This window comes from Phyllopteryx taeniolatus, chromosome 2 (genome assembly GCF_024500385.1).
Source record: "Phyllopteryx taeniolatus isolate TA_2022b chromosome 2, UOR_Ptae_1.2, whole genome shotgun sequence".
Taxonomy (NCBI): Eukaryota; Metazoa; Chordata; class Actinopteri; order Syngnathiformes; family Syngnathidae; genus Phyllopteryx; species Phyllopteryx taeniolatus.
The window spans coordinates 38,745,345-38,886,368 of NC_084503.1; the positions used below are offsets into that span (position 1 = coordinate 38,745,345).

The following is a 141,024-nucleotide window of genomic DNA, read 5'->3' on the forward strand; positions in this document are numbered from 1 at the left end:
TAAAATAATTAGTCACAGTGTCAGAAGAGACTAATTAATAACAGAGATAGGGAAGAACTTAAGACACCGAACCTATCAGTCTCAATTTTGCACGTGTATGTGTTTGTGAAGTGCTTTGTAACTTCCTGTTTTAAAAGTGCTATAAAATAAAACCTTAGTTACTTACAATAGTATATTCAGAGTGATATGACATAGTTCAGTAATTCTCAAAGTGTGGTACGCATGCTCACTTTCGTGCAGTGATTCCCCAACCTTTAGTGAGCCAAGGCACATATTTTATGTTTGAAAAATCTCACGGCACACCACTGCACAAAATTGTCACAAAACGTTGCTACACCAGTCAATTATGCACTTTCTCACATCTCATGGAAGCATATATTTGTTCTGTCTGTCACAGTACTGTCATAGATGGATGAACAAAAAAGAATTCTGACCAATCAAGTGAAATTTGATAATTTCACACAGCACACTGGTTTGGAATCACTGCTCTAATGGTATGCAGAAATCACTGAATTAGATGTTTAAACTGTGCATAGTATTATAATGTCTTCCAAAAAAAATTATCCAGAACTGGTATTGAACTTTTAAGCATGATACATTTGCTTTTAGAATTGTCTGTTTACAAACATTTATTTACTACAGGTACCATTTTTTATTTAACAGTTATGACAATACATTTTATTTGAATCATTATTTGTCATTTTTTATTTTCCTATATTCAAGCAGTGTTAATGTTCACACTGTGCACTCTTTTTAGGAATAAAATCTCTGTCTCATTTTTGACCACTTGGGCCTACTACGTTACTGTATTTTGAAGTTGGTCATGATGATGGTACAGGGAGAACTAAGTATTTTTGGAAGTGTCGTACTTGGTGTAAAAACTTTGAGAACGACTGAAATAGTAAATTTGTCTCTATACTGAAGTTGTGTTTAAAAGCTCGTGTGCTTTATTTTGATCTTGATCCTCAGTGGTTCAAGGATCTGCGGTATCAGTGTTCTTATTGAAACTATGCAGAAATTATTACCTGTTACAAGAGGGGCTCAAGTAGACGAACTCGTTTGCGCATCAGACGCCCCCATGTGGATGATTCTAAGAATAACGTCCTAATTCACCAAATGTTTTTTTTTTTTAGAACCTTAACCGACAGCACACACAATGCGTGGTTCCATGAAAGTCGACATTTCGCCTCAATATTTCCAAATAATGTGTTGCATGTCGTCACGTGGACAAAACAACTCCGTCTACGTCGCCACGCCCACGCATGAATTCAAATCTGGCGCCTCAGTCCTATCCAGGCCACGCCCCTTCACCGCCGGCCTTCCGTGTGCGCATGCGCCTTCGCTCTTATCGGCCGCCATTTTGTGTGAGGCCCTCTACTCCAAAGCGGGAGAAAACTATCAGGCCTGCGCACGGCTTATTCGCACGTCCACGGTGGATTGAAGCGAGCGACCGCACTCGACAGGCACTCTGCTTAATATAAGCATAAAACAAGCACTCTGCGGTAAGTCGAAGCCATACTTTGCCAGCAAACAGGGAAACGTTTTTGTAGGAGCTGGCGTCGGCCTCTAGGTGTCACGGTGGGGCTTAACGTTACCGACTGGCGGGGGGTGTTTGTCTCCCTCTATCGTTATCCAATATTCACTAAATCTGTCTCTAAACTCCAACTCCCTGTGTCGGGCGACTGTTTTCGTGCTTTTCGCGTGCTATTTCGTGTTAACCACATAGCGATGGTCGTCTGTATGTGTGCTTCTGTTTTAACTTACTTTAGGCCTGACGTCCATCTTATCGTGCCCTTTGTTTCCTGTTTTCAATCGTCCCCGCGCCTCCCAGTCAACAAACAAATAGAAGTTCTCGCTTTAGTTCACGCCGCTGGAGCAGTGATAATGAAATCGGTCGCGTCTACAACAAATGTCGATTCGAAAGCCGACGTTTTTTTTTTTTTTTTTTAAATCAAAACAGCCACTTTGGAATTGTCCGATCGTGGTAGCTCCAGTTGACAAAACTGTAGCACGCTACCATAGCAAATGTCTTATCCGCGCTGGTTGGACTCACGAGGATGCTAAGTGTCACATCTCTCTCTCTCCTTTTTTTTCTCCTTTTTGTGCGCAAAGGTTCAACCCGCGGCTTTGGTGCTAAGTGAGTTGTGCACGTTTGGTTGCTTCTCTACAAACGGGTCCCATATGTCACTAAACTAAGTTGCTCTTACAACACCCTCGTGCAACTAACTTATGGCTTGCACCAGGTGTGTCCGGAAAGAGAGGTCTTTATTTTTATGAACTCTCAAAACTTATAATACAATATAATCCTGTACCTCGCTAAAACGTTACCTTCCCTCGACAACTCAGAAGTCTTAACATGGTAAAAGAAATGCGCACTGACATTTCAGTGAAATGTGATGCATTTTTATACTTACAACTCACTTCATTGAAATATATACACCAAGTGAAACTTAGGTGGTATGATGAAGGAGTAGGTAGCACACCCGCCTCTCTGTTCTGAGGTTGAGGGTTAGACTCTGGGTTTTGTGGCGTTTGCATGTTCTTTCGGTGCTTGTTACGTCGACTTCCTCTCATATTCCGAAGACATGCATGTTAGGTTGAAGACTTGTCCTTAGGGGTGAGTGGTTGTTTGGCTGACGAACAGTACAGGGAGTACCCCGCCTCTCGACCAAAGTCAGCTGGGATCGGCTCCCCTGCGACCCAAATATGTATGAGAGCTACAGAAAAGGAATGGACTGTCAACCTGACGGTTTTCCAACCGGGAAAATGTAATCTTTACACATAGGATAATCTTTCAAACATCTAATAATTAATTGGGCACTTTGATCAGGAAAGTTGTGATCAGGCTCAAATTCGTCCAAGTTATCAAAAAGGCCGCTTTACATATTTCCCTCTTTATAAATGGATGTGTTAAGGTGTAATTGTTACATTTATTCCTATCAATATATTTCTTACATTTTTAGCTGAATGTAAAAATGACAAAGTTGGCATCTCAGTGCCTCACACACATGACATAACAATACCAACATACTCAGTTTCCAGTAACAATTCTACTGTTGTCCATCCACACTCAGAGTGTTGACTGGCCCGTTACCATGGAGGGCGACGTCGTTTCCATGGAGACTGCCCTGGTTCCTGAAGGTGGGGTTCTGCCAGAAGCAGGAGATGCTGTCATCCAAGGGTCAGCGGGAGCCCCACAAGCGGTGGAGGTTCCTGGCAACATGGAGATGATGGTGATGGACGCCCTAGATCCGGCCCTGCTGCAAATGAAGACTGAGGTGTTGGAGGGAGGAGGCACGGTGACTGTAACTGGTGGAGACGAGGGTCAGATCATCACCCTTCAGGTCAGTACAATGATGAGCCATTGGTAACTTATCTGCCAAATGTTTTTTGCTGTTGGGTTATAATTGCTCAATATTGTGTGTAGGTTGTAAATATGGAGGAACAGGCCGGTGCTGCTTTAGGACTTGGACAGCTTCAACTTGTGCAGGTTCCAGTTACTTCGGCTACAGTGGATGGCCTCCAGGCAACCTATGTGGATGGTTCAGCTAATAAGGATGCAGAGCCAGTTATCTGTCACACCCTGCCCTTGCCTGAAGGCTTCCAGGTAAGCAATAACTGTTGAGTAATGGAAGAAAATGCAATTTTGAATACGGCTTTCTCTGTCTGATAAAAAGCCTTGTTTTAAAAGACTACAGAGGTGACTTAAATAGAAGTACATATATTAAAAGTAAAAAGTACAGACTGAAATGTACTTAAATGTAAATTCATTTTTACTGAATGAATAAAGGTTCTTTTAAAACAAGCTTGTCTCAGGCTTTAATGCGCCATCAAAACATGTTCCCATATATTTGCTAATGTTGTCACCTGACTAACAACAAATGGTAAATTAGCTAATGATGATGACAGAAAAAATACACCAGTTTTTTTTCTTTAAAGATTTGCCAGAATTTTTGAAATCCAGAAGCTCGTGGTTTTTAAGATGGCACAAGTCACAACACAGTAGCCATGAATCATTCTTGAAGCTGACAACATCAAACTGCAAATAAAGCCGTGGATGGAGAATATGTTGCTTCGCCAAATCTGTCAACATTGTCCCAGATTATCGCACTACTCGTCACTTTAAACTGCATACACTCCTTGAAGTCTCGGCGCCCTTTGCACAATGGTCATAGCACCTGACCATTGCAATATTAGTCATTCGAACTGCTCTAAGTGCTAGAGGATTCTGCATCTTTTTGCACAATTGTCAAAAAATAAATAAATAAAGGTACCGGCAGTACCGGATAACTAGCAACCCTTTATTGCTCAGTAACTGTCAATGTCTTTATGTCTCAAATGTGTTCTCTGTCAATTGACTGTCTGTTGTCGTACTAGAGCGGCTCCAACTACCGGAGACAAATTCCTTGTGTGTTTTTTGGACATACTTGGCAAATAAAGATGATTCTGATTCTGACTAATGCTCCGTGTTTCACATTGCCCCGTGTCACTACTGTACCTGCTTTTTTCGGCCTTATAAGCCCTGAAGATCTCAATCAAGATCTGAGTCGTGGTTAACGTTACCTTTCTTTCTGTGTTGTCATCATCCATGGAGGTTGAAAAAAGTAATGAGCCTATTTTAACAGAGTAAGGACTAGAATGTCGGGTATGTTTTCAAATGTGGAGAATAAAAGTAAAACATTTTCAGAAAATAAAAACTCAAGTACAGATAATAAAAAAATCTAATTAAGTACAGTCTAGAAATATTTGTACTTACCACCACTGAAAGAGAATCATCTCAAAATATGCATATGTGTGTTCATTCAGGTGGTGAAAGTGGGGGCCAATGGTGAAGTGGAGACTGTAGAGCAAGAGGAGCTTCAGGCAGTCCACGATGAGCTTCAAGGGACGAGGGAAGAGGAGGAACAGGAGGATGGTGACATGGCTGATCAGGAACCTCCCGAGTCTCAACAGGGATGGCAGAAGGACCCTGACTATCAGCCTGTTACAACTGTCCGCAAAGGAAAGAAGGGGAAAAAGAGCCGCCTGCGCTACGCTGATGGTGATAGAGACATGGACGTTTCCGTGTATGACTTTGAGGAAGAGCAACAGGAGGGGCTGCTGTCAGAGGTCAACGCAGAGAAGGTTGTCGGAAACATGAAGCCTCCCAAGCCCACAAAGATCAAGAAAAAGGGTAAGCCGTTTTGTTTTTACGTTGGTGGGACAAATAGGTGCACATGCTTAATACCCCTACTTAATTTGACCAGGTGTAAAGAAGACCTTCCAGTGTGAACTGTGTAGCTACACTTGTCCACGACGCTCCAACCTGGACCGACACATGAAGAGCCACACGGATGAAAGGCCGCACAAATGTCACTTGTGCGGAAGGGCCTTCAGAACAGTCACACTGCTGAGAAACCACCTCAACACTCACACAGGTGGAGCAAACATCACAGCCAATTGGTTCATGGAAATAGCTTATTCTTTTTATTCATTTATTTTTTTTCTTGTGGCAATTGGACTGAGCAGGGAAAGAAATCGTCCTCATTTTTATTTTTCCCCAAATCCTTAGGCACCCGACCACACAAATGCACAGACTGTGACATGGCCTTCGTGACCAGTGGCGAGTTGGTGCGCCATCGTCGCTACAAGCACACACACGAGAAGCCTTTCAAGTGCTCCATGTGCGACTATTGCAGTGTGGAGGTGAGGGATTGCGTCAGCTACCGAATTATGTTATCAGACTTGACCTTTGTTACTGTTAACCAGGGCTAACATAAAATCACTCTCTACTACAGCAAATTGTTGTTTGTTCTTAACGTTTTAACATAGTCATGTTGCTCCTTCCCTAGGTGAGTAAGTTGAAGAGGCACATTCGCTCTCACACTGGAGAGCGGCCCTTCCAGTGCAGTCTATGCAGCTACGCTAGCAGGGACACATACAAGCTGAAAAGACACATGAGGACACACTCAGGTGGGACACTTCCAGTGGGCTGAACCACGTTTAATCTCAATTTAAAGGATCGTTCACTAACGTGACACTTTCTCATTCCCGCTTGTAGGCGAGAAGCCTTACGAGTGCTATATCTGCCACGCTCGTTTCACCCAGAGCGGCACCATGAAGATGCACATTCTGCAGAAACACACGGAAAATGTGGCCAAGTTCCATTGTCCACATTGTGACACCGTTATCGCACGCAAGAGCGACCTCGGTAAAGGATTGTTCATTGGCTTGTGACGTCAGTGTTATTTATCAAACGAAATGTCCTTTTTTTTTCCCCCCCCGTCACAGGCGTTCACTTGCGAAAGCAGCATTCATTTATCGAGAAGGGAAAGAAATGTCGTTACTGTGATGCTGTATTTCACGAGCGATATGCTCTCATCCAGCACCAGAAGACTCACAAGAATGAGAAACGTTTCAAGTGCGACCAGTGTGACTACTGCTGCAAACAGGTAAGCCACGGGGGGGAATTTTCAAAGTTTGACTTGAGATTCAAACCGCTTCTATTTTAACGCTTACCTGTTCCACGCACAGGAACGGCACATGATCATGCACAAGCGTACACACACTGGGGAGAAGCCATTTGCCTGTAGTCAGTGTGAGAAAACGTTCAGACAAAAGCAGCTTCTGGACATGCACTTCAAACGCTACCACGACCCCAACTTTGTGCCCACCGCCTTCGTCTGTAGCAAGTGTAGCAAGACATTCACCCGCAGGGTAGGCCGGAACCCTCGCGCAGATGTGGGACCGCTTCACATCACTCTGTGCTGTGTGTCACCCTGTTATTATTCATTGAACAGAATACCATGCTGCGCCACAGTGAGAACTGCATTGGTGAAGTTGCTGGAGACCAAAACGGAACGCCACCCAAAAAGAGTCGCCGGGGCAGGAAGAGGAAGATGCAGGACAGGCATGATGATGATGATGAGGAGGACACGGGTATTGTACACATCTCAGTGGAGTTTCTTGCTTCGTAATAGTGTGTATGATAACTTCAGTTGTGAGTGTGACATCTACAGAAGCTGAACTGGATGAAATGGAAGATGAGGAGGATTTGTTAGATGATATCGAACTGGAACAGGCTCCACCAGTGGTTCCCATTGCAGCCCCTGAAGAACCACCAGTCAAGAGGAAGCGTGGGCGCCCCCCAAAGAACAGGCCTAACGGTGAGCGTCACAATGCACTTCAAGCACTCTATCAGGCCTTATCACCATGACGTCCCACGTACTTCCGGGTGGCAATGGCTCCGATGGCACTACGAGTAAACATTTTTGCCTTCTTCTCTACCACTCTAGTTTGTGTGATGTGTCAGTCGAATTGATGCTACGTGAGATAAAGTGGGTTACAAGGGTGACGACACGCCCGGTTGTAAGTTTACATTTCAACAATGAAGTTAATTCAAAAATAGGTGTGGAAATTCAGACATGGTAAAGATGATTACTGAGATACTGGCTAGTTGATTGACATTTCCATTGGTCAGATTAATGGCAAGCATGCTCTTTTGATGGTAAAATTGAGAGTGTACCTGCATTGATAGCAGGCTTTCCATTATGTTTTGCTCAATTACTCAAAGAGAACACAACTGACCATTTTACACATCCCTGTGAGAAAATGCTTTACACAAACCTGGCAATGGGGGTTTGGTTCCATTCAGTGGCTACTATGTCACCAGGCAGTCTTGCAATCTTCTCTGTACAATTATTTACAATGTCCACCCGATGTATCCTCCTTGCCCACAGGTTCTGGATTTAAAAAAAAAAAAAAAATTTTTTTTTTTTTTTTTTTGAAGGACATCGGGCGGGGGGGGGGGGGGGGATAAATAATAATAAACCTAAACCTTTTGGGATACATCTGGCAGCGCAACCCCAAACACAACAGTTTTTGTCATCGTCATATAAAGGAAAGCCGGGACATTGCCATGCGTGGGCTCCATATTGTTACCCAGCTTGATATAATGTTATTATTCAAGACAATGCCACATTTATTATTCCAAAATTATCCACTGGTAATAAATATTTTCTATATTTTGTTAATCTCAGATTATCATGGCCAGTTAGTCAACTGTAAGAGAAATAGGTTATGATTAACACAAGAAACGATGCATCCGTATGGCTGCCTTGTCCGAGTGGAAAAGCCTACAGCCACACAACAAAGCGTTTGTCCCAAAAACTGACCAGTGAAGAAGCTGGGTAACGACATGGTGTCCATAAATCACGTGTCGTGGTTTAATTTATGACAGAGCATTACAGTCACTTAAAATCAGTGGGTAGAGCAGCCACAAATTGTACTCAAGTAAGAGCACTGTTAGTTGAGAATAATATGAGTAATAGTTAAAAGCAGTCCTCCAATAATTAAGCATTCAGTGAAATAAAACTGCTCAAGTAAATGCTGAGTAACTTATTTTCTTCAATCAAAGCATTTACATCAACTAAACAAAAACATAAAAAGGGAATGTGCAAATTCAGATTGCCCAACTTTATCACTTTAACTGAAACTAATACAATTAATCTTTATCAAATAACAAAAGTTCAGGCGAAATCTGCCACAAAAAAATTTATTGTACTAACTTTGTCTTTAATTGACTTTTCACTAATGAAACAGCACATTATTTTCTGTTTTTTCCAGGTTTAATGAAAATTAGTCACTCTAAAAACTTTGTTTCAGTGTAAGGCCACAGAAGCTTTGTGTGTGGTAATGTGCCATAACTGCCTGGCTCAATTTGATTGGTCAGGAAAGATTGGTGCAACTCAAACTATTCTGACAAGTACAATTTATCGCAAAAATTACTGAAATGTAACGGAGTAATTGTAGCGCGTTACTACCCACCACACCTTAAAGAGTCTCCAGACTTTGCTTCAAAACTGTGTGCTTCAAACTTTTGTGCCAACTCCAAATACCCTGGTGCCTGTTTACGAACATTATGAAATACAGGTCAATGTTCATCTGGTCATATAAACCCGTATGAGACCATCCATCCATCCATTTTCTACCGCTTATCCGAGGTCCGGTCGCGGGAGCAGTAGCTTTAGCAGGGATGCCCAGACTTCCCTCTCCCCAGCCACTTCATCCAGCTCTTCCGGGGGGATCCCGAGGCGTTCCCAGGCCAGCCGAAGGACGTAGTCTCTCCAGCATGTCCTGGGTCATCCCTGGGGTCTCCTCCCGGTGGGACGTGCCCGGAACACCTCACCGGGGAGGTGTCCGCGAGGCATCCGAATCAGATGACCCAGCCACTTCATCTGGCTCCTCTCGATGTAAAGGAGCAGCGGCTCTACTCTGAGATCCTCCCGGATGACCGAGCTTCTCACCCTATCTCTTAAGGGAGAGCCCGGACACCCTGCGGAGGAAACTCATTTCGGCCGCTTGTATCCTGGATCTTGTTCTTTTGGTCACGACCCACAGCTCGTGACCATAGGTGAGGGTAGGAACGTAGATCGAGCGGTAAATCGAGAGCTTCGCCTTTCGGCTTAGCTCCTTCTTTACCACAACGGATCGATACAAAGTCCGCATCACTGCGGACGCTGCACCGATCCGCCTGTCAATCTCCCGTTCCATTCTCCCCTCACTCGTGAACAAGACCCCAAGATACTTGAACGCCTCCACTTGGGGCAGGGTCTCATCCCCATCCTGAAGAGGGCACGCCACCCTTTTCCAACTGAGGACGATGGTCTCAAATTTGGAGGTGCTGATTCTCATCCCAGCCGCTTCACCCTCGGCTCCGAACTGCTCCAGTAAGAGTTGGAGGTCACGGCTTGATGAAGCCAAAAGAACCACATCATCAGCAAAAAGCAGAGATGCAATACTGTGGCCACCAAACCGGACCCCCTCTACGCCTCAGCTGCGCCTAGAAATTCTGTCCATAAAAGTTATGAACAGAGTCGGTGACAAAGGGCAGCCTTGGCGCAGTCCAACCCTCACCGGAAACGAGTCCGACTTTCTGCCGGATATGCGGACCAAACTCTGACTCCGGTCGTACAGGGACCGAACAGCCCGTATCAGGGGGTTTGGTACCCCATACTCCCGAAGCACCCCTCCACACGGTCAAACGCCTTCCCCAAGTCCACAAAACACATGTAGACTGGTTGGCTGAACTCCCATGCACCCTCGAGGACCCTGCCAAGGGTGTAGAGCTGGTCCACTGTTCCACGGCCAGGACAAAAACCACACTGCTCCTCCTGAATCTGAGATTCAACTTCTCGACGGACCCTCCTCTCCAGCACCCCTGAATAGACCTTACCAGGGAGGCTGAGGAGTGTGATTCCCCCTGTAGTTGGAACACACCCTCCAGCCCCCTTTTTAAAAAGGGGGACCACCACCCCAGTCTGCCAATCCAGAGGCACTATCCCCGATGTCCACGCGATGTTGCAGAGGCGTGTCAACCAGGACAGCCCCACAACATCCAGAGCCTTGAGGAACTCCGGGCAAATCTCATCCACCCCCGGGGCCTTGCCACCGAGGAGCTTTTTAACCACCTCGGTGACCTCAACCCCAGAGATAAGAGAGCCCGCGTCAGAGAACCCAGACTCTGCTCCCTCATGGGAAGGCGTGTCGGTGGAATTGAGGAGGTCTTCGAAGTATTCTCCCCACCGACTCACAACGTCCCAAGTCGAGGTCAGCAGCACACCATCCCCACTATACACAGTGTTGATGGTGCACTGCTTCCCCCTCCTGAGAAGCCGGATGGTGGACCAGAATTTCCTCGAGTTTTTGCTTCAGCGACCACCAAAGCTGCATTCCACTTGGCCAGCCGGTACCCATCAGCTCCCACATGCCAAAAAGGCCCCCGATAGGACTCCTTGGTGTCCACCAACGGGTTCGGGGATTAGCGCCACGACAGGCACCAACCACCTTACAGCTCCGGTCGGCCGCCTCAGCAATGGAGACGTGGAACATGGTCCACTCGGATTCGATGTCCCCCGCCTTGCCCGGAACATGAGTAAAGTTCTGTCCGAGGTGGGAGTTGAAACTCCTTCTGACAGGGGATTCCGCCAGACATTCCCAGCAGACCCTCACAATACGTTTGGGCCTGCCACGTCGGACCGGCATCTTCCCCCACCATCGGAGCCAACTCACCACCAGGTGGTGATCAGTTGACAGCTCCGCCCCTCTCTTCACCAGAGTGTCCAAGACATGCGGCCGCAAGTCCGATGACACGACCACAAAGTTGATCATCGAACTGCGACCTAGGGTGTCCTGGTGCCAAGTGCACGTGTGGACACCCTTATGCTTGAACATGGTGTTCGTTATGGACAATCCATGACAAGCACAGAAGTCCAATAAAAGAACACTGCTCGGGTTCTGATCGTGAGCATTGAAGTCCCCCAGCAGAACAATGGAGTCCCCAGCGGCGGCACTCTCCAGCACCCCCTCAAAGGACTCCAAAAAGGGTGGGTACTCTGAACTGCTGTTTGGTGCATAGGAACAAACAACAGTCAGGACCCGTCCCCCCCACCCGAAGGCGGAGGGAGGCTACCCTCTCGTCCACCGGGGTGAACCCCAACGTACAGGCGCCGAGCAATAAGTATACCCAGACCTGCTCGGCGCCTCTCACCGTGGGCAACTCCAGAGTGGAAGAGAATCCAACCCCTCTCGAGAGGACTGGTACCAGAGCCCAAGCTCTGCGTGGAGGCGAGTCCGACTATATCTAGTCGGAACGTCTCGACCTCACACACCAGCTCGGGCTCCTTCGCTGCCAGAGAGGTGAAATTCCACGTCTCTAGAGCCAGCTTCTGTAAGGTCCCTGCCTTCGGCCACCGCCCAGCTCCCATTGCACCTGGCCCCTATGGCCCCTCCCACAGGTGGTGAGCCCATGGGAAGGGGGACCCACGTTACCCTTTCGGGCTGTGCCCGGCCGGGCCCCATGGGTGCAGGCCCGGCCACCAAGGGCTCGCCTTCGAGCCCCACCTCCGGGCCTGGCTTCAGGGGGGGGCCCCGGTGACCCGCGTCCGGGCAAAGGAAACCTGAAACCATTTATTGTACTCGTCATAGGGGTTTTTGGAGCCGTGCTTTGTCTGGTCCCTCACCTAGGACCTGGTTGCTATGGGTGACCCTGGCAGGGGCATAAAGCCCCAGACAACTTAGCTCCTAGGATCATTGGGACACACAAACCCCTCCACCACGATAAGGTGACGCCTCAATGAGGGCCCCGTAGACATATTTCACACGATCATAAATGCACACGATCATATGACTTTAGATCTTCACAAACCCTCTAAAATTTGGATTGTGTTGGGTGCATGATGACAGTGGGAATCGCTCTTTCTGATGTTAACTGACCTACGGCTCTTGCGACAGTCGCCGCCATCATCCGCGTAGAGGACGAGGCTACCGGAGAGGTGGATGACATCATTGTGAAAAAGGAGGTGGGTGCCGAACAAGACGACCTGGAAGAGGAGGGGGCCACACAGGAAGTGGTTGTCGGCGAAGGAGACTCCACTATTCAGCTGGAGGAGCTGTCGCAGGAACAGGAGATGCAGCTGTCAGAGGCCCCACCTAACGGAGACCTCACCCCCGAGATGATCCTGAGCATGATGGACCGGTGATGGATGCAAGGGTCGACCCTGTAAAACAAACACACACACACACACACAGACCCCTGTTCACAACATCTAATTCTTGGCATTTAGGATTACACTTTACGCATCCTACATAGACAAAATGTTACTGTTGTAATTTAAAGCTTGCTTTTTACTCTTGCATTGAAATGGACGTGTGATAAAGACTTTTAATACGGATTTATTTACCCCTCCACACCCAACCCAAATTTTTTTTTCCAAATTTCTGTCTTGGGCTGGCTGTAATTGACCACGGTATCTTTAGCCTTCTCATTGTTGTCCTTGGTGTTTAGTACATTTGTAGACAATAGGTACATCATAATTATAAATCTACTCTGGCAACACTATCAAGATTACTCTTTCCTCTAAATCCAGACGTGCATGCAACTATCCAAAGGATTAAGGTGGATAGTCATCATCTTTTGACACACCCAAACCCAATTTTTATCTTCTTTTTTGTTTTACTTTTTTTATTTTTTAACTTTTTACATACTCTATTGTTGGTAAGGATCAATTGCATCATTATGTGAACATTGTAAGTAGTTAAATCACCCCGGTTATGGATCGTTCTGCACTTTTTCAATCCATGTTCAATGTTCTTGCTGAAGAGCCTCTCTCAGTTGGGAAGACTTTTCAATCAGCTTTTCAGTTTCACTTCTTAAGCCTGCCGCAAGCCTCTGGAGATAAAAATGTAATTACTGTCCAGAGACCAGAAGATGTTATTGCTGTTAATTACAGCAACCAAAAAAAATATTTGGAATATTTTTTATTGTATTTTTTTGTTTATTTGCTGTGGTTAGTACAACTCTTATTTTAACACCTATTCTAGTTTATCAAAGCTTCTAGACTGCTTACTTTGTATCTCCTCTTGCTACTTTAACACCCCTAGAAGATGCATAATGTACAAAACATCATTTCTGTGCAAAAATCTTTTTGTTGTTTTTTTTTTGTTTGTTATTTTTTTTTGCTCCCGTGTAGCCATTCCACTCTGGGTTCATGATTTCTTTTTGTACAAATTGCCATACATTCTGGGCAGTGTGACGTTTAAAATGACTGGCAGTTCAGAAAGATGTATGATGGTACAGCCAATAAAAAGACATGGACTCATATTTTAGCTTCCTGCAGTTGTATCTCAGCATAGTAAGAGTGAGTTAAATGGGAAGCGAGCGCATTCTCGGTACATTGGAAATGCAATGCTTATGATTATCGACGTTGGTTGAGCGCTAAGCACAAACACTTGTGTATTTTGCTTGCAAATATATTTTATTAAATGGAGGACTTCATACTGAAAACCCTTTCATTTATATTCATTTATATTTTACTTCATGACCAATGAAGGAAGGGGCAAGATACTTTCTTTGTATTTTTCCATGGAATGTTGATGTGGGCTTTCACACTTAAATACAGTTGAACTGTGGTGTTATTTTAAGTTCAAAAGTCAATGCATTTACATTTAATTTGAACTATTTTTAAACATTTATTTAGGTATATTTTTTTTACTTTTGAAGCTGAAACAAAAAAGGCTCCCTCAGTCAAACGAAACCTTTCCTGTTTTAGGTCAATTAGGATTACCAAAATTATTTCTGAATGCTCAATGCCACAATAATGAAAGGATTTTTATTGACAATTTTTCATTACTTTCTTCAAAGTCAGAAGCACAATCTTTTCACATTGGCAAGAATTTTGGTCCATTGCACCTGACAGAACTGGTGTAACTCAGGCGAGTTTGTAGGCCGCCTTGCTCGCACATGCCTTTTCAGGTCTGCCCATACATTGAGATCGAGGCTTTGTGATGGCCACTCCAAAACATTGACTTTGTTTTCCTGAAACCACTTTGTAACTAGTTTGGCAGTATGCTTTGGGTCATTGTCCATTTGGAAGACCCATTTGCGCCCAAGCTTGAACTTTGTATGATATCTTGAGATTTTGCTTCAGTATTTCCACATACAGTTCTTTCCTTGTGATTCCATCGATTTTATAAAGTGCACCAGTCCATCCTGCAACAAAACAACCCCCCGAACATGATGCTGCCACCCCCGTATTTCAAGTGGTGTTTTCCGGCTTGCAAGCGTCTCTTTTTTTTCCACCAAATGCAACAATGCTCATGTCCAAACAGTAATTATTTTTTTCATTGTACCGCAGGATGTCTTCAAAAATTAAGGTATTTTTCCCTGTGTGCATTTGCAAAACTGTCTTTTGTTGTTGTTGTTTCTTTTGGCGTAATGGCTTGTTCCTGGCATAGTGGCCTTTCAGTCCATTTCAGTACAGTACTTGTTTCACTCTGGGTAATGACACACACTTACCAGCTGCAGCCAGCACCTTCATATGATATTTTGATTTTGTTCTTGGGTTGATAGGTACATTTTGGACCAAAACAACTTCATCTCTGGGACACAGACACCGTCTCCTTCCTGAGCGAGATGAAGGATGGACATTTCCATGGTGTTTATACTCGAATGTAGTTGCTTTGAACAGATCAACGTGGTGCCTTCAGCCATCTGGAAATTGCACCCAAGGATGAACCAGACTTGTGCAAGTTCACAATACTTTTCCTGATGTCTTGGCTGAGTTCTTTTGACTTTCCCATGATGTTACACAATGAACCAGTGTATCTTCAAATACATCCATAGGTGTGTCTTTAATTAACTCAAATGTTGTCAATAAACCTACCAGAAGATTCCAAAGATTCCATCTGGGTTTTCACAAATTGCAATTGCAAAGGCATAGTAATCTTACTGTATATAAACTTCTGACTATGAAGAAAGTTGTCTAAGAAATCCTCTCATTCTGGCATTTAGAAAATAGAAGTAATTTTGGAAATCCTAATTAACCTAAAACAGGAAAATGTTAAGTCTGATTTCAGGCAGACAGTGAGAAAAGTGTTTGTTTTATGTAGAGTATGTATTCTGTAAACTTCTGGTTTCAGCTGTATGTGCAAACTAATGTAATCGTTTAGTTAATATTTTCGTCCATGTGCATCAAACTCATCCTGCATTTTGAAGCAAGTCAAATCTTCAACTAAAAAGCGACACATAGCTCTGCTCATGAATTAAAAAGACAGTTATGCAGAAACGTGCATACTCATTAGCATATGCCTGTCACATGAATGCTTGTGAGATAATTACCACTGTGCAGTGTTTTTCTACATGGCCCATTTAGTTCTGCACTGAAGGCAAGAGTATTTTATTTTTTTATATATATATATATAAGTAAGGTTTGAGAGCACTTTGGTGGATGAACAGTTGTAGTGCATTAGAAGGAAAATTTGTTTTAAATGAATTATTCACCTTTGTTGTAATGTGGTCTGTGTACATAATTGATTTTAATAATTCAGTTTGAAGTAATCCAGTGTATAGACAATGGACATACTGTACATATAGGAATAGTTACAAAAAATAACCAGTTTAAATGTAACTAGTGCAGTGGATCGATTTAGTTATGTTTAGCAGGAAGTTTGCAAGAGAGCAGCCACGTGTTTTCCCCCACTTCCAGCCCCCCCTAACTGCCTGACTTGGTCATATTTGGTCCTGGAGCTACAACTACACCTGCAGGTTGGCTGAACCGAACCTACACGCTTTAACGACGACATCCTTGGGTGACTGCCGTAGTTGTGGGACACGTGTGGTGCTTTATCGCCCATGGAAACTCGCATCTGCTTTTTATTTCCATTTGGATTCAGCGTGGAATCTTAAACCGAGTAGGAGAAAACCCTTGTGACAGAGTGAGGGACATCCTGTTGCCACAGCAACTCGCGGATACTCGTTTTCCGGGAGGACGGACTGGATATCAAAATAAAAGAATGTGTTTGCCTTTGCAAATGTAATTTATTTGCCTTTTTCTGCCATGCTGCTGAACGTGCTTTTACAAAGGTAATTTGTTTGTTGTATTTGCCTTGGAAAATTGCCCTCAATTTGCTTGTAAATTTCCAGAAACTGCTCATTCCTGCATGTTAATATCCTTTGTTAATTGCTAGCAAAATTTATGGCAATCATCAGCTCAAAAGATTAAGTTCTTTGTGCTGTTCCTGGTGTACCTGCCTTGGCCACCTGGGGACAGTATAAGACAGACTGATATGTAGTGAACCCCCGATATTCGCGGGAGATAGGGCTGGTCCGGACCGCAAATAGCGAAAATCCCTGGACAATTGACACCCATTATAATTGCATTGGGGGAATTTTTTCTTTTTCTTTTTAAACCCAAAATAATGCTTGAATAAGCGGGGATAAACCAGCAATTAGCATTTTTTTGAGTTGGTTACCCCCAAAAGAAAGAGAAAATTTGAAAAATGAAAGGTGCTGAACCATGAGTATGCGGGCAGCTCATCAGTACAGCACTAACATTAGTTGGTCTACGCAGAGGATAAAGAATACACAACAGTATTGTTATATTATCTGTCTACATGTTTTGCTGCGGCGGCACGGTGGCCGACTGGTTAGAGCGTCAGCCTCACAGTTCTGAGGACCTGGATTCAATCCCAGGCCCTGCCTGTGTGGAGTTTGCATGTTCTCCCCGTTCCTGCATGGGTTTTCTCCCTGCACTCCGGTTTCCTCCCACATCCCAAAAACATGCATGGTAGGTTCATTGAAGACTCTAAATTGCCCGTAGGTGTGAATGTGAGTGCAAATGGTTGTTTGTATGTGCCCTGCGATTGACTGGCAACCAGTCCATGGTGTACCCCGCCTCCTGCCCGATGATAGCTGGGATAGGCTCCAGCACGCCCGCAACCCTAGTGAGGAGAAGCAGCTCAGAAAATGGATGGATGGATGGATGTTTTGCTGCACCATTTGTGTTCACTCCATTGCTTAATGGGTTAAAGCACCACAACATAGCATTAACATTAAGCTAGCGGGATGAAAGGCTAAGCTATGTGGTTGTTTTATATACACAAGGTGTCATTCTTTTTGTTCCGTTTAGTTTTACAAAATATTTCAAGTCGCAGTGGCATAAACAGCTTGAACCGTTTTTTTGGAACAATTGTAGCTACCAAAATGCTGCTCGTTTTGAAGTGTGTTGAGACACTGCCACCAAACAGCACTCACATGTGATGTCTGAGCTCGCAAGTCAAAGAAAAAGAATCTGTCGCACATCGGTCGAACAACAGATCGTATCTCGAAAACCTCAGAATAAAAAGGTAAATTGAATAAACCATATCTCAAGGCACCGCATCACTGGACTTTATAAATACATACAGTCATGACATGAATATCATTTTAAGAATTAAACAGTTTTTACTAAATTTTTGCTTTAATTCTATGGACATTGTGCTGGGCCAGCAGGGGACAGTATAATACAGACACAGTCTGCAGTGATTTTCGTCCTTTTTTGCAGAGGATGAAGAAAATATGCCTGTGTATATTGTCATATTGCTTATCTACAAGTGTCGCTTCACTGTTTGTGTTCAGATATCTGTTGCTTAAAGGGTTATAACACCGCAGCCTCCATGCTATTAGTTCGCCCATCTATGGTGTTTTGCATTGTGCGTAAGCATTAAGTTAGTGGACAAAGTTGAAGGCAAAGTTAGGTGCTTTGCTTAAATAGAAAACATGTAATGCTCCTGGTTTTACGTTTAGTTTGATAGTAAACTTCAACTGGGAGTGGAGAAAACAGCGCTAAGCCTCGTTTTTGAAGAATTGTTCACTATCTGCTGAACTGCTGCTGCTGTGAAGTGAGTTAAAGTCCACTGCCACCACACAGCGTTTGTATCTCAAATGTCTGCTCGCAAGTCAAAGCAAAAAAAATCTGCCGACTGACAGCTCGTATCTCGGGAAACTCGTAAGTTGGGTCACTCGTATGTCAATGCACGACTGTACATTATTTTAAATTAGCAATCTTTTTTTGTGAAAGCGTCTGAGTCGGGAGAAAAGCATTATATAAATTAAATGTATTATAATTATTACGTGAAAAGGGAAAACAATCATTCAGTGAGACATGTACAACACTTTAAACTGCAAGAATCATGCAGGTGACTCATATTGGGAATTTTTGCATTCATTTGCATTATCTAGCACTGGCAGCAGTACAAAGAAAATGTGTTTGCAATTTGTTTTCGTGTATCTCATCCTGATAAATACAGGTACATTTCAATAACTTAGTATACCTCAAAAGCTTAATTCGGTTAGGTAGTTCAATTCCAAATGTGAAACACATATACACACGCAGAGGGAATAAACAATCAAGAAACAATGACAATGATTTCTAATGTAGAAATTAGGAAATTAGGTAGGAAAAAGTATTCCCCCCCCCCCCCCCGAATGTTAAATGAGTGTATATAATGTAAAACAAATGGATTTTTCTACCATATTCTCATTTAGTGTGACGTTCGTGTAGTTTTGCATCCCCAAAACGTGACGGTCACGGTGTGCTTTTGTTATGAAAGTGAGCAACCGGAAGTCGTCTTTTTGGCGACTGTCCGCGCACACACACACACACACACACACACACACACAAAACTGCGAAATCGAGGAGACGGACAGCGCCCAGAATAACTTGAGAAGTGTGCGGAGGAGCATCGCGTTGGACATGGGATTGCGGCCAAACTCCCCGGCCTGTCGGACTTCCAAAGAGAGGTAAGGGGGAAGCCTGTTTTAATCAGCAAGGTCAGGCAACGAGGCGCCCGTTGAAGATTTCTCTTGCCGTGGGCGACGCCAAGTAGCTTTGATGCGATGTTGTTGCCAGCTCGTCGTGCTTGTGTTTTCCCCTTTTCTCCTTTTTTGTCTCTCTCTCCGGCTGTGTTTCTATTTGTTTATGTTGGAGCGATTATCACGCTGTAAAGGCCGTGTTTGGGCTGTATTCCGTGGAATATAAATCGAGCTCCCAAGTTTTTTCCTCCCTTGCTCGGGTCGACTCTCCATCCTCCGCCGAGAACCAAGTGAAGCGGCCCCGGCCCCGGCTGTGATGCGACTGTGTTTATCCGACTAAATGGCCCGCTGCCGCCGGGTTAGCTAATCCGCTAATCTGCAAACGAGTAGGTTGTGTTTTTATGGTTAACACCGCTACTCTTCATCACCTCGTCTTCCTCCCGCAAACATCAAGGGCACGACAACATGCAGCTAGCCGGAGCCTAACAGCGGAAGAAAACAGCTCATTTTTATTGTTTGACTGCCATTTTAAGATGCTGGCGTCACAAATAGGACTTGTAGTTTCCCATTTGATGCGTTTTTAAATGGAATTCGTGTTCAACTGTGGGGTCGTCACAAGTGCATTGCATCACTGAACTAAATTGTCAATCAGCGCAGGTTTATGAAACGTATATTTCATGTCTATCCAAATCAGTAATTCGCGAAGTGTGGTATCGGAATCACTTTCCTAGTGCAGTGTATTTCACTTTTAAGTGCATTAGCATTGAATTTTTAAGAAGCTGTTTGTTTTGAAATATTTTATTTAGGTAACCTTTATGTGCAGTACATTTCAAATGAAGTAGTTTTTATTATTACCCGTTTTTTAAATGCAGTTCAATCTGTGCCTGATGTTACAGTGGCAAACAAAAATAAGGAATAAAAGATGCGTGTCGTTTTTCATCAACACTAATGCTACTAGTTTAATGTTGGTCATGATGGTGGTACTTGGAGCGCTGAGTATTTTTTTATGGTGGTACTTGGTATAAACCGTTTGAGAACCCCAGTGATCTAAATTATTTTTTCAGAGGAGGTCATCTCAGTGCTACAGGAAATATAAGATTTTGTTATGAGGGACCATTAAGACCTCTTATTTACACCTAGTACATTTTATAACAAGAACTGTGCCAGTAATGTGTCGGACAAAACTGCTTGTTCGAGTCACAAATCTGGCACGTGTTTCCTCATTTGACATGTTTTGAATTGAATTAATGGGAAACTGCAGGTCAGGGGTCACCAAGGACCACATGAGTAGCCCGCAGGCCTTTTCTAAAAATAGCTCACCAGTGATGGGACATTGTGATGTCCTAGGAATCTTGTAGCAGTAATAATTTGAATATGTGAACCAGGAGTGTCAATTTCATTTCTGTCGCGAGCCACCTTGTTACGCTTTCCCTCAGAGGGCCATTAAGACTGTGAAACCATATAAACGTATACTTGGCTCATCGTATTTTTACATGCACACAACAGATTGAGCGATATATCTCGTTTTGAAATCAACAGCCAATAAAATAAGTTTGGTCTACCTGCTGTAAGTAATACCAAATGCTTTACATCACTTTATTGATCATATTAATACTTTTAATTCATATTAACACAAATAAAATATAAATTAATAACATTACTGATATTCAATACAAAACTTTCAATTAAGAAAAGTATTGACTTGATTATTCAATTAAAAGTATTGCACACAAAGTTCAATCAAAATTGTACCTACCGAAATAAATGTTTAAAAACAAACAGCTCTTTTGTAATAAATGCAAATGTGTTGAATTTAAAAGTGAAATACAACTGATGCTTTTGCGTCGGTACGCGTACCACACTTTGAGAATCACTGATCAAAATTATTGATCAGAGGAAGTCATGCCAGGATCAGGTACGTTGTAATTATGCGACAGCAATGACGTAGTTAACAGTGCGTCCGAGTAGTGTTATAAAAAATAAAAAAAAAATAAAAAATGTATTAAACTTTTTTTTGACATCATGTGTCATGTTGATATGTTCGATAAAGAGCAGCCAAACAATATGGTTCGCTATATCAAAATCCCTTATATAGTGGCTAAGGAGTGATTTTATAACTGTGCCATTAATGTGCAGGTCAGGACCAAACGAACCAATGCATTGTGTGGCTTGTGTGTGAAAGACTTTTTTTATTTGGGGGCGGGTAAACTCCAGTCTTGTGAGGTGCTTTCAAACAGTGTCCTCTTTGTTTGTTCCGCTTGCTTGGTGAGGATTAATGCAGCTAATGATCTCTAATGTAGGGAAAGGGACAAAAGATCATCGAATTGAGATGAAAATCAAAGGTGTAATGAATCTTGCTATGTACATTTGTATGTGTGGGTCTGTACTCTCAGAATTTCCTAGGCAGATCAAGTGTTGCAGTTTTTTTTTTTTTTGTCTGAAAACAGGCAAATGTTAGCCGATGACACTTTTTCTTCCCCTTTTTTATTTTTAAACCAAAACCTGGACCACCTCCTGTTAATCCTCCCAGTATGTCACCTAGATTAGTGGTTTACCTTCGATGGTCCCCCCGTGTCATCACTGTGAAGACAACAGCGTGTTTACATTTTGATTGAACAAGTAATGTCTGTGTGTTTTCCGTGTGTACAGTGTGGAAGGTGATTTTATCATGTGTGCTATATATACATTTTTAAAGATTTGTAGTTTCAAATGGCGGGTAAAACAATACAGAGCAGCCACCAGTTGCTGGACAGCCCTCACTCATTCACAGATCCCATATGTTAATATGGGTTAGGCTCTTGCTTGACAGATTTAAGTTGGTTTAAGACTTAATCTCTTTTGTGACTATCTTAGCTCAGGCACGACCCTCTTCCAATAGTAACCCTGATCACGCTAATCTCCACGTTTTTCTATCATTCCTACAAGATTCTTCTTTTTTTTTTTTTTTAAGCACACTCGCCCACATTGCAGGAGTAGTTTTTGTATTCTGGGGCCAAGCGTCTGTGTAGAATTTCCTGTATGGAGGCCGCTATGAGACTTCCTGCTCTCGGGTGCTTGGATGTGGAGGTGGGAGGGGAGTTGCTGTAGGAGTATGGAAGGAAGGAAGATGACGAGAGACGAGTTGAAGCAGACTGCTCAGTGGCCACTGTGGTCGCCACTAGCGTGTCAGGTTATAACTCAGACCCTTAAAAAAAAAAAAAAAAAAAAAAAAAAAAAAAGGTACCCATAGTGGAAGTGAAAGAGGTCTCCTATCACTCTTTTCCCCACTTTAATTATGAGGACACTTTATGATGGCAGAGTGGGAGGAATATTCCTCTCAGGTACAGCTTGGTTTCTAAAACAGTCTAAAATGTCCAGTAAATTGAGGAATTTTCAAAATATTTCGAGTTTGAATCATTCCAACTGGGAATCAGAATTTCATTTCACGTATCATACGGACCAACATGAGGCCGTTAGCATTTGACACCTTTTCATTTTTTTGTGAGCATATCATCGTATCAGCATAAATTGGAGCAGTGTGACAGGCACCAAGCCTCTCAAACTGGTGCTGAACTGCAGTCGGGGACAGACGGACATTTTGCCAGGTGGCAGTTTTGCAACGCTTGCTCCAAAGTCAATTGGCGAGTCATCGGCAAGAAAATGATATGCTTGGAAAAAACTGCAAGCCTAAACATTAATTGCTTAAAATTCCCCCCCCCCCCCCCACTTCAATCGAGTGGCGGCATATCCGAAACTTGCTTTTACCTAAAATTTTGGCTCGCAACACAAAGCAAAAATACGACCAAGCGACACCTCGTAACTCAAAAGAGATGCTTATAAGTCAAGTCAACTGTACATAAAATATGGTTCATTGTTTTAGTCAGGATTGTCCTGAACTATGTTTTTCCCAACTATATGTAAATAAAAATACTATATTAGGAGCCAACCATAATTTTATAAATTCTTGATTTATTCCCAGTAATTCCCATGTAAAGTTTCCAAGTTTAGATAGCTAGAGTGCTGGGAAAGGCCTCTCATGTTTCCTTTGTGGCCAATTACAGGACATGTTCTTTGGTTTGTTAAAGCCCCAGTGCTACTTTCAGCCCTGCCAGCATGCTCCAGTAGGGACGGGACCCCTTCAGTCAGCAGGTACCCCCCCCCTCCTTCTTCCTCTGGTGCATTTTCTTCATGATAATCTTGTAGCAGAAGTGAACTTTTGTCTCTGGACTGCTCCCTCCCTCAGCACTGTTTGATCCAAGAGAAACGTGCCTTGTAAGGAAACAGGATGTTCACAGGCTCCACCAAGCTGCCCCCGGCCAAAACCCCCCAGCCCGAGCGGCTGGACGAGGTGTACGCCGCCTTACGCCGAGGCTTACAGTGAGTTGACATTTAGCGTATAGAAACGGTGGAACGTCACTGAAACCGTTTATTATTTTTTGTTGTTGTTAGGTCATACTTGCAGGTCCACCAGCTGGAGCTGGACACTCTGGGCCAGCAGATCCGAGAAAACAAGAGGAACGGTCGGCTGGTGAGAGGCCGCCTGATCAAACCGGTCTCACTGGTATCGAGCGGTGCCAGGCGGGATGCTAATTGGACTCTTTGTGATGCTAAATGTTGTATTTTCTTCCACAGGGCTCTTTGTATGAGCAGGATAAGGTGAGTTTCATTCACATCTGTTGTTCACACTCACTGGTCACAACCTTAAGCATACCCACACAATCTATTAAGATCCAGTATGAGATCTGTATCTAAAATTCTGCCCTGAGAATAATAATGTTCAGTTTTGATTGAACAATACGTTTATTGTTGTAGTTTGCAGGACTGTAGCACTGCACAACATTATACTGGGAGCTGATTCTGATGTCAACCCCCACGGTAAAAATTACAGTGAACCCCAGCTATTCGTGGGGCACAGGGACCGAGCCCTGCCGCAAACAGCGAAAATTCACGCTTAATTTACACCCACTCAAAAAGGTTTGTAATTGCCTATAGATGCACTGAGTAAATGAAGCTCCTCTCCTCAATTCGAATACAGTAGTTGCCCTGAGATCACCCTTGTGATTCAAAACACTCATCTAAAATCATCTTTCCCTATGCAAAAGAATTGAAATGCCATTAATACGATCCAGCCTGCCTCCCAACAAACAAAACAAAAAAGTGTAATGTTTTTTTTTATAAGAAAATAAGTACTTCATAATATTGTGTTTGATAAAATGACAATAATGATACATCTTTTAATTATGTCATTAAATAGAAGTAAATAAACAGTTTGCCACATTTCTATATCAGTGGACATTGTGCTGCTTCTTCTGGTATGCACAGTTTGGCCACCCGAGGCACTATAATACAGAAATATGACTATACATGGAGACAGTCTTTCCTCAGTAAGCTGCAGTAATATTAGCTGTCCTTCGCAGAGGATAAAGAATGTTGTAATATTATCTCCACATGTGTTGCTCTCCTGTTTAAAATAGTTAGTTAAACAGTTAAAATATCAGTTGCTTAAACACCGCAACATTAAACGGCTAACCTGACTTTCCTAATGGGGAGAATTGTTCACTATCCACCCAAGTGGTGCTTGTTGGGAGGTGAATTGAGTTGAGTTCACTTCCACCATACAGCGGTTATATTTAAAAAAAAAAAAAAAAAAAAAAAAAAAAAAATTCTCGTAAGTCAAAGCAAAATATTGGCCAAATGATTTTGTATCTAAAATAACTTTGTAAGTCCGGTATCTCAAGGCACCACTGTAGTTCTAGCAGTTAGTCAAGATGTCACCAAAGCAATATTTTTATATTCGACATTGCTATGTCCTGAACACAAAACAGTGAGTAGGTGGGTTTTTCAGCAAATAACAAAAAAACCTGCAAATAGAATTAATGTAATCCAATTTTTGCCCCACTGCTAAACCACAACTAGAAATGGCACTCGGTAGAGGTCAGACCTCCACCAAGGCCATCGGATTCATTTGACTTTCAAGTTAAACAGAAGTCTGGCAATACTTTACCACAGCAATCCTGTAGGTGGCAAATTTCAAGTGACACAAACATGCGGTATTTATTTATTTTTTGTCCTACCCCCACAACAGCTCCCTCCGCTAGATCTGGTGGGTCACTCCCCCACTTAGCACTAATGTAAGGAGACCGTAACAACAAAAAGTGCAAATAAATTCCCTGATTGACACCTTTATACAGAGCTGTACCACAAAAAGTCTGCAAAGGTATATTTTGGATACAGCTATTATATTGGATCTCATAAATTCTGCATGCAACACGTTCTGTATTATCTTTATTATCTAACCTAACCTTACTTGTATCTTGGTGTCAATTCAGCAAGTGAAAGCCATAGAGAGATTCATGCGTCGTTTGGAGTTCCACCTCAGCAAGGTGTGTTTGAATGATTTAAGTCCTAACTGGACAATATACGGGTTTGGGTTATTTCCACCCAAAAGTGGAACTGCGGTCATGCGTTCACTTGCAGGTGGAGGAGCTGTACGACGGTTACTGTATACAGCGCCGGCTCCGAGATGGCGCCAGCAAAATGGTGGCGGCCTTTAACTCCGCTACTGGGAGCAAAGAGGCCAGGGAGAGCCTGAGTGAGGCCAACAGGGGCTTTAGGGAATGTACAGAGGTAAGTAGCTGACCCTTAGTAAGTGTGTTGGCTTCACTTTTTTTGAAATTATATTTTGTTTGCCGTTAACTACCATGTTGGTGTGCGTGCAGCACATGTGCTCACTGGAGAGCGAACTGGAAAGCCACATGGGAGAATTCCATGTCAAGATGAAGGGTGAGTCACTTTGTACACTCATCACTTTCTGTTCCTTCTTCTCATCTCAACATTTTTTCATTCCTGTTGCAGGCCTTGCCGGCTTCGCTCGCTTGTGTGCGGGTGACCAATATGAGGTAAAATAAAACCTTAAAAACCACACGCTTTTCATTTTTGAAAGCTCTTTATAGGGCAATTACTAAAATACAATCAAATTTTAATGCAAAATTGTAAACCAAGAAAACAGTCACACTTATGGACAATTTTGAGTCTTCAGTTAATCCAACATGCATATTTTTTATAACAAGGGAGGAAGCTGTAGTGTTTACAATCATGTTTTTGTATTTCAAAATAAGACACTTCTCTTATTAGTTATAACATTCTCCTACTTTTCCAACTCATTGAAATGAAATGAGAAAAAAGGGAAAATAGGAGGGTGTTCTACTGCCTTATAGTGAGGCATTTGGTGTCCAGTTTGACTCAAAATGACACAGACAATCATTTTTTGAAGATTATTGTCGAGATGTTTGTATTGAATGTGAGAGGTGCTACAAATGTTTCGTTTTAATGGTGAGGACCAACTATTCGCCCAATCGCTAGGTGCTCATGCGCTACGGGCGTCAGCGATGGAGGCTACGAGGCCGCGTGGAAGTCAGCAGTAAGCAGATATGGGACAGCGAAGAGTACATCTTCCTGCCTCTCGTCACTGAACTCTTGTCCATCAAGGTAAGCACCGAATGGGACGTGTTTTCATATTTACGTCCGCCATGGAACTTCACTTTTCATTAGCTGGGTTACATGTCGACTTTTTGTTGTCATTCTGATTGAAATCAACTGTAACAGTTGAGTTCAATCAGAATGACAACAAAAAGTCGACATGTCGATTTCAATCAGAATGACAAAAAAAAAGTCGCCATGTCAGTGTGACGTGATCGATTCCGATCTGGTATATACAGGTTTTTGGTCACAAACTATGTTAACATGTGCAAAGGCTTTTAACCAATCCCTCCAAACATTGTTACACATGTAATGATTTTTAAGAGTTTTGTTGTGATGAAATATTAGCAATTAACCATTTTTCCCCCTTTGCCTCACTCAGTGACATCACACACATACTTGCATCCCATCTCTGATTCCATAATTTCTTGTGTATAATGCGCACCCCCCCCCCCCCAAATTTTTTTGGTCAAAAGTCAATAGTGCGCATTATACATAGGTATAGGGGCAAATGAAAAGAAAAAAAAAGTTTCACATTTTATAAATGTATGCCGCCATCTAGTGGTTATGAAAAAGCTGTACACTTTCATTCCAAAATGCCACCGCCACCTAGTGGTTATAGAAAAAAAGGTGTAGCCTATACTTTCATTCCAATATGACAGGGACTGCATATATGTACAGTTATGCTCATAAGTTTACATACCCTGGCAGAATTTATAAAATATAGTTGTTGTTTTTTAATATGACTGATGAATGAACAACAACCATCATTAATTTCTTTATGGTTATGTTTTGTTTAATGATAATGCTTTTCTGAAATGCTTGACCGTTTAATTTTAATCCCATTAAAATAAAATTAATTGTGTTTCGCCTGGTCCTTCATGTTTTCTTTAAAGAATTGTACCCATCTTACAAATTTTGCCTGGGTATTCAAACATATGACCACAACTGTGTGTTTTCTCATTTCCTAAATAAAAGTAGGGCTGTGAATTAAAAAATAAGAGCAAGTAAATTAAAAAAAGGCTTAAGTGTTAATAAAGTGCTTAACTTAAGAATAATTCTTTAAAAAAAAACTAACAAAATACAGATAATACTTCATGTTTTGATCATATGGGTAGAAGCAAAATCATGCATTGTAAAAATGCACTATACATGGGTAGAAGGGTTTTCCAGAATTTTTAGGTCAACTTTTGGGGTGCGCATTATACTCGAAATTACGGTTCACGCTTAATAACAGTAAAATGCTGGTTCGTGTGGGGGACTTCACGGAGAAGAAGATTCATTTATGCCATAATGGCGGCTGACAGCCACAAAGCTTCTCCCTTCTTTCAACATGTTGAGAAGTTGTGTCTTTTCAGCAATGGTTAGCCGCTACCGTCTTCCTCTGTCGCTAACTGCCAGGTACCATGAAAGGCACAGAATGTTTGGGCGGCATCGTAGGGCTTGAAATAAAGTATTGTAACGTCTTGCAATGACACACGACGAGACGTTAGTCTATTTAGCTCACATTTAATGATAAAGTAATGAAACACGGTTAGTAACCAACACCAAAACAAAGCAGTTAAGACAACAAACTCTCTTCAACTCGGCTCTCACCCCCGTACGCACGGCAGAAGCGATGTGTTCAAAGACACTCGGAAATCTCAACCCTCAGCACAACAGCGCTCTTGTACTGTACTGAACACTATGTACAGGTATTTTAGTCCTTGTAATATGTGTTTCAGTGACTTTTCATTAAATTTTTTTTATGTTTTAGGCTAGAAAATGCTTATTTTACCACAACAATAAAAACATGAATGAAATCCCGTGAATATAAATGCAATGCAGCCGCAAAAGGTGAACAGGGAAAGCAAGGCATTACTTTATAACCAGCTCAAACAGGAAAACACACAAACAGTCTCCCGTGATGGACATTGTTTCTTCAGGTGACAGAACTGAAGAGTCTGGCCAATCATGTAGTGGTCGGAAGTGTGTCCTGCGAAATGCTCGACCTGTTCTGCCCGCTCCCACAGACCCTTGCCGTGGATATTAACGACCTGGGAACAGTTAAGCTGAACTTGGAAGTAACATGGAGGTAATTGAACCTGCAACATTCACCATTTAGTCTCTCAACACAACTCCATATGTAATCATCTTTTTCCTTTTTAGTCCTTTTGATAAGGACGACCAGACATCGTCCACCAGTACCGTTTCCAAACGTCTCCTGTCCAATCAGAGCCCTCCTGACACGCCCTCAATGCGGGAGCAAGTGTTTTATGTGAGTCAACATGATGAACTCTCCCATGTCATTATTCTTGATTGAACCTATTTCCTCGCCGGCCACTTCATCTGGTGCATCTTATGCGTTCCATCCAATGCAGCTCCAAATTTGGCCTTGGTGGACGTCTGCCATTCTAAGAAATGTTGTAGCTGCTAGCAGTGTACAGCCAGACTGCTTTTAACAGAGAAGTCTCTAATACAGTGTTCCCCCACTATATCGTGGTTCATGTACCACGGTCCCACTACAATTTTTGTTTTTGTTTTTTTGTTTTGTGGGACTTATGTGCTTGTGTATCAGGGGAATCACCACAATATTGCGGAAATTTCTAATGGGAGCCACAGTTGCTTTTCAGCCGCCTGGAGAACAATAAAATGCGCACTCTCACGCAGGAGCTGCACTCACATGCGGACTCGCTTGCTGACGTCACAGCCCACCCAACCCCACCAAGCTCTGCCTCTCAAAGGCAAAACTTTTAACACAACGATCCTACAATACATACAGTATAGTAGTTTCTTTACATTTTATGCTTGCATTTTTTTGGTTTGTATTTAAATAGGTTTACAATGGACACAAACTGTCTTTTTAAATGTCTTTTAAAGTTTGTGTGGTAGGGGTAAAAAAAAAAAAAAGTTTTTCCAAAATTAATTGAGAAACGTTTCCATATAGTTCAGTAAGGTTTGACACTACGGCAAACTACAACCACAATAATAAACGTAGAATTCATAACTCTTGCACAGTGTCACTGAAAACTGAACATTGTTATACAACCCCAATTCCAATGAAGTTGAAGTTTCATCATTTACGGTCCATAATATCATCAAAAGGTTCAGAGAAACTGGAGAAATCACTGCATGTAAGCGGCAAGGCCCAAAACCAACATTGAATGCCCATGACCTTTGATCCCTCAGGCGGCACTGCATCAAAACTGACATCAATGTGTAAATGATATCACCACATGGGCTCAGGAACACTTCAGAAAACCAAAGTCAGTAAATAAGAGTTCGGCGCTACATCCGTAAGTGCAACTTGAAACTCTACTATGCAAAGCAAAAGCCATTTATCAACAACACCCAGAAACACCGCCGGCTTCTCTGGACCCGAGCTCATCTAAGATGGACTGATGCAAAGTGGGAAAAGTGTCAAATACACAGTATATTTTTAGAAAATGTTATGGTCCCAATAGTGTGGATTTTCGCCTATTGCAGGTGGGTCTGAATGTATCCCCCGGGGGTTCACTGTATTTTAGAAAATTCTGCCAACACAGTAAAATGACACACCTGCGTGCGTCCAGGTGTACCTAATAAAGTGGCCAGCGAGCGTATCCACTGATGTATTTGCCTCAATCATGGCTTGCTGTTACTTTCATTTCACTGGCTTGTTCTGTTTCAGCTGCTCCCCGCCTGCTTTGTGTGTAGCGGTAGCACTGATGTGTGTGAGGATAATCGCACAGGGCTGTGTGTCAGGTCATGTGGTTGCGGAAGTGGCTTGCCTAACGCGAGTAGCCCTGCGGCCAATGATGGCACTAGCGGGAGGTGTGACGGCGGCAGGGTGTATGAGCGGAGCTGCGGCCCCTGTAGCTGTTTAATAGTGGTTGAGTAGCCGTCCAATATGTTCCTCCTCTTCCTCACCTCGCTGAAGAGCACACCTCAAGGGGGCGCCGCGCAGAGACGCCGGCCGACAGAGGCGGTCCACGAGGGCGTGACGGACAGGACGGCTTCCTTACCGCGCACATTGAGCTGTGCAAGAGCCTCATCCAGAGGTTTACAGTTGGTGTGTGGGCTGTAGTTTTAGTACTAGTGGACTTACGTAGTTTAATAGCAATAGGTAGTGATTGACCTGTTCGTTATAAATCATTCCTTTATATTCCTATACAAGGGTTCCTCGGTTTACGACAGCACCGACACATGACATTTTGAGGTTACGAACAGCCCGCAGTGAACTATTGTGCAAGATCACCGTGTCACATGCACGCAAGAAGAAAGCACGCCCAGTGAGCACTATACAGTGAACCCCGTTTATCATAGGGCATATGTTCCAGATCCACTCACGATAGGTGAAAATCCACAATTTAGAGAACCCGGATAAAACGTTATTTGCATAGTTTTACCCCTCCCACACGCTTTAGATAAACTTAGTTACTAAAACACACTTTTTAAAATATTCCTTAGCACTTGTTCTCACTCTTTCGCTGTCAAGAAATGGTAGACTATCGTATAACATCACTGAGGAAACGGAAAGAAGACTCTCGGTTACACAGTCCTCCAAATAAGAGGCCGAGCATGCTTGCTTCAAGCTTTTATTTTGTCACTCCCAGTCTAAGTTCATTCTAAAACTGACATAAAATTAAGGACAATCAAACATCGTATATTTAAACACCAGCAAGTTCAACCAAACCATATTATTTCATCTAACGGAATTCCACAAGCTTACTGCTATCATATAATGCGTAATGACACACGATAAAGTTGGGGTTCACTGTATTTAGTTTTTTTATTTGATCTGTTTTTTATTTAGAAGTGTTTGTGATAGAAATATGTACTGTAGTTATGACTTTACTACTTGTAGAACATGGCATGCTCTGACCTACGTACAAATTGGGGTTACGTCACCACCGTCGTAAACCGAGGACCCTCTGTATCTACTACGGGAGCAGGCAGGTAGATAAATAGATAAGAATGATACTGTAGGTAGAGAAAAAAATTCACACCAAAATAATTCAACTATAGGCGGCACAGTGCTGTTAAGTCGGTGTTTCTTAAATCTTTCGAATCAACATATCTATATGTATTTCCCTCGCTTGCAAACCGCATAGCAAAACAGAATGTTTGCTTGTCGCCTTCCACCTGTTTTCTTTTTCCTCCTGGCACTAAAATGCACCCATTGTTCTGGATTCGAGCGCACTGCCTGAATAAATCTGTCTGACCTGACCTGAATCGCAGTGGCCTTGCGGGTTTGAAAGCACTCATTTGTTCCACATCCCGCATGGAACACATCCATTGGACTTTACTTACACGCCACATTTGTCAGCTGTGGTCGTGACCGTCACGCGCAACCTTGAGACCTGACTAGGAAGCTTTGCCCACTGTAGTTATCACTATAGTTTGACCTTCTTGTAAAGCAGTTTGATCAGGTGGATAGAATCACCCGTCATACACCAACACACAGGAGTTGTGGCAAATATTCTGCCTTTACAAATACAATAATGATCTGTGTTGAAGAGAGAGAGGGAGTTCAGGTAATAATACACATTGTTGAAAGTGTCCCCCCGTTAACATCAATATAGTCGTGGGTCCTTCCTATTTTATTTGCAAACACTGTAATCAGTCGCTTGCTTGAAATAGACTGCATGAACGCTGTTATTGCTGCTTTCAAGTCATCCAGCGTGCGCCGGACAATCTTGATCCACTGCAGATTTTCCTGCTCGCCATAACATAAAAGTCTGGTGGAAAAAGAAAAGTGCGCAGTCTCTTTCCGAACACTACAGTGGTGCATTTGCGTTTAATTCAGTTTAATTAATTCCATGACCTTGTTCGGAACTCGGAACACTCAAAATTAATGGGAATGTCATTAATCTGATCTGAAAACCTTTTTGTAATAAAAAAAATAGCAATCTACAAAAGCATACAACAATAACATAAATAGAATGTAAAGCCTTTTGTAAAGTCATTTATGCATCATGATTTTATGCTTATATTCCTTGTACTGTATTGCTGGCCTTGGCCACTATATTTCAACCAATTAGCTATGTAACCATGGCGAAATAAGCTGCAGTATCAATTCTATATTTCTTAGCCTGTCAAGAGTTTCCCATTGTGTGTTAGCATTAAGCTAGCTGACTTTTGCAAAACAAAGTTAAGTGGTTTGGTAAATGCAGAGAGATGCTTATTAGGATCGTTTGGCCTTAGTGAAGGTCTGCATTCTATGGAGTGCGATTTGTTGTAAATTCTCCGTACAGCTCTTGTGGTCAGATTCCCATTTGACACACAACAAAAAGCACTGCTCATCACCAAAGGAACACCAGCGTTGCAGTGAAGCATGGTGTTGGCATCGCCATGCATTGGGGCTGTTTTTCTTCAGCTGGAACTGGGACAAGGTGGAAGGAATTATGAACAGTTCACAATAGCAGTCAGTGGTAGCACAAAAAGCTTCTGCTAGAAAGAGAGAGAAAAAAAGGGAACAAAATCAGTAAAAGCCTAATAGAACACCTGAACTTTATTCAGGGTTAATCAGAGGCACTGTAAAAGGTCAAATGTGTGCTGACTTCCATTTAACATAAGTTTTAAGGCAATTGGTTAATTCTGATCACCGCCACATCCCAGTTGTGCAAACGTGTGCAACCACATTATTTCAGTTATTTATTTTGATTGTGTCATCGTGTCGTCTGGTTTCCTCCAGTCTCTGCTGAAACGACAAGGAGAGCTGGACAACGGCACAGTCTGGTCCAACTCCTCCGAGTCCTCCGACGACTCGTCCAGCCCGGCCCTGGCCCACCACGCTCAGAGGCTGTCGGCCTCCAACGTCCTGCAAACCGCCGTCCCGGCGCCGCACAAATCAAGCGCGTCGACGCCATCGCTGTCGTCCAATCAGGAGGAGGACGAGAGTGAAGCCGGAGAGGTTTTCTCCCCGAGAGATTCAGTGCACAACGGCCACCCGACGTCCTGCTCTCGGAGCCGAGTCGGCGAGACCGGCCCGGAATGTACTGTGACGGACAGGCTGTCTGTCCAACCGGCCGAGCTTCTGGGAACCTCGGCGGAGCGGAGCCGCTCGTGCTCCGACGTTTCTTCCACCGTCGCCGAGTCGTTAGAGAGGACAGAAGAATGTCCGGCCAAAGATTCACCTGAGGACTTGACACTCCGCACCACAGCAGGGACCACTGAGGCTGAAGGACCAAGGCAGCCGGCTCACCATCTAAAACACTCCGATGGCGCTCCAACTGTAAGTTGATGCTTGTGTTTATTCACTTTTTCTCTGCTTCTGCCTTTAACCCCTATTACAATCAATTTAAATATAAAGTAGTAAGCCCAAGTCAAAACAGGGAGAAACTTATACTTCACAGTTCAAATGCACATTGGATTCACTATTTTTTATTATATTATTTCATTGCTGGTTTTTTTTCTCTTTTTTTTTTTCAATGCATGGAAATTTTGCAGAATATATTAAATATTACCATGGTGATATATTCATCTCATCTGTGTTAGTTTTTATTTGAGTTCTACAATAACAAAGTGCATTATAAATGTTAAAATAATCTCTTCAGAAAGATGTTCTAACGAACGGTTGAGCTGGCATCTGTGGTCCTTAAAAATGAATATTTGCTTTCTGAACGTGCTCTACCGATTGGTTGATGGGATAGTTGAAGGGTTAACGTGCACATCTTGTTTCTCCCCAGGTTCCTTTCCCCACCTCTTCTAGTTTCACTCAGGAAGTGGAGACGGCTCTTGAGAGTTTTGACTTTCTCAACTGCTCAGACCTGGAGGAAGAGGAGGAGGAGGAGGCGGAGCTTCAGGAGCAGGCTGATCACCAAGAGAAGGATGAGCGTCAAGAAGATGACGAGCGGCGAACGGAAGATGAGCATCAAGAGAAAGAAGAGCAGGAAGAGGAAGATGAGCATCAAAAGGACGACAAAGGAGCAAAGCAAGCAGGCGAGGAGCAGCACGGAGAAGATCAAGACAAGAGTGAGCAAGACAACAGAGACAAGAAGGAGGAGGACAAAGAAATGTTCTACTCTGGAGCAAGGTCAGTGTTTTCAGTGACTAGGGAGTGAGCCCTCTTGCGAATAGCCAAAAGATGGCTGCAAAGCACATTTTTATTATTATTATTATTATATATATTAGCGGCACGGTGGACGACTGGTTAGAGCGTCAGCCTCACAGTTCTGAGGACCTGGGTTCAATCCCCGGCCCCGCCTGTGTGGAGTTTGCATGTTCTCCCCGTGCATGCGTGGGTTTTCTCCCACATCCCAAAAACATGCATTAATTAGAGACTCTAAATTGCCCGTAGGCATGACTGTGAGTGCGAATGGTTGTTTGTTTCGATGTGCCCTGCGATTGGCTGGCAACCAGTTCAGGGTGTACCCCGCCTCCTGCCCGATGACAGCTGGGATAGGCTCCAGCACGCCCGCGACCCTCGTGAGGAGAAGCCGCTCAGAAAATGGATGGATGGATTATATATATTAGACAAGGCTATGGCCTGACTGAATGAAGCTCCTCCCTTCACTTCAATATTGTGCCTTGGACGCAAATTGCCACAAGATGGTGCCAAAGCATAGATCTGTTTTTCAGTGAATAACAGGATTGGTAAAAATAAATAAATACATTTAAAAAATCCACAAATAGACCAATTTGCGAATGCCAAATTGTGAAATACACTGTACTGTATTGCAGAGCTCTTCTATTGAGTAGACAATCTTTGTTAGAGAGCATTATCTCACTCTGGAAGGGATCTAGGCTCTGTCTGTCCATCCATCTTATATATATATATCTTATCTATCTACCTTGAAATGTCCAGTTTCTAAATTGTCCATTGGCACCATACAACCTGCCTTGCTGATGATTTATTGTAAATTACAAAATCAAAAATATTTGGAATATAGTGATGTCTTTCCTGAACTTGATTAATTGCTAATGTAATTATAATAAAATTAAATAAATGCAATTACAAAACTAAGAGTAGATTATTTTAGTGCATGAAGCTTTTTACACTTATTAAATAATTGTATTTAAAAGTTAAAAAGAGAGTAAATTATTATTTTAGTCTTAAACAATTTTCCATGCACATTTTAACAATAATTGTCATTATTTTTATTATTTTACCTCGTCTAAGAGTGACCAAAAAATGGACAGATGGGCCATTTGTCCATTTTTAAAAATCAAATGTGGCTCTTGAGCACAAGTTTGCTCACCCCTGGGTTTTGTTTCCTTCTAATCCAAATATCATTTCAATTTTAAAAAAGACGTGCAATTAAAACAATTTATTTAAAAAAATATACAAAATGAAAAAGTGCAAATAAATAAAAGACTTTGACCTAAAGCAATCTAAAAACAGGATTTAAAGGAAACAATTAAATACTGCCTTTTCACATCATTTTCTTTTGTGTGTGCCGGAAGCGACGAAGAGGCGGGAGACGGCCTGGAGTTCCTCATGGAGGCTCCAGAAGGATTTCGGAACTCTGACGAAGATCGTGTCTCCGAATCGCAGGTGCGCTGCGGTCTGGCCGCCTGAGGCTGCTTTCTCGTCAACACAATTTGGTGTTCACTTAAGTAAACCAAAAATGTTTCCTTCAGGAGTCGAGTGCTGAAGAGGAGCAGGATTTGAGCAGGGTGGAGCTGCCCGAGGAAGAGGAGGGGCATGGTGAGGAAAAGGAGTGAATTTGTTTGTTCACCAAACTGTATTAGTTTATCCCCAAGTCTCTTCTCTTCATTTTGTAGCGTTTCTCTTGGCTGCATTGCTTTCAGTGCATGCATGTTTGTTTTTTGGTTTTTTTGTCCAATCAGATTTCAGGCTTATGTATTGCCATGTCAATGTAATCTGCCCTGGGCCTTCAGAATCAGTACTGCTTGGCCCATGTAACTATTAACACTTCAGTGATAACCTTAACTTTTAAGTCAAGGTATTAAATCCCAAGCTGGATCACTCATTTCTCAAGGCACCACTGTACTGCAATAGAAAGAAAAGTAGCTCAACTTATGGCTTTAATTTCCTTGACTTGTCTTGAATCTTTCAGGGGAGGACCCGTCACATGATGTTCAGGAGGTGGAGGCGGAGCGTCCCCCGACTCCAAGCCACTTGGCCACTACCGTGTTCTAATGGGCCGGCACGCAGCCACAGTCCGACCATTTCCGCTCTCGTCTAACGTGCTGGTTGCCAAGTCGACAAGCAAGCTCTTCCATTACTGCAGAGTTTGTGCACACATTCGCCTTGTTCTGACCAAGAACCATAAACACTCTTCTTCTCCTCACCCTTCTTCTACTTCTCATTCCTCTTTTTCTTCTTCCAAAGTCCTCAGTATTTCAACGTCATCGTGTTGCCTGCATTCATGCCACTTTTGTTTTTAAACAATTCACTTAAAGCAGGCTCGGTTTATTTAAGTGATGAAATGAGCCGAAAAAGATGTTTTCCTTACTCTGCGTACAATCAGTGACTGGGGCCAGTTCTCAGCGTTTGCAGTTAACGATGGACTGGGAACTTTTTGCAGTGTTTTCCAGCTCGTAAAGCTCTTTAGGAGAGACTCCACGTGAGGTTTGTCTTTGTCATTTCCATGGCGCACTAATGTATTGTAGTTGTGTGACATTGTGTCTTTAAGATACACCAGGACTTGAGCTGCCTTACAACCACACGTTTTAGGGACCCATAATGTACAGTTGGCAGGATTGGAGTTTTTAAATGATGCAATATGCGGTGTAAAACTATATTTAAACCTGCATGTGTGTATCTGCCTCACACTGCCGGCATGGCCACTGTAAAAGGTGCAACTGATTCATTTAGGTGTGTACAAATTTCAGCCTCAGTGGTGGAGCGCTATCGCGTCTCAGCATTTTTTGCTTTACGTCATCGTACAGAAAAGCCTCTTCATTCAGAAAGTGCCTAAAGTGAAGGATGTTAAGGTGGTAAACACACACAAAAAGAAAAAAAGGTGAACAGGCAAAGTGTTACAGTGTTTATTTTGGAATTACTTTTAAGAGTGTTCACCATAAGAGATATTTACTGTTTCATATAAATAATTGTATGTCCTGAAATGTTTAATGTTCAGAAATGTTCAAACTTTATAAAGTTTTCTTTAAAACTAACATCTTGTTGTCGTCTTAATTTTTTTCCGAAGTAGAGACAGTTTGCAAAACTAAGTTTATTTCAGTTGAATTGTTCTTGCAAGGCAGTCGATCCATGTGTTTGGTTATAGGCAGCATTTTTAGACAAGGTAAAATCTATTTGACATTAAAAAATGTCAAAACCAAACAATAAAACCAGTGCATAAAATGTGAATGTGTGCAACCTGTGAAGGGCATGAACATCATAATTCAAAAATTAATCAAATTCTGTGAAAGAAAACACAGGAAGCGCAAATCAAATAAGTCGATTAACCTAACATGTCTAGTGCACACATCTATTTCAAATTGAATATCACACATGAACACAGAAGCATGTACTAATTTATTCCTAGATAAGCAAACATCAAGATGAGAGAGGTGCAATTTCAAAGTCACACAATCCTGCCACTAGTTCACAATTCCTTTCAACAGCAGTGTCAATAAACGCTATAAAAATACACATTGAAGTGAGGTTTAGAACACTTTACCTGTGAAGTCATTATACCAAGTCAGTGAAATATTTTCAATTAATGTCCTTTGCTAAAAGCTGAGGGTTTTTTCCACTGATCCTCCCAGGTGCGACAAAGCTATGGCGAGCCTGGCTTTCAGTTCGGGGTAGTCCGGCTGCTCTGTGTACTGCAGATCCGCCACCGTGGTCACATAGCTCTGAATTGCACCTAAGAACAACAACAAAACCCTTTCATCTTCAATCGCTTACTTGTGATGGTTCAAAAAATTTACTTACTGGAAACTTTATTCCTCCCGAAGCAGTGACTCAACAGTGCCGGAATGTCGTCCATGTACCTAAAATAATAACATAACATGGAATGCATTTGATGAGAGAATGCACACAGTAACTGCAGTACTGGCGTGACCTATAAGCTGTATAACTCAATTGAAAAACAAATATTTTGAGAGAAGTACAAAATAAACAACTGAGTGTGCACACCCTCTTATAAGTGGGATTTAACATGTTAAAATTGGCATGAGCACACACCTGCCATCATTTCAAGTGCCTCTGATTAACAACGAAGTTCTGGTGTTCTATGAGGCTTTTCCTGACATTTTATTTTTGCTTTCTCGCAGAAGCCTGAAGATTTTGTGCTAACCACACCGACTATTTTAAATTTTGCTATTTTGAACTTTAAAGGGCCTCATATCATACATCATACCTACAGTGAAGTACGGTGGTGACAGCAACATTTTTTAAGGTTGTTTTTATTCAGCTGGAATTGGGGCCATAGACACGGAGGAAGGAATAATGAAAAATCTGAAAAAGCAGTTAAGCGTTAGCACAAAACCTTCAGGCTTCCACTAGAAAGTAAATACCATGATAGGCTAAGCCTACTACAGCCTCTGAATGTTATTGTGTGTTAACCAGAGAAACTTTAAATGGTGGCAGGTGTGTGTTGACTCATATTTAACACGAGTTTTAACGTGATTGGTTAATAGTGAATACAGCCATATGATATCCCAATTATAAGTGTACACACTTGTGCAACCGCGTTATTTTAGTTTTACTTCCCCTTTAAAAAAAAAAAAATCTTTTAAACTAATGTTGGAAAACTGTCACCTCTGTTTGAGGTCAGCCACCTGGTCGGGATCAGTGAGGCCGCTCCATGGCAGCGCCCCCGTGTGCCACTGCAGCATGCAGTAGCCAAGAGACTGCAGGTCACTACGTCGCGACGGGGCTGAAAGAGCACGCGTTAAAACCTTATACCGGCTGACGATTCTTGTTTTACAGCAATGGTTTTAATTTTTTTTAGGTGGTTTTATTCCATTTTCCAGTGGTGCACCTCTCCCTCCTATGGGGGAGAATCCTAAGAGTTGAACTCACCTGCTCCTTTATGAGAATCCACGCTGATGAACTCTAGTGACCCTTCGTGCGGCTCTTGGATGCCTTGGCGATACCCCACGTGGCGTCCGCTGGGACAGTAGCGGGAGGCGTGGTAGTATCCTACCAAATATACCTCAACACACACAGACACACAGTGAGAATCCACATCGAACCCACGCAGGCCCCACGTGTCAGCGTGAGCCCTCCCGACCTGTGTGGGGCGTCCCGCTTGGATGGAGATGTTTTCGCCGTTGATGTCGGCGTGAACGTACTCGTTGGAATGGATGTAGTGCAGCACGTCCAGCTGCAAGGGGACAACGTGTCGGCTAAAAGCGTCACGAGAGCGAGACATAAACGGGCAAGGACGCTGGCTCACTATTCTGCAGGCAAGATGAAGAACCGTCTTCTCGGGAAGAAGATTGTTGTCCATGACGGACTGGAGGGACTGACCCATGGCGGGAAAAACCAAGAACCTAAAAATCGACAAAATCGTTGGCTGCACTCTGTGAAGTTAATGCTGGGGGAAAAGGATGGTAACTAATAAATGTTCAAAAGTTCATTTCTGCACCTGTAAGAATCTGTGTGACCGAAGCCAACACAGGAAGGAATTCCGAGGAAGTCCAAGTCATGCTGCTTGATCCACTTGGCCACTACGAAGATGCGGCGGAAGCGTTATACCATGATGGGATACGACACACAATCTTAAATAAAACACTGTAACACGGTGATTGAGAAACTTCAGTAAATGTTTATACTTTTAATAATGTACAGCAGGGGTGTCAAACTAATTTTTGTCACAGGCCACATCGCAGTTACGGTACCACTTGGAGGGCCATTATGGCTGCAAACCCATATGAATATATGATTGCCTCACATTATTACATATACACAAGTTAATGGATAATTACGTTTGAAATCAAAAGCCAGTAAAAACTGTTCAACTACAGTATGAATCAATTTTATTTTAAAAGTGGGGGTGATGACAAAAAATGCTTGCAATATCTCAATATTTTTAAAAGTGGAGACAATTTGGAATTTGGTATTTTAGCAAGAAACACAAAGTTGATGCACTCTCTCGCGGGCCACATAAAATAACGTGGCGGGCCGGATCTGGCCACCAGTTTGACGTGATGTACAGCATGCCTACATTTATTTAAGTACAGTTCCGTTGTATTTAACTGAAGTACAATACATTTCCATTGAATCTTGAAGAAGTTTGTTTTTAAACATTTATTTAGGTACAAATTGTATTTGACTTTTATTTGCTATACTCAGAGGTGGGCAGAGGAGCCACAAACTGCACTCAAGTAAGAGTACTGTTACTTTAGAATAATGGCTCATGTGAAAATTAAAACTAGTCCTCCAAATAAGTATTTAGTGAAAAAATAACTACTCAAGAGTAACTCCTGACTAACGTCTGATTTATTTTCTTATTCAATGCATGAACGTCAACTAGACAAAAACATAAAATAAGACGGTGCACATTCAGATATTGCCCTACAATATCTGAAACAATAAAATTGAATCTTGACAAAAGAGCCAAAATTAAGGCACATTCTGCCAGAACTCTTTCATTAACTTTCTTTGTTTAAACTCATGAAACAGCACATTAGCCGTTCCTCTCTCTGGTGCTTTTACCAGGTTTCATTTTAAAAACTTTGCTCTTGTGTGCCGCCGCATAGACGTTGTAAGCCTGCCTGGCTCCATTTGATTGGTCAGATGGAGTCAAACGTCCCTAGTAGTTCTGTTGGATTGGTGAAACAGACTCACGTGTCAGTGCCCAAGGCAGAAATCTCCCTGACAAACCAAAACATATAAATTGCAGAAGCAATAATAAATGTAATCCATTTTTTTTGTATTTTTGTTTCACTACTTTTATTTGTAATAATCTATTAAATCATAAGTAAAAGGTATGCTGTATTAAATCTATTGTGACAAACACAATTCATCCCAAAAATGACTTCAGTAAATGTTACGGAGTAAATGTGGTGGCTTCATTATTACCCACCTTTGGCAATACTGTATGCTTCTGTATTTTACACTTGTCAAATAGACTTTGTTTTGGAATTAGCAGATTAAATGCTCACCAGATAAAGGCTTTGCAGCCCTCTGCAGAAAGTTCTGCTCCTTGTAGATTCTCCCACGTTCAGCACCCTGCAATTCAAATGTGCACCTATTCATTGAACCAGATAAATATTATTGCGGTTATAGAACTGTACTACGTCACATACACAGCCACCCATTTTTTAAAAAAATCTTAGTTAGCAACATGAGAGGGGGGAGGCATTCTCAAAAATATACGTTTGCGCCACCATTTGTATTCAAATATCAGTTGTTTAAAACTTATAACACCGCAACACTAATTCTATTAATACTATTCCTTAGCCCGTCTGTGCCTTTTTGCATTGTTTGTTAGCATTAAGCTAAGAGCACTTAAAGTGTTGTGTTTGTTCTAAATATGTAATTCTCATTGCTTTATGTTTAGTTTGACACTCAACGTCAACTGGGAGTGGCAATAAACAGCTTGAATTGTTCACTATCTTCCAAACTGCTGCCTGTTGTGAAGTGAGATACGACAGCTCGTACCTTGAAAAACTCGAAAGTCGGGTCATTTGCATCTCAAGGTACCACTGTACAGTTTTTATGTCTCAAAAAGTATTGTCTGTCAATTGACTGTGTCTTGTCGTACTAGAGCAGCTCCAACCACCGTAGACAAATTCCTTGTGTGTGTTTTGACATACTTGACAAAAAAAGATGGTTCTGATTCTGATTCTAGAGGGGCCAGGGCAATCCGCTTCTTCCTCGACAGTCACACCACGTGGTTAGTGCTTCAATTTCAAAAAATGACAATCACCCCAAAACGTTGTTTCCAGATAGGAACACTGCGGGTCGCAGTTTTTCCGTTGCAGAGTTGATCATGCGTGCGAGAGTCAATCGCCAAGTGCGCGCTGGGTAGTCGCCGACTGCATTTTTACCACGATTGTTCAGATGAGAACTAAATAGAGTGGACACCCCGTATACCGGGGTTCGGCACCGGTGGATTGAATTAGCCGCAGATTATTTCCATTTTTTTATTTCTATTTTGTTTTTCTTTTTTCTTTTTGGGGGAGAATCAAGCCCCAAAATGCTTATTGGCAGTTTATCCTCATTTATTCAAGAATGCTGGGGTTGAAAAAATATATCGATATTTTTTTCCCCAATGCAATTGTAATGGGCATCAATTATCTGTAGATTTTCGCTATTTGAGGTCCGAACCGGACCCTATCCCCCATGAAGAGTGGGGGTCGGCTGTATTACACTCACCATCTTAAGGATATAAGCAGATTCCTTCGAGGAGGACCATGACCCTTTGTGCACAACTAGGAACAAAAAAAGAATTTACAGTACATGTTAATATAGACGCTGGAATTGGGGTTTCATTTACTCATTGATGTCACACATGAAACATCACCTTCATACACGAGCTCTGTCAGGCTCTGACTGAGCAGCTTGACCAATGTCCACTTTCTACCCGTCGTGTCCGTCAGCTCCTTGCCGTCCTCTAGCCGCTCCACGGCGGGCACCTTCTTCGCCTTGCTTTGTCCTCTGGCTGCACATTCATTCACACTAGGGCTCTGACTATTGAATCTTTTTATAATCAATTCTCCTATTGATTATTGATTGAATAATCATCGCCCCCCCACCCGATTATTTATTTATTTTTTTACTACTAAAATGCATTGTATTCTTATTTATGAGGGATGGACTTCAATCCTTAAACTGCATATATTGGTACTGAGTGTATGGTATAAATTTGGTGTATAGAATTTGAGACAGCAAAATGCTGAATGGTTAGCAATCGCGATTAGCATTAGTGCGGTAGCGATGACCATTTTAGGTAAAAAACAAAACAAAACAAAACAAAACAGGAACTACCATTCAGCTCACGCATACATAAAGTTATATGTACATTGCACATTAAGAAAAATCAAGAGCTAGACCAAAGATTCTTGTTTCTTATTTGGAATTATCCCATTTTTGTTGTTGCCACAGCTGCTGTCTTGGGTGTCACTGAATTGTGAATCTGTACCTAATGTTGTGGTCGTTGCGAGTGTTTTGCTCACCTTTGAAAGGAGATTTGGAGGCTGGCGAGGAAAGAGAAGAGAAGACAGTCCGAGGCGAGCTGTCCACAGTGGATTCCTCTGCGCTCCTCATTGTTTCATCTGTCATTTTCTCTCCTTCGTCCACAGGCTGCAAGAGCGTACCTTTGCCCCTTCCTGTAGATAACGTTGATGGATGAGAGACATCATTGCTGGAGATTTTTTTTAACGGTTGGTATACAAATACAGTAGCACCTTGACTTACAAGTGACTCAACATTAAGTTTTTTGTGTCTTGAGTTGTGAGCAAAATTTTGAGTTAGGACTTGGTGGTGGCAGTGAACTTCAAGCAGCAGATAGTGAACAGTTCTTCAAAAAAGAGGCCAACTGTATAGTTCTAGCTGTTTATTGCTATTCCTAGTTGAAGTTTAACCATTACACGAAGAGAATTACAGAGAATTTAACCACACCACACAACTTACGAAAGGGCCCATAGAGGGGCTAACAAAACTAGCATTGATGTTCCGGTAATGGATATTTGAACACAGGCATCGCAGCAACACATGTAGACAGACAAAATAACAATGATAACAGGCATATATTCTTCATCTTCTGCGAAAAACGACCACGATTACTGCAGCTGAGTCGCTTAGTTGTGAAACTCTTCTTTATTGTCTGTATTATACTGCCCCCTGCTGGCCAATCATGAAAGCATGATGCACACACTGTTTAATTATTTATGTTCTATTCAATTATGTCATTACTCTATGTTTTTTGTAAGTACAATATTGTGTAGGACTAAAAACACCCTACAAATATTTTTTTTTGTGTTTTTTTCTGGGGCTGGAACGGATTAATGGAATTTGTATTCATTTCTATGAGGAAAGATGATTAGAGATGCCACGTGTGTTTTGGGTTAAAGCATGGTCGCAGAACAAATTACACTCATAGGTCAAGGCACCACTGGAGTAGTGTCTCTGGGGGGCCTGCTCACCCATCAAGTGAGTAGTGAATTGTTTGTGAGCTGTGTGTTTGTGCCTGTGAGCAAGCTGTTCAGATTTTGCCCTGTCATAGTGTTGTGTTTGGTGATGTGTCCCTTGCACGCGCCACATGCACAGATGCTCACACTCATTGACAAGTACAGTAATGGAAAACAAAATTATTACACCACCGTTGTTCCTTAATTATTAATGCCGGTTCAACTAAAGGTACATTTGTTCAGACAAATATAATGATGACAAAAAAATTGCTCAAAAGGGTTTAAGAGCTAATTTCTAGCCATTTTAATTTTTGTATTTTACAATAACCAAAATTACTGGGAATACAATTAAACTTAAGCATGTCAAAAAGGACAAAGCATTATGGAATCAGCTGAATTTTTGTCATTTTCATTGTGTTCTTCATGTTACATACTTTTGTGGTACCAGGCATTAAAATGAACAAGAAATTGAAGAACCAAGGGTGGTCAAATATTGTTTTCCATGAGTGTACAGTATAATTGTTGGCTTGATGATGAAGTGCCCCCGCACCTTTCACTGTCTTCATAGTATGCTGCATTATTTTGGAATCAAATATAGGCTCCGGCCTTTGTGTGTGGAGTTGGTGGAGTCTCTGGGTTTTCTCTGGGTACCCTGGCTTCCTCCAACATTCCAAAAACACACGTTGGGCTCATTGAAGACTCTTAATCGTCCTCAGGTGTGAATGTGAGTGTGAATGGCTGTTTGTCTATATGTGCCCTGCGATTGGCTGGCGATCAGTACCCTGCCAGCTAAAGTCAAATGGGACAGGCTCCAGCACATCCGCGATGCTAATGACAAAAAGCACTGTAGAAAATGGATTACTGGCTGTTGTTGTTGTTTTTCTACAAGCTTACCAGATCTGGGGGATTTTAAGAGGGGTGGGCGAGAGGCCTCATCAGTTGCCGCCTTCTTTATACGTTTGACTGGAGTTTGCTTTGGTGAAGAAGACACATTGTTACCTATATAAAAAATAATAATAAATAAATTAAAAAAACACCAATGAAAATCATGATTTGAATTATCTGGATATATGTTAAATTGTTGCCTAAAAACCTCAGTCATTTTTTACATGCAGTCACATTATCAATAGAAAATACCAATGTGCATTATAAAAAACAAAATGATGTCCGTGTAGATTCTCAGTCATCCAGGTAATGGCAATCCGCAAAGGTTCAATCCAGGCAACTGGACTCTTCCTGTTTGTTGAATCTGTTGTGTTTTTGCTCATTTTTCGAAACGTTTTAAATATGACTGAGGCAACTATGCTTTTAGGCCAACAAAATGATGAATACTTCAGAGCCTGTGTTTTAACATCTAATGCGTAGACACTTCATTAGTTAAATCTGCACAATTTAAGATTGATTAAAAAAATTGACTCCAGCGTGGTGCTGGAAATCCGACGTATGATTTTTTATTTTTTTGGACGAGACAGTGCTGTAGAGTGGAACTAATTAAGGAAGAAGAAAAAATTATCTTGAAAGCTGACACATGAAACCAATCGAGGTCTCTAAACCAATCAGAGTTAGTGAAGGGGGGACCCTCCCTCTGTTGGCCGCATGCGTGTCTGTGTGCGCAAAACTAGAAATGACAGTGCAGGATATCAATAAGGTTTGGCGAGCTAGTGATACATAAGCATATGGAAACAAATAAAGAAGAAATAACATAATAACTAGGTCATTAGGGTACCTTGTGTCACAGGAGGAGGATCTTCTTTGATGTTTAATTTGACTTCCCTCTCCACCCGAAGGGAGTTACGAGTTTTCCGCAGAGCGGGACGAGGAGAAACTAAACTTCCATGCACTGTAGAAGAAGAAGAAAGTTGATAGGTTTGCAATAAATTGCCCCGCTAAAGGTAACCATTTGATCTTTGACAAGGCAAAGGTTTTGATAAAGGTCTTGTCTTGGATCATATTAGAGTGTGCAAATGTACCTAATGTTATCCATCCATCCATCCATCCATTTTCTGAGTCGCTTCTCCTCACTAGGGTCGGGGGCCTGCTGGAGCCCATCCCAGCTATCATCGGGCAGGAGGCGGGGTACACCCGGAACTAGTTGCCAGCCAATCGCAGGGCACATACAAACAAACAACCATTCACACTCACATTCACACCTACGGGCAATTTAGAGTTGTCAATTAACCTACCATGCATGTTTTTGGGATGTGGGAGGAAACCGGAGTGCCTGGAGAAAACCCACGCAGGCACGGGTAGAACATGCAAACTCCACACAGGCGGGGCTGGGGATTGAACCCCGGTCCGCAGAACTGTGAGGCAGACGCTCTAACCAGTCGTACACCATGCCGCCCCTAATGTTATGTATTTTCAAAATATAATCTTACAGTCTGTGGCTTCATGACACATGCTGGAAGCTTGACTTGCTTTAATGGCTTCATCCCCTTTAGGGGGAGAGAAATTTGGAGACGGTGCGATGACCTCAAGTGCAGATGCATCGGTGGCACAAGGAATTTTCTCCCCACACGAAGGACAGAATTTAAAACCGGACTGCAGCTTTGTGCCGCACTGAGGGCAGAAACGGAAAGTCATTCTGCAAGAGAAAGTATACATGGAGACACAAGCACACAATGTAGTGCCTCTGAGGCTAAATATGAACACAGATAAATAAGACATCACTATCAGATTGTAGTGAATGAACTGGTAAATATCATGTTACTACAGCTTTCCTATCTAATTCGACAGGAGAGTATGTGAATGGAAAGCCATTAGAGCATGTATTCAATATAATTGATATCCAGCTTAAGGTTAACATTCGTGAGACCTTGTAACACTTCTGTGTCACATGAAACCGGGAAGGAAAAAGCACAGATTGGCCATTTTCACTCACTTCTGTTGCCAGCAGTTTAGACTTCAGTAGCTGTGTGATGAGCTAGTAAAATTAATTTACAAGATTTACACTGACTACTTTATATTGAACTAAATTGTCATTTCTTCAGTATTGTACCATTAAAATATATAATCAAATATTTCCCAAAATTTTAAGATACTTTATATCTAAGACATTATTGTAAACCCAGTTTAGCTAACACATTGATTTGTTAGTTATTACATGGATTCCCTCTGTATGTACTAAGAACTGTCATGGAAGTCAGCAACAAAAATAATTTTAAAAAATTTAAAAACTGTTTTTTTTAATTATATTTTGATGTGTGTGTTTATCTGTGGTCTACATTAAAAGTTCAATGTAAGTATCGCTAGGGCACTTAGCAAAAGCATCAACACGATTGACAACTTCGGCTGCCGTAAAAGGCCAATTAACCAATAGTACAAAATAGGACAAACTGCTTGAAACGGCAACAAATAATGCAGACGAATGTAATACATCCACTGGCTAGTGTCTGTGTCCGTCGCTGTGAACATTTAGTAGCTAAGTGAGCTATTAGAACAGATATAACCGCCTGACTCCTAAATGTGTTGCAGATAAGCGCGTAGTTAGCGTGTAGTAGGAAAAAAAAGGTTTGTACCTATAACTTGAAAATATGAAACCAGACGTTGTCAACGATATCAAGTCGGACTGTTAGACCTTTCCAATCCTCCCTCCATTATAAGGATGTTTGTGTTTATGTACTTCTTCGTCGCCGGAATCATATTGCGGCCACTAACAGCATGCAAAGTAAATGTTGCCCCTATAGGACAATAAGAGAACTGCACTTGACCGTTGAAAGCCTGCCATAGATAGATAGATGGATAGATTCAAGTAGGACCAAAATATAAAACTGTATTTATTGAATGTGTAATCAGTATGGACAAAATAGGGATTATTATTGTATGTTTAATGCTTTTTAATTCATTAATTAAAAGAGAAGACATTTCTTCTGTGAATTTTATTTAAATCAAGTTTATTTATACAGCCCTTAATCACAACAGAGTCTCAAAGCTTGACATGCAGGCCCACAATTAAAAAAGATCGGCGACATCCCCTGATCGAAACACCCCAAACCCCATTTGGGGGAAAAGAAGAAACCTGACGCAAGCACCACACGTGGAGGGATCCCTCTTATTATGATGACCTATGGGCAAAATTGATCACATAATGGACTAACAATGAAATGTGGTGCTGTACAATGTTGAAAACAAAAACACCATGAATGTGCAATTAAAGAGATGAGATGAAGCACCGCAGGTAGGTGTCATTGGGAAAGTGATTCTTCCTCAGGACCTGACGCGGTCGCTCGATGCAGAATCGTCCAGAACGCCTAAGGGGAAGTGGTCCACCTCATACCTCGTTCAATGGCATACTTTCTTCATTTGTGTGTGTGTATAATTTAGACCAAACAAGCATTTCCTTACTTTAATAATTCAAAAATAAGTCCTAAAAAAAAAACTGTTGCACACGTGAATATAATTAATGCATTAATAAGGATAAGTACACAGTACTTACATTAAATACAGTAAATACATTTGAAGTGAGGATAATTTGAAATGCAAACTATGCATATAAGTGTTGCATTGGTTCTCATAATGTAAAAGGTTTTTAAAGGTTCTGCAGAAAATATTTTTTTTAAAATACAAAACAATGTTAAGCATATATTTAGCTTTAACCATACACCTGAAAGTCATGTATTTAACAGTCAATCTGGATTTTGTCTGGCAGAATCCCCTGTCAGAAGGAGTTTCAACTCCCACTTCCGGTAGAACTTCACCCACATCTCCGAGGAGGCGGGGGACATCGAGTCCAAGTGGGCCATGTTCCGCGCCTCCATTGCTGACCGGCTGACCGGAGCTGTGGCCGGAAGGTAGTCGATGCCTGTCGTGGCGGCAATCCCCGAACCCGTTGGGGGAAACCAGCGGTGAAGGATGCTGTAAAGCTGAAGGAGTCCTAACGGGCCTTTTTGGCCTGTGGGACTCCTGAGGCAGCTGATGGGTACCGGCTGGCCAAGCGGAATGCAGCTTTGCTGGTTGCTGAGGCAAAAACTCAGATGTGGGAGGAGTTCGGTGAGGCCAAGGAGAGCGATTTCCGAACGGCTTTGAGGAAATTCTGGTCCACCATCCGGCGTCTCAGGAGGTGGAAGCAGTGCACCATCAACACTGTGTATAGGGGGATGGGGCGCTACTGACCTTGACTCGGGACGTTGTGAGTCAGTGGGGAGAATACTTCGAAGACCTCCTCAATTCCACCGGCACGCCTTCGCATGAGGAAGCAGAGTCTGGGGTCTCTGAGGCGGGCTCTCCTATCTCCGGGGTTGAGGTCACTGAGGTGGTTAAAAAGCTCCTCTGTGGCAAGGCTCCAGGGGCTGGATGAGATTCGCCCGGAGTTCCTAAAGGCTCTGGATGTCGTGGGGCTGTCCTGGTTGACACGCCTCTGCAACATCGCGTGGACATTGGGGACAGTGCCTCTGGATTGGCAGACTGGGGTGGTGGTCCCCCTTTTTAAAAACTACAGGGGGATCACACTCCTCAGCCTTCCTGGTAAGGTCTATTCAGGGGTGCTGGAGAGGAGGGCCCGTCGGGAAGTCAAATCTCAGATTCAGGAGGAGCAGTGTGGTTTTCGTCCTGGCCGTGGAACAGGGGACCAGCTCTACACCCTCGGCAGGGTCCTCGAGGGTGCATGGGAGTTCGCCCAAATAGTCTACATGTCTTTTGTGGAGTTGGAGAAGACGCTCAACCGTGTCCCTCGGGGAGTCCTGCGAGGGGTGCTTCAGGATTATGGAGTGGCGAAACCCCTGATACAGGCTGTCGGTCCCTGTACGACCAGTGTCAGAGCTTGGTCCGCATTGCCGGCAGTAGGTCGGACCCGTTTCCGGTGAGGGTTGGACTCCGCCAAGGCTGCCCTTTGTGATCGATTCTGTTCATAACTTTTATGAACATAATTTCTAGGCGCAGCCGAGCTGTAGTGGGGGTCCAGTTTGGTGGCCTCAGTATTGCAACTCTGCTTTTTGCAGATGATGTGGTTCTGTTGGCTTCATCAAGCCGTGATCACCAACTCTCTCTGGAGCGGTTCACAGCCGAGTGTGAAGCAGCTGGGATGAGAATCAGCACCTACAAATCTGAGACCATGGTCCTCAGTCGGAAAAGGGTGAGTGCCCTCTCTGGGTCAGGGATGAGATGCTGCCCCAAGTCCTCCACTTTAAATATCTTAGGGTCTTGTTCACAAGTGAGGAATGAATGGAACGGGAGATCGACAGGCGGATCAACAGGCGGATCGGTGCAGTGTCTGCAGTAATGCAGACTTTGTATCGGTCCGTTGTGGTGAAGAAGGAGCCGAAGCTCTCGATTTACCGGTCAATCTACGTTCCTACCCTCACCTATGGTCACGAGCTGTGGGTCGTGACTGAAAGAACAAGATCCCGGATACAAGCAGCCGAGGATGTCTCCTGGACGCCTCCCTGGTGAGGTGTTCTGGGCACGCCCCACCGGGAGGATACCACGGGGACGACCCAGGACACGCTGGAGAGACTACGGTATATCTCTCGGCTGGCCTGGGAACGCCTCGGGATCCCCTCGGAAGAGCGGGAGGATGTGGCTGGGGAGAGGGAAGTCTTGGCTTCCCTGCTGAGGCTGCTGCCTCCGCGACCTGACCTCAGATCAACGGAGGAAAATGGAAAAATGAAAATGGATTTTCTGTTTCTTTTGACATAATAGGCGTATTGTATTTCTCAATACTTCTGTATTACATAAAGGCCAGCTTCTTATTGCTATGAACATTAATGATGCCAAATAATTAAATTCCATAATCAATTTATTATTGCACATACCGTATTTGGCTAGCCAAGTCTGAGAGATGCTCTTGTGTTATCTATAACAATGGAAATAAACTATTTGAATTGAAATCATATAAGTGTATATGTTGAGATGTTAACAACTTGGCACAAGTGTATACATTCATTTTCAATATACATTGACCATCTAATAAATACTGAAGTCAAAGATCTTAATTGCAGCACTTGCAGCTAGCCAAGTCTGAGAGATGCTCTTGTGTTATCTATAACAATGGAAATAAACTATTTGAATTGAAATCATATAAGTGTATATGTTGAGATGTTAACAACATGGCACAAGTGTATACATTCAATTTCAATATACATTGACCATCTAATAAATACTGAAGTCAAAGATCTTAATTGCAGCATTACGATGAAATTCAGTAGAACAAACCTTCCCAGAAGTATACCAGCAGGACATACTTCAGGATTTAAATTGCATATTTATAACTTACTTTGCTGTATTATGATGTTTATACATGAAAATATGTCCCAATTGGACCTTTCAGAATTGTGGTAAATAAATATCCACCACCCTAAGCAAAGAAATGACAAATGTCCATCTATGACTCAAAAGGCACATAAGTGACATACAGTGTCAGAAAAAGTGTATCGTCAATCAGCAGGTTCACGGGGGGAGCCAATTTGCATATTTGAACTTAAACAGATACCATGATTTCCTATTTTAAACAGGCCCAGTGTATTTAAATGACTCCTCCCCTCCGCCACCTTAACATGCACATTTGCTCCTTTCTGAGGCCTCTGCCAAGTCTGGGTTGTTGTGACCGTTCGTTCGGAAGGTGCCGTCCGGGATCCAGGACTTGTCCACGCATCGTTCCATCCTTTTCATGATGAGGTCAAGCAGCACGTCCACGGCCTGGTTGACATTCTGTCCGTTCGCCGCGCTTGTCTCAAAGTAAGGGATCCTGTCGGGTAGCAAAGCAAGGCATGTCATCTTTGGATTAACAGGAACAATAATATGGAGATGGACAAAAAAAAATACAAACTCAACTGTATTTGTTCACAATACGTGCCACTGCCCTTCTTAGATAACTTCACTCACTAATCTTCCCAAGAAGCCTTTGAAAACACTGCATGCAGCGTTCCTCCATTGGACTATTTGCCTTTCAGTACAGTTGAGCAGAGCAGGATACTTTACACATGTAGACAAATATTGATTTTTTTTTCCAGGAGGGCCAATTTAGCTTGACTCTCTTTTCACTGACTTGGGCAAACAAGTTGGCCTCTGCCTCCTTGACAAACATTTCAGGGAGGCTTGGTGGGCGGGTGGCACCTACCCGTACTTCTCTGCCAGCTCTCGGGGTTCTTCCTCACTCACGGCTCGCTGATCGTCCAGGTCACATTTGTTGCCGCACAGAATCACATCTGGATTCTCACAGTAGGCATGAACCTGTAACTGGCCTGAAAGAAAGAATATTTATGCCAATCTCAGAGAACCAAAATGTATCTGGAATTTACTCACATTTTCAAAACAATTTAGCAAATGGAACTAATGTGTTCTATCTGGTGACATAGAATTGTAAAATACAGACTGTTCAGTGTTAACGTCAATGAGTTCGAAATGCGAAATAAAAAAATATATGAGCTTGCTGACAGTGGGGAAAGAGATACAAAATGATACCAGCATTTGAACTCTAAAGTTTCAGTTGAATTCCATATTGTATGATGTCAGCAGCAATTGCACTGTATTCCTTCTTCATTACTCCCTGAGAATTTTATAATGCTGAAATATATAATCAACATAATCTTCACTCGTATTGTACATTAAGTGCAACAGTAAAAGGACCTACTCATCCAGTTTCGTACGTTGAGGAAACTTTGTTCATTTGTGAGGTCAAACAAGAGGATGAAACCCATCGCATCCCTAAAGAATGCAGTGGTCAAACTCCGAAACCTGACAGGAAGAAGGGATTTTTTTTTAAAAAAGCAAAAAAATTGTGATTGATTGATGAGACGATGAAGTGTTACAGTAGCTATGAAATTATAAGATAGACTACCTCTCCTGTCCTGCAGTGTCCCACAGCTGCATGTGGATCTTTTGTCTTCGACCTGAGGACCCATCAGGACCAGTGGAATTGTATGTCTGTTGAAAACACACATTACGCCTATAAAAACAATCTCACTTAAAGAGTGTTGGTACAATCGAGTACAGTACATGCTTAATTACATGGCAGCAGTGTTAACAGGATCCAGATGAGCCCGGCCATCTTTTTTTAATGTCTCATTCTGCTTAATTATGGCTGAAGAAAATCAAGGATTAACACAATAATGTTTGTTTACACTTGGAAAAAAACAATCAACAAGGGGCCTATTTTACTTTGCTCTGAAGTGAATATTTATTTTGTTGTGGTTAAACATTTTGTCATACAGCTGTCTAAGAATTTGAAATCTTTGTAAGACTGTGGTAAGAAACAATGGACATTTGGTCACGCAAGTGATTCATTGTGGAAGATGGAGGACGGTAGCATTTAAGAAAGTAAATATTAGCGCTGCTCAGGTGTTTACTGATGGTAGGTTGGTTGCCGCCTGCCATTTAACAACATGAGTCATTTTTCCAATTGACATGAGTGTTGGAATGCACGTAAAACCTGAGTCCCATGGCCTTAGGAAATCACAGGATAGCTCTAAGAATGTACAGATAAACAGGAAACAACACTCATATCTTATACAGTATATTTTTTACACATTGCTCAGTGAACACGAGAAGAATTTTAAGAATATCACTATGGTTAAATTCTTTTGAATTACCTTTTTTAAATCAAGAATTAAGCATTGGTGTTTACACATTTTGTCACATTGCAACAGACATTTTTGTGTGTGCACATTGACAAATCAATGGCTCACATTTGTAGAAGTATTTTGTAGTATGCTATGCCATGGTTAAATTCTTTTGAATTACCTTTTTTAAATCAAGAATTAAGCATTGGTGTTTACACATTTTGTCACATTGCAACAGACATTTTTGTGTGTGCACATTGACAAATCAATGGCTCACATTTGTAGAAGTATTTTGTAGTATGCTATGCCATAGAAAATATTGATTCTAGAGCACAGGTGTCAAACTCAAGGCCCGGGAGGCAGATCCGGCCCACCACATCATTTTATGTGGCTTGCGAAAGCAAATGATGTGCATGAAGCTCCATGATTCTTGCTAAGGTTTGTACCAAAATTTCAAATTGTCATACGTAATAAATAATAAGGTTAAGATGTTGCAAGAATTGTTTTTTTAACCAAACCCCTTTTCACAGTCACTTGAACAATAGTTGAACAAACTAATATTCTTGACTTCTGATTTCAAAACTGGCTATCCATCAATTGGTCGAGTCTATATAATTATATGATGAGGCAATTAAAAACTTTTATGGTTCCACAGTCATAACAGCCCTCCGAGGAAAACCGTAAGTACAATGTGGCCAGCAACAAAAATTATTTTGAGACGCCTGGGGTTCAACAATCAACCGATTAATCGACAACAAATTGATTATCAAACTAATCAGCAACTCTTTTCATAATCAATTCATCATTTAGAGACCTTGTTTAACTCAAAATTATCAAAATCATCAGAATTTCAGCCTCTCAACAGTAAATATTCTCAGATTTGTCCCGGGGGATCCCGAGGCGTTCCCAGGCCAGCCGAAGGACGTAGTCTCTCCAGCGTGTCCTGGGTCGTCCCCGGGGTCTCCTCCCGGTGGGACGTGCCCGGAACACCTCACTGGGGAGGCGTCCGGTAGGCATCCGAATCAGATGCCCCAGCCACCTCATCTGGCTCCTCTCGATGTGGAGGACCAGCGACCCTATTCTGAGATCATCCCGGATGACCGAGCTTCTCACTCTCTATCTAAGGGACAGCCCGGACGCCCTGCGGAGGAAACTCATTTCGGCCGCTTGCATCCGGGATCTTGTTCTTTCGGTCACGACCCACAGCTCGTGATCATGGGTGAGGGTAGGAACGTAGATCGACCGGTAAATTGAGAGCTTAGCCTTTCGGTTTAGCGCCTTCTTTACCACAATGGACCGATACAAAGTCCGGATCACTGCGGACGCTGCACCGATCCGCCTGTCGATCTCCCGTTCCATTCTTCCCTCACTCGTGAACAAGACCCCAAGATACTTGAACTCCTCCACTTGGGGCAGGATCTCATCCCCGACCTGGAGAGGGCACGCCACCCTTTTCCGACTGAGGACCATGGTCTCAGATTAGAAGGTGCTGATTCTCATCCCAGCCGCTTCACACTCAGCTGTGAACTGCTCCAGTGAGAGTTGGAGGTCACGGCTTGATGAAGCCAACAGAACCACATCATCTGCAAAAAGCAGAGATGCAATACTGAGGCCACCAAACCGGACCCCCTCTACGCCTCGGCAGCGCCGAGAAATTCTGTCCATAAAAGTTATGAACAGAATCGCTAACAAAGGGCAGCCTTGGCGGAGTCCAACCCTCACCGGAAACGAGTCCGACTTACTGCCGGATATGTGAACCAAACTCTGACGCCGGTCATACAGGGACCGAACAGCCCGTATCAGGGGGTTCAGTACCCCATACTCCCGAAGCACCCTTCACAGGACTTCCCAAGGGACACGGTCGAACGCCTTCTACAAGTCCACAAAACACATGTAGACTGGGTGGGCGAACTCCCATGCACCCTCGAGGATCCTGCCGAGGGTGTAGAGCTGGTCCACTGTTCCACGGCCAGTACGAAAACCACACTGCTCCTCCTGAATCTGAGATTCGACTTCCCGGCGGACCCTCCTCTCCAGCACCCCTGAATAGACCTTACCAGGGAGGCTGATGAGTGTGATCCCCCTGTAGTTGGAACACACCCTCCGGTCCCCCTTCTTAAAAAGGGGGACCACCACCCCAGTCTGCCAATCCAGAGGCACTGTCCCCGATGTCCACGCGATGTTGCAGAGGCGTGTCAACCAGGACAGCCCCACGACATCCAGAGCCTTTAGGAACTCCGGGCGAATCTCATTCACCCCCTGGGGCCTTGCCACCGAGGAGCTTTTTAACCACCTTGGTGACCTCAACCCCGGAGATAGGAGAGCCCGCCTCAGAGACCCCAGACTCTGCTTCCTCATGCGAAGGCGTGCCGGTGGAATTGAGGAGGTCTTCGAAGTATTCTCCCCACCGACTCACAACGTCCCGAGTCGAGGTCAGCAGCGCACCATCCCCACTATACACAGTGTTGGTGGTGCACTGCTTTGCTCTCCTGAGACGCCGGATGGTGGACCAGAATTTCCTCGAAGCCGTCCGGAAGTCTTTCTCCATGGCCTCACCGAACTCCTCCCATACCCGAGTTTTTGTTTCAGCGACCAACAGAGCTGTATTCCGCTTGTCCAGCCAGTACCCATCAGCTGCCTCAGGGGTCCCACAGGCCAAAAAGGCCCGATAGGACTCCTTCTTCAGCTTGACGGTATCCCACACTGTTGGTGTCCACCAACGCGTTCGGCGATTTCCGCCACGACAGGCACCGACAACCTTACGGCCACAGCTCCGGTCGGCCGCCTCAGTAATGGAGGCGCAGAACATGGTCCACTCGGACTCGATGTCCCGCGCCTCCCCCGAGACTTAAGTGAAGTTCTTCCGGAGGTGGGAGTTGAAACTCCTTCTGACAGGGGATTCTGCCAGACGTTCCCAGCGGACCCACACAATGCGTTTGTGCCTGCCACGTCGGACCGGCATCTTCCCCCACCATCGGAGCCAACTCACCACCACCTCTCTTCACCCGAGTGTCCAAGACATGCGGCCGCAAGTCCGATGACATGACCACAAAGTCGATCATCGAACGGCGACCTCGGGTGTCCTGGTGCCAAGTGCACGTGTGGACACCCTTATGCTTGAACATGGTGTTCGTTATGGACAATCCGTGACGAGCACAGAAGTCCAATAACAGAACAAGGCTCGGGTTCTGATCGGGGGGGGGGGGGGGGGGGGGGGGGGGTGCGTTCCTACCAATCACGCCCTTCCTGGTCTCACTGTCATTGCCCACGTGAGCATTGAAATCCTCCAGCAGAACAATAGAGTCCCCAGCGGGAGCGCTCTCCAGCACCCCCTCCAAGAACTCCAAAAAGGGTGGGTACTCTGAACTGCTGTTTGGTGCATAGGCACAAACAACAGTCCACCCGAAGGCGGAGGGAGGCTACCCTCCCGTCCACCGGGGTGAACCCCAACGTACAGGCGCCAAGCCAGGGAGCAATAAGTATACCCAGACCTGCTCGGCGCCTCTCACCGTGGGCAACTCCAGAGTGTAAGAGAGTCCAACTCCTCTCGAGAGGACTGGTACCAGAGCCCAAGCTGTGTGTGGAGGCGAGTCCGACTATATCTAGTCGGAACTTCTCGACCTCACACACCAGCTCGGGCTCCTTCCCTGCCAGAGAGGTGACATTCCACGTCCCTAGAGCCAGCTTCTGTAGCCAGGGATCAGATCGCCAAGGTCCCCGCCTTCAGCCACCGCCCAGCTCACACTGCACCCGACCCCAATGGCCCCTCCCAGAGGTGGTGAGCCCATGGGAAGGGGGACCCACGTTACCCTCTCGGGCTGTGCCCGGCCGGGCCCCATGGGTGCAGGCCCGGCCACCAGGCGCTCGCCTTCGAGCCCCACCACAAGGCCTGGCTCCAGTGGGGTGCCCCGGTGACCCGCATCCGCAAAACGAAGTCCATTGTTTGTCGTCATCATAAGGGGGTCTTTGAGCCGTGCTTTGTCTGGTCCCTCACCTCGGACCTGTTTGTCATGGGTGACCCTGCCAGGGGCATAGAGCCCCAAACAACTTAGCTCCTAGGTTCATTGGGACACACAAACCCCTCCACCACGATAAGGTGAAATAATATCTTCTTTTAAATAAGAAGATAGAAAAAACAAATCATCCAATTCATTGATAAAAAATAATCAGCAGATTAATCGATTACTAAAATAATAATTACTTGCAGCCCTACTTGATCCTGTAAGGAAACGCAAAGTTTTCCAACAAATATGTTGGGCCGGTTGGGGTGTACTAATTTATGTAGAGCACTGTGGATAGATAGATAGATCTTTAACGGTCTGCTTGCTCCAAAAGCAGAAGCTGATAACAAAATGAGAAGTAATAAAACTAAAGTAAATACTTGTTAAAGGTCGATGTTTGAATGAGATATCTTGCACTACATATAGAAATGACCTGAATATCCTTTCAAATTCTAAAGGAAAGGAGCAGCTTACCACTCGTTTTTCTCTGAAGTCAATTCCCACTGTGGTGATGAACTTGGAGTTGAACTTGCCATCAGTGTACTGGTAGAGGAAACTGGTCTTTCCCACGCCAGAGTCACCCAGCGCTAGGAACTTAATGAGGTAATCATATTCCCCATCAGACATAGTGAGAGATGAATTCCTACAACACACACAAAATCATCATTTAGTCATACAATAACGACTACAGGAACACTTTTAAAAGTAAAACCGGATCAACAGCAAACATTTGTTGCAATAAGGTGCAAATCTTGCACAGGAAGAAGTCAAGTAAATTTTATTAAAACAGTGCCAGCGAAGGTATCTCAAGGCACTTCACACATCATACATTAAGTCTACAGTGGTGCCTTGAGATGCAAGCTTAATTTGTTCCGTGACCACGCTTGTAACACTCACACATATTTCCCCACTGAAAAGAATGGAACTGCAATTAAGCCATTCCAGTCTCCTTCTGGTGTGAGAAACGTGGGCACCGGGGTGCAGTATAATACATTCATGCACACAGAAGCAAAGAAAAGTTTCACCACTACTGTAAATGATTAAGTAAGATGCAATAATATCAGCTGTTTTTTGGTTTGTTTTTTATATGCCTGTAAGTATTGTTGTATTGTCTGTCTACATGGGTTGCTGCACTGTTTGTATTCAAATAACCATTCTTAAAGCTTTGTAAACACCGTCACATAAATGCTCATCAATGTGATATGATGCATCGTTAGGCCGTCTATCGCTTTTCCTGTTACGTGTTAGCAAGCTATGTTAAGTTAGCGGACTTAAACACAAAGGTACTGTGGTTGTTTTAAATAGACAATGTGTAATTCACTTTCCCTTATGTTGAGTTTGACAGAAGTAAAACAAACAAACTGTTTGAAGTCTCTTCTTTTGAATACAAACTGCTGCTTGTTGTGAAGTGGGCTGAATTATCTGGAATTTTCAAAACAAAACAAACAAAATTGTCCAAACGACAGCTGGTATCTTGAAAAACACGTAAAATGGCTCACTTGTAGTTTAACCAAATCCCACATGAGCAAGTACTTGGCGACGTAGCCTGTCTCGGCCAACTGGGCTGAGATGGAGAGACAGAAAAAAAAGGGACAGGGTCGAAAAAGAGAGAAAACAGGATAGAGGGGTTGAGTGATGAGGAAGAAACAAGAGCACAATGGCCAGTCATATCAACAACAGTCCCATGATGACTGTTACAATGATGATAGTGGTCCCCTCCAAGCCATAAAAGATTGGAAAAACCAAGACTCTGGAATCTGAGTCTTTGGACATATGAAGCCAAAGTCAATGATGGCAAGATAAAAGTATGGAAAAGGAAATGAACAGCTTGTGATCCAAAACATACCACATCATGAGTCAAACAGTGTTATAGAATGGGCATGTATAGCTGCTAATGTTTATTGATGATGATGCTGACTGATGTTCTTAAAGAGACGTCATGTAGAAAAAACGCTCAGTGCGGTTCGCCATAGTTGTCAAGGCTCCACATGGCGGAGGCACTCTAATTTGATTTAGCGAACGTCACATTTTTACACAGTTGGTTAACTAATTCCAGCCAAAAGAACGCGTGCGTGTGTCATATGACCAGTGTGCAAAAAAGCATTCAAACAAGCCTGACATTCTTTGACCATGAGCCCCCCACTGATCCTTTCATGTCGAGCCATAAGCAGCTTAAGGTCCTTTTGCGTAACCAAGATGCATGGTGAATTCACTCATTGATTGCTAACAGCTGATACTAGCATGATTATGTCCATGGACCAAGACCACCAGGACTGCCTTTTTAAAAAAAAATAATTCACAGAACATTGTTTTTTTGTTTTTTTGTCACGTTTACCAGTTAATAAAACTTGTAATGCTGCACACAGTTTTTAATCACGTTTCTATTCAGGCTAAAGATTTTTATCTTCTTGATGGATGGATACCATTAACTACCTATTGTTGATCGAATGATTTGATAATCATTCTATTACTTGCAAGTTCCTAAGCTCCAGTTGAATCAGAGTTTCCATATTAACTAATGTATAGTAACGTAAATTAGTTGCTTAGAAAACTGCCGGTACTATTACAACACATACATATTTTGATCTTTGAGCACCCAAATCAGATAATTAGTTAAATTTCACCACATCCTGTTGCTTTTCATCTTTCATTAGTGCCCCTTCCTTGTATCCCAAAAGCGCTACCGATGCTTATTAACCACAAATCACTACAACTCATTCCACCTGAATGACTGTTAAATGTTTTTTCCTCCACCAAATCTGCTGTCAAAGACTAATATTTAAAGGTGATGAATTACAGTGGACGGCACAGTGGACGACTGGTTAGCACATCTGCCTCACAGTTCTGAGGACTTGGGTTCAAATCCCATACCCGCCTTTGTGGAGATTGCATGTTCTCCCTGTGCCTCCGTGGGTTTTCTCCGGGCACTCCGGTTTCCTCCCACATCCCAAAAACATGCATGTTAGGTTGATTGAAGACTCTAAATTGCCAATAGGTGTGAATGTGAGTGCCAACAGTTGTTTGTTTATATGTGCCCTGCGATTGGCTGGCAACCAGTTCAGGCTGTACCCCGCCTCTCACCCAAAGATAGCTGGGATAGGCTCCAGCATGGCCGCAACCCTAGTGAAGATAAGCGTTACAGAAAATGGATGGATTGATGAATTACAGTGGATATAATAAGTCTACACACCCCTGCATTATTATTATCAATGTGACCTAAAAAAAACAACAACAAAAAACCTGTACAACTCAATTGGAAAAAAAAACATCAGAGAGTCCCTTTCATAACTGGGGATGTGGTTGTGTTTAGAATTGACAAATCACTTTCAAACTAATGGTAAATGGGAGTCAGCATGTGGCTGCCACCATTTAAGAACAAGGCTCAAGACCCATCTTTTTAATTGATCTTTTAACTCATATTTACTGTATCTTTTACCCATTTCCTTTTACTTATCTCAGCGTTTATATTTTTATTTTACTGTTATTTTATCTAAATTTTTTTGTATTAATATGTATTTTATCTTAATTTATCCTGCTTTTATATTTTTAGGTTTGTTATTTGTTTTTATCATTTCATATACATTTTCAGGTTTGATTACGGTAATATCTTTTAGTAATATTCTATGGTTCCCAATGTTTCCTCACGGGGAGCCCTTTGCACTGGGAGTTATGATGGGCCATGGTCGTGGTCCTGTCCTCTTCCTCTTACCTCATAACGGTATTATTTTTAACCTGTATGTGTGTGCGTGTCCGTGTCCTTGTGGACAAGCGGCGGGCGGGTTTATTTTATTTTTATATTTTAATTAATGTAAAGCGCTTTGTCTTGCATTTCTTTGTACAAATAAAGTTTGATTGATTGTCTGGTATCCGAAATTGTTTATAATTGTGAGTAGTGTGCAGTGGTGTAGGACGGCACTCCACTGGATTTGGCTTCCTCATTTTGTCTAATGTACTACAGTACAATGAAGTGTCTGCTAAAGTGTCATATCAAAGATTCTGCAAACAAAATGTATTGTTGTGATGCATTCAAGTGCCACATGTTCACTATTAGTGAGCTCATTCACATTGAAAGACAATGCATTCTCTAGTTTCATACGAGCAGTTGTATCATGCATTATCTGTGAAATTACGTTCTGCCGTTCCAGTAAATAATGCGTGCCATGACATGCCTTGACGAACCATGATATTATCACTCATTACCGAAGTAGATAAATACAATTGGTAAAAGGTTAAAAGCATCTATTGTGTACATAACTCGGTCTCATTCAGTGTTGGGTAGCATGTTGGAGGCAGTGTGTGTTTTCTGTAAATGGTGTCTCTCCCTGTAGGCCAGTTAGATTTAGTAATGCAGTATACTCGTAAACTGTCAAGAAATAGGATTACAATTTGCACATGCAACCTCAAGTGTTTACGACCAGCAGAATAAACAGCAATGGCTATTACAGCACACTGTACATCTACAGTGGATATAAAAAGTCTACACAAGTTTAAATGCCAGGTTTTTGTGGTATAAAAAATAAGAGCCAGGTAAATCATTTCAAAACTTTTTTTTTTTTTTACCATTTATTGTGACCTATGACCTGTACAACTCAAATGAAAAAAAAACAAAAAACTTTGAGAAGGGAAGTCAAAAATAACCCACTGAAAAATGAATGTGCACAAGTATCCACGCCCTCTTATTACTGGTGACGTGCCTGCATTCAGAATTAACCAATCACAACCACTCATGTTAAGTGGAAGTCAGCACACATTTGTCACCATTTTAAAGTTCAGTTGTTGTTGTAGATTTTTCCTGACATTTAAGTTTCTTTTGCATTGTAGCAGAAGCCTGTCGGTTTTTGCTAACAGTGACTTGTTTGGAACTGTTAAAAAATCCCTATAACTTGACTAAGGCCCCAGTTCCAACTGAAAAAAACAGGCCCAAAACATGATATTTGGCTTTCCATCCATCCATCCATTTTCTGAGCCGCTTCTCCTCACTAGGGTCGCGGGCGTGCTGGAGCCTATCCCAGCTGTCATCGGGCAGGAGGCGGGGTACACCCTGAACTGGTTGCCAGCCAATCGCAGGGCACATAGGAACAAACAACCATTCGCACTCACAGTCATGCCTACGGGGAATTTAGAGTCTCCAATTCATGCATGTTTTTGGGATGTGGGAGGAAACCGGAGTGCCCGGAGAAAACCCACGCAGGCACGGGGAGAACATGCAAACTCCACACAGGCGGGGCCGGGGATTGAACCCGGGTCCTCAGAACTGTGAGGCTGACGCTCTAACCAGTCGGCCACCGTGCCGCCGATATTTGGCTTTATATAATAAAATAATTCCATTTGAAGAGGTGCATGTAGCCTTTTTATATCCACTGTAAGTGTAAGCCCCTTTCTTTGGGCTAGCACTACTCTACAGCAGTCTTGTTGTGACTTTTGAGGCTGGTAGAAGAAACACAAGTAGCCCATTGTTCTTTATAACCCAAATTTGGTTAAATTGAATTCCCAAAGGCATGAATGTCAAAAAAGCAAAAGCGCTGAATAGCGGAATGACACAAAGCGGCCAGATGTCTCAGAAACTCAGTAGCAATGACTCAATTATACATATCTCCTCTTCAGATTTTAGAGGTTTGTGCATGTAATATAATAAGTACGCTAGGTTTTCAAGTTCAGTCTGACAGGTGGAGTTGCCCAACAAAACAAAGTCATGCTTGTTTGCTTCCTTTTAAGCACTGTGAAAGGAATGTTAACATGAGGTTTTTAATGTCATTAATGGCAGGTTTTGGAGGTTGTGTTACTCATATTAACCACTGATGATTGTTTTGTCTAGCTACCCACTTGACCGTGTTAGTCGAAAAACATAATGACAGGAAACTGAGCTGGTTCAAGTGGTCCACCATTTTGAGAGTCACTATTATAGGCCTAATATATACAACCCCAATTCCAATGAAGTTGGGATGTTGTGTTAAACATAAATAAAAACAGAATACAATGATTTGCAAATCATGTTCAACCTATATTTAATTGAATACACTACAAAGACAAGATATTTAATGTTCAAACTGATAAACTTTATTGTTTTTAGCAAATAATCATTAACTTAGAATTTTATGGCTGCAACACATTCCAAAAAAGCTGGGACAGGTGGCAAACAAGACTGAGAAAGTTGAGGAATGCTCATCAAACACCTGTTTCGAACATCCCACAGGTGAACAGGCTAATTGGGAACAGGTGGGTGCCATGATTGGGTATAAAAGGAGCTTCCCTGAATTGCTCAGTTATTCACAAGCAAAGATGGGGTGAGGTTCACCTCTTTGTGAACAAGTGTGTGAGAAAATAGTCAAACAGTTTAAGGACAATGTTCCTCAACGTACAATTGCAAGGAATTTAGGGATTTCTTCATCTACGGCCCATAATATCAACAAACGGTTCAGAGAATCTGGAGAAATCACTGCATTTAAGCGGCAAGGCCGAAAAACAACATTGAATGCCCATGACCTTCGGTCCCTCAGGCGGCACTGCATCATAAACTGACGTCAATATGTAAAGGATATCACCACATGGGCTCAGGAACACTTCAAAAAACCAAAGTCAGTAAATACAGTTCGGCGCTACATCCGCAAGTGCAACTTGAAACTCTACTATGCAAAAGCAAAAGCCATTTATAAACAACACCCAGAAACGCTGCCGGCTTCTCTGGACCCAAGCTCATCTAAGATGGACTGATGAAAAGTGGAAAAGTGTTCTGTGGTCCGAAGAGTCCACATTTCAAATTGTTTTTTTGGAAAGAATGGGAAAGAATTCCACCTACAAAGCTTCGACAATTAGTGTCCTCAGTTCCCAAAACGTTTATTGAATGTTGTTAAAAGAAAAGGTGATGTAACACAGTGGTAAATATGACCCTGTCCCACCTTTTTTGGAACGTGTTTGTCATGTGTGTGTGTGTGTGTTCCGGGTTTTGTCTTCCCCCGTTTCACACACGCCTGCTCCTGTGAGCATCTTCACCACCTGTGCCTCGTTCACCCTAATTACCCCTTGTATTTAACCTCGTGTCTCATTCCCTCTCGTTGCCATTTCGTTGTACCTTGTCGTCGCGTTCCAGCATTCCTTGTTTCCACGTCACAGACTCAGTAAGACTTGACCCTGTTCCGATTATCGACCTTGCCTCCTTGCCTCATGTTTTTGGATACTGTTGCCTTTCTTGGATTGCCTGCCTGTGTACCGACCTATGCCCGTCTATTAAACCTCTCTTTTTGGAAACTGTCCATTTGTTTTGGAGTCGTGCATTTTTGGGTCCTATCCTCTGTTCCGTTCATGACAGAACGAACTGGCCATAACATGGACCCAGCAGACTCAGATCCGGTGCGCAAAGCCCTTCAAGCGCAGGGTCAACTCCTCTCGAAGCAGGATGAGCAGATTGCTGCCCTCCAACTTCATCTAGAGGGACTGTCAAGGCATCAGGACAATATGATGAGACAAGTGGCCTCGCAGTTTGAACTTTTTATGAAAATTATTCAAGAGAAGGAACCAGTTGGCACCACACCCAATACCGCCACGGTATTTCCATGTGAAGCAGTCACCATGCAGGCACCTGCCACCTCCGCTGTTGTCTGCCCACAGCTCTCTCGACCGGAGAGGTTCTCTGGAAATTATTAATTGGCCTACTCCCACGTCACGCAAAGATGTACAAAGGTTCTTAGGGTTCGCAAACTTCTACAGAAAATTCATCAGAAATTTCAGTTCTATAGCCTCTCCTTTGCATGATCTTACCTCGCCACACAAACCTTTTGTATGGAACCCGCTTTGTCAGGCAGCTTTTCAAAAACTTAAGTCGAGCTTTACCACCGCTCCCATCCTTACTTTGCCAGATCTCAAACAGCAGTTTGTGGTAGAAGTCGATGCGTCTGATGCCGGAATTGGAGCAGTGCTCTCCCAGAAATCTCTCAAGGATGATAAATTACATCCTTGTGCTTTTCTCTCCAAAAAACTGACCCCAGCTGAGAAAAATTATGACATAGGTGACTGTGAACTGCTGGCAGTCAAGGTGGCTTTGATGGAGTGGAGGCACTGGCTAGAGGGGGCACAGACTCCGTTTTTAGTATGGACAGATCACAAGAACCTTGAGTATATTAAGACTGCTAAAAGATTAAATGCGAGGCAGGCTAGATGGGCTCTGTTCTTCACTAGATTTAATTTCACGTTATCCTACCGACCTGGTTCTAAAAATGGTAAGCCAGATGCTTTGTCACGTATTTTCTCTGAAGAGAATTCTTTGTCCGACCCTAAGACTATTTTGCCCAAGTCATGTTTCATTTCCGCTTTTGTTTGGGACATTGAAACTGCGGTTAAAGGAGCTCTGAAAAACACTCCCAGCCCTGAAGATTGCCCTGAAAACAGGCTTTATGTGGTTCCGACCTTAAGGGGAAGAGTCATCCACTGGGCTCACACGAACCCAACTGTATGTCACCCAGGCATTGCCAAGACGCAATCAGTGGTCGAACAGCGCTTTTGGTGGCCTAATGTTAGGAGGGATGTTATCGATTACGTCAATGCTTGCCAGGTATGTGCTGCTAACAAGCCCTCTCATCAACGTCCTTCTGGGGAGTTGCGACCCCTGCCAATACCACAACGTCCTTGGTCAGACATTTCCGTAGACTTTGTGACAGGTTTACCAGCCTCTAAAGGCAATACCACCATTCTTACAGTTGTTGACAGGTTTTCTAAGATGGCACACTTCATTGCACTTCCCAAACTCCCCTCAGCTAAAGACACTGCCGAGATAATGATTAATCACGTTTTCAAGTTCCATGGTTTCCCCAAGAATGTGGTGTCTGATAGGGGTCCCCAATTCATTTCGCAATTTTGGAAGGAGTTTTGCAATCTCATAGGTGCTACCGTCAGTCTGTCATCTGGGTTTCATCCTGAAACCAACGGCCAAACCGAGAGGCTGAACCAGGACGTGGAGACTGGGCTCCGATGTCTCGCTTCACAGGACCCGCGATCCTGGTCTCAGAAACTGGTTTGGGTCGAATTCTCCCACAATTCCCTCCCCTCTGCATCCACTGGTGTATCGCCTTTTCACGTTGTGCATGGTTACCAACCATCTCTGTTTCTGCCATAGCCCCAGAGTCCACATACATATACATATATATATATATATATATATATATATATATACGGGCTGGCTTGAGTAGGCTGACGTGAAAAGCAGGGTGCACCCGCATCGACCTTGGGAGCCTCAGCTATATATATATATAGATAGTGTGACTGTGAGTGCAAATGGTTGTTTGTTTGTATGTGCCCTGCGATTGGTTGGCAACCAGTTCAGGGTGTACCCCGCCTCCTGCCTGATGATAGCTGGAATAGGCTCCAGCACGCCCGCGGCCCTAGTGAGGAGAAGCGGCTCAGAAAATGGATGGATGGATGGATAGTTTAATATAGTTAACTCATTTCACTGCCATTTGAGGAAGTCTAAAAATGTCAGGAAAAGGCCACTACAACAGGTGAACTTTATTTTGGCTTAATCACTTTAACAATAAGAACCTTCTCTGGAGCCCTGAGGTTCTCCGGCAGACCATTCTGTGGTGACTCTGGAGGACCTGAACCACAAGTATGCATGGGTCCACTGTACATATATTCTCTGCAAAACAATGACTAATATTACAGCATCTTACTGAATAGTTTACTGTAGTAGTAGAAGACGAGGTACTACCAGTATTCTTCTTCATTTGTGTCCGCATGACAGTATTATACTGCCTCTCAGTGGCCAAAGTGGGCACACTAGAAGGAGCAGCACAATGTATTGGATTGCTGCATTAAATTATGATGGACAAACTGTTTAATTCTTACAATCTATTTAATTATTTTGTTACTCTATCTTTTTATAAAGTACAATATAATACAGTGTTATTTTTACTCATTAAAAAAACGGGTTATTTTTTTGGTCTTTTGGGGTGAGGCATTTCTATTAATTTCAATGGACAAGATGATTTAAAATACGAGTGTTTTGAGTTACAAAACAAGTATGGTCACAGAACATATTACACTCGTATGTCAAGGCACCGGTGTATCCATATATGCCTTTTCTCTATTCATTTCTTCACTTAAATATGACAATGGTGTTAGACCACTCTAGTTGTCAGTGGCTCAATTAAGAAGGCATGTTTTTGTGATGTGAAAAGAATCCAGAATAACTGTGGAGGGGCTGGGGGGATAATGTAAGCACCTGGAGGAAATGCACACTCTACACAGGAAGGTCAGAACCCACATTCAAACCTTGGAGGTGTTAAAAAGTTGCTGGCCTGTGAACTGCCCACAAAAAAATATTGTGCATACAACTATGAATCCAATGTATTATCTGGTTGGATACGTTTCATGCCTCATCAATCTTACGGGATCTCATTAGATTGTTCATCTGTACCTAATGAGGGATTGAAGCTTTTAGGGCTAAAGTTCAGTTTAGCCACATTTTCTCTGTACGAACCGGATTCCGTGCAGGCTAAGTAGTTCCATTGAAATGGATTGGGGAAAATCTGAGAAAGTCTAGGGGATTTTCCTGCATTTTTTTATGAACGTCGCCAGCCGGAGAAACCCCCCCCCCCCCCAAAAAAAATACAGCTTTAATCATTTCAACAAGGAGAAGTGAAGGACCCGCCCTGGGCAGTATTCCAGCTCAGAGGATGCAATCCGGATATGCACAATGTGCAGCACCACCAACTACTGCTTGTGAAATACACATCAAACTGACACTAAAGTGAATTAAGTGCAACAAATAGAACAAGTAATGACCCTCAGCTGGTCCTCATGTGGCTGCAGCATTTATTCGATATACTTGATATTCAGCTTAAGAGCCATGTACTAGTACACTTTGTCCTCACCAGTAGGACATCTTTTGTATACAAGAAGGACAACTACATGTTACTAAAAAAGCCAAACGGCACCACTTGAGAACTGTGTGCCATTGGTGACATTATAAAATTATCCAGGTTAACACACAGCACTTCATCAGTAGTCCTAGTAGTAACACACAGATGTCAACTAGTGCACCGTTTAGTCTAGTAACGTGGTTGTCCTACTAGTAGGGATCTGGATACAACTTTTTTTCAAACCCACACCGGTATGAGTATTCACTCTTGAGTACTCACGATACTAATACTTTTGAAACATAAAATTTCAATTAACGCAATGACACATTATTGTGACGCACATGATGATTTGCTGATGTGTCAAACCGCCGCAGTGTAGCGCCAACTCCTAGCGAGGAGGACTTAATGTGAAATGAGTTAAGTAATAGTGGTCACTGGTCTCGGCAACGTTCACATGTACCTGATACCTCAAAATAAGGCTGGTATCGGCCCGATATCTGGTATCGGTACTCACCCATCCCTAACTACTAGTATGCCAAATTTGTACTGCTCGTGAGAACAAAGAGCGTACTACCGTAATTTCTTGTGCATAATGCACACTCATGTATAATAATTATTATAATAATTTTGTTTGGTTTTTTTCAAAGAATTATAATTAAGTTAAGCACTTTATTTGAAGACGTAATACTTTCTTTTTATTAACTTGCTCTTATTTTGAAAATCACAGCCCTACTTTTATTTTGTAAATTAAAAAACACACAGTTGTGCTCATATGTTTGATTACACAGGCAGAATTTGTAAGATGAGTACAATTCTTTAAAGAAAACATGAAGGGCTAGGCAAAACACATTTAATTTTATTTTAATGGGATTCAAATTAAACTGTGAAGCATTTCAGAAAAGCATTATCATTAAACAAACATAACCATAAAGAAATTAATGAAGGTTATTGTTCAGTCATCAGTCGTATTTAAAAAAAAAACAATATTTCACAAATTTTGCCAGGGTATGTAAACTTCTGAGCACAACTGTACATGTATGCAGTACCTGTCATACTAGAATGAAATTGTAGGCTACACCTTTCTCATAACCTCTTGGTGGCGGTGGATATTAGAATGAAATTGTACACCTTCCTCACAACCTCTAGGTGGAGGTGGCATATTGGAATGAAAGTGTATAGCGTTTTCATAACATGGCAGCATACTTTTATAAAATGTGAAAGGTTTTTTCATTTTCCCCTATACCTGTGTATATTATTATTATACTACTATCTATCTATCTATCTATCTATCTATATATATATATATATATTATTATCATGATTGAGTTTTGACAATTTTGGGGGGCTTGGGGGAGGAATGCACATTATACACGTGTACGATGTACGTGTGTGCAATAGTCACATCGCAGGGTCTGCTGCGATGTTGGTGTGCTGTAATATACATTGAATCTACTGTAATATTAAAAGTGACCAGCAGGGGGACTTGTTTGGACATGCTCAAAAGATTAAAAGAATGTAAACCTGCTCCATTTCCTATTTCGCTCTTCAGAATGAAACTAGGCTGGCGTGTGGCAGCTGAGATGCATTTAGGGACACTGCGTAAATGTGTTCTTTTGTAATACAGTACATAATTGTAAACATTTATTACTGGGAAAATTATTATTTGTATTAAAATGCTTTAGATAAAACACTGTACGATCTCACTGTGATAATATGGAATTAGTTTTGTTTTGTAATATAAGAGTAAATTAATTATTTTTTTAATATAATCAGCCAGAGCTGCGAGGAATGCAAAGTTATCAATGTCCTTTCGCCATCGTTCCTGTCATACTGTGTTGCGTGTTTTTGTTTGCACATTGAAAACAGAAGTGCTGTTTTTGTTTTAATTCCTCATTTTAAAAAACACCATTCAAGCAACAAGGTTTTCCTCATGTTTTTGAGATTTGTAGGCTGAAAGCTGCTGCTGGCTACTAGTGTGGACTGCATGGTTGGCAACAATGGGGAAATGAAATGCCAGTATTTTTATTAAAAGCCCGTCAGCATATTGGGGGATGGGGAGAACTATGAAATCGTTAGTTCAACATTTTGAATTATGAACTATGAACTGAACTACTTCATTTATGGAACGGTGTCCTGAACTTTGAACTAGCTCGCATAGAAAATGAACGTTCCCAACACCGATCCTGTATTATGCCACATTCCAATATATATCACAGGTTTAAAAAAAAATTGCAATGTCATTTTTTTCCAATATAGTGCAGCCCTATTAGTTACTACTAGTTAGTTAACACTTCACTAGTAGTACTACTAACATGCAGTTGTCAAGTAGTGCATTGCTTTGTCTCAGTAGTTATATGTAGTTATCTTACAAATATGCCCAAATTGTCCTACTAGTGCACAGAAAAGCCATACACAGTAGTGGAAGGCAGTTGTGGGGGGAAAAACATTACTAGTAAGACAGTCGTTCTACTGGTGCACCCAAGTTGTTCTACTAGAGCTCTGAGTTGTCTTACTAGTACATGGACCTTACGCTATATAGTTTTGATATCCATGTCCATGTACTGGTACACTCTTTGTACTCAATAGTAGGTTAAATTTGGCATATGAGTAGGACAACTCATTACTAGTGAGACAAAACTGCACTACTTGACAATGGCATGCCACCAGTACTAATACTGACATTATAAAATTCTACTGGTTAACATACATCACTTCATAAGTAGTACTAGTAGTCTGCAGATCTCAACTAGTTCACAGTTTTGCCTCACTAGTAAAATGTAGTTGTTCTACTAGTATGTCAAAGTTGTCCTACTAGTGAGGACAAAAAGTGTACTAGTACATCGACTTTAAGATGAATATCCTTAATATTGAATAAATGCTCAATTATCCGATATCCTTGATAAGCAGCTTAAGGTGAAATGTCATACAGTAGTTGAAGGCGGTAGGAAAAAAAACATGCATTCCTAGTCAGACCCAGTCCTTCTACTCGTAAGCCCCCAGCATTCTACTAGTGCTCTGAGTTGTCTTACTAGTGAGGAAAAAGAACGTACTAGTACATGGATTAAGCTGGATATCAAGGCTGATAAATAACTGAGCATTTCTTCCATATGAATACCGCTAAATGTTCACGTACTAATCTCCTCACTTTGGCATTTGAGTAGGACAACATCATGTTACTAGTGAGCCAAAAACATGCACTAGTTGACAACTGAGTGCTACTAGTGACATAAAGTTATACGAGTTAAAATCTAACACTTCACCAGTAATACTAGTGATGTCAACAAGCACAGTTTCGCCTCCAATGTCGTTGTCCTATTACTAGTATGCCAAAGTCGTCATACAGTCGTGGAGAAACATTAGTTGAAGCTAGCTGCAAAACAGATGCGTGACATTTCCTGATAAGCTAACTGACTTCACTCACCGCTTGCTGCTTGGAAGGAAGAAAAACAAGCTCAAAAGTTAAAAAAAAAAATAATACAAATAAAAAGTTAGACTTAGTTAGACTGACTCATCCGATGGTCAATGAGGTGAATTTATTTTCCGCGTCACCTCTGAGCCACGGGATGCTGTCATGGAGCCTCGTTGTTGACAGCCACTACTTGGAGCACATTTCGCCGACTAAAATGCGACTGAGTTGAGAGAGAGCGAAAGCAGCCCCCCTCCCCTCCCCCGCAGGCTACAACTTGTCAATTTCATCACCGCCAGTCTCACTTCAGGGAAACGTTTCTAAACATGCCCGAGAAACACTATTGTAGTACACAAGTTTGCTATTTGGTAACCTGCTGGTCTGACGAAACGCCGACAAGGAGTTTCTGATTGTATCTGCAGAGGACAAACGCCAGCAATTAGACAAAGGAAATAACACTGCTCAGGCACACACCACCGAGTTTAAGTACAAAACAATTCAAATAACTGAACCTCCACATGGAACTTGAGTGGGCTAACTCAATTTTTTTGTCATTTTTGCAGGAGAGAGATTTAAAGTTAAATGGCTGCAAAAAATCTGGGGGATTTATAGCTTGGTGATTTATGTGGCAATTAATGATTACTTGAAATACGAGTTTAATTTGTTCATTGACCACACTCGTATTTCAAATCATCTTTCCACATTTAAATGAATGGAAATCCCATGAATCTGTGCCAGCCTCCCAACAACAACAACCAAAAAAGAATTTGTGTCTTCTAATGAGACAAATAGCAGTATAATATTACACATGAGGGGGGGCGGTACAGTAATGATATAATTAAATACAATTAAAAAGAATGACCTGTTTTTGTCACATTTTTTCCTTCAATTGTGCTGCTCACTCAGGTTGTGCACGTCTGGGGGCAGTAAAAGACAGACTGGCTCAACTCCTCTTTTGACTTCTCAGTATGGCATTAATATTAGTCATTCTTTGGAGAGGATAAAAATATATGCCTGTGAGTATTGTTATATATTCTACATGTGTTGCTGTACCATTTATGTTCAGATATCCACAACACCGCCACATAGTCATAGATGCCAGTTGTTAAACTGTGTGTTTATGGAGAGTGTCCCATTGTATGTTAGCATTCAGGTTGCAGAGCCTATGTGGTTACTTTAAATACATGCGTAGTTCTCTTCATTTTATGTTTAGTTTGACAGTAATCTTTAGCTGGGTGTGGCAATATACAACTTGGAGTCTTTTTTAAAAAATATTTATTTATCATAGCTGTCAAACTGCCACTTGTTGTGAAGGAGTTGAGTCACCTGCCACCATAAAACGCAATAGCGAAAGTTTGTGCTTGCAAGTCAAAGTAAAAAAAATAAAAAATTAAAAATCAGCTGATCAATGGCTCGTATCTCGAAAAACTTAAAAGTCAGGTGACTCGTATCTCAAGGCACCATTATACATTATGTAGGACGATCAACAAGTATCAATTTCTGAAGCTCAGTTTCTGAGATCTTTTTGCAGCAGGTGAACGAAGCCTGGTTACTTGGGTGCAGCCATCTTTGAAATGGGAGCTGGCCCAGATGTTGCGCTGTGGCTCACTAATGTGCCATGGGAGATCAGCTGGGGTGTAATTTAATCTGTCCCAAAATTGTTATTAATTACAACTATATCTTTGTTTATCTATCTATCCAGCAGTGTATATGGTCAGGCAGAACAATTGTTTGTGTGCAGTATAACTCTTCAGAACAGCAAACATTTGTTTGGGATTAATTAATGGCATGTGGGTGGCATGTTGGAGGACTGGTTTGCACATCTGTCTCACAGTTCTGAGAACCTGGGTTCAAATCCAGCCTCACCTGTGTGGTGTTTGCATGTTCTCCCCATGCCCATGTGGGTTTTCTCTGGGTACTCCGGTTTCCTCCCACATCCCCCAAACATGCATTGTAGGTTAATTGGAAACTCGTAGGTGTGAATGTGAGTGCGAATGGTTGTTTGTTTATATGTGCCCTGCAATTGGCTGGCGACCAGTTCATGGTGTAACCCGCCTCTCGCCCGAAGATAGCTGGGATGGGCTCCAGCATGCCCGCAACCCTAGTGAGGATAAGCGGTATGGAAAATGGATGGATGGATAGAAGCGTGTGTGCTGACTTACTCCGATTTAACTTCAGTTTTCATGGGATTGCTTAATTCCAAACACATTGACATCGACCAGTTATAAAAGGGTGTGCACACTTGTGCAACCAGATTATCTCAGTTTTTTTTATTTGTACACCCTGAACTGGTTGCCAGCCAATCGCAGTCTTATACACTACAGTGCTATTTTTCTTGGGGTCTGAAACTTATTAATGGCATTACAGTTCATTTCCATGGGTAAAATTTATTTGATGTTAGGAAGTTGATTTGAGCCTGGTCACAGGAAAATTTAACTCATAAGTGGAGGTACCACTGAATGTTGTTTTTGTGACATTTTTGTTTGGTGGTGTGCCATGAGATTTTTTAAATGTAAAATATTTCTCAATAAATGTCAGGAAACACTACCCTACACAATATAGTACAGGGAGTGTTTCATAAAATCACTACTACAAATAATGACCACTGATTTTATTTTAGGTCTGAATTATTGTCAGTGCAAGTGATTAACACATATACATGACACATTACAGAATTAAAATAAAATGAAAAAAAATATATTATTTACAATCACTCATTTGATATTGAAGAAATGTGGATTCCTTTGCTTGTTTCGTCCATTGTTGTACGTTAGCCGGATGAATTCTTTCCACCACTTCCATTGTCCTTTATTGCCACATCCCGGTTCTGCTGCGTTGTGGTTTTTGGCACTGTGTCATAATAGGGTCTGTAGATATAGAAACCACCAGCCACCCCAAGCACTGTCGCAAAGGCCATCTGGGTGAAGGGGACTTTTCTACGAAGCATTACTCTTCCCCCAAAACACACAATGTCAGTGTCAGGGCACAAGGCGGTCCTAAAAGTAAGGAAGAATGTAATGAAAACCAAATCACGCATTGCATTTTGGTGTGAAATGCCACACCAGGTATCGCGAGAGTTTGTTGTTGCCTACCAGTATAGCTCTATAGAAGTTTGAGAGTGAAATGTTGACACATTAACAATAATTGCGTGTCTGTTTCAACTCACCAAGGAAAATGAAATGACCGAGGCGCTTTGCTGTAAGGGGATACAATGGAGAGAGAAAACACAACGTGAGAACGTCCTCAACAAGAACGACATCAAAGACACGTCTGTTACAGCAGGCGTATTGTCTTATTCGCTGCTTTAGATACAGAACAAACTACAGTAGGTTATGCATGTCGACCTCTGCTGGATAGAAGGGTAAATTGCAACTCGTCACAAATAAATCACGAGAATTAATTTTAATCTAAAAATGACGTAATTCCTAAATATAGTACGTGTAATTTGCTATTCGTAGTTACTTCAGCAATATTGTTTACAGTACTGTACATCGGAAATGTTTACCTTTTAATTTGAACGTTTGAATGCCACCGGAAGTAGGCGTGATTGCGGAAGTGCTGTACGAAATTTCACCCCGCTTTCTCGGTAATAAGCATTGAAACTATTAACTGCCTAATTATTGCGGGCTTGAATTAAAGGTAAGATGGTTGTCGTGCTGGATGGCTTTTGGACATTATTATAAAGTTGTCGCCTTTTTTGTCGTCACAGTTGTGTCAATGCGTTATTATGAATCCCACTCGTCTTCTCTCCAGGTAATTCCCTGTTGCAAAATGATTGGTTTTACTTTACTGCAAAGCGATTGGCTGAACAAAATAATTTTGTTTTGAACAAAACGCTGTGATTTCAGCGTGGCGGCGTTATGAATTGCCCTAACCCTAAACCTAGTTATAACCGTAACAAACAAACTTGATTGTTTTTTCATTACGTACAAATTCGGATTTAGAGCGTCAAATTGGGGGGAAATGTGGTGGTACGCCCGTTCGGAATAGTCGCCCTTCCTGCGATGCAAGAGCCAATCATTGTAGCGGGACGTGTCCTGCCGAGAACACAAGTGGGAACATCTTGATGGAGTTTGTGCAGGTTTTTTATTTCTACTTGAATCTTTTACCAGACAGGTAGATTTACGCCTAAGAAAACTACTTCCGCACATGGAGACTTTCAGACAGCGTTCAGGGTTAGGGAGGAAAGAGGAGGATGTGAAACTCAGGAAAAGAAAGTCTCTACTGTACACAAAGGAAGACGATGCTCCGATTAGGACAGGTAGGTTTCCTTAGTTTGTGTGACAAAATCATATTACTGGGCTGTGTGTTACTTTAATCCATCCATCCATTTTCTGAGCCGCTTCCCTCACTAGGGTCACGGGCGTGCTGGAGCATACCCCAGCTATCATCGGGCAGGAGGCGGGGTACACCCTGAACTGGTTGCCAGCCAATCGTAGGGCACATACAAACAAACAACCATTCGCACTCACATTCACACCTACGGGAAATTTAGAGTCTCCAATTAATGCATGTTTTGGGGATGTGGGAGGAAACCGCAGTGCCCGGAGAAAACCCACGCAGGCACGGGGAGAACATGCATACTCCACACAGGCGGGGTCGGGGATTGAACCCCGCTCCTCAGAACTGTGAGGCCCACGCCTAACCAGTCGACCACCGTGCCGCCTGTTACTTTAATAAGCTTGTTAATTTAATAAGATAATAACTAAATTATTTCTGCCCAAAAGTAATTTCATAACTAACTGAATTACTCATTCAGAAATGGTTATTAGTTGTTACGAGCGAAATTAATTTCTGTGCTACTTTTTTCAAATAACCTGATATGTAAGAGAATTCTTTTTTTTTTTTTTTTTTTTCTCTCCCCGTTTTCATGGGCCAGTAGAATAGCATAGACAGATACTTAATTATTTACAGATATTTAATTTAAAGGCCCAGCAAAGTCCCCCACCCCCGAACACAGACCCGTGAAAAAGTATTGGCCCACTTCTCAAATTCTTATATTTTTGCATACTTTCCCCACTTTGTTTAAGATGATCAAACAAATGTAAATATCAGAAAATATAACCCAAGTCAACTTAAAATACTGTTTTTTAATATTGATTTCATTTATTGAGCAAAAAAATATAATATTCAAAGTTACCTGGCTCTGCATGGAAAAAGTAATGGCCCCCTAAACCTAATAACTGGTAAGCGTTTTTTGTAACGGGCAATCTTTTGTCTGACTTGATTTTGTCGAGACAGAATCTGTTTAAGTGATTTCTTGATTGAACAGGTCAGGAGGTAATCAGGCTTGGGTGTGCTCAGTGAAAATTAACCCAAAATTGTGATTAGCCACGATTATTTCATAATTTAACAAGGGGGGTAATTACTTTTTCATACGGAGCCAGGTAACTTTTGAATCGTTTTTTCCCTTAACAAATGAAATCACCATTTAAAAACAGCATTTTAAGTTCACTTGGGTGAAGTGGGGAAACTATGCAAAAACATAAGAATTTGAGAAGAGGGCCAATACTTTTTCGCGGCACTGTACAATAAATATGTTTGAAGTGCTGAAAACGTGCAAAGACTGAAAACATTTAAGTAATAAATTGCACTAAATTGATTAGCATTAAACTCCTTTTCACCATCACAGTTCATTCAGTCATCTTCTTGTCTGGGGTCAGGTCACGGGGGCAACAGCTTAAGCAGGGAACAGGGAAGTCCAGACTTTCCTCTCCCCAGCCACTCCATCCAGTTCTTCCGGGGGGATGCAGAGGTGTTCCCAGACCAACCGAGAAAAATATTCTCTCGAGCGTGTCCTCTGTCTTTTCCTGGGGCCTCCTCCCGGTGGGACATGTTTGAAACACCTCACCAGGGAGGCATCCTAACCAGATGCCCGAGCTACCTCATATGGCTCCTCTCGATGCAGAGAAGCAGCTTCTCAACTCTGAAACCCTCCTGGATGACCGAGCTTCTCACCCTTTCTCTGAAAGCCCAGACACCCTGGAGAGGAAACATTTCGGCCGCTTGTATCAGCAATCTTGTTCTCTCGTTCTCAACACACAGCTCTTGACCATAGGTGAGGTTAAGAACGTAGATTGATAAATAAATCGAGAGCGCCGTCTTTAGGCTCAGCTCCTTTACCACAACAGACCGAGACAGAGTCCGCATGACTCCAGAAGCTGCACCGGTCTGCCTGTTGATCTCCCGCTCTATTCTTTCCTCTCTTGTGAACAAGATACTTGAAGATACTTACTGAGATACTTGAACTCCTCCACTTGGGGTAGGACCTCATCCCTGACCCAGAGGGGGAATTCTACCCTTTTCTGACTGAGAGCCATTTTCTCAGATTTGGAGGTGCCGACTCTTATCCCAACTGCTTCACACTGAAAATCGCTCCAGCGAGAGTTGAAGATCTCGGCTTGATGAAGCCAACAGAATCGCATCATCTGCAAAAACCAGAGATGCAATACTGAGGTCACCAAACTGGACCCCCTCAACACCTTGGCTGCGTCTAGAAATTCTGTCCATAAAAGTTGGGAACAAAATCACTGACAAAGGGCAGCATTGGCAGTCCAACCCTCCCTGGACACGAATCCGATTTACTGCCGGCAATGCGAACCAAACTCTGACACCGGTTTTACGGGAAGCAAACAGCCGCTGCTAGGGGGTCCAGTACCAATACTCCTGGAGTCAAGCACATGAAAATAAGCAGACATATTTAAAATAAAGTGGGTATGGAAAGTATTCAGACCCCCTTAAATGTTTCACTCTTTTTTATAATGCAGCCATGTGCCTGGGTTTCTCCACACATACTGCTTAGAATTAAGGCCAAAAAGTTCTAGCTTGGTCTTATCAGACCAGAGAATCTTATTTTTCACCATCTTGGAGTCCTTAAGGTGTTTTTTAGCAAACTCCCTGCGGGCTTTCATGTGTCTTGCACTGAGGAGAGGCTTCCGCCAGGCCACTCTGCCATAAAGCCCCAACTGGTGGAGGGCTGCAGTGATGGTGGACTTTCTAGAACTTTCTCCCATCTCCTGACTGCATCTCTGGAGCTCAGCCACAGTGATCTTTGGGTTCTTTTTTTTACCTCTCTCACCAAGGCTTTTCTCCCCCAATTGCTCAGTTTGGCCTGACGACCAGCTCTAGCAAGGGTTCTGATCATCCCGAACAGCTTCCTTTTCAGGATTATGGAGCCCACTGTGCTCTTAGGAACCTTAAGTGAAGCAGATTTTTTTATTTTATTTTTATTTTTTGTAACCTTGGCCATATCTGTGCCTTGCTGCAATTCTGTCTCTGAGCTCTTCAAGCAGTTCCTATAACCTTGTGATTATTTTTTGCGCTGACATGCACTGTGAGCGGTCAGGTCTTATATAGACAGGGGTGTGGCTTTCCTAATCAAGTCCAATCAGTATAATCAAACACAGCTGGACTCCAATGAAGGTGTCGAACCATCTCAAGGATGATCAGAAGAAATGGACAGCACCTGAGTTAAATATATGAGTGTCACACCAAAGGGTCTGAATACTTATGGCTGTGTGATATTTCAGTTTTTCTTTAATAAATAAGCAAAAATTTCAACAATTCAATTTTTTTTCTCTCAAAAGGGGGTCCTGTGTGTACATTAATGACGAAAAAAAAAAAACTTAAATGATTTTAACAAATGGCTGCAATATAACAAAGAGTGAAAAATTTAAGGGGGTCGTACACATACATATCATTCCCTCTGTGCCTCTAAAATCAGAATCATCTTTTATTTGCCAAGTATGTCAAAACACACAAGGAATTTGTCTCCGGTAGTTTGAGCCGCTCGAGTACGACGACAGACAGTCAATTGACAGAGAGACATTGAAGAAACAGTCACTGAGCAATGAAAGGTTGCTAGTAATCTGGTAGTGCCGGTAAAAATGTTTTGTTTTTTTTAATGACAATTGTGCAAAAAGATGCATGGTCCTCTAGCAATTAGAGCAGTTTGAAATGAGTAATAGAACAATAGTCCGGTGCAATGACCATTGTGCAAAGGGTGCCGAGACTTCGAGAAATGTATGCTGTTTAAAGTGACTAGTAGTACGATAATCTGGGACGAGGCCGATTGTGCAAATGTTGCAGATGCTACTCAGGCACATGAGTAGCCAGTATTGGTCACCAACAGATATGCAAATATTGCAGTGTGGCGAGACTACTGACAGTGAGTGCAGGAGTAATGTATAATTGGCCTGACAGAAATGTGACAACTCAAGACAAAAAATTGGCAGCATGTCCCAATGGAATTGTAAGTTAACTGTTTAAGAAGTTACTGGCAAGAGGGAAGAAGCTGTTGGAATGTCTGCTTGATTTAGTTTGCATTGTTCGGTAGCACCTACCTGAGGGAAGGAGCTGGAAGAGGTGGTGACCAGGATGTGGAGGGTCTAAGAGGATCTTGCATGATTTTGTCTTAGTTCAGGCAGCATGCAAGTCCTCAAGGGTCAGTAGGGGGGTACCGACAATCTTTTCATCAGTTTTGATTGTCCGTTGCAGTCGGTAGTATGGTGTACGCTCACTTCATAGCTGTAAAAGTGCTTTTTTGTTTGTTTTTTAACAATAAAGACGAAAGATAAAGGTCACAATATGTCAGTATTGCTTTGTTTTATCTGAATACAACATGCAATTACTTATTTTGTACGTCAATAGGACATTTTAGTGCAAAATTCAATAGAAAATACGATTTCCACTCACTTTGTTTGTGAAAAACTATTTTGAACTAGTCTCAAACAGTCAGTACAGTCATTCCCATATAGAATGTATTGACTCAATTGAACCTCTTTCCAAAGAATACTGTACTGGTCCTCCTTACTCTGTGGACGACTGGTTAAAGCGTCTGCCTCACAGTTCTGAGGACCGGGGTTCTGTGTGGAGTTTGCATGTTCTCTCCATGCCTGCGTGGGTTTTCTCCAGGCACTCCGGTTTCCTCCCACATCCCAAAAACATGCATGGTAGGTTAATTGACAACTCTAAATTGCCCATAGGTGTGAATGTGAGTGTGAATGGTTATTTGTTTACATGTGCCCTGCGATTGGCTGGCAACTAGTTCAAGGTGTACCCCACCTTCTGCCCGATGATAGCTGGGGTATGCTCCAGCTTGCCTGCGACCCTAGTGAGGAGAAGCGGCTCAGAAAATGGATGGATGGATGTTTGCATTTGCAGCCATTTACATTCACTTTGAACTCATTTTCTATTTTCTGTGATATTTTTTTAAAGCACTGTATGTGAAGCGATGCATTGCACTTCTCACAGGCATAGGTGCTGCATTTATCACAAAAACGACATCTCAGGAATTTATGATACATTGTGGTTGATGGACTTGATCAAATGCATGTCGCTCTTTGTTCCATGTCTTGACCACTGTTTCTGTATATTGCTCTCCCGTGTTTGTTGCTATAGTTACGACATTGTTGTCTTTCCGGCGAACCAGCAGCTTTTCTGCTTGTGTTCAAACTTCTGGGGTTCCTCAGGGTAACTTCATAAATTGACTCTTTGGTTTGAAGGGAACATCAGAGTTGGTTTTCCTTTTTTGTCCCGCAGCTCCTATATCCCCTCTTCGTCATCTCATCAAGGAGTAAACGGGAAATAAAGAGGTTGTGACGGTGGAATTTTCAACCTTGAGGCACCTCACCTTGCTTTGCAAGACCAAGAACAACACTTGGCCCTTGGCCTAACCCAGTCTTTGGGAGGAGTGTATGGCGTCCCCCGTATGGCTGCATATGTTACATGTATCCACTGGCTGATGCAAGGCTCCATATTTTATATCCAAAACGGATTGGTTTGCCTTTGATTACTTGCTTACATCTATTATTGCTTATTTGTAATTATTAAACGGTGTAATTATTATTATTATTGTTTACATCCCAAGATTATACTTAGACACACCAAGTACTCTGTCTTTGTAGACGAATATGTGCACCTCGCCACAATGTGCTAGGCCACGGGTCACTATTGTGACCATGCATATGTTTACTTACTCTGCATACACACCAAACACATTTGAGTAATTGCAAATGCATAGATCATTACTAAACACCCTAAAGATCATGTGTACAGAAAATATTTGTCCTATATTTATTTTAACATACTTTACTAACCTTTTTGGGGAGGTTTGAGGCAGCCATCCTCCTTTGACGGTGCCACCAGGAAGTAAATACATACATATAATTCCCTCCGTGCCTCTAAAATCAGAATCAGAATCATCTTTATTTGCCAAGTATGTCCAAAAAACACACAAGGAATTTGTCTCCGGTAGTTGGAGCCGCTCTAGTACGACAACAGACAGTCAATTGACAGAGAACACTTTTGAGACATAAAGACAGTGACAAAAAACAGTCACTGAGCAATAAAGGGTTCCTAGTTATCTGGTAATGCCGGTACATTTATTTATTTACTTATTTATTTATTGACAATTGTGCAAAAAGCTGCAGACTCCTCTAGCACTTAGAGCAGTTCGAAAGACTAATATTGCAATAGTCCGGTGCAATGACCATTGTGCAAGAGGGCGCCGAGACTTCAAGCGAGTAGTGCGATAATCTGGGACAATGTTGATTGTGCAAATGTTGCAGATACTCCTCAATCAGTGTACAAATGGAGCAGATGCTACTCTGGCATGAGTGGCCAGTATTGGTCAACAACAGATATGCAAATAGTGCAGCGTGGCGAGACTACTACAGTGAGTGCACGAGTAATATATAATTGACCCCACAGAAATGTGACAACAAACTCAAGTCAAAAAATTCCCAGCATGTTGTAATGAAATACTAGGTTAGCTGTTTAAGAAGTTGATCGCAAGAGGGGAGAAGCTGTTGGAAAGTCTGCTAGTTGTAGTTTGCATTGATCGGTAGCGCCTACCTGAGGGAAGGAGCTGGAAGAGCCGGTGACCGGGATGTGAGGGTCCGAGAGGATTTTGCACGCTCTTGTCTTAGTTCTGGCAGCGTGCAAGTCCTCAACGCAGAAGTCAGAGGTGTGATTGTGATCGGGGGTGCGGCCGGATGGGTGTGGGGTGTGAAAGTGTCCTTTTCAAATCTGCAGTACAAGGTATTCAAGTCGTTGGCTATTGTGCTATTGTTCTCAGCTTGGGGGGATCGTCGCTTGTAATTAGTCAGCGATTGGAATGCATGCCAGACTGATTCAGAGTCGTTAGCGCTAAATTGTTTTTCCAACTTTGCTGCATAGTTCCTCTTTACAATGTTAATTTCTTTAGTCAGTAGGTTTCTAGCGCAATTATACACGGCCCTGTCCCCGCTCTGATATGCGTCCTCCTTAGCTTGGCGAAGCTGCTTAAGTCTGGCAGTGAACCACGGCTTGTTGTTATTGAATATGCGAAATGACTTTGTTGGTACACACACATCTTCACAGAAACTGATATAGGATGTGTCAGTTTCCGTATATTCATCCAGGCTGCCAGCTGAATTTTCAAAGACACGCCACTCTTTGCAGTCTAAACAGCTTTGATGTTCCATCTTTGCTTCATTGGTCCACTTTTTCACTGTTTTCAACACATGGCGGCGGAACGTCCGAAGTCTTTACTGGTCTTTAGCAGAAGATGAAGCTCGTCCATTTTGTTGGGTAGGGAGCGTACATTCGCGAGGTGGATCAACGGGAACGCCAATCTGTATCCTCTCTTGCGGAGTTTCACCTGGATGCCGGCTCGCTTCCCTCTGTGGCGCCGCCTCCGCCTCCATGCGGCGAAAACCGCGGACGCCGCTGCGGTGAGTGACTCGGGGAAAAAACTGAGCGGATTTGTGAAAGTTGGTGAAAGAAAGTCCGGAGTAGCCTCCTTGATGGTTAGCAAGTCTCCCCTTGTGTAAGTGAGTCGTGTAATGTCTCCAAAGACGTACGAAAAACACAAAAACAAAAACAATACCAGAGAGCATGTAACCGAGGCGACCACACTTGTAGGCGCCATCTTGGTACTTTACAACGCGTTAGTAATGCCATTATCTTTACCGCTTTAATTTCTAACACTTTACTGCAAAGTCATTCTTCTTTCTCCATACAGAGGTGCTGAGAGTTGCGGTGTTTTCTGTGATTTTCCGTGTCGTCAACTGTTTCCTGGTTCAGAGCAGCTTCATTCCAGATGAGTACTGGCAGTCTGTGGAGGTCGCACATCACATGGTCTTCAAATATCCTTTCAACTCAATTCATTTTGACACCATCCATCCGTTTTCTATAGTGCTTGTCCTCATTTGAGCTAGAGTCAGATTAGACGCTGGACTGGTCCCCAGGCAATTGCATTCACATCAGGTAATCAAGTTTTAAAAAACTTAACAGTGGGACTTATGGGCATCTGACGTGGGAATGGAAGGAGGGCATAAGAGGCTTCACCTATCCTCTCTCCTTTGCGGTCATCTATAAAATACTACACTGGATACACTGTGACTCTGTGTATCTTCTGGAAAGTATCTTTTTTTGGTCTATATTCAGCCGTGTGTTAGATTCGATTTGTTATTCAACTTGGTTGCTTTTGCCTCCAGATATGGCTTCCCCGACTCCTTCACGCCCTTGTTGCTGCGTTTGCAGACGTTAAATTCTTCTTCCTCATTAGAACACTGGAAGATCGAGATATTGCAAAATGGGCGGTAAGTAGACTTGTTTCTGTCTTGGTTGAATTTCAAATCTGTTGCATGTTGATTGTTTTTCTGTTTGTGTACAGTTCTTCTGCCATATGTGCTCGTGGTTCACGTGGTTCTGCTGCACCAGAACGATAAGCAACAGCGTGGAAGCCACAATCGCTTGTCTGGCTCTTTCCTACTTCCCCTTGCCAACATCCAAAACACACAGCAGGTCTCCTGAATGTGATAAACCTCTCTCTCTCTCTCTCTCTTTCTCTATCTCACACCTTGCTTGTGTTTTTTTCCCTCCCAGTAAAAAATATTTGAGCCTTGTTGCATTAGCGTTCATTGTTCGTCCGACGGCCCTGATTGTCTGGCTTCCGCTGTTGATTTACCATTTCTGGCAGGACGAAAACAAACTGAGACTAGTGGTTGATAACTACATTCCCATAGGGTTAGTTGTGTTTCATATTCACAGCTTCATATTTGGATTTTGGGTGAATTTTGTTTTGTTTGTTTGAACTAACAATATTTTTGTTTTTTAGGGCTTCAGCCATTGTGATTTCAACCATAATCGACTCTGTCTTCTTTGAGAAGGTGAAATGTACATTGAACATTTCGTTAGGTACTCCTACACAAGCTTAGGATAACCAACACACTAGATGGGTCAACAGTTGTGCATTCATTGAGTTCATGATTTCAATACTGTTTCCGTATGAACTAGAAGGGCATTGTTATTGGAGGTCATGGTGTCAATGTGACCAAGTGGTTGGCACGTCTCCCTCACAGTGTAGAGGTGCTGGCACCCAGTCTAGGGTGTGAGCAGGGATAAGCTCCAGCTCACCCGCGACCCTAATGAGGGCAAACACTACGAAAAATGGAGACATGAAGAGTTTCCAATCCAATTTCACTTAATTGGTCCCAAAATAAATATTTATTTACAACAAATAATTTCTTAATAAATAAATTATTTTTGTTCATCTGCCTATGCCAGCAAGATATAGTGACAGGCAGAAAAAATAAATGCTCATCTACTGGATAGCAGTTGGTACACCTGTCTCCATTCATGCAACCGAATAATAGCTTTGTGCTCGACTAAACAGTCCCAGATTTCACACAGAGTAAATTTGTAAGGAAATTGAGGTGAGATCTTCATGATTTCAGTACAATGAACCCCCATTTATCCCAATGGATACATTCCAGAGCCACCCGCACTATATAGAGACCATATGACACATACACTTTTTTAAATGCATTTAAAACTTACTAACACACATAGAATGCAGGTGTACAATATGTAGAAATACTAAATGTTTTGTGGTGTCTGTGTTAGACACGCATGTGGCTTTAAGAGGTGTAGCCTGGTGGGCTGGTGTGTGATTTCGGCGAGTCTGGGTCTTTGGGCATGAGCTGCGGACGATAGCAACTCCTCCGTGAGTGTGCTTACTGTGTTAGTGTATTTTACTGTTCTCCTGACATGCAATAAATGGCTGAAAAGTGATTTGACAACTGTGGGCCTCCTTTCCCACATGCAGGGGCATTACAGCAAATATTTTTTTCTGTAAGTATTCTTTCGAAACCCATATACGATTGCTTAAAAAATATCTTGGTATATCATCAATATCATTTGAGAATTTGCTGCTTTTGTGCGAGGCCAAAAGCAATGACAGCCATGTAGTGAGGTGAAGAGCCTCATTCAGACAGAAGTGATTATTTGTTGCCATCTTGTGGCATCTATAGGCAATTACAATACATATAAACCCTTAGCGGGGGTGGGGGGCGTGTTAATTATTGGTGGATTTTCGTTATAGGCGGCAGGACTCGGTCCCTGTTCTTCAGGAAATAGCAGGGGGTTCACTGGATATTTTGTGACGTTTTTGTTTAGTGGTATGCCCTGAGATTTATATATGTAAAATATGTGCCTTGGCTTAATAATGGTGAGGAAACACTGGTCTATTGTGTGCAAATGAAAGGATGTGTATTGGTTCATAAGTTATTCATTTGTTGTATAGTGGATCTTCGTGCAGTTCAACTTCCTGAAGATAAACGTCGTACACAGCGTGGCTGACTTTTACGGCACCCACCCCTGGCACTGGTACCTCATTCAGGGCTTCCCCGTCATAATGGGCTCTCATCTCCCATTCTTTTTTCACGGATGTTCCCTCGCATTCAGAAGGTACAGAATCCTGCTGGTGGCCATCGCTTGGACCATTGGCATATACAGGTAAAGCATCGGAATTCTCTCACTTACTCTTTATTCAGATCTACTAATGCTAATCAATCTAGTCAATTTGTGGCATGTTTGAATTCTTTTCAGTTTGCTTCCTCACAAAGAGTTTAGATTCATCTACCCTCTGCTTCCCTTCTGTATGGTCTTTTGCGGTAAGTTCTTATTTACATTTTTTATATGACATATAACAGTGGATGTATAAAGTCTACAAAGATGGAGGGAATTATGTCCAGTGTCAAATACTAGTTTTGTTGACCACAAAAACCAACAGGCTTCTGCTACAAAGCAAAAATTGTCAGGGAAAGCCTACTAGAATATCTGAGCTTTTGGGGGGGTAATCAGGTGCACTTTAAATGGTGGCAGGTGTGTGCTGACTCCCATTTAAAATGAATTGGAAAGTGATTGGTTAATTCTCAACACATCCACTTTCCCATGCAGTTAGAAGAGGATGTGAACACTCATACAACCTCATTTCAGTTGGTTTTTTTTCTTCTCCCCAAATAATTTTTTTTCAGTTTACTTAAACAGGTTATACATCAACGTTTTGAAATTGTCTTGGTCTCAATATTTTACATCACAAAAACTTGGCTTTTGAGTAGGGCCTGTGCGTAGTCTTTCTTATATACACTGTATTACAGGACTCTTGACAGTGTAAATGCTTGGTGGGTTGGATTATCATACTTTGCCCAGCCCCGGTGTATGTGTGTGTGTGTGCGTGCGTGCGTGTGTGAAACAGGTGTATCGGTGGCAAATATGAGAGTGTGGCGACGAGCAGCCGCATGTGGTTTGTTGGCAACCAACTTGCTCATAGCTCTCTACACGGGCTTAATTCACCAGCGCGGCGCTCTGGACGTCATGGGCCATGTCCGTGCACTTTGTCACAATGTGTCAGAGTTTGACGTCCTCTTCCTCATGCCCTGCCATTCGACACCTTACTACAGGTGCCCACTGCACGGTGAGCTCGACAATGACCTGTAACAGGCAAGTAAAGATTTTCTCTCCCTGCAGCCACGTCCACTGCCCACTAAAGATGAGGTTCCTCGAGTGCCCGCCTAATCTCGGCCAGCCGGGTTATGTGGACGAAGCAGACAGATTCTACAATGACCCGCTTCTCTGGCTCCGGACTTCATTTCCAAATGTGCAGTCACGTCCTACTCACTTGGTTCTCTTTGACGTTTTGGAGAAGGTAATAGTGTTGCCAAATCTGTGAGTGTGGCTTCTGGAAAGCCATCTAAATATTTATTCGTTCACCTTTATATCTGTCTTAAGGCCCAAGTATTAGTTCTTTGGCTCTTTGGGGCATATTCTCCAATGTGCTTAAAGGTATAAGGTCATAATAGTCCATATTTCACTAACAAGTTAATTTTATATATTTTTGCTCAATTTCCAATTAAATTAATCCATTTTGTAGCAATTGGTAATAACTAAATTCCTTTGGAATGCCCCTTTTCATTCCCAAAATTGATACCTTGACGTATAGTGTGGCAGAAGTGGAGACTAACGTCACTGCATAGCTGGTGTGGAAAAAGGAATGTACTATACTATAAAGTGGTATTATTTAGTCATATTTGATATATCGTAGCTGTCGGGCGGAATCCCCCCACCTTCAAAATTACAACTTTTCAGGAAAAGAAAATAATCAAAAAAATGACAACTTGCTTGAGTTTCCAAACACCACTTTGTTCAAGTTGGTATTTCCAGTATATTGCTATCTAATGTTGTTCCAGTCTCACATAAACAACACCAAGCACCCCAAAATTATGTTCGGTCACTAATTTAATATGATGAAAAAATGACAATTTATTAGGGTGTCATCGATTAAAATGGTAAAAACAAGGCGGCAGATGCCAGCCATGCTCGTCATCCCAAGCAATCATATAACGTTGCTATAGCTATAACAGCTATAGCACCCAAAAAATGTTCAGTCGCTAATGTAGTATGCTAAAAAATAAATTCCAACAAAACAAGTGGGGCTGCAATGATCTATTATTTTAGTAATCAATTAATCTGTTGATTATTTTATTTGATATTTTGAAGAAAAAACTTTTCTTGTATTGCCATCTCTTTATTCAAAAACAGGACATTATTTCAAATGGACTGCAGATAATGCACAAACATAAATTGATCATGAGTCAGTTACTGGTTTGGTCTGTAACATGTCAGATTTTTTATTTATTTTTTAAATGCTGATCATTGTTTTCCAAAGTAAAAGATTATGTTTACAAACAGGCACGTGAACACACAGACATAAAAGGGGGCTTGAGCCCTTGCCCTTTTTTTTCTGAAGTAAATGTGCCATTTTGTCTGTGGGCTGTTTTTTTCTCTCTCTCTTATAAAAATTTACATTCCTGCTTTGGCACAGCTTTCCTGACAAATAAATATACATTTAAAAAAAGAAAACTCCAAATAGCTAGTCGGGAGATGGCGCTCGGTAAAATGACCCCCTCCCTTATCCTTTCAAAGCGGCAGAGACAAAGAGCAGCAAACCTCGGCCCTCTGTAATAAGTTTTGTTTTCGAATGCTTTTACTCTTGGAGGTGAGTGATGATGAAGGAAGTTCTCGAGTTCACAAATGACAAGACCAAACACAGTTAACGTGTGTCTTGCTAACATGCACATACAGTGGGGCAAAAAAGTATTTAGTCAGCCACCAATTGTGCAAGTTTTCCCACTTAAAAAGATGAGAGAGGGCTGTAATTTTCATTATAGGTATACCTCACCTATAAGGGACAAAATGAGGGGGGGGGGGGGATCCAGAAAATCACACTGTCTGATTTTTAAAGAATTTATTAGCAAATTATGGTGGAAAATTAGTATTTTGTCACCTACAAACAGGCAAGATTTCTGGCTCTCACTGACCTGTAACTTCTTCTTTAAGAGACTCCTCTGTCCTCCACTCGTTACCTGTATTAATGGCACCTGTTTGAACTTCCATCCATCCATCCATCCATTTTCTGAGCCGCTTATCCTCACTAGGGTCGCGCGTGATGGAGCCTATCCCAGCTATCATCGGCCAGGAGGCGGGGTACACCCTGAACTGGTTGCTGTTTGAACTTATCAGTATAAAAGACACCTGTCCACAACCTCAAACAGTCACACTCCAAACTCCACTATTGCCAAGACCCAAGAGCTGTCAAAGGACACCAGAAACAAAATTGTAGACCTTCACCAGGCTGGGAAGGCTGAATCTGCAATAGGTAAGCAACTTGGTGTGAAGAAATCAACTGTGGGAGCAATTATTAAATAATGGAAGACATACAAGACCACTGATAATCTCCACGCAAGATCTCACCCCGTGGGGTCAAAATGATCACAAGAACAGTGAGCAAAAATCCAAGAACCACACGGGGGGACCTAGTGAATGACCTGCAAAGAGCTGGGACCAAAGTAACAAAAGCTACAATCAGTAACACACGCCGCCCCCAGGGATTCAAATCCTGCAGTGCCAGACGTGTCCCCTTGCTTAAGCCAGTACATGTCCAGGCCCATCTGAAGTTAGCTAGAGCGGATTTTGATGATCCAGAAGAGGGTTGGGAGAATGTCATATGGTCAGATGAAAGCAAAATAGAACTTTTTGGTCAAAACTCACCTTGTTGTATTTGGAGGGGAAAGAATGCTGAGTTGCATCCAAAGAACACCATACCTACTGTGAAGCATGGAGGTGGAAACATCATGCTTTGGGGCTGTTTTTCTGCAAAGGGACCTGGACGACTGATCCGTGTAAAGGAAAGAATGAATGGGGCCATGTATAGATTTTGAGTGAGAACCTCCTTCCATCAGCAAGGGCATTGAAGATGAAACGTGGCTGGGTCTTTCAGCATGACAATGATCTCAAACACACCGCCCGGGCAACGAAGGAGTGGCTTCGTAAGAAACATTTCAAGGTCCTGGAGTGGCCTAGCCAGTCTCCAGATAGCAACCCCTTAGAAAATCTTTGGAGGAAGTTGAAAGTCTATGTTGCCCAGCGACAGCCTCAAAACATCACTGCTCGAGAGGAGATCTGCATGGAGGAATGGGCAAAATACCAGCAACAGTGTGTGAAAACCTTGTGAAGACTTACAGAAAACATTTGACGTCTGTCATTGCAAACAAAGGGTATAAAACCAAAGTATTGAGATGAACTTTTGTTATTGACAAAATATTTATTTTCCACCATAATTTGCTAATAAATTATTTAAAAATTAGACGTTATTTTCTGGATTTTTTATTTTTTTTTTCACCGAATTTTGTCTCTCATTGATGAGGTATGCCTGAGATGAAAATTACAGGCCTTTCTCATCTTTTTAAGTGGGAGAACTTGCACAATTGGTGGCTGACTAAATACTTTTTTGCCCCACTGTATGAGCTAGCTGATGTGCTTGGTTTAGCTAAGGCTCCTCATCTGATACCTGGGCATACAGGATTATATACTGGGACACTACAGACGAATACAGTTAAATATCTCATTGTGTCATGTTTAAAACACTGCATTGATATGTAAATTGTGCACTAATGAATTAAATGCACCAATTTGCATGCATTTACAATCTCCAAGGCATTGCACGGATAAAGGGAAAGTATCACGACAGAACTTCAGTTATTCGAGAGAATATCTTCTCCTGACATGTTTAAATGTGTAGAGGAGTTTGTTTAGTCAATTAAGGAAACATCTATACATACACACGGACAGAGCACAGTTAAACAAATGCTGTCTAAATGTATTTTTTAAAGTTTTCATCTTTTTGAGTAAAAGAGAGCACGGTTTCATAACCTTTAATGTTCAAGTGACTAGAACATGAAGTGTCATGTCTTAAACAGCTATTGAGTCATTTTGATTGTAGGCTCCACAGCTTCAAAGTATGCAGTCTACTAGTTTGTTGTTGAGAGAAATGTATCAATACTGTACCTGATACAGACAGACAGCCCTCTTTCAAATGTGAAAGGTACACTGAATATAAGTTGATGTCACCAGCGATGACTATGTCTAGGTGTGGAAAGAGAATTGTAGTGATGATAATGAGAGCAATAAAAGAATGGTAATAATATCAATAATGAAGCCTTAATATACAACCCCAATTCCAATGAAGTTGGGATTTTGTGTTAAACATAAATAAAAACAGAATACAATGATTTGCAAATCATGTTCAACCTATATTTAATTGAATACACTACAAAGACAAGATAGTTAATGTTCAAACTGATAAACTTTATTGTTTTTAGCAAATAATCATTAACTTAGAATTTTATGGCTGCAACACGTTCCCAAAAAGCTGGGAAAAGGTCATGTTTACCACTGTAAGATTACCTTTTCTTTTAACAACATTCAATAAACGTTTGGGAACGGAGGACACTAATTGTTGAAGCTTTGTAGGTGGAAATCTTTCCCATTCTTGCTTGATGTACAAGCTTCAGCTGTTCAACAGTCCGGGGTCTCCGTTGTCATATTTCACGCTTCATAATGCACCTCACATTTTCAATGGGAGACACGTCTGGACTGCAGGCAGGACAGTCGAGTACCCGCACTCTATTACTACGAAGCTACGCTGTTGTAACACGTGCAGAATGTGGTTTGGCATTGTCTTGCTGAAATAAGCAGGGGCGTCAATGAAAAAGGCGTTGCTTTGATGGCATCATATGTTTCTCCAAAACCTGTATGTACCTTTCAGCATTAATGGTGCCTTCACAGATATGTAAGTTACCCATGCCATTGGCACGAACACAGCCCCATACCATCACTGATGCTGGCTTTTGAACTTTGCGTCCTTAACAGTCCGGATGGTTCTTTTCCTCTTTGGCCCAGAGGACACGACGTCCACAATTTCCAAAAACAATTTGAAATGTGGACTCGTCGGACCACAGAACACTTTTCCACTTTGCATCAGTCCATCTTAGATGAGCTCGGGCCCAGAGAAGCTGGCGGCGTTTCTGGATGTTGTTTATAAATGGCTTTTGCTTTGCATAGTAGAGTTTTAAGTTGCACTTACGGATGTAGCGCCAAACTGTATTTACTGACATTGGTTTTCTGAAGTGTTCCTGAGCCCATGTGGTGATATCTTTACACATTGATATCGGTTTTTGATGCAGTGCCGCCTGAGGGTTGGAAGGTCACGGGCATTCAATGTTGGTTTTCGGCCTTGCTGCTTCCATGCAGTGATTTCTAGAGATTCTCTGAACCTTTTGATGATATTATGGATCGTAGATGATGAAATCCCTAAATTCCTTGCAATTGTACGTTGAGGAACATTGTCCTTAAACTGTTCGACTATTTTCTCACACACTTGTTCACAAAGAGGTGAACCTCGCCCCATCTTTGCTTGTGAATGACTGAGCAATTCAGGGAAGCTCCTTTTATACCCAATCATGGCACCCACCTGTTCCCAATTAGCCTGTTCACCTGTGGGATGTTCCTAAAAGGTGTTTGATGAGCATTCCTCAACTTTCTCAGTCTTTTTTTGTCATGATCGGCAATGCCGTAAGGGCAGATCCCAAAAAATAGACTCCAGGTCAGAGGTCCGAACAATTTTAATTAAATGGCAGAGCATGTGATGACGAGACATACGAAACTAAAGGAACTCACAACCAGAGAGAATCAAAAACAGATAACGCAGGGAGACACGACAAACGGTCCGTGTGGTATAATCGTATTGAGCCTAAATTTGGACAGCGGTCAGAACGGCGGCAAACACGGGGCAAAAACGAGCGAATATTCCGATGCCCACACACTGTCACGGTGCCCCCTAAAAAGGCTGATGATTACAATGCATGACAGGTGCGTCACCGATGTCCACGCCCACCCAGACACTGCAACACAAAGAAAAACAACTTGAAACACAGGGCCATGACATTTTTGCCACCTGTCCCAGCTTTTTTGGAACGTGTTACAGCCATAACATTCTAATTTAATGATTATTTGCTAAAAACAATAAAGTTTATCAGTTTGAACATTCAATATCTTGTCTTTGTAGTGTATTCAATTAAATATAGGTTGAACATGATTTGGAAATCATTGTAGTCTGTTTTTATTTGTTTAACACAACGTCCCAACTTCATTGGAATTGGGGTTGTATTAAGGAAACTGTGTTTTCTGTTTCATAGTTATAGAAGTGCCCTTTTTCTCACTTGATTCCCTGCCCCCAAAATGTCTGCACGTCCCTGTTTGCAAATGTCTTAGTTTGATAAAACACAGTCTGCTTTCATGGAGGACTACAGATATGTGAGAATATTTCCTGTTGCCAGGCTAAAAATTCTGAAGATTGTACAATTTGAAGTTAAACCAGGTCTCTAAATGATTACTCGATTATTAAAATAGTTATTAATAATTAATTAGATTTATTAATAATTAATTTCGATAAGCAATTAGTTGTTGATCAATTGGTTAGTTGATGCACGTCTGAAAACAAGCGTACACAAATTTGTCGACCCTAGCGGTGGCCGTGAGAGATTTGGAGTTTCGTGAAAGTGCAGGGCTCCCACTATAACTCCATTTACCGTAATGCCGCAGTGGTGAGTTTTGTATTTAATAATTTGTTTTTATCTGTTTTAATGCGTATCGCTCAAAATATGTTTAAGTTAAAGTGACTCTGTGGTGTCAAAAAAAGGTGCACCTATTATGTTACTTTTATTGGCTTTATTTAAAAAAATATATTTTTTAAAATGCTCTCCTTAAAAGTACAATTGTAGCCGCCAGCCAGAGCGTTTGGCATGTCAGACTCCTGACTGTCCGACTACACGATAACCGTTTCTGCTAGCACTAGCTTGCTAGGCTACATAACGTTTTGTTACCTGCTTGTGAGCCGTATCCTATTAAAAGTACGTGAACGAACGTCTTCTCCCGAGCACCGGTGACCCACCACCACACGTTTTTCCCCATTTTGTTCTTTTCTTGACCAACAAAATACACGCGTTGTTGTTGTCGTGGCCGTGGTAACGAGTGTATCCAGTCGCGTTTTATTTGACATAGCACAGTGATCGTAAATTACATCAATACGCGACAAGGCTAAAAATAAACTACCTTTTGGATTCAAATATACTGTGCATGACGGCGACACAGAGTAAATGTATTTTTCGGAGCCGATCAATGACTGCGAATTATGACATTAAAGACGATTAGTCGATCATAAAATAATAATTATCGGCCGATACCGATCAAGTCGATCATATCGGTGTAAAGTCTATCAACTACTGTACAGTTTTTCCTCACTAATATAATTTACTTGTACTACTAGTGTGCAGCAAGGTCATGCAGTAGTTGACAATTGCTTGATATCCCACTAATACGCTGAGTTGACCTACTAGTTCGGACAAAGAGCGTACTAGCACATAGATCTTAAATTGGATATTGAGCATATTGAATAAATGCTCAATTGGCCATCTACTGTGACTTTAAAAGCAGACGCGTTACTGAATACTGATGCGTTTTATGTTGCAGGAGATCTCAGCGTTTCTGCAGGACTACATTAAAACGGCAGACATATTTCACACTCATTTTCACCAGGGAAAAGTTGGAGGAAGAATCTTTATTTATGAAAGGCATCAACAACCACGGGAACAGCTTGGTGACAATGTCTGATATTATATATCATATAAAGGCATGTTCTGCCTTAAGTTGAATTTTGTTTTTGCTGCCAGCTGGCTGTGTTTTTTCTTGCATCCTTTAAGGGGCGCAGTGAGCTGGGTGGAGTGAGCAAGGAGGTTTTGCACTTGGGAGCGATTTGTAATCAGTGCCCTGTCTGAAGTGCTGTGTTCAACACCGGAAGACACCAGAATGTTGCTCTTGTTCCTTCCTTGGGGCCGTTTGCTGTTTTGTATCATGTCTCGCTCCAGTTATGTTTGGTACTTCTCCCTGTAGGATTTACTTTGTTTTTTTGTCCCTATTAACAAGCGTTTTGGCATTTTCCGGGTGACCCTCCTTGCTCCCACTTCCCATCACCATAAGTCATGTTTCCCTAGTTTTCACTCTTTGTTGTGTTGCTTTTTGCTTTTGCCTTGCACCATAGTTTTTGGTTACCTTTTACCTAGCTGTTTAGTCGAAAATTTTCCCACATCACCTCATTCTTTTCCTCTTTTTTGTATTTTTAATTTTTATTTATTTTTTATTTATTTAACAGTTCTATTTGTTGGTGGATGACTGGTTGGCACATCTCCCTCACAGTTCTGAGGGGTTCAAATCTGGCCTTGCCTGTGTGGAGTTTGCATGTTCTCCACATGCCTGCGTGGGTTTTTCTCCGGCTACTCCCGTTTCCTCCCACATCCCAAAAACATGCATGGTAGATTAATTGAGGACTCTAAATTGCCCGTAGGTGTCAATGTGATTGTGAATGGTTGTTTGTTTATATGTGCCCTATGATTGGCTGGCAACCAGTTCAGGGTGTACTCTGCCTCTCGCCCAGAGTCAGCTGGGATAGGCTCCAGCACACCCATGACCCTAGTGAGGTAAAGGGGTACGGAAGCTGAATGAATGAGTTCTCTTTGTTTAGTTTTTTTAAATAAAGACTCCTCAATTTTTTTTACATTATTACTGCTTTGGAGTCAAACCTGTCACAAACCATAACAAATAAGGCTAGTTATTACAATTACCAAGTTAGAGAGAGCAGACTTCGATGGTTTGGACACGTCCAGAGGAGAAATAGTGAGTATATTGGTAGAAGGATGATGAAGATGGAGCTGCCAGGCAAGAGAGCTAGAGGAAGACCAAAGAGAAGGTTGATGGATGTCATGAGGGAAGACATTAGGGCAGTTGGTGTTCGAGAGGAGGATGCAGAAGATAGGCTTTCATGGAAAAGGATGATGCGCTGTGGCGACCCCTAACGGGACAAGCCGAAAGGAAAAGAAGATTACAATTACCAACCCATTTCATTATTAGTTCAATTTTCAAAAAATCTCTAGAAACTTCACAGCATGCTACGATTAATTTTTGAGCAAATGTGAAATCATATGTCCCAGACAATATGGCTTCCAGAAAAAAAAAAAATTAACAAACAGAAAAACGTTTTTTTAACAAACAGAATCGAAGGATGTAAGGCCCACTTGGACATACTTCAACTTTATTAAACACAGTAAAAACAATCCATCAAACTATTTTACATTGTTATTTTGAGAAACTGCTACATCAGAGCTTTCTGTTAAAAGTGATAATGTAAATAGTTTTGCATTTTCATGATTTTTTGGGTAGCCCTCCATAACATTATAATAGATCAGTCCTGAGCAGATCTCCATATAATAAGAACCAAAGTGAGCAATCTCTGATAAGATGACAGTCTTTAAAGCAGTGTTTCTTAAAGATCATAATCATTGTGACATGTTCCTAAATTAACCCTTGACACAGAGCAAAAAGAGGAGAACATTTTTCCTTCTGAAACTGAATTATCTTATCCACGATGCATTATAAAGGGACATTTTGTTAGTTGTAAATAGTTTCTTTGCATTTCTAAAAAAAAATAGATCAATTTATTATTACCTGTGGTTGTGGTAGTAGTAGTAGTAGTTTAGTTTACTAGTAGGCCCCTCCATTCAGACTCTCTACACCAGGGGTGGCCAACTTGTCAGAGACTAAGAGCCACTTTTTTTTCTGTGTTACTGCAAAGAGCCACATACACGGGTACACATGAACATCATCTTTTAATCATGTATGCACGCATACACAGACCTCTGCTCAGCCAGATCTAATGAAAATAACCACACCAACATGATAATATCAGTAATTTTCAACAGTTAACATTGTGTGCACTGTCTCACACACACAAACTCTCAGTTCAAGCAAGTCCACAAACAATAATAGAATAATTTTCAATAACATCTTTCTCTTACTATGCTGCTTAGTGAGACTTCTGGCATTCCTTATCTTGAACAATCCTCTTCAAATCTGGCTTGTATTCTGTTGTTGCCACTCTAAGCAATTCTTTCAAATGAGTGTCAGTCAGAACAGATCGATGCTTTGATTTCACATGTTTCAGGGTAGAAAACACAGACTCGCAGACGTACGTTGACGTTTGATGTTGGGGTATTTTTCAATTGGCACACTTTTCCAGAACTCAACGGTCCCTTCCCTTAAAACAGTTTTCAGTTGATCCTCCTCACAAAGGTCGATCATCTCCAACTCAGCCGCAGCCTCATCTGTGACGAGCGGGGCTTTCAAACAGTCTGGCTTCCAAGCCAGCTGATATGATGCAAGCGTTACGGTCTCTGAGTGTTTTGTAATTTTTTTGAAAAACTGCACCTGCTTTTCAAAGCGACCAACTTGTTCTTGCGAAGTTCAGTCCCTTTTGGAAATTCCTGTTCGATGTTAGGGTGGAGTGAGCTGAAGTGACGCTGAAGATTTGAAGCTTTGAAATGCGCTAATGCTGCGTGACATATAAGGCAGATCGGCTTGCCATTACGTTTAACAAAAAAAATATAAACTCTCCCACTCTGGCAAAAACGTCCTGTGTTCTTCTTCATATTTTCGTTTGGCTGTGCTTTTTTTCCCTGCCATTTCAAGAGGTAACTTGACGGAAATTGTTTACAACACAAATGATGTCACACCAAAGATTTTCTCGTCGCTCATTTGACGTCACTCAAACAGGCTTACATGGTCAGTGTGCCATCTAGCTGTAGGGGGAGTGAATGACAGCGCCAGCCAAGCATTTTTGACGCATGTCATGTGACAGCTCCTGAAGAGCCGCATGAAACTAGTTAAAGAGCCGCATGAGGCTCGCGAGCCGCGGGTTGGCCAGGCCAGCTCTAGACCCATACACATAGTTGCGGTAGTGTCAAATGTTTTTGTTTTTTTTCCTATATGCCGCGGGCCACTTAAAAATGGCCAATAATGGCCTAACAAATATTGTACAAAGTACAGTATATATATATATATATATATATATATATATAAAAGCAAAGCAACAACTGTAACAATACTTATTTTTTCAAATCAGCAAAATAGTGAGACTGTGAAGCGTGAACCGCGATATAGCGGGGGAGTAACTGCTTTTAAAAAAAGATTTTAAAATTTAAACTCCCCCAGGTCAGGTTGAATACGTTGAAAGCGCGGGACGGAAGAAAAGGATAAGATTAGTTATTTTATTAAAGTCGATATCATATGAATATTATATTATGAATATCATACCGTTGTTGTACTAATTTATCTTAAATAAAAATAGAACCGCGAGTTAGAAATCGTAATGCCAATCAATTGTTAACTTTGGTGTGAGGCTGCAGTCTGCGGCCCTTATTTGATCCACACTCCTTACCGGTAGGTGGGGGTAATAAACATAAATGTTATTTGCCAAGAAGAACAGCCCGAGAGGCGGAGGCGAGTCTGAAATAGGAAGACTGTTCCGTCAGACACCCAAAGCTGGCTCCTGGATGACTTTGGTGTGACCGATAGCAACTTGACTGTTTTGCTACAAAATTTATATTTCGCCTTTGCGTCGCCCGAGTGGCGCGCAGACGCCACATTGTTGTCGAAGAAAGGGAAACACCGGACCGCTGTGGCAGAGCCAGTGGAAAAGTACGGCGAGTGAACGAGGGGCTGATGGACAATTCCTGAGGGAATTCATGAGCACGTGAGGTGGATTCCGACCGTGTTTCAGAGTACGCTTCACGCCCAAAAGAGAGAACCAGGAAGAAGAAAACGGTGGACCGAGTGTAAACAAAAATGGCGGCGTCTATTGTTACCAGCAGCATGTGAAGACGCCGAAATACGGTGGTACCTTGACTTACGAATGCAAAAACTTGGGTGTTTTCGTGCCTCATTTGTGTTCTTGATTTGCGTTGCGAGGTCAAATTTGAGGTAACGGTGAAGCTAGTTGGCGCAGCGAACCCCACAATATCGGCCCAGCATTCCTCATTAGTTCCGTTCACGTGGTTACCTTGCAGTGGGTGGAAGTATCTTTTTTGTTTTTGTGCTTATATTTTCTCTTTTTTTTTGTGTATAGTTACTGTAACAAATTCCTTTTTAAAAACATGGATCCTGAGAAGAAAGTGGTTCCTCCAAAGAAGAAGAAAAAGAAAATGATGTCCATTCAATTAAAGCATGAAATCATAGAAAAATACGAGCGAGGTGTTCGCGTAGTCGACTTGGCAAGGCTGTACGACCGCAATACTTCTACCATATGTTCTATACTGAAGCAGAAGGAGTCGATCAAGGCAATAACGCCAGCTATGGGTGTTAAAATAATTTCAAGGTTGCGGACTTCTGCCCATGAAAAGATGGAGAGGCTTCTGTTGGTGTGGTTGACAGAGAAGCAGCTCACAAGATGTCCTTTGACTGAGGGTGCTATCTGCGAGAAGGCACGGGCCATTTATGCCGATTTGTTACGGCAGACTCCGGGCTCTTCAACGGGAGGGGCACCAGAAGACTCATTCAAAGCCAGTCGGGGCTGGTATGACAATTTTAGGAGGCGGATCAGCTGTCCCTCCGATGTCAGAAATTTTGAGACGGCAAGCTCTGATGTGAACGAGGATTACCGTAAAACCTTTACTGATGTGATAGCAGCTGAAGGATACGTCCCCCAGCAGGTCTTCAACTGTGACGAGACCGGTCTCTTCTGGAAAAGGATGCCGAGGAGGACATTCATAACCATTGAGGAGATGAAGATGCCAGGCCACCAACCTTTGAAAGACAGGTTAACCCTCACACTGTGCGCCAATGCGAGTGGTGACTGCAAGATCAAGCCGCTGCTCGTATACCATTCAGAAAATCCCAGAGCCTTTAAGTCACACAAGATTATTAAAGAAAAACTGCAGGTTATGTGGAGGGCAAACCCAAGGGCGTGGGTCACCAGGCAGTTCTTTGTAGAGTGGGTCAACCTGGTCTTTGGTCCTGCTGTGAAGACGTATCTCCAGATGAAAAACCTACCCATGCGAGCTCTTCTCGTCCTGGACAACGCTCCTGCTCACCCACACAACCTCGAAGATGACATACTTGAAGATTTCAAATTCATAAAGGTTTTCTACCTTCCACCTGACACCACCACTATCCTGCAGCCCATGGACCAGCAGGTGGTGTGTAATTTCAAGAAACTCTTCACCAAGCACCTGTTTCGTCGCTGCTTTGAGGTGACGCAGAGCTCAAATCTCACCATCCGAGAGTTCTGGAAGGACCACTATAACATCGTGTCATGTCTCAGAATTATCGATATGGCCTGGCAGGGTGTTACGAAGAGGACCTTGATTTGTGCGTGGAAGAAGCTGTGGCCTGAGGTTGTTTCTGAAAGGGTCATATTCGAACCCGAAGAGGCAGTGGTGGAGGAAATTGTGTCCCTCGGAAAGTCCATGGGCCTGGAGGTTGATGAAGAGGATGTGAACGAGCTTGTTGAGGAGCACTCTGAGGAACTGACACCAGAGGAGTTAAAAGCACTACAGACGCAGCAGCATGCAAAGGTTTTGCAGGAAATTGGTACCGCGGAGGAGCCAGAGGTGGATGAAGTTATCTCTACAAGTGAGATCATGGAAATGTTGGGTATGTGGGAGAGACTTTCAAATTTTATTGAACGAAAACACCCGGAAAAAGTTGCAACTGGATGTGCGTCGTCGCTATTTAATGACACCTGCCTGGCTCATTTCCGTAACATTCTGAAGGAGAGGAAGAAACAATTATTGAAACGGCCTGCAGGTGAAAGTGAGGAAAGCCTGATGAAAAAGCCAAAAACAGAAAATGATTAAGTGGGGGGGGGGGGGGGGAATGCAGCAAGCATCATACAATGTTTACACTTCAATGAATTTATTTCTTTACATTCTCATATTTTATCTTTTTATACATTGCGTTATTTTAGTGTATTTAAAAATGTAACTGGCAAATGGGGTGGGTTTCAGGTCCTGGAAAAGATAGATGGCATTTAATTTCAGTGGGGTGAATTGGTTAATATAAAAGGACATTGAGTCACAAGTTCGCTCGGAATGAATTTAACTTGTAAGTCACAGTACCACTGTAGCCCGGTCGGAGAACAATACAGAACTAAAGCTGGCCTTGTACCTGACAGAGGGAAGCCTTGTCATGCGTGCTGCTGCTTAGCTCAGCCAAATGAAATGACTGAGACTTTAATTGGTACATTACAGCGGTATTATGGACAATGACCCAACCTAATCTTCTGCGCTCAGAACTTTGTGGAGCAACTTGGTGCAATTCAACCTCTTGAAGATAACGTCATCGATGGGGTGGCCTGCATAAGGCACAAACCCCTGATAGTGGTACCTCTCTCACGGCTTTGCCCTCGTGATGAGCCTCCGTGTCCTGTTCTTTCATGGATGCTCCCTCGCTTTCAGTAGGTACAGGATCCTGCTGGGGGCCATCGCCTGGACCGTCAGTTTGTACAGGTAAAACATCGGAATTCTTTCTCCCCACTCACATCTACTAATATTAACCTGTCTTGGTACCTCACCCCATGTTTGAATTCTTTTCAGTTTGCTTCCTCACAAGGACTTTAGATTCATCTACCATGTGCTTCCCTTCTTTATCATCATCTGTGGTAAGTCCCTTTTGTAATTCTTAACAACAGCATTGACTCTTATACTTACTGCCCTTTAAAAAATTTTTTTTTTTTATAATAGTCGGGTTATTAAATCCCCGTGTGCGCATGTAACACTTTAAAGCAGAGCGGGCAATTCTTTGTACTCATGGGGTACATTTTATTTTATTTATTTATTTTTTTTACAGATTGACCATATCAGTTATAAGGTTAAAAAAAAAAAAAAACGTAGTTTTTTTTTTTTTTTTTTTTTTTTTACCTTATAAATTATTTCAAAAACTCTTGTTTTTGAAATAATTTATTTACCAGTGTGCTGTAAATGTGTATTTTGTTTTATTTTTCAGATGTATTTGTAATCAATTAACTAATTTTTTTAAAATCAATGGACGGTGATGACTTTAGGAGTAACCCGTTTTTCGAGGTTTGCGCCGTCATTCTGCAGATTTTTTATTTATTAATTTTTTTGCTTGCAAGCAGAAATTTGAGGTTTGAGTGCTGCATGGTGGCAGTGAACTTAACTCAGTTCACAACAAGGAGCAAGCTCTTTTATGCCAAACTAAACCTAAAACAGAGAATTACATGCATTTAAAACAACCACATGGTTATGCCTTAGAAAAGTAAGTTTAGCTTAATGCTAACAAACAATGCAAAATGCTAATGATGGGTCCAGCAACACTAATGCGTCGGCGGATGTGCCGAGCTCATAGGACGAAGTCCCGTGCAGGTGTGCGTACCTCTTTAAGAAAGTTGCGTGACCTATACAGCCGCTGTATCGCTCTTACCTGTCTTTGCATGACTGTGCGCCAAACTGTGTTTATAAGGAACTTGTCTGTCAACAGGATGCATCTCTGCCAAAAGAATCACAGATTTTTTTGAATCACAATTCTTCTCTTCAAGCCATTGTGAAACAGAGCCCAACAAGAAACACAAATGTTCCTGCTGTGTGGGACCATTTTGGTCTCATATGTCCCCTTATCGGCAAATAAGGTATTCATTTCCTTGTTTCATCTTGTTCCTTTCAGTTTCCACTTGATCCATCCGACTTAAAATCCATTTCAAAGTAGTATAAATGATTAATTTTATTTTCTCATGGTTAAATCTCAAACTGTCCTAAATAAATAAAAGCGCTTCCTCACACAAAACGACCGAGGCATGGAGAAGTCACAAATACACTTGGTATAAACACAGGTGTACAGACATTTTCTAACTTTTTTTATGGTCACTTTATTAATATTTGTTATTTTTTTATTTTTTTTAATTAGACAATTTCATTTTTAACACCAAGCTTCCAGGAAGCATGTGTTGGACCAGGTAGTGCTGAATTGTATTATAGCCATCATGCTTTGAAAGGTTTGTGTAGAAAATGTTTAGATCAGTAGTTGATAAATTAAATGTATTTAATATTTGATGTAAATATAGTGCCGTGGAAAAGTATTGGGGACTTCTCAATTCCTAATATTTTTGCATAGTTTCCCCATCTTAATATTTATTATCAGACCAATATACCCCAAGCGAACTTAAAATGCTGTTTTAAATCGTGATTTGATTTATTAAGAGAGGGGGGGGGGGACTTAAGTTCCTGGCCCTGTGTGAAAGAGTAATGGTCCCCTAACCTAATATCTGTTTACTTGTAGCTCCAGCAGACTGTTTTGCTTACTTGGTCATTTTTGCACTGAGTGTTATTATTGTACCCATATTATTTTAACTATAGGGTTTGTGTGCTTATTTTAAACATTGTGTGAGCGATAAAAATGTCTGCATTAGTAAATAAAAGGTTTAGAAATATCATTCATTCGAGTGTCATCTAATAATCAGGGGCCTCGTGTACAAAGACTTGCGTGGATTTCCTACTGTAACATGGCATACGCTCAAATCCACAAAACGTAAGCACAAAAATATCCAGATGGATGAATCCAAGCACATTTTCTTAATCCATCCCAATTAACATAGAATTGAGCGCAGGTGTTGGAGTAGCTGACCCCTCCCTGTCTATACTTACATTTAAATATGCAAATTATATTTAAATTGACCCTGCACCTGAGATCCCAATCCCTGCATGATCAGGAAAAAAAAGAAAATGAGAAGCAGTGAAGAAAAAAACATTTTTCTGAATGTAAAGTTTGAGAAAATCCGGTTTGGCACGCTGTCCTCCGGTGTTACCAACATGCGAAAGAGGAGTGAACAGGACGGCGTGTGTGCAGCTGTCAATGCTGTGGGTTCAGAACAGCGTGCACACGCTCAACTAAAAAAAGAAGTGGTCAGACAAAAAGGTGGATGTGAAGCGGAGGACAGCTGCCCACCGCCAAAGTGTGGCCAAAACAAGAATCGGCGTGGAGGACCTTACCCCGTTTGGGGAGAGAGTCGCTGAAATCATGGGTGACACTGCTCTCTCAGGGGTGGAGGGAGCACATGTGGGTGACTCTGATTACCCCAGGGTAAATACCATGTATTTTTATCACTCAAAACAAATGTGTTCATACAGTTACCTACACTCAGCCCTATGAGATAAAGGTTCATGCATACATGCTATTTTTATGGAATTTAGTAATCTTTTGAAAAACCTTTGACTCCTGTTTGATTACTCAATTTATTATTATAATACACAGGAGAGGACACGCAGTCGCAAGCCACACGCTTCATGTTTGGGGGATTTGTCCACCATCCCCTGTGTCTCTGGTGTCACAGACGCGGAGGATTTGTACACCGTTCCTGGCGTCTTCTCCGGCATCCCCAGCATCTCTGACGCAATTACGCTCCAACAACAGGCTGCTGCTGCCCGCCTGACTGGCCGTGTCCTCACCCGTCCTGTGCTGGAGTCACAAGAAGAGATTGTGACGGCAATAGGCGGCATAAATGATCATCTTGATCAATGAATAGCTGTCCTCACAAATATCAGTGCTTCATTAAATACACTGGTTAACAAGTGAATTCCGAGTCCTTGCCTCTTTTACATTGTTGAACTCAAATGTTGTCGGGCATGAATTGTTCATCAGTGCTAATTGTTCATTTCTCTGATATGCAGATTTAAAATAACAGTTTCCCAGCATCCTCTGTCGCCAAAGGACCAACAGCTGTAGAAACGTGCGTATGCCAGCCATAAAGTTGGCGTGGGGCACCGCACGTTTCCACGGTCATTTCACTTTTGAGACGTGTGAACTTTGCCGCAAAAAAGGACGCACGCCACATTTTTGTGCGTGCGCACCTATTGTACATGAGGCCCCAGGACTGAAATGTCTGCGGGTTTTCCTCGGAGAGAAATCATTTATGTAAATTTGCAAAAATAATTGGGGTAGGGGAGACGGGGGCTTAACGTAGTACTATGTCGACATTGACTGTCTGTAATCGTGACCATCATATTTACAGCATTGAAGATTGTATTACGGCAGGCATTTTATCTTTGCAATCTTTCTACACATTTAAATTCATTGTATGCTATCACGTTTTTACATTAAGTTTGGGGCATGTCGGTGTCACGGAGCGACATAGTACAGAAGCTTGATACTAATAACGGGATCCGTTGGATTGGCGCTGGCTGGAATTAAAAGTTGGAAATGAATACCTTCACGAAAATATTAGAAAGATTAAAGAACCTAGGAAGGCATACTGCATCTTGTCATCAGGATGTGAAGTATGGATCTGGAGGGAGAACTGAAAGAAGCCCGCACAGCTGGTTAAAACGAAGAAGTCATAATTATAGATTACCAAGTATTTTGTTAATACATTTCTATGAATTTGCTACGTACTTACTAACGTAGTTAAAGTTAGTTAACTTGTTATAGTGGTCATTTATGTAATACATTTTTATATACATTTATATAATATATGAGTGAGGCGCCCCCCTCGCCCTCATAAATGCTTGGTGGGCCGGCTTTGTTTAACCACTTAATATGTGTGTTAACGGGTAACAGTAGCTCATATGAGTGTGTCGTGACGAGCAGCTGCTTGTGGCTTGTGGGCAGCAAACCTGCTCACAGCCCTCTACACGGGCCCGATTCATCTTCACTGCACGCTGGACAGTGATGTGAGTCGTGACGACTCACATCACTGCTCTTTGTCACAAAGTCTCGGAGCCGGACCTCTTCCTCTATCCCTTCCACTACTCACCTTACTACAAGTGCCAACTGCATGTTGGAGGAGGGGAGTTGTTGGTCCCTTACGGCACTGATGCAGGTCCTGAAGCATCCTCCTGGGGCCAACGCCCATGAGATGTACCCAGCCCAAAATGAAATACCCCCAGGACCAATCACCGTTTCCCCTACAATTTACCACATTCGTCCCCATCCCAAACTCAGAATCTACTCTTTAGTAGGTTCTGCTCAGCCGCTTGGTTCCACTCCAAGGTGGCCTCAGGGACAAAGAACGGACTTTTTATGTGACCTCTGGGCAAGGGTTTATGCAAGGGGATAGCAGTGTAGCAACCCTGCAGTTATATTTTAAGAGTTCTATAGGTTCTGACTGTCTTTGATGCCTTGAAAGTGATTTGTGATTGGATGAAAGGGGCAAGGGTATAAAGAAGTTCGAGGTAACATGGTAACTGCTGACAGTCACCCGTCTGGTTTTCCAATAAACACTTGTTGATTGACCATTTCTTGTCATCTTTGCGGCATCTGGGACGATGCTGTATTATGTCATATGTAATATGCTGACTAATTAGTCTAGGCACATTTGTTACATCCGATTTTGAAGGCTGTTTAAGAATATTGGTTACGTCGGAACTTGTCATGGTCCACCAAATTTTGTCTTCCACACTTTTTTTTTGTCTGCATGCTACTACCCAGTCAAACAAAATAGATTGAAGAATTTGGGGGTGCTTCGCACGGAGTGGACCGAGGCTGGAGTCGGTGCATCAAGAGCCGCCACCATCACGACCAGACGAATACTAGACATGGGCTACAAATGTCACCTTCCTCGTGTCAAGCCACGCCTCAACCAGAGATTACATCAGATGTGTCGTACACGGGCTAAGGAGAAAAAGAACTGGACTGTTGAACATTGGTCCAAAATCCTCTTTTCAGATGAAAGTCAATTTTGCACTTAATTTGGTCATCAAGGTTCCCGAGTCTAGAGGAAGGGTGGAGAGGCACAAAGAAGTCCACAGTCAATGTAGCCATCTACTCGGAAATTTTTCAGCAATTTATGCTTTCCTCTGCTGACACGCTGTACGGAGATGCTGATTGTATTTTCCAGCAGGACTTGGCACCTGCCCACACTGCCAAAGGTACCAAAAGCCGATTCAATGATTATGGTATTATTGTGCTTGATTGGCCTGCAAACTCCCCTGACCTGAACCACATTGAAAAACTATGGGCTGTTGTCAAGAGACAGATGACAGACACCAGACCCAACAATGCAGATGACATGAAAGCAGCTGTCAAAGCAACCTGGGCTTCCATTACACCTACACAGTGCCACAGGCTGACTGCCTCCATGCCATCAACAAAAACAAACCAAACGGTGGCTGGTTAATTTTATAATTATTTTTATATGACTAACATTTACTAAGTGAAACCAGTTTTTTGGGGGGGAAAAAAAGTATAGTATCAGTAGGTCTACTTAAAAGGCTCAAACATGTTATCGTACTCATAAAAACTGAGTTACTATGACAAAAGTTCATTTTTGAGTTAGTTTAAAAAAAATTGCTTTTTAACAGGTTTATGTTGATTTGTTTATTATTAGGTACTGAGGTTTTATACTGTATGTTTACCCTTGATTTGTCTCAAGAGCTGTCCAATTCCTTTACAACTTTACTACCTCTAGAACTAATGACATACATTTTAAAGGACAGACTTTTGAAAACTTGTGGAAGAAATTAATGCAAATATTGTTTGGGGGGTGTGTCTCTTCACACTGTCATTATGGGTAACTGCCCCTCCTCTGAAATCCTCTTTTTCGGCAGAGGTCGGCCTAAGTCATATGTGCAAGTCATGAGTCTCAAGTTGTAACCTTCGTTTCAAGCAAGTCCCATTTACAGTGGGGAAAAAAGTTAAGCAAGTCAAGTTGACCCCAAATTTCAAGCAGGTCAAGTCATTTGTTGGCTTTCAATCTTGCTCAGTCACAACATAGTCTTACTGTACTGGAGTGATAAAATGTTTTTCACTGATCATAAAAGTATTTACTTACAAAACTTAAAATCAACGGCTTAAAGTGACTGCTTTTCCCCGTCAGGGTTCGCAAGTCACTCCCATGATTTCATTGTTTTGCTAGTTGTTACGCTGAATGCTCTTCCTTAACTTATATTAATCAAATTGACGTTTACCAACACACTTATACTGTATTGAAATACCAATTTAGTTCTTGACAGAGGAGTCTATACATTTTAAAGAGCTCTGGGTCAGCAGCTACGCTTATCCTAGCCTCAGCAGAGACAGCGCAGACTGAACAAAGCTATCTGTTCTTGCCCCCGACTTATACAATGTTTGAAAGAGGAACTATGGAATCGCTGTCGTCTGATTGGTCCATGGTCCCATCTGACATCATCATTGCTCTGCAGAATGATGGCCATTTGCCGCTGGCTTCAGACGCCGTCTCCACAGTCTTGCATCTCATGTTTACAGTGACTCCCCGCAGCCATTGTCTTCTCCGACATCTGTTCTTTGTGGCCTCCACATGCACCCTGCTGGGAGCCTTCTTGCAACACACTCCCACACCACACAATTTCCATTATATGTGATACTGCAATAAACACCCTTGTTTACCCCCAGACGTGTGACACCCTAAAACCCTATATCATCTTCAATCCCCTAATGATCTCTGATAATCAGAGATCAACATCCTCTAAACATGCAGCCTAGTTTGCTATAATACTCAATAAAGCCTAAACTAAATAAAGCAAATATCCCAAAAACTTAAGAAGAGGATACAAAGGCGTCGTTCAACGGAGCGAGCGCGCTCATGGTCTCCACGTCCTCTTTCAGCAGCAGCTGCAGATATTGGCTGTGGTGGTCCTTCCCTTCAAAGGCCTTGAGAACAATCCTGAGGACAAGACTCCTGAGAAAATGAAATATACACCCCCCACACCAGTCACGCTCCCAGGTGAAATCCGCCATATGGTTGATTTCTTGCTGAGAGAGAGGCTTGATCACTGTGGGGGTTATCATAGAAACCAATGCACAAGTGCCTGTCCATCCACTGGGTAGCAAGTCCCACAACAGACCATCACCACACATCCACCACAAATCAGACCTCATCTTACGCAATCGGGCCGCATCATAATAGTCAATAAAGAGTGTGAATTTACAAAACTGTGGATCCGGGTAGCTAATTGATCGGGAACGTTTTTTATTGGCGCCTAAAGTTATCTTACTCTTATTTTGGAAGATGCAAGGTAGGGACGGGACCATTTCGACACCATAGAGGGGAGCGCCTTTTACCTTAGTTAGAGGATACACGCGGTCCCAGCGCTGGTACTCACCCTTCATTAGTCATCAGCTGGTAGGCACAGGTCGACTCGAATTTAGTAGCATAGTAGCAGCAGTAAAATTAAACTGCTTCCAGCGTCCTTTCCCCCAGCGTGTAGTTCAACTCTAGGGCCCCTGTTGGCTTCACTGCCCTCTTTTCCACTTTTTCTTTTTGTTATGAAGGCATTCCTGTAACTATAATCAGGGAGATCACCAGAGTCATGATTATGACCTTCTTCGGACAGACATACAGGATGTATATATTTCCCCCCATGTCAAATGACCAATTTAACACCAAAACACAATAGCCATATACAACCCCATCCACAATCAAGCAGGTCGTCTTCCCCGTCGCAGAGGCCCAGTTGACAAGACCTGCACACAAACCCTTATATAAATTAATAACAACTCTGCAAAAGATACTACTGCCAAAGGGGTGGACTACATAATTCCTGTATATGTACTCCAGAGAAGGGACAAGTCGGCAATTGTCACCCAACATTGATATTATTCCCCAACCAATTGTTAACTTGTTTCACAAAAGTGTTAATGTCAATAGACCAAGAATCACATAAAAATCAGCGTTAAGTCAGCACACCAACAACCTGCAATACAACAACACTATCAAGCTGCATCCTCCTGGGCGTCTTGTAAAATAATGTTATTTCAACAAATCAGTCATTCAACAGTCTGTGTAGACCGTATTCTCTTGTCAGTCACACTGTCCTTGGTAACTAAAGGTCTATAGTCTCTTGCACGTGATCACATCCTTCATTACTTCTGTTAGCCGGCTTCATTAGTGCTCCATTTCTGCTTTTAATTAAGACGACACAAACATTAAACACAAAACATAAACATAAACACAGCACACTTATTGGTTGAACTATAACACCTAACCATCCCATTTTGAAGCATTATTCGAGAGTTATGAAACGTGTACAGCCACCTGAGGCTTCTTTAACGCAATTAATATCCAACTTCCCTCGTTCCTGTTTGGGCAAACAGTCAACCCAACTCCTGCAACCAAGCAGCTTGTATTTGAAGGTTGATAGGTTTGAAATAAATGTTACGATCACTACACTAGGGCTTCCTCCTCAGTAAAGCAATATTTCTACTCGAGTGACGATTCAAAAATAGCTCAGGCTAATAATAATTCATTTTTATCACTGTCCAGGTGTAAAAGAAGTGGCTTGGCTAGATGTTGCTCAACCAACCACACGCTACTGTGCATAATTCTCCCCAGGTACCTTTCCAAGTCTACAGGTGTCCTTCATTGCTTTCGCTAATATACCGTAACTAACTGTTTGCCTAAGTCCCCTAATTCCCAATATTACATCTGGCAAATTATCAAATCATGTCACCCTCAACTACTACAGCCTAGGCTTCTATCCATTGCAGTAATTAAACGATCCTATTGTAAATCTCTCCCTGGCCTTTGCAATACCATAAACTCGTAAAACTCACACACGCGCCCCGTCATAAAGCTGGCCCCCCCAGCTGGGACGCCTTTGTCCTGTCAGAAACAATTTGGTGCCAGTTCCCTGCGATTTTAGAGCTCTGGGTCACAGAAGGACATCCCAGATTATTCTGTCTGCTATTTCCTCAAGAAGCCTTAATTTGTATTTATTACCCTGTTGCTCAAAAAGTAGCTCTCCGCTTGTCCACAAATTGTTATAATCAACCTGACTTAGGGGACAGAATGCAAATAAATAATCCTCCTCAAAATGTACTTGCCAGACAAATGGAAAAATCCTCTTTGTCCTCCCTGCTCTAATGCTGAATCTGGGGAGACAATCAAACAGATTAATCATCATACCATATTAGCCATTCTCAAAAACATGTACTCCACATAATTTCCCTTGTACATGATGCAAATTAGGCACAGTCTCATGGCGTATGTAGCAACTCACTTGACACCTCTGGCACATCTGCCCACTTCTGTGAATGGAAAGGATTGCATTCGCTATGCTGTATTAATAGTCACTATACTGTATCAACTCAATATTGTAAGGATGTCTTTAGTTGACTGGTGTCCCTTGCGTAATTTTCTACATCCGGTTTGCCACAAACAGGAACTTTTATGTATATCTACTTACAAAAATTACAGACTCTCTGTATATTCCCAATAACAGTCTTCCAGCCACTTACTTGTGTGCCACTCCGTAAAAAACTAAAAATGGCTCCCTCTGACACACAAGTTAACACATCTTTCATGACTTTGCAACCTATGTCAAGGCTCCTCTTCTAGGCACAAACAAGACTAAAGCCATTGTATGCGCTAAAGTGCTTCTCACGATCCTCTATCCCTTCAAGTGCCCTCTCAGCATCCATCCATCTTCTTCTCCTCACGAAGGTCGCAGGCGTGCTGGAGCCTATCCCAGCTATCATCGGGCAGGAGGCGGGGTACACCCTGAACTGGTTGCCAGCCAATCACAGGGTACATATAAACAAACAACCATTTGCACATTCACACTTACGGGCTATTTAGAGTTGTCAATTTACCTACCATGCATGTTTTTGGGATATGGGAGGAAACCGGAGTGCCCGGAAAAAACCCACGCAGGTACAGGGAGAACATGCAAACTCCATTGCATGGCATACATCTGCAGCAACATCACCAAAGCTGAACATGGGATCAGCCAATACCTGAAATCCGTTATTGAAAACTCCCACAATGAAAACGTCATCGAAAGTGATGAAATGGAACAAATCATGCAAGCGTACTCAAAAAAAAAGAGAAGCAAGCGCTCAAGAATGCGTCGCGAGGGCTGACATTTATACAGAAATGTATAAATTAAATGTTTTTTCTTCCCTCTCTCTCTCTCGCTCTTTCTCTCTCTCTCTCTCTCTCTCTCTCTCTCTCTCTCTCTCTCTCTCTCTCTGCAGAGCACAATCCATCACCCAGGTGTGAGGTGTGTTTGGACTACCTCATTTCTGAAGAACTTTATTTATTTATTTATTTTTTATATTTTTATTTCTCACTTTTCATTGTCATGATTATTTAAGGCGAGTATTGCGAGTCAGTCCTTATTGTATGAGGATTTATGACCACACATTTCGGTAGGAATGATAAATCCACAATACCTTGCACGCTTAACATGTCAGTAAAACTGTTTCCTTCATGCGTAAGTGAAAAAGTTACAATTCAATGGACTTTTTACAAAGGAAAATAAAAAATAGTGTGTCGGTCGGTCGGTCTGTATTTATTCATGTCTTTATTTATTTCTTTCTTTCCCCCCTCTTCTTTTTTTTGTCGTCACAATCAAATAAACCTCGCACCTTTGATTTATAAGAAATCTTGGCAAGTTGTATTTGTTTGTCCTATTTTTTGTCATTCATACTTGTTTTCTTTTTCTGCAGAAGACGACCTCTTGCTGACCCCTCAATCCAACTCTTGTCGCTGCTCTATCTTTTGTCTCTGCCTTCCTTCTATCTTTCACCTCTCAAGATGTATATAAAAAAAAAAAAGGGGGTGGGGGGGGCAAGAGATGTCAGGCTCGCAAAGTTGAACTGGGAGAAGCGTGCTCAAAACCACTCCCGGGCACCTGTTGCATCCTCTGGTGATTTCTATGCCACTGCCGCGCACTTCGGTGCGCGCAATTTGCCCGCCGCAGTTGCAAGCAACGATTTCCGTGCCTTTGCGCCATTTGAAAGCAAGGATTTCCGTGGCGCGGCTGCCGCACGCCTCGAGAACTGCGCCAGTGTCGGGGTCCCGATTTCCTCGCCCCGTCTTCGGAGAGCCGCACCTGTCGGAGACCCGATGACTGACGAGCCTGTCGAGGGAAAAGCTCTGCTGCGACACGATCGGGTGACGTACGTGTCGGCGTCTCATCGCCGAGCCCATCCGAGATATGCCGCTTCCGGAAAGAGTCGGCGTTCCGCTAATTCCGTGACATTTCTGGCTTTCCCGCAGGAAGTTGCATCACTCGACCGGCGCTGATCGAGATCTCGTTCGTGTACTTTGGCTGTTTTGAAGGCCCGAGGACGATGCACGGACAGTCGTTTGGCAACGGATGAAATTCCGGCGATTGTTCGTGGTTTGGGAAAAAAAAAAAACCAGACGTGTAAATAAACGTGTCAATCGACGTATGCTTGTTGTACTGCTTCATTTGAGTCCCAGAACCTCCGCAACAGACTCGAGTGCTTGATTTCAGAGGGAAATTTTGCAAGTTCTTGTCACCGGTCCAATTGTACATCGCTGTTTTCCGAGACCACCGAGGAAGGTACGGCTTTTCGGATCCCCGCTGCGGAGGACGCGACGGGCTTCCTGTTCCCCGTGGTGCGGCTGTCCTGTTTCTTTTCACAGCTTTAAATGATCTGATTGATAAGGTGATAGAGCTTCTCACAAGTTTGGGTACAAGTCCCTCTGCCCGGTGTGAGCTGCTGCTGCCGCCGCCGCCGCCGCCGCTTTGTTTTGGACCCGTTGCTGTCCCTGCCCATGACCACGAGATGGCGCCACGTGCACCGCTTGCTCCGGGAGCGGCGGACGACGATCACGCCGAGATGACGAGGGCGTCCGTATCCGCGTCGCCGAGGAAACGAGGGCTTGCCGACGGCATATGAAGCAGTGCTCTCGCAGCGTGCTATTTGTATAAACGAGTGACAACGCTTTGAAAACGAGTTACCCTCTCTCACTCCTTTGAGGGCGAAACGCAGGAGTCCGTTGAAGTGCGGCCCCGAAGCGCGTGAATCGGAAGCGATGCGCTGAGCCGATGTCGCGTCGACGTGCGGAATTGTGCACGTCGAGCGAAAGGCAAACGTGTTTTGGCGCCGCTGATTGACACGGGCTTTTGTCCTAAGAAGAACGGGGAAACAGGCAGTCGTCAAAGACCGCAAATTCTCACAGCACAAAAACCCAGAGGAATTTTTACGGGGCATCGCTCGAGCTGCGCCTGCCTCATCGCGCTGGCTGTCAGCCGAAATCCCGACGCTTTCCAACGTACCGGAGGCTCCGCGATCACGCTCGTTTACGGTTAGCGGACGCTGAATACCTCGAGGCCGGGGCCGACGTTGTCGACGGGAACGAAGAGAAGTACGAGAGGCGCAGAAAAGACCTTGGCAGTGCCGTGCGAGAGGTGGAGGAAGGTGGAATAATCCTAAAACGAACGGTGCCGCCCGGCTCCTGAGAGGGAATTTACAAAGACTGGAAAGCATGGAGGAAATCGACGGGAGAGATGAAGCCGACGACAACGGGCAGGAAAAGGGACCGGACCGGACGACGACGACGACTGGTCCGAAGCCACGGAAACGTCAACCGTGAGAGAAGCCGCCGGCGTCGGTGTTCCGCCGCGTGTATCGGAACCTCGAGCGAAAGCAAAGCGTGCGTCTTTCGCGAGGTCGGAGGTCGGAGGTCGGTGCGCACGACGCGCGTGTAACTTAACGCCACGGCCTTTCTTCTGTGACGCCGACGGTGGCGCTGGGACCGGAAGGTCTCGTCCGGTCGAATGAACCCACGCAGGGGCTACTAAAATCCTCCGCAGAGCGCCGCGACCGGCTGAGGGAGCAGACGTTTCCAAAGAGACGGACGGTTCTTCCCGCAGCCTTCGCCGGCACGGGAGCCTTCGACATTTTCCGGAACGACCGCGCATCGGCGACTCGAGCTGCCGAGAAGCCTCGAACCGCCGTACCTCGGCCCGGGCGATGAACTGGACGGAGTCGGAGCAGAGCTGTCAATTGCTGAAATGCTCATTATTGAGGAGATTTCCGTGGCGCCCAAAGATCTCTTTGCATATGTGGGCGCAAGATTGAAGCAAATCCAAGGAACGAATTCACCTTTTGGTGGAACGTCTGTTCTCGCTGTCGGAGAGGTCTATCAGCTGGCGCCTGTGAGACGGCGCCAACCTTGGTGTGCGTACGACCCGACCCGACCCGACCCGACAACTTTGAAATGATCACATGGACTGAAATCACGAGGCAGAAAGATGGCGTCCCTTTTGCTGAACTGCCGAACCGACTCCGCGTCAAAGGAACGTCCGATGAGCTGCCAGAACGAGACGGAGCTCGGCTTGCCGCAGCTTTCGCCCTCCCGGGACCGTGCCCGAAGGACACGCCGCACATCTATGCCACAAATAAACCAGCGGATAGCCATAACTCTGAAATGTTGAACCTGCTTCACCAGGGCATTGTGACAATGAAAGAAAAAGAAAGCTTCCGTTTCCCAGGATCCCCTGAACGCACCGCCGGGTGCTCTCAGGTGCTCGCGCTGCTTCGTCAGAGTGTCGCTTTCCTCCTCGAAGGTAAGTGGACGTAATCGCCCTGGCTCCATCCTAATAAAGCTCCGTGTTATTTATAGTGCTTTTGTTGATAGTAAATGGTCAAGTCTGTGTCGGTCGGCTAAGCGTCTAGCTATGAGCAGTAGCAATTTAAAGGGTTTTATATGTGTATTTGTCATGCTAATGGTACGAGTCTTCCGGAGAACTCTTAGGACGCTTTCGACTTTGAAGTTCATACTGCACTGTTTGTTAACGTGGCCGCTGGAAAGCCGTCTGTCTAAAACAGTGGCATGTCCACAGTATGTCTGTGTCCTAACTTGCTGTGGGGCTCCCAACACGGTACGTGAATTTGAAGTGCATGTAGCCGCCGTCGTCTCGTAACTTACAGACGCCATTTTGTCAGTATTACGGCGGAAACGGGCTCTGGTTCCTTCAACTTTGGCCATTCGAAATTGCTCCATTTGCGGAAAAGAACAGGTCTACGCGCACGGGTATTTGTAAAATGCCCATCTATTGACTCGGTCGTCAGCAACGTCTGGCAGGAGGTAGCCCGCAAGGAGCGCTTGACTAGCCCCCGGGCTGTTCTAAAAATAGCTTAGCAGTTAGTTATGCTACTCAGGCCAGAGAAACGCCCGCCGTTTCTTACCCCCCCCCCCCCCCCCCCCCGTTTTTTGGGCGCTGGATTCCAGGCCCGCAACTTTAGCGGCGGTCCACGAAAATCCCGGGTTTTTTTCGTGTGCGTGTGTTTTTTGTCGTCGTCGTTTTGCGCAAGGCTTGGTATCTTCAAATGGAGTGGTTGGCAAATCCCTTTACCGTGTTTGAATTTTTATTCATTCGGTTTAGATTTCCTGTGGTCGTGACAGATGAAAACCTTCATTTGTTCCTGGCGTATGCAAAATATGTTAAGTTCACGTTTAAATGATATTACATTTCTAAGAATGTCACTAAATCTCAGAAATGAGTGCTGTTTTATGTATGTATTGTATGTATGTATGTATTTATTTATTTATTTCTGTATTTATTTATTTCTGTATTTCTTTCTGTATTTACTTATTTCTGTATTTATTTTTTTACATTGATTTATAATTTTTTTTTTTATTATAACTTCATTGGCCGTCAGATATTTACAGTACTACGTCAAAAGACATGCGACGAGGCTAAAAATAAACTAGCCTATGGATTCAAATATACTGTGCTTGCGGCGACGCAGAGTTAATGTCTTTTCGGAACGGCGAATTATGACCTTAAAGACGATCGGCCGATCGGCATAAAATGCTCAATATCGTCCGACGCCGATCGGCCGATAAAAATCGGTGTAAAGTCTCGTCCTGAGTATTTTTGGAGGTAGAAGATACAATAACCAAACTGCTCCCCTCTGAGATAATGAAGACGTCTTGGTTCGTAAACATTATCGTCCTCCGGTTCCGATGCTATTGTTGCTATGTGGCTATTGCATTGTTGGTTTGCAAACATACAAGAAAATCAAACCGTACACGTTGTGTTTTAGGTGAGAAGCAGATATCTTAAGTTCCAGTTCAGGCTTGTACAATTCGACTGACTTGCCAACTTGAAGATTCCGAATTCAATAGTTGTAACTGTAAAATCCACTGTTGAGAAATGTTCACATAAATGTATAAATTAAATGCTTTTTCTTTCTCTCTCTCTCTCTCGCTCTCTCTCTCTCTCTCTCTCTCTCTCTCTGCAGAGCACAAACCATCGCCCAGGTGTGAGGTGTGTTTGGACTCCCTGATTTCTGAAGAACTTTATAGATTTTATTTATTTATTTCACTTCTTTTTATATATATATATATATATATAATTTTTTATTTTTTTTTAAACCATTATATCGCTGGTGTCAAACTCAAGGCCCGGGGGCCAGATCTGGCCTGCCACGTCACTTTCTGTCGGCCATAAGAGCACTCGTATCATACCAGCCATGCAGCGTGTTCAACCAGCTCACACTCCGGACTACAACAAAGTCGTCACGTTCTCACTTTTCATTGTCATGATTATTTAAGGCAAGTATTGCGAGTCAGTCCTTATTGTATGAGGATTTATGACCACGCATTTCGGTAGGAATGATAAATCCACAATACCTTGCACGCTTAACATGTCAGTAAAACTGTTTCCTTCATGCGTAAGTGAAAAAGTTACAATTCAATGGAATTTTTACAAAGGAAAATAAAAAATAGTGTGTCGGTCGGTCGGTCTGTATTTATTCATGTCTTTATTTCTTTCTTTCTTTCCCCCCTCTTCTTTTTTTGTCGTCACAATCAAATAAACCTCGCACCTTTGATTTATAAGAAATCTTGGCAAGTTGTATTTGTTTGTCCTATTTTTTGTCATTCATACTTGTTTTCTTTTTCTGCAGAAGACGACCTCTTGCTGACCCCTCAATCCAACTCTTGTCGCTGCTCTATCTTTTGTCTCTGCCTTCCTTCTATCTTTCACCTCTCAAGATATATATTAAAAAATAAAAAAAAAAAAAAAAGGGGGTGGGGGGGGGCAAGAGATGTCAGGCTCGCAAAGTTGAACTGGGAGAAGCGTGCTCAAAACCACTCCCGGGCACCTGTTGCATCCTCTGGTGATTTCTATGCCACTGCCGCGCACTTCGGTGCGCGCAATTTGCCCGCCGCAGTTGCAAGCAACGATTTCCGTGCCTTTGCGCCATTTGAAAGCAAGGATTTCCGTGGCGCGGCAGCCGCACGCCTCGAGAACTGCGCCAGTGTCGGGGTCCCGATTTCCTCGCCCCGTCTTCGGAGAGCCGCACCTGTCGGAGACCCGATGACTGACGAGCCTGTCGAGGGAAAAGCTCTGCTGCGACACGATCGGGTGACGTACGTGTCGGCGTCTCATCGCCGAGCCCATCCGAGATATGCCGCTTCCGGAAAGAGTCGGCGTTCCGCTAATTCCGTGACATTTCTGGCTTTCCCGCAGGAAGTTGCATCACTCGACCGGCGCTGATCGAGATCTCGTTCGTGTACTTTGGCTGTTTTGAAGGCCCGAGGACGATGCACGGACAGTCGTTTGGCAACGGATGAAATTCCGGCGATTGTTCGTGGTTTGGGAAAAAAAAAAAAACCAGACGTGTAAATAAACGTGTCAATCGACGTATGCTTGTTGTACTGCTTCATTTGAGTTCCAGAACCTCCGCAACAGACTCGAGTGCTTGATTTCAGAGGGAAATTTTGCAAGTTCTTGTCACCGGTCCAATTGTACATCGCTGTTTTCCGAGACCACCGAGGAAGGTACGGCTTTTCGGATCCCCGCTGCGGAGGACGCGACGGGCTTCCTGTTCCCCGTGGTGCGGCTGTCCTGTTTCTTTTCACAGCTTTAAATGATCTGATTGATAAGGTGATAGAGCTTCTCACAAGTTTGGGTACAAGTCCCTCTGCCCGGTGTGAGCTGCTGCTGCCGCCGCCGCCGCCGCCGCCGCTTTGTTTTGGACCCGTTGCTGTCCCTGCCCATGACCACGAGATGGCGCCACGTGCACCGCTTGCTCCGGGAGCGGCGGACGACGATCACGCCGAGATGACGAGGGCGTCCGTATCCGCGTCGCCGAGGAAACGAGGGCTTGCCGACGGCATATGAAGCAGTGCTCTCGCAGCGTGCTATTTGTATAAACGAGTGACAACGCTTTGAAAACGAGTTCCCCTCTCTCACTCCTTTGAGGGCGAAACGCAGGAGTCCGTTGAAGTGCGGACCCGAAGCGCGTGAATCGGAAGCGATGCGCTGAGCCGATGTCGCGTCGACGTGCGGAATTGTGCACGTCGAGCGAAAGGCAAACGTGTTTTGGCGCCGCTGATTGACACGGGCTTTTGTCCTAAGAAGAACGGGGAAACAGGCAGTCGTCAAAGACCGCAAATTCTCACAGCACAAAAACCCGGAGGAATTTTTACGGGGCATCGCTCGAGCTGCGCCTGCCTCATCGCGCTGGCTGTCAGCCGAAATCCCGACGCTTTCCAACGTACCGGAGGCTCCGCGATCACGCTCGTTTACGGTTAGCGGACGCTGAATACCTCGAGGCCGGGGCCGACGTTGTCGACGGGAACGAAGAGAAGTACGAGAGGCGCAGAAAAGACCTTGGCAGTGCCGTGCGAGAGGTGGAGGAAGGTGGAATAATCCTAAAACGAACGGTGCCGCCCGGCTCCTGAGAGGGAATTTACAAAGACTGGAAAGCATGGAGGAAATCGACGGGAGAGATGAAGCCGACGACAACGGGCAGGAAAAGGGACCGGACCGGACGACGACGACGACTGGTCCGAAGCCACGGAAACGTCAACCGTGAGAGAAGCCGCCGGCGTCGGTGTTCCGCCGCGTGTATCGGAACCTCGAGCGAAAGCAAAGCGTGCGTCTTTCGCGAGGTCGGAGGTCGGTGCGCACGACGCGCGTGTAACTTAACGCCACGGCCTTTCTTCTGTGACGCCGACGGTGGCGCTGGGACCGGAAGGTCTCGTCCGGTCGAATGAACCCACGCAGGGGCTACTAAAATCCTCCGCAGAGCGCCGCGACCGGCTGAGGGAGCAGACGTTTCCAAAGAGACGGACGGTTCTTCCCGCAGCCTTCGCCGGCACGGGAGCCTTCGACATTTTCCGGATCGACCGCGCATCGGCGACTCGAGCTGCCGAGAAGCCTCGAACCGCCGTACCTCGGCCCGGGCGATGAACTGGACGGAGTCGGAGCAGAGCTGTCAATTGCTGAAATGCTCATTATTGAGGAGATTTCCGTGGCGCCCAAAGATCTCTTTGCATATGTGGGCGCAAGATTGAAGCAAATCCAAGGAACGAATTCACCTTTTGGTGGAACGTCTGTTCTCGCTGTCGGAGAGGTCTATCAGCTGGCGCCTGTGAGACGGCGCCAACCTTGGTGTGCGTACGACCCGACCCGACCCGACCCGACAACTTTGAAATGATCACATGGACTGAAATCACGAGGCAGAAAGATGGCGTCCCTTTTGCTGAACTGCCGAACCGACTCCGCGTCAGAGGAACGTCCGATGAGCTGCCAGAACGAGACGGAGCTCGGCTTGCCGCAGCTTTCGCCCTCCCGGGACCGTGCCCGAAGGACACGCCGCACATCTATGCCACAAATAAACCAGCGGATAGCCATAACTCTGAAATGTTGAACCTGCTTCACCAGGGCATTGTGACAATGAAAGAAAAAGAAAGCTTCCGTTTCCCAGGATCCCCTGAACGCACCGCCGGGTGCTCTCAGGTGCTCGCGCTGCTTCGTCAGAGTGTCGCTTTCCTCCTCGAAGGTAAGTGGACGTAATCGCCCTGGCTCCATCCTAATAAAGCTCCGTGTTATTTATAGTGCTTTTGTTGATAGTAAATGGTCAAGTCTGTGTCGGTCGGCTAAGCGTCTAGCTATGAGCAGTAGCAATTTAAAGGGTTTTATATGTGTATTTGTCATGCTAATGGTACGAGTCTTCCGGAGAACTCTTAGGACGCTTTCGACTTTGAAGTTCATACTGCACTGTTTGTTAACGTGGCCGCTGGAAAGCCGTCTGTCTAAAACAGTGGCATGTCCACAGTATGTCTGTGTCCTAACTTGCTGTGGGGCTCCCAACACGGTACGTGAATTTGAAGTGCATGTAGCCGCCGTCGTCTCGTAACTTACAGACGCCATTTTGTCAGTATTACGGCGGAAACGGGCTCTGGTTCCTTCAACTTTGGCCATTCGAAATTGCTCCATTTGCGGAAAAGAACAGGTCTACGCGCACGGGTATTTGTAAAATGCCCATCTATTGACTCGGTCGTCAGCAACGTCTGGCAGGAGGTAGCCCGCAAGGAGCGCTTGACTAGCCCCCGGGCTGTTCTAAAAATAGCTTAGCAGTTAGTTATGCTACTCAGGCCAGAGAAACGCCCGCCGTTTCTTCCCCCCCCGTTTTTTGGGCGCTGGATTCCAGGCCCGCAACTTTAGCGGCGGTCCACGAAAATCCCGGGTTTTTTTCGTGTGCGTGTGTTTTTTGTCGTCGTCGTTTTGCGCAAGGCTTGGTATCTTCAAATGGAGTGGTTGGCAAATCCCTTTACCGTGTTTGAATTTTTATTCATTCGGTTTAGATTTCCTGTGGTCGTGACAGATGAAAACCTTCATTTGTTCCTGGCGTATGCAAAATATGTTAAGTTCACGTTTAAATGATATTACATTTCTAAGAATGTCACTAAATCTCAGAAATGAGTGCTGTTTTATGTATGTATTGTATGTATGTATGTATTTATTTATTTATTTCTGTATTTCTTTCTGTATTTACTTATTTCTGTATTTATTTTTTTACATTGATTTATTATTATTTTTTTTATTATAACTTCATTGGCCGTCAGATATTTACAGTACTACGTCAAAAGACATGCGACGAGGCTAAAAATAAACTAGCCTATGGATTCAAATATACTGTGCTTGCGGCGACGCAGAGTTAATGTCTTTTCGGAACGGCGAATTATGACCTTAAAGACGATCGGCCGATCGGCATAAAATGCTCAATATCGTCCGACGCCGATCGGCCGATAAAAATCGGTGTAAAGTCTCGTCCTGAGTATTTTTGGAGGTAGAAGATACAATAACCAAACTGCTCCCCTCTGAGATAATGAAGACGTCTTGGTTCGTAAACATTATCGTCCTCCGGTTCCGATGCTATTGTTGCTATGTGGCTATTGCATTGTTGGTTTGCAAACATACAAGAAAATCAAACCGTACACGTTGTGTTTTAGGTGAGAAGCAGATATCTTAAGTTCCAGTTCAGGCTTGTACAATTCGACTGACTTGCCAACTTGAAGATTCCGAATTCAATAGTTGTAACTGTAAAATCCACTGTTGAGAAATGTTCACATAAATGTATAAATTAAATGCTTTTTCTTTCTCTCTCTCTCTCTCGCTCTCTCTCTCTCTCTCTGCAGAGCACAAACCATCGCCCAGGTGTGAGGTGTGTTTGGACTCCCTGATTTCTGAAGAACTTTATAGATTTTATTTATTTCACTTCTTTTTATATATATATATATATATATAATTTTTTATTTTTTTAAACCATTATATCGCTGGTGTCAAACTCAAGGCCCGGGGGCCAGATCTGGCCTGCCACGTCACTTTCTGTCGGCCATAAGAGCACTCGTATCATACCAGCCATGCAGCGTGTTCAACCAGCTCACACTCCGGACTACAACAAAGTCGTCACGTTCTCACTTTTCATTGTCATGATTATTTAAGGCAAGTATTGCGAGTCAGTCCTTATTGTATGAGGATTTATGACCACGCATTTCGGTAGGAATGATAAATCCACAATACCTTGCACGCTTAACATGTCAGTAAAACTGTTTCCTTCATGCGTAAGTGAAAAAGTTACAATTCAATGGAATTTTTACAAAGGAAAATAAAAAATAGTGTGTCGGTCGGTCGGTCTGTATTTATTCATGTCTTTATTTCTTTCTTTCTTTCCCCCCTCTTCTTTTTTTTGTCGTCACAATCAAATAAACCTCGCACCTTTGATTTATAAGAAATCTTGGCAAGTTGTATTTGTTTGTCCTATTTTTTGTCATTCATACTTGTTTTCTTTTTCTGCAGAAGACGACCTCTTGCTGACCCCTCAATCCAACTCTTGTCGCTGCTCTATCTTTTGTCTCTGCCTTCCTTCTATCTTTCACCTCTCAAGATGTATATAAAAAAAAAAAAAAAAAAAAAAAAAGGGGGTGGGGGGGGGCAAGAGATGTAAGGCTCGCAAAGTTGAACTGGGAGAAGCGTGCTCAAAACCACTCCCGGGCACCTGTTGCATCCTCTGGTGATTTCTATGCCACTGCCGCGCACTTCGGTGCGCGCAATTTGCCCGCCGCAGTTGCAAGCAACGATTTCCGTGCCTTTGCGCCATTTGAAAGCAAGGATTTCCGTGGCGCGGCTGCCGCACGCCTCGAGAACTGCGCCAGTGTCGGGGTCCCGATTTCCTCGCCCCGTCTTCGGAGAGCCGCACCTGTCGGAGACCCGATGACTGACGAGCCTGTCGAGGGAAAAGCTCTGCTGCGACACGATCGGGTGACGTACGTGTCGGCGTCTCATCGCCGAGCCCATCCGAGATATGCCGCTTCCGGAAAGAGTCGGCGTTCCGCTAATTCCGTGACATTTCTGGCTTTCCCGCAGGAAGTTGCATCACTCGACCGGCGCTGATCGAGATCTCGTTCGTGTACTTTGGCTGTTTTGAAGGCCCGAGGACGATGCACGGACAGTCGTTTGGCAACGGATGAAATTCCGGCGATTGTTCGTGGTTTGGGAAAAAAAAAAAACCAGACGTGTAAATAAACGTGTCAATCGACGTATGCTTGTTGTACTGCTTCATTTGAGTCCCAGAACCTCCGCAACAGACTCGAGTGCTTGATTTCAGAGGGAAATTTTGCAAGTTCTTGTCACCGGTCCAATTGTACATCGCTGTTTTCCGAGACCACCGAGGAAGGTACGGCTTTTCGGATCCCCGCTGCGGAGGACGCGACGGGCTTCCTGTTCCCCGTGGTGCGGCTGTCCTGTTTCTTTTCACAGCTTTAAATGATCTGATTGATAAGGTGATAGAGCTTCTCACAAGTTTGGGTACAAGTCCCTCTGCCCGGTGTGAGCTGCTGCTGCCGCCGCCGCCGCTTTGTTTTGGACCCGTTGCTGTCCCTGCCCATGACCACGAGATGGCGCCACGTGCACCGCTTGCTCCGGGAGCGGCGGACGACGATCACGCCGAGATGACGAGGGCGTCCGTATCCGCGTCGCCGAGGAAACGAGGGCTTGCCGACGGCATATGAAGCAGTGCTCTCGCAGCGTGCTATTTGTATAAACGAGTGACAACGCTTTGAAAACGAGTTATCCTCTCTCACTCCTTTGAGGGCGAAACGCAGGAGTCCGTTGAAGTGCGGACGGCTGGCCTGCCAGAAAAAATGTAAATCCGGACCCGAAGCGCGTGAATCGGAAGCGATGCGCTGAGCCGATGTCGCGTCGACGTGCGGAATTGTGCACGTCGAGCGAAAGGCAAACGTGTTTTGGCGCCGCTGATTGACACGGGCTTTTGTCCTAAGAAGAACGGGGAAACAGGCAGTCGTCAAAGACCGCAAATTCTCACAGCACAAAAACCCAGAGGAATTTTTACGGGGCATCGCTCGAGCTGCGCCTGCCTCATCGCGCTGGCTGTCAGCCGAAATCCCGACGCTTTCCAACGTACCGGAGGCTCCGCGATCACGCTCGTTTACGGTTAGCGGACGCTGAATACCTCGAGGCCGGGGCCGACGTTGTCGACGGGAACGAAGAGAAGTACGAGAGGCGCAGAAAAGACCTTGGCAGTGCCGTGCGAGAGGTGGAGGAAGGTGGAATAATCCTAAAACGAACGGTGCCGCCCGGCTCCTGAGAGGGAATTTACAAAGACTGGAAAGCATGGAGGAAATCGACGGGAGAGATGAAGCCGACGACAACGGGCAGGAAAAGGGACCGGACCGGACGACGACGACGACTGGTCCGAAGCCACGGAAACGTCAACCGTGAGAGAAGCCGCCGGCGTCGGTGTTCCGCCGCGTGTATCGGAACCTCGAGCGAAAGCAAAGCGTGCGTCTTTCGCGAGGTCGGAGGTCGGTGCGCACGACGCGCGTGTAACTTAACGCCACGGCCTTTCTTCTGTGACGCCGACGGTGGCGCTGGGACCGGAAGGTCTCGTCCGGTCGAATGAACCCACGCAGGGGCTACTAAAATCCTCCGCAGAGCGCCGCGACCGGCTGAGGGAGCAGACGTTTCCAAAGAGACGGACGGTTCTTCCCGCAGCCTTCGCCGGCACGGGAGCCTTCGACATTTTCCGGATCGACCGCGCATCGGCGACTCGAGCTGCCGAGAAGCCTCGAACCGCCGTACCTCGGCCCGGGCGATGAACTGGACGGAGTCGGAGCAGAGCTGTCAATTGCTGAAATGCTCATTATTGAGGAGATTTCCGTGGCGCCCAAAGATCTCTTTGCATATGTGGGCGCAAGATTGAAGCAAATCCAAGGAACGAATTCACCTTTTGGTGGAACGTCTGTTCTCGCTGTCGGAGAGGTCTATCAGCTGGCGCCTGTGAGACGGCGCCAACCTTGGTGTGCGTACGACCCGACCCGACCCGACAACTTTGAAATGATCACATGGACTGAAATCACGAGGCAGAAAGATGGCGTCCCTTTTGCTGAACTGCCGAACCGACTCCGCGTCAAAGGAACGTCCGATGAGCTGCCAGAACGAGACGGAGCTCGGCTTGCCGCAGCTTTCGCCCTCCCGGGACCGTGCCCGAAGGACACGCCGCACATCTATGCCACAAATAAACCAGCGGATAGCCATAACTCTGAAATGTTGAACCTGCTTCACCAGGGCATTGTGACAATGGATGCGCACGCCTACGAGAGAGATGACAGAACTGGCCGAAAGAAATAGAAAGCTTCCGTTTCCCAGGATCCCCTGAACGCACCGCCGGGTGCTCTCAGGTGCTCGCGCTGCTTCGTCAGAGTGTCGCTTTCCTCCTCGAAGGTAAGTGGACGTAATCGCCCTGGCTCCATCCTAATAAAGCTCCGTGTTATTTATAGTGCTTTTGTTGATAGTAAATGGTCAAGTCTGTGTCGGTCGGCTAAGCGTCTAGCTATGAGCAGTAGCAATTTAAAGGGTTTTATATGTGTATTTGTCATGCTAATGGTACGAGTCTTCCGGAGAACTCTTAGGACGCTTTCGACTTTGAAGTTCATACTGCACTGTTTGTTAACGTGGCCGCTGGAAAGCCGTCTGTCTAAAACAGTGGCATGTCCACAGTATGTCTGTGTCCTAACTTGCTGTGGGGCTCCCAACACGGTACGTGAATTTGAAGTGCATGTAGCCGCCGTCGTCTCGTAACTTACAGACGCCATTTTGTCAGTATTACGGCGGAAACGGGCTCTGGTTCCTTCAACTTTGGCCATTCGAAATTGCTCCATTTGCGGAAAAGAACAGGTCTACGCGCACGGGTATTTGTAAAATGCCCATCTATTGACTCGGTCGTCAGCAACGTCTGGCAGGAGGTAGCCCGCAAGGAGCGCTTGACTAGCCCCCGGGCTGTTCTAAAAATAGCTTAGCAGTTAGTTATGCTACTCAGGCCAGAGAAACGCCCGCCGTTTCTTCCCCCCCCCCGCCCCCCCGTTTTTTGGGCGCTGGATTCCAGGCCCGCAACTTTAGCGGCGGTCCACGAAAATCCCGGGTTTTTTTCGTGTGCGTGTGTTTTTTGTCGTCGTCGTTTTGCGCAAGGCTTGGTATCTTCAAATGGAGTGGTTGGCAAATCCCTTTACCGTGTTTGAATTTTTATTCATTCGGTTTAGATTTCCTGTGGTCGTGACAGATGAAAACCTTCATTTGTTCCTGGCGTATGCAAAATATGTTAAGTTCACGTTTAAATGATATTACATTTCTAAGAATGTCACTAAATCTCAGAAATGAGTGCTGTTTTATGTATGTATTGTATGTATGTATGTATTTATTTATTTATTTCTGTATTTATTTATTTATTTATTTCTGTATTTCTTTCTGTATTTACTTATTTCTGTATTTATTTTTTTACATTGATTTATTATTATTTTTTTTATTATAACTTCATTGGCCGTCAGATATTTACAGTACTACGTCAAAAGACATGCGACGAGGCTAAAAATAAACTAGCCTATGGATTCAAATATACTGTGCTTGCGGCGACGCAGAGTTAATGTATCTTTTCGGAACGGCGAATTATGACCTTAAAGACGATCGGCCGATCGGCATAAAATGCTCAATATCGTCCGACGCCGATCGGCCGATAAAAATCGGTGTAAAGTCTCGTCCTGAGTATTTTTGGAGGTAGAAGATACAATAACCAAACTGCTCCCCTCTGAGATAATGAAGACGTCTTGGTTCGTAAACATTATCGTCCTCCGGTTCCGATGCTATTGTTGCTATGTGGCTATTGCATTGTTGGTTTGCAAACATACAAGAAAATCAAACCGTACACGTTGTGTTTTAGGTGAGAAGCAGATATCTTAAGTTCCAGTTCAGAACTTGCCAACTTGAAGATTCCGAATTCAATAGTTGTAACTGTAAAATCCACTGTTGAGAAATGTTCACATAAATGTATAAATTAAATGCTTTTTCTTTCTCTCTCTCTCTCTCTCTCTCTCTCTCTCTCTCTCTCTCTCTCTCTCTCTCTGCAGAGCACAAACCATCGCCCAGGTGTGAGGTGTGTTTGGACTCCCTGATTTCTGAAGAACTTTATAGATTTTATTTATTTATTTCACTTCTTTTTATATATATATATATATATATATATATAATTTTTTTTTTTTTTTAAACCATTATATCGCTGGTGTCAAACTCAAGGCCCGGGGGCCAGATCTGGCCTGCCACGTCACTTTCTGTCGGCCATAAGAGCACTCGTATCATACCAGCCATGCAGCGTGTTCAACCAGCTCACACTCCGGACTACAACAAAGTCGTCACGTTCTCACTTTTCATTGTCATGATTATTTAAGGCAAGTATTGCGAGTCAGTCCTTATTGTATGAGGATTTATGACCACGCATTTCGGTAGGAATGATAAATCCACAATACCTTGCACGCTTAACATGTCAGTAAAACTGTTTCCTTCATGCGTAAGTGAAAAAGTTACAATTCAATGGAATTTTTACAAAGGAAAATAAAAAATAGTGTGTCGGTCGGTCGGTCTGTATTTATTCATGTCTTTATTTCTTTCTTTCTTTCCCCCCTCTTCTTTTTTTTGTCGTCACAATCAAATAAACCTCGCACCTTTGATTTATAAGAAATCTTGGCAAGTTGTATTTGTTTGTCCTATTTTTTGTCATTCATACTTGTTTTCTTTTTCTGCAGAAGACGACCTCTTGCTGACCCCTCAATCCAACTCTTGTCGCTGCTCTATCTTTTGTCTCTGCCTTCCTTCTATCTTTCACCTCTCAAGATGTATATAAAAAAAAAAAAGGGGGTGGGGGGGGCAAGAGATGTCAGGCTCGCAAAGTTGAACTGGGAGAAGCGTGCTCAAAACCACTCCCGGGCACCTGTTGCATCCTCTGGTGATTTCTATGCCACTGCCGCGCACTTCGGTGCGCGCAATTTGCCCGCCGCAGTTGCAAGCAACGATTTCCGTGCCTTTGCGCCATTTGAAAGCAAGGATTTCCGTGGCGCGGCTGCCGCACGCCTCGAGAACTGCGCCAGTGTCGGGGTCCCGATTTCCTCGCCCCGTCTTCGGAGAGCCGCACCTGTCGGAGACCCGATGACTGACGAGCCTGTCGAGGGAAAAGCTCTGCTGCGACACGATCGGGTGACGTACGTGTCGGCGTCTCATCGCCGAGCCCATCCGAGATATGCCGCTTCCGGAAAGAGTCGGCGTTCCGCTAATTCCGTGACATTTCTGGCTTTCCCGCAGGAAGTTGCATCACTCGACCGGCGCTGATCGAGATCTCGTTCGTGTACTTTGGCTGTTTTGAAGGCCCGAGGACGATGCACGGACAGTCGTTTGGCAACGGATGAAATTCCGGCGATTGTTCGTGGTTTGGGAAAAAAAAAAAAACCAGACGTGTAAATAAACGTGTCAATCGACGTATGCTTGTTGTACTGCTTCATTTGAGTCCCAGAACCTCCGCAACAGACTCGAGTGCTTGATTTCAGAGGGAAATTTTGCAAGTTCTTGTCACCGGTCCAATTGTACATCGCTGTTTTCCGAGACCACCGAGGAAGGTACGGCTTTTCGGATCCCCGCTGCGGAGGACGCGACGGGCTTCCTGTTCCCCGTGGTGCGGCTGTCCTGTTTCTTTTCACAGCTTTAAATGATCTGATTGATAAGGTGATAGAGCTTCTCACAAGTTTGGGTACAAGTCCCTCTGCCCGGTGTGAGCTGCTGCTGCCGCCGCCGCCGCCGCCGCTTTGTTTTGGACCCGTTGCTGTCCCTGCCCATGACCACGAGATGGCGCCACGTGCACCGCTTGCTCCGGGAGCGGCGGACGACGATCACGCCGAGATGACGAGGGCGTCCGTATCCGCGTCGCCGAGCTATTTGTATAAACGAGTGACAACGCTTTGAAAACGAGTTACCCTCTCTCACTCCTTTGAGGGCGAAACGCAGGAGTCCGTTGAAGTGCGGACCCGAAGCGCGTGAATCGGAAGCGATGCGCTGAGCCGATGTCGCGTCGACGTGCGGAATTGTGCACGTCGAGCGAAAGGCAAACGTGTTTTGGCGCCGCTGATTGACACGGGCTTTTGTCCTAAGAAGAACGGGGAAACAGGCAGTCGTCAAAGACCGCAAATTCTCACAGCACAAAAACCCAGAGGAATTTTTACGGGGCATCGCTCGAGCTGCGCCTGCCTCATCGCGCTGGCTGTCAGCCGAAATCCCGACGCTTTCCAACGTACCGGAGGCTCCGCGATCACGCTCGTTTACGGTTAGCGGACGCTGAATACCTCGAGGCCGGGGCCGACGTTGTCGACGGGAACGAAGAGAAGTACGAGAGGCGCAGAAAAGACCTTGGCAGTGCCGTGCGAGAGGTGGAGGAAGGTGGAATAATCCTAAAACGAACGGTGCCGCCCGGCTCCTGAGAGGGAATTTACAAAGACTGGAAAGCATGGAGGAAATCGACGGGAGAGATGAAGCCGACGACAACGGGCAGGAAAAGGGACCGGACCGGACGACGACGACGACTGGTCCGAAGCCACGGAAACGTCAACCGTGAGAGAAGCCGCCGGCGTCGGTGTTCCGCCGCGTGTATCGGAACCTCGAGCGAAAGCAAAGCGTGCGTCTTTCGCGAGGTCGGAGGTCGGTGCGCACGACGCGCGTGTAACTTAACGCCACGGCCTTTCTTCTGTGACGCCGACGGTGGCGCTGGGACCGGAAGGTCTCGTCCGGTCGAATGAACCCACGCAGGGGCTACTAAAATCCTCCGCAGAGCGCCGCGACCGGCTGAGGGAGCAGACGTTTCCAAAGAGACGGACGGTTCTTCCCGCAGCCTTCGCCGGCACGGGAGCCTTCGACATTTTCCGGATCGACCGCGCATCGGCGACTCGAGCTGCCGAGAAGCCTCGAACCGCCGTACCTCGGCCCGGGCGATGAACTGGACGGAGTCGGAGCAGAGCTGTCAATTGCTGAAATGCTCATTATTGAGGAGATTTCCGTGGCGCCCAAAGATCTCTTTGCATATGTGGGCGCAAGATTGAAGCAAATCCAAGGAACGAATTCACCTTTTGGTGGAACGTCTGTTCTCGCTGTCGGAGAGGTCTATCAGCTGGCGCCTGTGAGACGGCGCCAACCTTGGTGTGCGTACGACCCGACCCGACCCGACAACTTTGAAATGATCACATGGACTGAAATCACGAGGCAGAAAGATGGCGTCCCTTTTGCTGAACTGCCGAACCGACTCCGCGTCAAAGGAACGTCCGATGAGCTGCCAGAACGAGACGGAGCTCGGCTTGCCGCAGCTTTCGCCCTCCCGGGACCGTGCCCGAAGGACACGCCGCACATCTATGCCACAAATAAACCAGCGGATAGCCATAACTCTGAAATGTTGAACCTGCTTCACCAGGGCATTGTGACAATGGATGCGCACGCCTACGAGAGAGATGACAGAACTGGCCGAAAGAAATAGAAAGCTTCCGTTTCCCAGGATCCCCTGAACGCACCGCCGGGTGCTCTCAGGTGCTCGCGCTGCTTCGTCAGAGTGTCGCTTTCCTCCTCGAAGGTAAGTGGACGTAATCGCCCTGGCTCCATCCTAATAAAGCTCCGTGTTATTTATAGTGCTTTTGTTGATAGTAAATGGTCAAGTCTGTGTCGGTCGGCTAAGCGTCTAGCTATGAGCAGTAGCAATTTAAAGGGTTTTATATGTGTATTTGTCATGCTAATGGTACGAGTCTTCCGGAGAACTCTTAGGACGCTTTCGACTTTGAAGTTCATACTGCACTGTTTGTTAACGTGGCCGCTGGAAAGCCGTCTGTCTAAAACAGTGGCATGTCCACAGTATGTCTGTGTCCTAACTTGCTGTGGGGCTCCCAACACGGTACGTGAATTTGAAGTGCATGTAGCCGCCGTCGTCTCGTAACTTACAGACGCCATTTTGTCAGTATTACGGCGGAAACGGGCTCTGGTTCCTTCAACTTTGGCCATTCGAAATTGCTCCATTTGCGGAAAAGAACAGGTCTACGCGCACGGGTATTTGTAAAATGCCCATCTATTGACTCGGTCGTCAGCAACGTCTGGCAGGAGGTAGCCCGCAAGGAGCGCTTGACTAGCCCCCGGGCTGTTCTAAAAATAGCTTAGCAGTTAGTTATGCTACTCAGGCCAGAGAAACGCCCGCCGTTTCTTCCCCCCCCCCCCCCCCCCGTTTTTTGGGCGCTGGATTCCAGGCCCGCAACTTTAGCGGCGGTCCACGAAAATCCCGGGTTTTTTTCGTGTGCGTGTGTTTTTTGTCGTCGTCGTTTTGCGCAAGGCTTGGTATCTTCAAATGGAGTGGTTGGCAAATCCCTTTACCGTGTTTGAATTTTTATTCATTCGGTTTAGATTTCCTGTGGTCGTGACAGATGAAAACCTTCATTTGTTCCTGGCGTATGCAAAATATGTTAAGTTCACGTTTAAATGATATTACATTTCTAAGAATGTCACTAAATCTCAGAAATGAGTGCTGTTTTATGTATGTATTGTATGTATGTATGTATTTATTTATTTATTTCTGTATTTATTTATTTATTTATTTCTGTATTTCTTTCTGTATTTACTTATTTCTGTATTTATTTTTTTACATTGATTTATTATTATTTTTTTTATTATAACTTCATTGGCCGTCAGATATTTACAGTACTACGTCAAAAGACATGCGACGAGGCTAAAAATAAACTAGCCTATGGATTCAAATATACTGTGCTTGCGGCGACGCAGAGTTAATGTATCTTTTCGGAACGGCGAATTATGACCTTAAAGACGATCGGCCGATCGGCATAAAATGCTCAATATCGTCCGACGCCGATCGGCCGATCGGCATAAAATGCTCAATATCGTCCGACGCCGATCGGCCGATAAAAATCGGTGTAAAGTCTCGTCCTGAGTATTTTTGGAGGTAGAAGATACAATAACCAAACTGCTCCCCTCTGAGATAATGAAGACGTCTTGGTTCGTAAACATTATCGTCCTCCGGTTCCGATGCTATTGTTGCTATGTGGCTATTGCATTGTTGGTTTGCAAACATACAAGAAAATCAAACCGTACACGTTGTGTTTTAGGTGAGAAGCAGATATCTTAAGTTCCAGTTCAGGCTTGTACAATTCGACTGACTTGCCAACTTGAAGATTCCGAATTCAATAGTTGTAACTGTAAAATCCACTGTTGAGAAATGTTCACATAAATGTATAAATTAAATGCTTTTTCTTTCTCTCTCTCTCTCTCGCTCTCTCTCTCTCTCTCTCTCTCTCTGCAGAGGACAAACCATCGCCCAGGTGTGAGGTGTGTTTGGACTCCCTGATTTCTGAAGAACTTTATAGATTTTATTTATTTATTTCACTTCTTTTTATATATATATATATATATATATATATATAATTTTTTATTTTTTTTAAACCATTATATCGCTGGTGTCAAACTCAAGGCCCGGGGGCCAGATCTGGCCTGCCACGTCACTTTCTGTCGGCCATAAGAGCACTCGTATCATACCAGCCATGCAGCGTGTTCAACCAGCTCACACTCCGGACTACAACAAAGTCGTCACGTTCTCACTTTTCATTGTCATGATTATTTAAGGCAAGTATTGCGAGTCAGTCCTTATTGTATGAGGATTTATGACCACGCATTTCGGTAGGAATGATAAATCCACAATACCTTGCACGCTTAACATGTCAGTAAAACTGTTTCCGTCATGCGTAAGTGAAAAAGTTACAATTCAATGGAATTTTTACAAAGGAAAATAAAAAATAGTGTGTCGGTCGGTCGGTCTGTATTTATTCATGTCTTTATTTCTTTCTTTCTTTCCCCCCTCTTCTTTTTTTTGTCGTCACAATCAAATAAACCTCGCACCTTTGATTTATAAGAAATCTTGGCAAGTTGTATTTGTTTGTCCTATTTTTTGTCATTCATACTTGTTTTCTTTTTCTGCAGAAGACGACCTCTTGCTGACCCCTCAATCCAACTCTTGTCGCTGCTCTATCTTTTGTCTCTGCCTTCCTTCTATCTTTCACCTCTCAAGATGTATATAAAAAAAAAAAAAAAAAAAAAAAGGGGGGGGGGGGGGGGCAAGAGATGTCAGGCTCGCAAAGTTGAACTGGGAGAAGCGTGCTCAAAACCACTCCCGGGCACCTGTTGCATCCTCTGGTGATTTCTATGCCACTGCCGCGCACTTCGGTGCGCGCAATTTGCCCGCCGCAGTTGCAAGCAACGATTTCCGTGCCTTTGCGCCATTTGAAAGCAAGGATTTCCGTGGCGCGGCTGCCGCACGCCTCGAGAACTGCGCCAGTGTCGGGGTCCCGATTTCCTCGCCCCGTCTTCGGAGAGCCGCACCTGTCGGAGACCCGATGACTGACGAGCCTGTCGAGGGAAAAGCTCTGCTGCGACACGATCGGGTGACGTACGTGTCGGCGTCTCATCGCCGAGCCCATCCGAGATATGCCGCTTCCGGAAAGAGTCGGCGTTCCGCTAATTCCGTGACATTTCTGGCTTTCCCGCAGGAAGTTGCATCACTCGACCGGCGCTGATCGAGATCTCGTTCGTGTACTTTGGCTGTTTTGAAGGCCCGAGGACGATGCACGGACAGTCGTTTGGCAACGGATGAAATTCCGGCGATTGTTCGTGGTTTGGGAAAAAAAAAAAACCAGACGTGTAAATAAACGTGTCAATCGACGTATGCTTGTTGTACTGCTTCATTTGAGTCCCAGAACCTCCGCAACAGACTCGAGTGCTTGATTTCAGAGGGAAATTTTGCAAGTTCTTGTCACCGGTCCAATTGTACATCGCTGTTTTCCGAGACCACCGAGGAAGGTACGGCTTTTCGGATCCCCGCTGCGGAGGACGCGACGGGCTTCCTGTTCCCCGTGGTGCGGCTGTCCTGTTTCTTTTCACAGCTTTAAATGATCTGATTGATAAGGTGATAGAGCTTCTCACAAGTTTGGGTACAAGTCCCTCTGCCCGGTGTGAGCTGCTGCCGCCGCCGCCGCCGCTTTGTTTTGGACCCGTTGCTGTCTCTGCCCATGACCACGAGATGGCGCCACGAGCACCGCTTGCTCCGGGAGCGGCGGACGACGATCACGCCGAGATGACGAGGGCGTCCGTATCCGCGTCGCCGAGGAAACGAGGGCTTGCCGACGGCATATGAAGCAGTGCTCTCGCAGCGTGCTATTTGTATAAACGAGTGACAACGCTTTGAAAACGAGTTATCCTCTCTCACTCCTTTGAGGGCGAAACGCAGGAGTCCGTTGAAGTGCGGACGGCTGGCCTGCCAGAAAAAATGTAAATCCGGACCCGAAGCGCGTGAATCGGAAGCGATGCGCTGAGCCGATGTCGCGTCGACGTGCGGAATTGTGCACGTCGAGCGAAAGGCAAACGTGTTTTGGCGCCGCTGATTGACACGGGCTTTTGTCCTAAGAAGAACGGGGAAACAGGCAGTCGTCAAAGACCGCAAATTCTCACAGCACAAAAACCCAGAGGAATTTTTACGGGGCATCGCTCGAGCTGCGCCTGCCTCATCGCGCTGGCTGTCAGCCGAAATCCCGACGCTTTCCAACGTACCGGAGGCTCCGCGATCACGCTCGTTTACGGTTAGCGGACGCTGAATACCTCGAGGCCGGGGCCGACGTTGTCGACGGGAACGAAGAGAAGTACGAGAGGCGCAGAAAAGACCTTGGCAGTGCCGTGCGAGAGGTGGAGGAAGGTGGAATAATCCTAAAACGAACGGTGCCGCCCGGCTCCTGAGAGGGAATTTACAAAGACTGGAAAGCATGGAGGAAATCGACGGGAGAGATGAAGCCGACGACAACGGGCAGGAAAAGGGACCGGACCGGACGACGACGACGACTGGTCCGAAGCCACGGAAACGTCAACCGTGAGAGAAGCCGCCGGCGTCGGTGTTCCGCCGCGTGTATCGGAACCTCGAGCGAAAGCAAAGCGTGCGTCTTTCGCGAGGTCGGAGGTCGGTGCGCACGACGCGCGTGTAACTTAACGCCACGGCCTTTCTTCTGTGACGCCGACGGTGGCGCTGGGACCGGAAGGTCTCGTCCGGTCGAATGAACCCACGCAGGGGCTACTAAAATCCTCCGCAGAGCGCCGCGACCGGCTGAGGGAGCAGACGTTTCCAAAGAGACGGACGGTTCTTCCCGCAGCCTTCGCCGGCACGGGAGCCTTCGACATTTTCCGGATCGACCGCGCATCGGCGACTCGAGCTGCCGAGAAGCCTCGAACCGCCGTACCTCGGCCCGGGCGATGAACTGGACGGAGTCGGAGCAGAGCTGTCAATTGCTGAAATGCTCATTATTGAGGAGATTTCCGTGGCGCCCAAAGATCTCTTTGCATATGTGGGCGCAAGATTGAAGCAAATCCAAGGAACGAATTCACCTTTTGGTGGAACGTCTGTTCTCGCTGTCGGAGAGGTCTATCAGCTGGCGCCTGTGAGACGGCGCCAACCTTGGTGTGCGTACGACCCGACCCGACCCGACAACTTTGAAATGATCACATGGACTGAAATCACGAGGCAGAAAGATGGCGTCCCTTTTGCTGAACTGCCGAACCGACTCCGCGTCAAAGGAACGTCCGATGAGCTGCCAGAACGAGACGGAGCTCGGCTTGCCGCAGCTTTCGCCCTCCCGGGACCGTGCCCGAAGGACACGCCGCACATCTATGCCACAAATAAACCAGCGGATAGCCATAACTCTGAAATGTTGAACCTGCTTCACCAGGGCATTGTGACAATGGATGCGCACGCCTACGAGAGAGATGACAGAACTGGCCGAAAGAAATAGAAAGCTTCCGTTTCCCAGGATCCCCTGAACGCACCGCCGGGTGCTCTCAGGTGCTCGCGCTGCTTCGTCAGAGTGTCGCTTTCCTCCTCGAAGGTAAGTGGACGTAATCGCCCTGGCTCCATCCTAATAAAGCTCCGTGTTATTTATAGTGCTTTTGTTGATAGTAAATGGTCAAGTCTGTGTCGGTCGGCTAAGCGTCTAGCTATGAGCAGTAGCAATTTAAAGGGTTTTATATGTGTATTTGTCATGCTAATGGTACGAGTCTTCCGGAGAACTCTTAGGACGCTTTCGACTTTGAAGTTCATACTGCACTGTTTGTTAACGTGGCCGCTGGAAAGCCGTCTGTCTAAAACAGTGGCATGTCCACAGTATGTCTGTGTCCTAACTTGCTGTGGGGCTCCCAACACGGTACGTGAATTTGAAGTGCATGTAGCCGCCGTCGTCTCGTAACTTACAGACGCCATTTTGTCAGTATTACGGCGGAAACGGGCTCTGGTTCCTTCAACTTTGGCCATTCGAAATTGCTCCATTTGCGGAAAAGAACAGGTCTACGCGCACGGGTATTTGTAAAATGCCCATCTATTGACTCGGTCGTCAGCAACGTCTGGCAGGAGGTAGCCCGCAAGGAGCGCTTGACTAGCCCCCGGGCTGTTCTAAAAATAGCTTAGCAGTTAGTTATGCTACTCAGGCCAGAGAAACGCCCGCCGTTTCTTCCCCCCCCCCCCCCCCGTTTTTTGGGCGCTGGATTCCAGGCCCGCAACTTTAGCGGCGGTCCACGAAAATCCCGGGTTTTTTTCGTGTGCGTGTGTTTTTTGTCGTCGTCGTTTTGCGCAAGGCTTGGTATCTTCAAATGGAGTGGTTGGCAAATCCCTTTACCGTGTTTGAATTTTTATTCATTCGGTTTAGATTTCCTGTGGTCGTGACAGATGAAAACCTTCATTTGTTCCTGGCGTATGCAAAATATGTTAAGTTCACGTTTAAATGATATTACATTTCTAAGAATGTCACTAAATCTCAGAAATGAGTGCTGTTTTATGTATGTATTGTATGTATGTATGTATTTATTTATTTATTTCTGTATTTATTTATTTATTTATTTCTGTATTTCTTTCTGTATTTACTTATTTCTGTATTTATTTTTTTACATTGATTTATTATTATTTTTTTTATTATAACTTCATTGGCCGTCAGATATTTACAGTACTACGTCAAAAGACATGCGACGAGGCTAAAAATAAACTAGCCTATGGATTCAAATATACTGTGCTTGCGGCGACGCAGAGTTAATGTATCTTTTCGGAACGGCGAATTATGACCTTAAAGACGATCGGCCGATCGGCATAAAATGCTCAATATCGTCCGACGCCGATCGGCCGATAAAAATCGGTGTAAAGTCTCGTCCTGAGTATTTTTGGAGGTAGAAGATACAATAACCAAACTGCTCCCCTCTGAGATAATGAAGACGTCTTGGTTCGTAAACATTATCGTCCTCCGGTTCCGATGCTATTGTTGCTATGTGGCTATTGCATTGTTGGTTTGCAAACATACAAGAAAATCAAACCGTACACGTTGTGTTTTAGGTGAGAAGCAGATATCTTAAGTTCCAGTTCAGAACTTGCCAACTTGAAGATTCCGAATTCAATAGTTGTAACTGTAAAATCCACTGTTGAGAAATGTTCACATAAATGTATAAATTAAATGCTTTTTCTTTCTCTCTCTCTCTCTCGCTCTCTCTCTCTCTCTCTCTCTCTCTCTCTCTCTCTGCAGAGCACAAACCATCGCCCAGGTGTGAGGTGTGTTTGGACTCCCTGATTTCTGAAGAACTTTATAGATTTTATTTATTTATTTCACTTCTTTTTATATATATATATATATATATATATAATTTTTTTTTTTTTTTTAAACCATTATATCGCTGGTGTCAAACTCAAGGCCCGGGGGCCAGATCTGGCCTGCCACGTCACTTTCTGTCGGCCATAAGAGCACTCGTATCATACCAGCCATGCAGCGTGTTCAACCAGCTCACACTCCGGACTACAACAAAGTCGTCACGTTCTCACTTTTCATTGTCATGATTATTTAAGGCAAGTATTGCGAGTCAGTCCTTATTGTATGAGGATTTATGACCACGCATTTCGGTAGGAATGATAAATCCACAATACCTTGCACGCTTAACATGTCAGTAAAACTGTTTCCTTCATGCGTAAGTGAAAAAGTTACAATTCAATGGAATTTTTACAAAGGAAAATAAAAAATAGTGTGTCGGTCGGTCGGTCTGTATTTATTCATGTCTTTATTTCTTTCTTTCTTTCCCCCCTCTTCTTTTTTTTGTCGTCACAATCAAATAAACCTCGCACCTTTGATTTATAAGAAATCTTGGCAAGTTGTATTTGTTTGTCCTATTTTTTGTCATTCATACTTGTTTTCTTTTTCTGCAGAAGACGACCTCTTGCTGACCCCTCAATCCAACTCTTGTCGCTGCTCTATCTTTTGTCTCTGCCTTCCTTCTATCTTTCACCTCTCAAGATGTATATAAAAAAAAAAAAGGGGGTGGGGGGGGCAAGAGATGTCAGGCTCGCAAAGTTGAACTGGGAGAAGCGTGCTCAAAACCACTCCCGGGCACCTGTTGCATCCTCTGGTGATTTCTATGCCACTGCCGCGCACTTCGGTGCGCGCAATTTGCCCGCCGCAGTTGCAAGCAACGATTTCCGTGCCTTTGCGCCATTTGAAAGCAAGGATTTCCGTGGCGCGGCTGCCGCACGCCTCGAGAACTGCGCCAGTGTCGGGGTCCCGATTTCCTCGCCCCGTCTTCGGAGAGCCGCACCTGTCGGAGACCCGATGACTGACGAGCCTGTCGAGGGAAAAGCTCTGCTGCGACACGATCGGGTGACGTACGTGTCGGCGTCTCATCGCCGAGCCCATCCGAGATATGCCGCTTCCGGAAAGAGTCGGCGTTCCGCTAATTCCGTGACATTTCTGGCTTTCCCGCAGGAAGTTGCATCACTCGACCGGCGCTGATCGAGATCTCGTTCTCAACCGCGGCAGTGAACTCTATTCGTGTACTTTGGCTGTTTTGAAGGCCCGAGGACGATGCACGGACAGTCGTTTGGCAACGGATGAAATTCCGGCGATTGTTCGTGGTTTCGGAAAAAAAAAAACCAGACGTGTAAATAAACGTGTCAATCGACGTATGCTTGTTGTACTGCTTCATTTGAATCCCAGAACCTCCGCAACAGACTCGAGTGCTTGATTTCAGAGGGAAATTTTGCAAGTTCTTGTCACCGGTCCAATTGTACATCGCTGTTTTCCGAGACCACCGAGGAAGGTACGGCTTTTCGGATCCCCGCTGCGGAGGACGCGACGGGCTTCCTGTTCCCCGTGGTGCGGCTGTCCTGTTTCTTTTCACAGCTTTAAATGATCTGATTGATAAGGTGATAGAGCTTCTCACAAGTTTGGGTACAAGTCCCTCTGCCCGGTGTGAGCTGCCGCCGCCGCCGCCGCTTTGTTTTGGACCCGTTGCTGTCTCTGCCCATGACCACGAGATGGCGCCACGAGCACCGCTTGCTCCGGGAGCGGCGGACGACGATCACGCCGAGATGACGAGGGCGTCCGTATCCGCGTCGCCGAGGAAACGAGGGCTTGCCGACGGCATATGAAGCAGTGCTCTCGCAGCGTGCTATTTGTATAAACGAGTGACAACGCTTTGAAAACGAGTTACCCTCTCTCACTCCTTTGAGGGCGAAACGCAGGAGTCCGTTGAAGTGCGGACGGCTGGCCTGCCAGAAAAAATGTAAATCCGGACCCGAAGCGCGTGAATCGGAAGCGATGCGCTGAGCCGATGTCGCGTCGACGTGCGGAATTGTGCACGTCGAGCGAAAGGCAAACGTGTTTTGGCGCCGCTGATTGACACGGGCTTTTGTCCTAAGAAGAACGGGGAAACAGGCAGTCGTCAAAGACCGCAAATTCTCACAGCACAAAAAC

At 43.8% G+C, this 141,024-nt stretch overlaps 8 protein-coding genes and 2 long non-coding RNA genes across 30 annotated transcripts in view; 8 read left to right on the forward strand and 2 right to left on the reverse strand.

Moving 5' to 3' along the window:
• Positions 1-1,329: 1,329 nt before the first annotated feature.
• Positions 1,330-15,219, forward strand: ctcf (CCCTC-binding factor (zinc finger protein)). 3 transcript variants are annotated; one of them, XM_061766150.1, is made up of 14 exons: positions 1,331-1,502; positions 3,075-3,344; positions 3,428-3,607; positions 4,807-5,173; positions 5,247-5,417; positions 5,552-5,685; positions 5,832-5,952; positions 6,041-6,190; positions 6,271-6,431; positions 6,514-6,696; positions 6,780-6,918; positions 6,999-7,145; positions 12,271-12,538; positions 14,888-15,029. In XM_061766150.1, exons 2-13 carry the CDS (start codon positions 3,096-3,098, stop codon positions 12,516-12,518), a joined length of 2,250 nt encoding a protein of 749 aa, XP_061622134.1. In that variant the 5' UTR covers positions 1,331-1,502; positions 3,075-3,095; the 3' UTR covers positions 12,519-12,538; positions 14,888-15,029. The 3 variants fall into 3 exon arrangements, with proteins under 3 accessions (XP_061622135.1, XP_061622134.1, XP_061622133.1); XM_061766151.1 differs by lacking the exon at positions 12,271-12,538 and having other exon boundaries at positions 1,330-1,502; positions 14,888-15,219; XM_061766149.1 differs by lacking the exon at positions 14,888-15,029 and having other exon boundaries at positions 12,271-13,822.
• A 3,720-nt stretch (positions 15,220-18,939) lies between these two features.
• ripor1 (RHO family interacting cell polarization regulator 1) lies at positions 18,940-37,612 on the forward strand. 3 transcript variants are annotated; one of them, XM_061766158.1, is made up of 17 exons: positions 18,940-19,096; positions 23,149-23,236; positions 23,331-23,464; positions 23,537-23,615; positions 23,720-23,743; positions 25,417-25,470; positions 25,565-25,714; positions 25,807-25,870; positions 25,943-25,986; positions 26,450-26,575; positions 28,492-28,640; positions 28,715-28,823; positions 33,222-33,761; positions 34,216-34,562; positions 35,933-36,023; positions 36,110-36,176; positions 36,550-37,612. In XM_061766158.1, the coding sequence occupies exons 3-17, from the start codon at positions 23,373-23,375 to the stop codon at positions 36,630-36,632; spliced, it is 2,019 nt and encodes a 672-aa protein (XP_061622142.1). In that variant the 5' UTR covers positions 18,940-19,096; positions 23,149-23,236; positions 23,331-23,372; the 3' UTR covers positions 36,633-37,612. The 3 variants fall into 3 exon arrangements, with proteins under 3 accessions (XP_061622142.1, XP_061622144.1, XP_061622143.1); XM_061766159.1 differs by having other exon boundaries at positions 18,953-19,096; positions 23,173-23,236; XM_061766160.1 differs by lacking the exons at positions 28,492-28,640; positions 28,715-28,823.
• Positions 37,613-37,959: 347 nt separating this feature from the next.
• Positions 37,960-48,164, reverse strand: vrk3 (VRK serine/threonine kinase 3). 7 transcript variants are annotated; one of them, XM_061766166.1, is made up of 15 exons: positions 48,043-48,164; positions 46,903-47,108; positions 46,251-46,364; positions 45,419-45,523; positions 43,571-43,723; positions 42,919-43,056; positions 42,771-42,826; positions 41,555-41,621; positions 40,036-40,117; positions 39,844-39,940; positions 39,679-39,771; positions 39,468-39,600; positions 39,204-39,321; positions 38,376-38,434; positions 37,960-38,307 (listed from the first exon to the last, which is right to left on the reverse strand). In XM_061766166.1, the coding sequence occupies exons 2-15, from the start codon at positions 47,105-47,107 to the stop codon at positions 38,171-38,173; spliced, it is 1,557 nt and encodes a 518-aa protein (XP_061622150.1). In that variant the 5' UTR covers position 47,108; positions 48,043-48,164; the 3' UTR covers positions 37,960-38,170. The 7 variants fall into 7 exon arrangements, with proteins under 7 accessions (XP_061622150.1, XP_061622148.1, XP_061622146.1 ...); XM_061766164.1 differs by having other exon boundaries at positions 42,919-43,113; XM_061766162.1 differs by having other exon boundaries at positions 39,468-39,771.
• Positions 48,165-51,239: 3,075 nt separating this feature from the next.
• On the reverse strand, positions 51,240-72,644 carry rab27a (RAB27A, member RAS oncogene family). Its single transcript, XM_061766169.1, has 6 exons — positions 72,291-72,644; positions 58,494-58,662; positions 53,298-53,383; positions 53,091-53,194; positions 52,578-52,701; positions 51,240-52,205 (listed from the first exon to the last, which is right to left on the reverse strand). Exons 2-6 carry the CDS (start codon positions 58,644-58,646, stop codon positions 52,010-52,012), a joined length of 663 nt encoding a protein of 220 aa, XP_061622153.1. The 5' UTR covers positions 58,647-58,662; positions 72,291-72,644; the 3' UTR covers positions 51,240-52,009.
• A 3,132-nt stretch (positions 72,645-75,776) lies between these two features.
• On the forward strand, positions 75,777-113,969 carry LOC133474440 (GPI mannosyltransferase 3-like). Of its 5 annotated transcripts, none has more exons than XM_061766173.1 (18): positions 75,777-75,914; positions 76,388-76,536; positions 84,280-84,403; positions 84,558-84,674; positions 84,754-84,859; positions 84,934-85,064; positions 85,146-85,286; positions 85,378-85,429; positions 86,845-87,056; positions 87,150-87,214; positions 87,799-88,003; positions 88,071-88,248; positions 102,116-102,331; positions 102,419-102,483; positions 103,323-103,470; positions 105,090-112,792; positions 113,241-113,693; positions 113,794-113,969. In XM_061766173.1, exons 2-13 carry the CDS (start codon positions 76,425-76,427, stop codon positions 102,281-102,283), a joined length of 1,611 nt encoding a protein of 536 aa, XP_061622157.1. In that variant the 5' UTR covers positions 75,777-75,914; positions 76,388-76,424; the 3' UTR covers positions 102,284-102,331; positions 102,419-102,483; positions 103,323-103,470; positions 105,090-112,792; positions 113,241-113,693; positions 113,794-113,969. The 5 variants fall into 5 exon arrangements, with proteins under 5 accessions (XP_061622157.1, XP_061622158.1, XP_061622155.1 ...); XM_061766171.1 differs by lacking the exon at positions 75,777-75,914 and adding an exon at positions 83,851-83,989 and having other exon boundaries at positions 76,390-76,536; XM_061766175.1 differs by lacking the exon at positions 75,777-75,914 and adding an exon at positions 81,816-83,989 and having other exon boundaries at positions 76,398-76,536.
• On the forward strand, positions 99,297-102,120 carry LOC133474439 (tigger transposable element-derived protein 1-like). Its single transcript, XM_061766170.1, has one exon. The coding sequence runs from the start codon at positions 99,980-99,982 to the stop codon at positions 101,678-101,680; it is 1,701 nt and encodes a 566-aa protein (XP_061622154.1). The 5' UTR covers positions 99,297-99,979; the 3' UTR covers positions 101,681-102,120.
• A 7,352-nt stretch (positions 113,970-121,321) lies between the features above and the next one.
• Positions 121,322-124,392, forward strand: LOC133474442 (uncharacterized). Of its 2 annotated transcripts, none has more exons than XR_009787496.1 (4): positions 121,322-121,664; positions 122,989-123,014; positions 123,650-124,116; positions 124,217-124,392. It is a non-coding gene; the product is annotated as an uncharacterized LOC133474442 (long non-coding RNA). The 2 variants fall into 2 exon arrangements; XR_009787497.1 differs by having other exon boundaries at positions 121,335-121,349.
• A 2,185-nt stretch (positions 124,393-126,577) lies between these two features.
• LOC133474443 (uncharacterized) lies at positions 126,578-129,667 on the forward strand. Of its 2 annotated transcripts, none has more exons than XR_009787498.1 (4): positions 126,578-126,592; positions 128,269-128,294; positions 128,941-129,393; positions 129,494-129,667. XR_009787498.1 is itself a non-coding variant. In XM_061766177.1 (4 exons), exons 1-4 carry the CDS (start codon positions 126,704-126,706, stop codon positions 129,552-129,554), a joined length of 744 nt encoding a protein of 247 aa, XP_061622161.1. In that variant the 5' UTR covers positions 126,612-126,703; the 3' UTR covers positions 129,555-129,667. The 2 variants fall into 2 exon arrangements, 1 of the variants encoding a protein (XP_061622161.1); XM_061766177.1 differs by lacking the exon at positions 126,578-126,592 and adding an exon at positions 126,612-126,907.
• A 2,113-nt stretch (positions 129,668-131,780) lies between these two features.
• On the forward strand, positions 131,781-134,936 carry LOC133474444 (uncharacterized). 2 transcript variants are annotated; one of them, XR_009787500.1, is made up of 4 exons: positions 131,781-131,795; positions 133,521-133,546; positions 134,195-134,660; positions 134,761-134,936. It is a non-coding gene; the product is annotated as an uncharacterized LOC133474444 (long non-coding RNA). The 2 variants fall into 2 exon arrangements; XR_009787499.1 differs by having other exon boundaries at positions 131,782-132,110.
• A 2,179-nt stretch (positions 134,937-137,115) lies between these two features.
• LOC133474445 (uncharacterized) overlaps positions 137,116-141,024 on the forward strand; it is an 8,355-nt gene continuing 4,446 nt past the window's right edge. For 3 of the 4 annotated variants that reach the window (XM_061766178.1, XM_061766179.1, XM_061766180.1), the window contains exons 1-4: positions 137,150-137,451; positions 138,811-138,836; positions 139,482-139,934; positions 140,035-141,024. The exon at positions 140,035-141,024 is cut by the window's right edge. In XM_061766178.1, the coding sequence (XP_061622162.1) occupies positions 137,248-137,451; positions 138,811-138,836; positions 139,482-139,934; positions 140,035-140,293 (942 nt within the window). In that variant the 5' untranslated portion in view covers positions 137,150-137,247 and the 3' untranslated portion in view covers positions 140,294-141,024. The other variant, XR_009787501.1, reaches the window with a different exon arrangement.

Coding starts and splice junctions, on each gene's coding strand:
- vrk3 (XM_061766161.1), bottom strand. CDS start 47,107: ATGACTTTCCGTTTCTGCCCTCAGTGCGGCACAAAGCTGCAGTCCGGT. Junction 46,365..46,902: donor GTGTCATGAAGCCACAGACT/GTAAGATTATAT, acceptor CTTCTTCTACAG/TGCATGGAAGTTTAGTTTCT. Junction 41,622..42,770: donor CTGCTTATATCCTTAAGATG/GTGAGTGTAATA, acceptor TTTGAATTGCAG/GGTGCTGAACGTGGGAGAAT.
- LOC133474440 (XM_061766171.1), top strand. Junction 87,057..87,149: donor TGGACCATTGGCATATACAG/GTAAAGCATCGG, acceptor AATTCTTTTCAG/TTTGCTTCCTCACAAAGAGT. Junction 88,004..88,070: donor CATTCGACACCTTACTACAG/GTGCCCACTGCA, acceptor CTCTCCCTGCAG/CCACGTCCACTGCCCACTAA.
- ripor1 (XM_061766158.1), top strand. CDS start 23,373: ATGTTCACAGGCTCCACCAAGCTGCCCCCGGCCAAAACCCCCCAGCCC. Junction 23,616..23,719: donor ACAAGAGGAACGGTCGGCTG/GTGAGAGGCCGC, acceptor TTTCTTCCACAG/GGCTCTTTGTATGAGCAGGA. Junction 28,824..33,221: donor TGCGGGAGCAAGTGTTTTAT/GTGAGTCAACAT, acceptor GGTTTCCTCCAG/TCTCTGCTGAAACGACAAGG.
- LOC133474443 (XM_061766177.1), top strand. CDS start 126,704: ATGAGCAGTAGCAATTTAAAGGGTTTTATATGTGTATTTGTCATGCTA. Junction 128,295..128,940: donor AACCATCGCCCAGGTGTGAG/GTGTGTTTGGAC, acceptor CTTTTTCTGCAG/AAGACGACCTCTTGCTGACC. Junction 129,394..129,493: donor CTGCGACACGATCGGGTGAC/GTACGTGTCGGC, acceptor GCTTTCCCGCAG/GAAGTTGCATCACTCGACCG.
- rab27a (XM_061766169.1), bottom strand. CDS start 58,646: ATGTCTGATGGGGAATATGATTACCTCATTAAGTTCCTAGCGCTGGGT. Junction 53,384..58,493: donor ACTTCAGAGAAAAACGAGTG/GTAAGCTGCTCC, acceptor TGTTTTCAACAG/ACATACAATTCCACTGGTCC. Junction 52,702..53,090: donor CAACGTACGAAACTGGATGA/GTAGGTCCTTTT, acceptor TCTTTCTTTCAG/GCCAGTTACAGGTTCATGCC.
- LOC133474439 (XM_061766170.1), top strand. CDS start 99,980: ATGGATCCTGAGAAGAAAGTGGTTCCTCCAAAGAAGAAGAAAAAGAAA.
- ctcf (XM_061766150.1), top strand. CDS start 3,096: ATGGAGGGCGACGTCGTTTCCATGGAGACTGCCCTGGTTCCTGAAGGT. Junction 5,953..6,040: donor ACACATGAGGACACACTCAG/GTGGGACACTTC, acceptor TCCCGCTTGTAG/GCGAGAAGCCTTACGAGTGC. Junction 6,191..6,270: donor CGCACGCAAGAGCGACCTCG/GTAAAGGATTGT, acceptor CCCCCGTCACAG/GCGTTCACTTGCGAAAGCAG.